This window comes from Schistocerca nitens, chromosome 7, assembly GCF_023898315.1.
Source record: "Schistocerca nitens isolate TAMUIC-IGC-003100 chromosome 7, iqSchNite1.1, whole genome shotgun sequence".
NCBI lineage: Eukaryota > Metazoa > Arthropoda > Insecta > Orthoptera > Acrididae > Schistocerca > Schistocerca nitens.
The window spans coordinates 519,994,495-520,138,673 of record NC_064620.1 but is presented as its reverse complement, the minus strand read 5'-3'; the positions used below and the strand labels follow the sequence as shown (position 1 = coordinate 520,138,673).

Genomic DNA, 144,179 nt, shown 5'->3' with positions numbered 1-144,179 from the left:
GAAAGGTGGCATGAACGTCCATTTACAGAAGGTGTTAGAAGTGATGACGACTGGTAGCAATGCAATGCTGCAATCTTCTTCTCATGGATTGAGTGGCATTCATTATCACTTCAGCACTTATCGATGCCCATACTCTGACATTTTCCTCTCGTATATCGTGCAAACAGTAAATATTCACCGAATACGGCTTATCCATCTAACGTGTCATTGACATGTAAACATCATTCGACTTTTCCGCAGTACAACACTGATACTAGGGATATTCGGAAAGTAAGTTCCGATTTATCGCGAAATGGAAACCAGCGTGATAATCAGAAATATTTTACCTGAATACGTCAGCTACATCTTCCAGCCACTGCTCTAGATAGTCACCACTCCGACTTAGACGTTTCTCGTAGCGTTGTACCAACTTTCCAATATCGTCATAGAAGGCAGCCGCCTGTGCTTTTCGCCAATTCTGTACCCTCATCTTTAGCTCGTTGTCTGTGCCAAAATGTTGTCTTCATTTCCAGTAATTAATGTGAGCAGAGATGAAACACAGAGGGAGCCAATTACCGGCTGTAGCGCGGGTGATCAAACGCTTCCCATCGAAAACGCTGCAGGAGAATCTTCATTGCCCCTTCACATTGCGACCTAGAATTGTCAAGAAGTAGGAACCGTATGATAGTTCTGTAATGTGGGCTGCATAAAATCAGGTGAGATCTCTCACGAGGACCTCTTACTTGGCGGGAGACACTATTTTCTACACATCTTTATGTTCTCAACATGCTCTCAGAACTGAAGCGAGCGAAGTGATGCAACCGACAGGCATACAAGAGACACTGTCGAACACACATGTGCAAAGCTTTATTAGATTTTCACAGTGGTTTCCATTTCTTGACCGATCGGAACTTACTTTCCTAATCTCCCTCGTAGTTATGGTAAGACTAGTATCGTCGAATCAAGCGAATGTGAATGATGTATTCCTTCGAAGAATAAGTCAATATGCTTCTCATTTACGGTGAATGCCGACGAAATTCAGAGAGAGCTGGAGACTTACACGCTGAAAGATATCCTCCACGTACTCATCCTACACAGCGTACATTTAAATACACTCCTGGAAATTGAAATAAGAACACCGTGAATTCATTGTCCCAGGAAGGGGAAACTTTATTGACACATTCCTGGGGTCAGATACATCACATGATCACACTGACAGAACCACAGGCACATAGACACAGGCAACAGAGCATGCACAATGTCGGCACTAGTACAGTGTATATCCACCTTTCGCAGCAATGCAGGCTGCTATTCTCCCATGGAGACGATCGTAGAGATGCTGGATGTAGTCCTGTGGAACGGCTTGCCATGCCATTTCCACCTGGCGCCTCAGTTGGACCAGCGTTCGTGCTGGACGTGCAGACCGCGTGAGACGACGCTTCATCCAGTCCCAAACATGCTCAATGGGGGACAGATCCGGAGATCTTGCTGGCCAGGGTAGTTGACTTACACCTTCTAGAGCACGTTGGGTGGCACGGGATACATGCGGACGTGCATTGTCCTGTTGGAACAGCAAGTTCCCTTGTCGGTCTAGGAAGGGTAGAACGAAGGGTTCGATGACGGTTTGGATGTACCGTGCACTATTCAGTGTCCCCTCGACGATCACCAGTGGTGTACGGCCAGTGTAGGAGATCGCTCCCCACACCATGATGCCGGGTGTTGGCCCTGTGTGCCTCGGTCGTATGCAGTCCTGATTGTGGCGCTCACCTGCACGGCGCCAAACACGCATACGACCATCATTGGCACCAAGGCAGAAGCGACTCTCATCGCTGAAGACGACACGTCTCCATTCGTCCCTCCATTCACGCCTGTCGCGACACCACTGGAGGCGGGCTGCACGATGTTGGGGCGTGAGCGGAAGACGGCCTAACGGTGTGCGGGACCGTAGCCCAGCTTCATAGAGACGGTTGCGAATGGTCCTCGCCGATACCCCAGGAGCAACAGTGTCCCTAATTTGCTGGGAAGTGGCGGTGCGGTCCCCTACGGCACTGCGTAGGATCCTACGGTCTTGGCGTGCATCCGTGCGTTGCTGCGGTCCGGTCGCAGGTCGACGGGCACGTGCACCTTCCGCCGACCACTGGCGACAACATCGATGTACTGTGGAGACCTCACGCCCCACGTGTTGAGCAATTCGGCAGTACGTCCACCCGGCCTCCCGCATGCCCACTATACGCCCTCGCTCAAAGTCCGTCAACTGCACACACGGTTCACGTCCACGCTGTCGCGGCATGCTACCAGTGTTAAAGACTGCGATGGAGCTCCGTATGCCACGGCAAACTGGCTGACACTGACGACGGCGGTGCACAAATTCTGCGCAGCTAGCGCCATTCGACGGCCAACACCGCGGTTCCTGGTGTGTCCGCTGTGCCGTGCGTGTGATCATTGCTTGTACAGCCCTCTCGCAGTGTCCGGAGCAAGTATGGTGGGTCTGACACACCGGTGTCAATGTGTTCTTTTTTCCGTTTCCAGGAGTGTATGTGTATGATAAATTGAGAACAACTGGATCTTTAACACACCGGGAACATATCCGACAAAGGAAAGTTACTAACGAGGAAACGGAAATTGGTACTCTTGCCACTGCGGTTCGAGATCGTTGTGTTAGTTCGCGTCAAATCGCAAGGGAATCTTGCATGAGCCAGAGTAGTGTTGTTCGTGTTCTGCATCGCCATAAATATCATCCTTACCATATCGGTCTCCACCAAGAATTAACTGGTATGGATTGTATGCGCCGCATTAAATTCTGCCGATGGGCTCAATTTCAGATTCAGAGGGATGACAAATTTATTAATTCGATTTTATTTACTGACGAGGCTACATTCACGAACCATGGAACTATTAATTTGATAACATGCATTATTGAGCAACTGAAAATCCATGCTGGCTGCGGCAAGTTGCACACCAAAAACCGTGATCGGTGAATGTATGGCGTGGGTTTCTGGAGCACAGAATTATAAGCCCTATTTCATCGAAGAAAATCTTAATGGTAGGAAGTACACCACATTCCTGCAAGAAACATTAGGTCTGTTACTGGAAGAAATACCTTTAGGACCAAGGAACAGAATGTGGTATCAGCACAATGGGTGTCCGGCACATTTTTCGCTGATGGCTAGAAATGAGTTGCAGAGAAAGTTCCCAAATCGTTGGATTGGACGCTGAGGAAATGTGACATGGCCGACTCATTCGCCAGACTTGACGCCTCTGGACTTTTTCTTGTGGTGATTCGTAAAAACTTTGTTTATAAAGACGTTCTAACTACACCAGAAGATATGCGAGAGAGAATTGTCAGAGCATGTGCTTCGATAAGTGCTGATGTGATAAGGAATACCTCTCAATCCATGATAAGAAGATTGCAGCATTGCATTGATACCAATGATCATCACTTGGAACACCTTCTGTAAATGGACGTTCATGCCACCTTTTTGACGTTCGTTAACCTTCAAAGATCTTACTGTTACACCTCATTGGATTCGTCTCGATAGCTGCTATCAGAAAATAAGTACCGAACTATAGCACACCATTTAAAAAAGCAAATTTGACCTTCATACCTCTGAAGCGACCCCACCTAGCAACAAAAAACCAAAGTTATATTATAGCCCCCGTTGTCCCATGCAACTTTTGTCCCACAAACTTTTGAGCTCCTATCATACTTTCGGAGTTATTCTTGGTGGCAATAGTTAGTTAGTGACTCACCCTGTATTTTGCTAGTCAGTTTTATTTTACCAATCGTCTACAACTACATGCCTGAAAACTTGCCAAGTTTCATCGAGATCGTTCATTTACGGTTGGGAATGATCCGCTGGAGTCGCTAAAGTATTTCCTAACGTTGTTTTTCTGGATTGAAATTGCAAGTTCAGAACATCGCGAGGTAATGTAAAATTTTAATTGCGAGGAATAAAAAATAATTACAACCGGGGTAGTACCGCAACCCCAAAGTCTAAACCCGAATAAAAACATCTTAAAATATGGAGATGTCTCTATTGTACCACCCATCAAAGTCATTAAGCTGCAAAGCTAAGCAATTGGTGTAACATTTCTGGATCTTGCAACCATGATTCCTTTATTGTCTCTCAAAGCATCGTAAGTCCTGTAGTGGGCAGCTGCCTTCATAAAAACGTATTTATTGGTGTGTACAACGAACGATAGCGATGTAGCTGAGAGATGGAAAGCATATTTTCGACAGCTTCTAAATTGTGATAAACCCGAACTGCAGTTTGGTTTCCAGTACCCAATTACAGCCGATGCAGATTACCCCCACCTACCCTGCACGAGATAAAAACCAGAATCAGAACCCTTAAGCAGAGTAAGAGTCCAGGTGAAGATGGAATACAGGCCGAAATGATCCTGGCAGGAGAAGATAAAACTGCAGAAAGATTACACCGATTGATACAGGCAATATGGACCAAAGAAGAACTACCAGCATTTGGAAAACAGCTCTGATTTGTCCAATACATAAATAGGGCGACATACTGAAATGTGACAACTATCGAGGAATCGCGCTGCTTAACGTCTGCTATGAGATGCTGTCCAGTTGCCCCATACATAGTACTGAGCCACTGGCGGAATCGGTGATTGGGGAGGTTTCCGGTCAGGGCGGTCAACAGTAGATCACATCTTCAATTTCCGGCATCTAACTGAGAAACTGAGTGAATATGATAAAGATCTGCGTATTTTATTCGTTGATTTTAAGAAGGCCTATTTTTGCATACATCACAGGAGCCTGCTCAGCTGTTGAAGGGAGTTTGGCATGGCAGTGTAACTCAGCAATCTGATAAAGATCTGTCTGAGCGAAACACGTGCAAAAGTGAACATGGGAAATCTGGAACTGAGGAATTTGAAATCGTGACAGGACTCAGGCAAGGAGATGGGTTGTCCCCTATCCTGTCCAACTTTGCCCTCGAGAAGATCGTACGCGAGACCTTCCAAGAGAACGAAGGGATTGAAATCGAAGGAAAGAGACTGGCATACTTAGCCTATGCAGACGACATCTGTTCACTCTCTAAGTCTGAAGAGGAGTTGGATCAAATGACCAGAGCACTAAAGGAGGCTGCCAGAAAATTTGGCTTAAACATAAACGAAACCAAGACAGAGGACCTCGTTATAACCCTTGGTCAAAGTCAGACTGCTGGTCATCTATAATCACTGCAGGTGAGAGACCAGTCCTACTAGAGTGCATGAATACAAATACCTTCGGGCACTTTTCACTCATAACACGTCATGTGCGGCAGAGATGCCAGAACACAAGCAGGAAACCGATCTTACCACGGCCTAGCACAAGTGCTTCGGTCCAGATATCTCTCGAGACACTTCAAGATTCTATTATAAAAAAAAAAACCTGATCCAGCCTGTTGTTCTATATGACTGTGAGACCTGGAGTACCCGGAAACAGGACTTCCATTAGTCCCTTGTTTTTGAGAGAAAAGTGCTTCGAAAGATCTTCGGTCCGGTTCTGGATGCAGACACAGGGGAATGGAGGATCAGACACAACCAAGAGCTTGAGGAACTATACCAGCAGCCCAACATAGCAGGAACTGTCAAAGCCAAACAAATGCCGTTTGCCGACCATGTGGCCCAGATGGAATATCACAGATGGCATCGGAAGCTCCTCGATTTCGCACCTACGGGGAAGAGACCCCCAGGGAGACCCAAGAAGTGTTGGAGGGATGGCCTCGATGAAGATTTAAACCAAGCATCAATAGATATGGACGGAAGGCGGATAGTAGCAATGGACAGAATACAATGGAGGAGGAAACTTGTAGCAGCGTGCGGTTCACTGGGCCTGGTCACGTAGAAGAAGATACGACCGAGGAAGGCTATACGCACATGTCGTTTTGCACACGGAATCATAGTTCTGTGGGCTCCTTCACTTAGGTAACGTGCAATCTGCGAAATGATTCTACCCTTTGATTGGATACTGTAACGTTGCATGCAGCCCAAACTTTATCTTCTTTAATTACTACTTGCTAAATAAGACATGAAATTGGAATTTGCTTGAGTGTAATGAGTTTGTCACAAACGTAGTCATTAGGAAGTGCTAATGAACATGATCTGACATTAACATTTGAAACACAACAATCGTTATGAGCAGGCTGTATCACTTCGAGCATTGATTTATTGTCATAAATAAAGGCCCACGAAAGTGACCCGCGCTGTCTGTGAAGAGAGCTCTAGACTTTCCAGCATCCAGCAAAGTCGTGTATTTACGGACTAGTCTTGACGCCAGCCAAAGAGGTTGTGTTCTTGTGGACTATGCGCCTACAGGTTTGGTCGAGCTAGCATCCAACAAAGACGCATTTTTTGCAACGAATCTGAATGCAATTCATTCCCAGTACACATTCATTTCCATACAAAAAATATGTTAATTATATCTGTGGATAGTTCTGCAAGTGTATTTGTAAATCTTCTATCGATGTGAAGAAACGATTTTGTGATGACTGTGGTTGCTGTTAGTTTAATGAACGCTAACGTCGTGAATAAAATCACTAGCATCCCTTTTGAAATTTTCACTTCGTTACTTAATAGTCTGCCTTTGTATGAATATCCAAGTCGCGTACAGTAAATGTTTACTGAAAAAAATCTAATAATCAAAATTTACATTTTGAGGCGGTATCGCTTTAGGTTTTCAGTCTATGTTCTAGTTCAATACTCAGTTGTGTTATTTCCAAGTAACCATCTATTTGTTGCATATGACAGACCGCGTTATTAGTGGGGTATGTCATCAGAAACTAATAACACACCACAATAAAGTAAGAGAGCTAAAACATGAAAGTCACATAACTACACTGGATGTAGAAACGTAGAAATTACCTATAATAACGGATGTAGCTACATCATTCTCGTTTTGTCAAATATCACGCGTCATGCATATTTTTGCGCACCACACACCATAAACCTCAAGCTACTTTTATTTCACAAGTCCAATGACCTGGCGGTAATTCCAGAACCCCAAGACATGAAAATATCGGGTGATCAAAAAGTTAGTATAAATTTGAAAACTTAATAAACCACTTATGTAGATAGTGAGGTAACAATTGACACACATGCTTGGAATGACATGGGGTTTTGTTAGAACAAAAAAAAAAAATAAAAATAAAAAAAAAGTTATCGGGCCTTTTTTCTTCGAGGAAATGCGTGATTCTGGTTTTGTAACTGCTACCGTGACGGGTGAGTTGTACACCGATATGTTACAGAATCGCAACATCCCCAGCCTGCTGGAACGTACGATGTTTATGCAGGATGGCGCTTCACCCCATATTGCTAGACGCGTGAAAGATCTCTTGCGCACGTCGTTTGGTGATGATCGTGTGCTCAGCCGTCACTTGACGTCATGCTTGGCCTCCCAGGTCCGCAGACCTCAGTCGGTGCGATTATTGGCTTTGGGGTTACCTGAAGTCTCAAGTGTATCGTGATCGACCGACATCTCTAGGGATGCTGAAAGACAACATCCGACGCCAATGCCTCACCATAACTGCCGAAATGTTTTACAGTGCTGTTCACAACATTATTCCTCGACTACAGCTTTTGTTGAGGAATGATGGTGGACATATTGAGCATTTCCTGTAAAGAACATCATCTTTGCTTTGTCTTACTTTGTTTTGCTAATAATTGCTATTGGACATATTGAGCATTTCCTGTAAAGAACATCATATTTGCTTTGTCTTACTTTGTTGTGCTAACTATTGATATTCTGATCAGATGAAGCGCCATCTGTCGGACATTTTTTTGAACTTTTGTATTTTTTTGGTTCTAATAAAACCCCATGTCATTCCAAGCATCTGTGTCGATGTGTACCTCTCTATCTACATTATTCCACGATTTATTCAGTTTTCAAATTTATACTGACATTTCGATCACCCAGTATGTAACAGACAAAAGTAGTACGTAATCTTATAGAACACATATGGATTTCCTTAACAGACTGATTACCGTGGACACCGGATTAATCCACTTTAGAATGGACAGTGCTACATACTAGAAATGCAAATTAAAAATTTAAAACACAGACTGGTGGAATGATGTCATTCTTCACATTTACTGAGACTGTGGGGCCTACCCAGAATAAATTAATTCAGTGTACTGTTGTGTTCTGAGTGACCTTACTTGATATAGCTATTTAACAATCTTCTTCTATACTGAGATACATGTGGCACAATAATTCGTGGTTAGCTGATGTCTGAATTATTATTATTGCATTTTTGTGTTGCATTTAGACAGAGATGAGTAGCTTCTAATCATATTGTTATTCTTTTTATTTGTTAAAAGATAGATGGGAGTGTTTATATCACAGTGAGGCCAGGAGTAACAGAGTGAACAAAAGTGTTGAAAGAGCTGCAAATCCTATGTCTACATAGTTCTCATCAGTAACTCAACGAAGTGAGAACACTGTCTTGTGATACTCTTTGGAGTAGTGGATAGTCATGTGTAGAGCGATGATGTTAATGATGGCTGTATTACGTGAGGACAGTAATTGAAGTGTACTGCTAAACATGTAGGCCGTTGTGAACCAACTGTCCTAATGATGCTAAATAATTATGAGAACTCATCAGTTGTTTCCGTTCCTCATCTGTCAGTAGAACTCAAGTAGCTATGCAAAGTGATGTTTCTTCTTCTGAGTGCGCTGCACCAAGAAATGATTTAGGGTCATTATTGAGCTCGTCCACGGCAACAGAAGGAGGTACCGTTACGAAATTGGAAGCTAACACACTTATATTAAGAGAACAAATATCCAGAAATTAAGAGAAGACAGGAAAGCAGGTAACCAAGAACTAGATAACAACACAGGGCTAGTTAGCACCGATGAATTAAAGAGGCAACTGGTAATTGTAGAAAACGATTGCAGTAAAGCACAGGAGAAAGAGGGATCCCATAAAAGAATTAAAAACAGAAATCCAGAATTTTTAAGTAAGTTTGAATCCATTGGACAAGGCAGTTTAAGTACATTTAATGAAGCCAGTACTGAAATTAGACGAAATCTGTGATCTGAATATGATGAGAGACACTGCTGATAGTAAGATTATTGCAATTAAAGGAAGTCAAGTTGAGTTAGTGAAAGTAGTAAAAGTAGTAAAAGTTTGTGAAAGTAGTAAAAATGTTTGCAGCACAATTTCAATGCCTTATGAGAAAAAGAGTCTAACGACGATTAGGAATTTTCAGATAGTATATAGACTGCTCGTACATAGGAAGTAGTACATCAGATTACGAAACAGCTAATCATGCCACTTCTCTGCAGAGTCTAGAGAAATAAGTAGAACTACTTAACCTCAGCACAGAGAATGAAACTGTGTTACTTGTCACTTGGTAACATGTTTACGCGGGTGACTAATAATGAAACGTGTTTTGAGGCAGTAGTCCAGCAGACTGAAATCTGCAATGAAAAAACTTCTGAGGCCAGTATAAGGAGTTTTGCTGAGGGTCGTACTCCATATCGTAGTCCCGTATTTAAGATATCAGCTGTTTTAGCTACCAGGTGCTGCAAAACTCCACCTCCGACTCTGAGTCTATCACGAGACATAAATCTTATTTCGCTGTGTGGTGTCACTTTGAATGTGAAATGCTGTTAAATTTTAATATGTTTAACGTTCGCTCCTAGTAACTTCCTCTTTGCAATATTTGAAAGATATTTTGAATGAACTCTTGGCAGAATTTTTTATGGCATATTATCTTATTGTGTATCGTTGGCATGATAGAGGTATATCACCGATTTTCTCTTACTATTTCGTGTTTAGTTTGCTGGGCGTCGCGCTGCTGTTCCCTAGTCATGAGAACCTTATATCGTTGTTCGTGACGTCCTATGAAATAAGGGACTCCTGTATATTTCAATAAATTCGGCAACGAATCCTCTATAGCACTAAACTGTTGAGGCTTTCGTGTCCACTTGTTGATGTATTGCCTGTTGGCTTTTGTCTCGGGTCTCGTTTGCTCACCATGTTTTTGTTCAATGTGTTTTCTTATATTCCGTTAGCACGAGTGTCTGGCATTGTCAGACAAGGCCGGAGATTGTATGTATCTGTAACGGCAACGTCAACACGATACACAGACTATTTACAATCCAACTAAGAATCAAAGAGTGTCTCAGACTGGCAAAGGACAAAAGGAAACCACCTGCGAGGTCAGGATTATACTGCATACTATATGCGCGGGGCAAAGTCTATGCTGGACTGACTGACGTTCCGTCGATACTAGGATCGTCGAACGTGAACGTTACTGCAGGTTGAGACAGGCGAAGAATTCGCAGGTGGTCGAGCACATGCTGTGTGAGAATTTTTCTTGTGTTATTTTATTGAGTGTTCCATAGTTGAAGCTATTGAGGAACGATATTTATGCCTTAGAAAACGAAGCAAAAAAAAATCCATCATTTGTTTCATTTAAGTCTCTTTTGATATAACAGAGAGGAGTAGACAGTCCAGGCAGCTGGGAACATTTGTGCTCCGTTCGTGTAAATGTATCGAGGACGTAACATAAGATAAATTTTGCTCGTTTCAAGTTCGACGAAGGCCGTTTTCGTTGTTTACCGTTGTGGTCCACGTCAGTGCACCAGAATATTGTCATATGTGATGAACTTGCACCATTCCACCTTCGAAATTGATTAGTATTCAGTTGGCAATGTGAGGGGGAGGAGCAAAAAAGAAAGGAAGGAAGGAAGATTAAGGTTTGTTATACTATCGATGGTGTGGCCAGAAGCTAAGATAAGGGAGAATAAGGAAGGAAATTGGCTGTGCCGTCTCAAAGTACGTATTCCAGCATTTGCACAAAGAAACGCCAGGTTGCTCCTGGTTATGGAGTCAGGGCGCTTCCACCATTTATGTACCAGGAGGTAATATGGATCGAGTACTGGATGTTAGAAAGGGGCACTGACACATTAAAATTTTATTAATACTAAACATAAAACTAATCATAAACATGAACTAAACATAAAACTAAACAGAGAAATTATGAAATCATTAGTCACAACCTTGCTTTTTGCGTACACTTTCTGTGGATTATACATCCCAGTGGATATTTAGCAGATAACTTTCAATTAAATAATCACAAAAAATCACAACTAAATAGAACTACTTCCTTTTAAAATTTTAATTTACATGAAATTACTTAATCAAAAAATGTAAAAAGCATAATTAAAATTTACACATTTGAAAATTACTTGAAACTGCTTGATCAGAAAAACCGTAAAAGCAAAATAATTATTTACAGAACTGAGTATAACAGGCACAGTTCTCTATTAACCATGGAATAGTAATCAAGAAACACTAGTGTTACTAGCTGCCGATGTGGACTTGCTTTTTGACGGAAATTATCGTACACAGTTATTATTGTGAGAATTATTTTACGTTCTACGGTGTGCTTAAAAGAGCAAATTACTTTTGTTCCATTTATGGTACAGCTTTCACGGCTGTTTATGCCAGCTAAGTTTGAGAATGGTCACTGACTGAAACTAGTAGTGAATTGTGCAAAATAAATGACGACTGATGGTTTTACCTTGAATTTTAACAATTTCCTACTAACTTTCGATCTGAAAGCTAGGGGCTCGGTAAGAGTGGTAGCAACGCACCGAATAGCATTAGATTGCTCTGTGAGTAATGTTTTAGTCCATTAGTTTACCTTATTCACAGGCCAAGTGCTGAGAGAGACGTACTTGCTATTGCTTAGTTCCTCGTCTGCAAATAGATATTAATAGTGAATTTTGTGTTTTAATAATTATGGTTCCTTATTGCACCGAGTTACCTCTTACCAAGTCTATAAATCGTATTGTTGTAGGTTGCCTTCCGGCAGCCACCAGTCGAGTCGTAGTAATGGCAGAAGCGTCATACTTTGGGGGCAACTTGGCAGCGATAAAAGTAACGTCTACAACTTCGAATATCTGGGCTGTCTAATAAATTTGAAAAATATACACATTAGTAGCGTCTACAACTTCGAATATCTGAGCTGTCTAATAACTTAGAAAATGGTGCACTGCCAAATGATGCTTCACTGATTACTTTTTTGTGATAAGAATGTTTAATTTTCTTTCTAAAATTTGACTAACATATTACTCCAGCTAAAACAAAAGGGTATTAATCTTGGGTATTAAAGATATTATATGCGCTACACCAAACATTTTAATTAATATAATGATAATAATTAATTATTTATAATAATTAATTAATTCTTTAAAAATAATTAATTCTTTAAAATATAAACTATTATTTTATGACAGATCAAATTAATCCATTCCTCTAAGTACTCCGATATGTCATTTTCAGTTTCAGTGGTCAGCCAAAGGTCCAGATGCAGACGTCGTTTGAAGTTTTCTAATGTTAATTTCTTTTCTCTACATTAAACAGCATGTTGAATATAGTGTACGAAGTATTCAGTGCCTGCAACAACAGAATTTGCATTAGGTAAAGTGAAAGCATACTAGTTATACTTTAGAATACAAACAAGGAAGTACATCGATGATATTAGAAACAATATTACAAATGGAGTAGAGCAACCGAGGATTCTAGGCTATGACAACGCCTCGACCCTTACTCCGCACAAAATTTAATTTCTTCTCTGAATATGGCCTCGCAGCTCTGCTAATTTGTACAGCGGAATGTTGGGAATTCATGTCCACTTTCGACGTGTTCCCGTCTGAACACATAGTTTACTTACTATCACGTGCTAGATGTCCTAATTTCCTGGAAAAAAAAGAAAGACTACTAACTGAATAAATTTGATCGAAATGGTAATCGACAGTCAAACGTCCGGCGAAATTTCCTTCCTGTGAAATTAAAACCATTCATCATCACTACGTGATGTACATGACGAAAGAGAAAAGACACACATACATATGCTGAAGAGCCAAAGTAAGTGGTATAGGCATGCGTCTTCAAATACGGAGACATGTAAACCGGTAGAATACCGTGCTGCGGTCGGCACCGCCTGTATGATACAAGTCTCTGGTGCAGTTTTTAGATCGATTACTGCTGCTACAATGGCAGGTTATCAAGTTTTAAGTGAGTTTGAACGAGGTGTTATAGTCGGCGCACGAGCTATGGGACACAGCATCTCCGAGGTAGCGATGAAGTTGGGATTTCCCCGTACCACCATTTCCCGCCTGTACCCTGAATATCAGGAATCCGGTAAAACATCGAATCTCCGACATCGCTGCGACCGGAAAAAGATCATGCGAGAACAGGGCCGACGGCGACTGAACACAATCGTTCAGCGTGACAGAAGTGCAATCTTTCCGCAGATTGCTGCAGATTTCAATTCCGGGCCAGCAACGAGCGTCAGCATTCGAACAATTCAACGAAACATCATCGATATCGGCTTTCGGAGCCGAAGGCTCACTCGTATTCCCTTGATGAGTCCAAGACACATAGTTTTACGTCTCACCTGGGCCCGTCAACACCGACATGGACTGTTGATGACTGGAAAGATGTTGCCTGGTCGGTCGAGTCTGGTTTCAATTTGTATCGAGCAGATGGACGTGTACGGGTATGGAGACAACCTCATGAATCCAAAGACACTGCATTTCAGCAGAGGACTGTTCAAGCTGGTGGAGGCTTAATAGTGGGAGAGTGTGCATTCGGAGTGATATGGGATCCCTGATATGTCTAGATACGACTATGACAGGTGATACATACGCAAGCTCTAAAATGGTTCAAATGGACTTAACATCTGAGGTCATCAGTCCGTACGTAAGCATTCTGTCTGATCACCTGCATCCATTCATGTCCATTGTGTATGCCGACGGACTTGGGCAAATTCAGCAGGACAATGCAACACCCCAAAAATCCAGAATTGCTACAGAGTGCCTCCAGGAATACTCTTCTGAGTCCCCAGACATAAGCATTAATGAGCACATCTGGGATGCGTTGCAACGTGTTGTTCAGAAGAGATCTCCACCCCCTCGTACTCTTACGGATTGTACATCTACATACATACTCAGCAAACCACTGTGAAGTACGTGGCTAAAGGTGCTTTCCACAGCGTCACATATTAGATTTTTCTTCCCGTTCCATTCTCCTATGGAGTGGAGGAAGAACGGCTGCTTACATACTCGTGTGCGCACTATAATTGGACTAATTTTCCCTTCGCCATCCCTAAGGGAGCCACAAGTGGGTGCTTAACATATTCCTAGATTCTTCACTTGATTGCGGTTCTTAGCACATCCGTGATGGTCTTCCATGGGTCAAACCATCCTAACAGATTTGTGCCAATTCGTCCATCTGTGTGTATGTTCAATATCTCCTAATAGTCGTATTTTGTACTCCAGCATACTTGAGTAATACTCTACAATGAGTAGCAAGCTATGTCCTTTTTAAACTTATAGCGTTTTCCCAGTATCCTTCTAACACTTGATAAGACTGATCTTGCGTGATATTTCAACCTGACTTCCTCTCAATTTGATACATCCAATTACTTTAAGAGTTGATTGATTTCAGTTGTGTGTTATTGATATTGTACTCATAGGATACTACCTTTACGCATGTTGTTTTATGTTTCTCGACATTTTAGCAAGATGATAATTATTTCACCACTTTAAAATCTTACCAAGGTCTGACGACACGTTTGTGTAACTTTCAGCGGTTATTATTCCACTACTTCTTTATACACAGAAGAGCCAAAGAAACTGGTACACCTGCCTAATATCGTGTACGGACCCCGCGAGCACGCAGAAGTGCCGCGACAGTACGTGGCAAGGACCTGACTAGTGTCTGGAGTAGTGCTGGAGGGAACTGACACCATTAATTCTGCAGGGCTGCCCATAAATCCGTAAGAGTACGAGGGGTGGAGATCTCTTCGGAACAGCACGTTGCAAGGCTTCGAAGATATGCTCAATAATGTTCATGTATGGGGAATTTGGTGACTAAAGGAAGTGTTTAAACTCAGGAGAATGTTCCTGAAACAACACTGTAGCAATTCTGGACGTGTGGGATGTCGCATCGTCCTGCTGCAATTGTCCAATTCTGTCGAATGATCAATGGACACGAATGGATGCAGATGATAATAAAGAACGTTACCTACGTGTCATCTCTCAGAGTCGTATCTAGACGTATCAGAGATTCCATATCACTCCAACTGCACACGCCCCACACCATTTCAGAGCCTCCACCAGCTTCAACAGTCCACTGCTGATATGCACGGTCCTTGGATTCACGAGGTTGTCTCCAGACCCGTACACGTTCATCCGCTCGATACAATTTGAAGCGAGACTTGTCCGACCAGGCAACATGTTTTCAGTCACCAACAGTCCAATTATGTTGTTGACGGCTCCATGCGACGCGTAAACTATGTGTCGTGTAGTCATTAAGGGTACATGAGTGGGAGTTCGGCTCCGAAAGCCCATATAGATGTTGCTTCGTTGAATGGTTCGCACGATGACACTTGTTAATGGTCCAGCATTGAAATGTGCACCAATTTGCGGAAGGGTTGCACTTCTGTCTCGTTGAACGATTCTCTTCAGTTGTCGTTGGCCCCGTTCTTGCGGGACCTTTTTCCGGCCGCAGCGATGTCGGAGATCTGATGTTAGCCCGGATTCCTAATATTCAAGGTACACTCGTGAAATAGTGGTGCGGGAAAATCACCATCGCAACCTCGGAGATGCTGAGTCCCATCGCTCGTGCGCCGACTACAACACCAAGTTCAAACTTACTTTAGACTTGATAACCAGCCATTGTAGCAGCAGTAACCGATCTAACAACTGCTCCGCAGATGCCGACCGCAGCGCCGTGTTCTGCCTGTTTACATATACCAGTATTTGAAGATGCTTGGCTACACCAGTTTCTTTGGGACTTCAGTAGAAATAACTGTGGCATCCGCAGAAAACTGAGGTTCCTGTTAATTTGCTGTGCAAGGTCTTCATAAAAACAGCTAGGAACAATTACAGAGCACATTTTTTATTGTGACTGGCTTCAAAGGTACACTGACTATTCTCAAAACCCCTAAATCTGTGTCGAAAATGCATTCGGGATTATTCTGTGAGGCTCTTGTAACCACACTTCTAAGAAAACTCTATATCTTTAATGTCACAACACTTAAACTGAAAAAAAATGTTATGCGATTAATATAAGGAGCGATCAAAAAGTTTCCGTTAGGAGGCCGCACAGTCTAGAATCGGCATGACAGTCAAGAAAAATCACCATGAGTACTGAGGAAATCATACTAACGATGCACCAGGTTGAAAATACCCGTTTGGTAAAAACACCGTGACCTGCTGTGTAATGAAGTCCTTGACTTTCTGCTGCACATCCTCGTTCGTTGGAAATCGTCGTCTTTTAAGAGACCGAAGGCGTGATAATCGCATGTGGAGAGATCAGAAGTATAGGGTGGGTACTCGCATGGCTCCCACTTGAGGTGGCGTAACTTCTGAGTTGCGATATCTGCGATACGTAGCATCTTGAGCTGAATCGCTACCAGCACGGAACTAGGCGCCCCATTCCACAACGGTATTCTTCAACAGAAATTGTAATGTAATACGGGTAATGTTTGGAAAATAATAAATGCAGAATCGTTTCTGCAATGTTCCACTCCGAAATAGTTCAGATGGCTCTGAGCACTATGGAACTTAACATCTGAGGTCATCAGTACCCTAAACTCAGAACTACTTAAACCTAACTAACCTAAGGACATCACACACATCCATGCCCATGGCAGGATTCGAACCTGCGACAGCAGCAGCAGCAGCACGGTTCCGGACTGAAGCGCCCAGAACTGCTTGGCCACAGCCGCCGGCCTGGAATGTTCCACTCCGAATAGCATCACAAGTGATGACTGTTGGGAAAGTTCACTAGGTATTTAGCATGAGTATTTAATTCGTTGGAAACTATTAAGATACTTTTGATAGGGAGCAGACCAGTGTAAAATGTTATTTTACGTACTTTACCATCAACTCATGATGAACAACTATAGTCATTATTTTTAATAATTACGTTTCTTGCTTATGATTTTCATTCGCTTTATCAGACTTTGTTTCCGGGTAGTACATTACTTGAAATTGGAAATAATGCCATGAAGTTAATATGCGTTCAACCACAATTCATTTATTTCACTAACAGTTCTCATCCGTGAAAAGACACGTTTTATTCAAACGGCAAAGAGGAAGTGCTCCTGTCACAAAAAAATGAAAATTATGGAACTCAATGGTTTTCATAGATATTGCCCCCTTGTCATGTGCACATGCGAGTTACATGGACAAAAGGACAAACATGTTCCTTGACGTTCGTCATGAAAAAATAATTCTAAGTGTTATTACTCGCCTACTGTGCAAGATACTGTACAACATGCTGCCCATACACATTCTTCATTCTCTGGTGGATGTCTACCGGTGTTAGCCGTTCGGAATACAAGAAAAGAACATCAGAAAGTTGGTCATGTTTGAACACATTTGGTACTAACCTTCTCATTTACCACATTCACGTCGGGGAGTCACGAAGGCTACACCAGGTCCTTTCCTCTGTGTCGGTGGTAATATACGCGCATCGGAGTCGGGCTGCATTGCAAATACGTGCTCGTTGTTGGTGCTAATATACACGCATCGGAGTCGGGCTGCATTGCAAATACGTGCTCAAACGGAAACTTTTTGATCGCCTATAATATGTTCACCATTAATACATCTTTTATTTTTATTATTACTATAATTACTACAATCGTAATGCATGAGTCATATTCTCTGCTGAGTGTAATTTTAATTGTAAAAAGAAATTCTAGTGACGCCTAGTTAGATGTAAGAGATGTCATAAACACCCTAACTTTTTCTAATAAAATAAAATTCATAAAGAAATAAACAGTGCTTTCTATGGGCATAGCAAGTAAAGCGGTTATTAAAACAGTACTAATTACGATGTTCGTCCACCGATTTGCAGCTTGTAATGCCCCGCTCACTAATTAAAAATATAAACGGAATTGAACAGAAAACGCTCTACGTTGCGCTGTTTTACTGAATGCCTTTTTTAAACTGACAAACGGACGCATATCTCTGAACGCTCCGAAACATTGTGGTAATCATTCATCTGTCTAACTGATATCGCCGGCCGGTGTGGCCGTGCGGTTCTAGGCGCTTCAATTTGGAACCGCGTGACCGCTACGGTCGCAGGTTCGAATCCTGCCTCGGGCATGGATGTGTGTGATGTCCTTAGGTTAGTTAGGTTTCAGTAGTTCTGAGTTCTAGGGGACTGATGACCCCAGATGTTAAGTCCTATGGTGCTCAGAGCCATTTGAACCATTTTTAATTGATATCTTCTGTTTGCTTGCAGGTACGTGGCACCTACTGCTCAGCTTGACTGGAGTTATCGTCAGTATGTATTTCTGTTTAGTTTTGGTTTTCATAAACTTTGGCATTAGCTAGCGAGATAAAATGGAACTAACACATGGAATATTGTAATGTATTTACATCGTTTTTTATGACCAAGCACAGATGACCCAAGTATCAGAGATACATTAACTTACGAAAACCTTCATCGCTTCACATGCGAGGAGTTTACGAAAAGGAAATTAATGAGGTTGCGGGAGGAGGGGATATTAAACGATTATAAAACGCTTTGTGTACAATTCCATACAAGAAAAGACTCAGCTTCATTATTTAGTCTCCACTGAAATGGTGTAAGAGAGTCAGATAGACATTTTTCTCAGGTTTTCCTAAGCTGGCATCGTGCTATATCAGTGCCCGTAATTTGGTTATTGTTGTTTTGTCTCGAGTCAGAAGAACGGTTTACCGCAGCTGTCCAGGTTAGTTAATCCTGTCCTACGTTCTTCATCTCTGGATAACTGCTGCAACCTGACTATAGCCACATACGTATGACTCTCTATAATTTTTACCATCAGCACTTCCCTTCATTAGCAAATTAACTATCTATTGATGCATCGTGTTCTATCGTATCAATCGATCCGTCCTCTTAATCAAGTTGTGGTACAAATTTCTGTTTCCCCAATTCGATTTAGTACCTCCCCATTAGTTACGCGACATTTCCATCTAATCTTCAGCTTTTCCGTATAGCACCAGAATTCGAAAGCTTCTATTCTCTTCTTGTATCAGCTGTTTCTTTTGTCCACGTTTCACTTCAGTACAAGGCTAAATCTGAGACAAATATGTTGAGAAAAATTTCCTAACACATAAGATTTGCATTCGAAATCAACAAATTCCTCTTTTTCAGAACACATTTGTATCATTTTTACATCAGCTCTCTTCAGTTATTTTGTTGCTCAAATAGTACAGCTCATCTATTACCTTTAGTGTCTCATTTCTTAATCTAATTCCCTCAGCATTGCGTGATTTAATTGGACTACAGTATATTAACTTTGTTTTACTTTTGTTCATATTCGATATTCATCTGAACGATCTCTTTTCAAGACACTATCCACTCCATTCGGCTACTCTTGCAGCACCTCTGCCATCTGCGACAGTATTACTGTATCACCGCCAACCTGATAGCTTCCATTTCGTCTCCCTGAACGTTAATTCTCTTTCCAAATATTTCCTTTGTTTCCTTGTCTGCTTGCTCAATGTGCAGACTGGACAAAAGGGGGACTAGGCTACACTCCTGTCACTCCATTCTCGAGTACTACTATTTAAAGTCTTCACTTATAAGTTAGTGTGATTTCTGTACAACTCGTAAAAGACTTTATCCACACTACCTTCAAAATTTTAAAGAGGGTAGTCTAATTATGAACGTCAGAATCCATCTATAAATCTACGAATGCGGTAAGTGATGGCTTGCCTTTCTTCAGCCTATCTTTTAGGGTAAGGCGTCCTGTGTTTCTACGTTTCTCTGGAGCCCAAATTTATCCTTTTATGGATCTACTTCCGCCAGTTTTCCCATTCTTCTGTAATTGGTCTCAATATTTTGCAATAATGAGTTACTAAACTGATGGTTTGGCAGCATTCACACCTGTAATCACATGCCTTCTTTGGAGTATCAATTTTTACGCTCGTCTTGACGTCTAAAGGTTTTTCCCTATGTCATATACCTTGCACACCAGATGCAATATTTCTGTCATGGCTGGCTCTACCAAGGATTTCAATAATTCTGTGTGAATGTCGTGTGTACAAGGGATATTGTTACTACTCAGGTCCTTCAGTGCTCTGTCAAATTCTTCTCGCTGTGTCTTACATCCCATCTCATGTTCCTATTCTTTTCATTCTTTAATATGCCTTGTGTCCAGTTACGTTTTCCAGTTCTCTGTTAAATTCTTCTCACAATCTCATGTGTCCCATCTCATCTTCACTTATTTTAATTTCTACAACATTGTCCTCGAGTTTGTTTCCCTTATATAGGGTTTCCATTGATTGCTGCCACCTTCAAATTTTTTCTTCTTATCTTAGTACCAGGCTGCTTTCTGAGTTATTGATATTCATACAGCTGCTTCCATCTTTCTCCCTAAGGTACCTCGTTCCTATAGGTGGCATCCATATTTCCTCTAGTCGTGCATGTGTCTACAATCCTGGATTTATAATGCAGCAGTTCCCATTTACATAGCTAGCGTTTTCTGTCGCTTTCATTTTTAGCTGTCTATATATTCTTTCGTCTATTTCATGTACTGCATCTTTATATATTCTTCTTTCAGTAGTTAAATTCAATATCTCTTGTGTTATTCAATGACTGCTAGTGACCCTTGCCTTTTATGTAGGTGATCCCCTGCCAACTTTAAAATTCATCTCTCAAAGCTACCCATTCGACTTCTGCAGTATTTCTTTCTTCTCTTTCAGTGAAACTTTGCCTAATGCTTCCTCTGAAACTGTCAACAAGTATTAGACCTTCAGACTTTCTAGGTCCTATGTCTTTAAATTTTAAAGTCTTCATTTATATTTTTAAAAATCCATTAGTAAAGCGAAACAAAATAAAAAATCAAATTTGTGTGATTTGCATTTCGCCAATTGTAACGAATAAAGCATCTTATATACCGTATTAAAAGAGTCTTCGTGCAGCACAATGCTGGGGCAGTAATTTCACGTGCAACAACATTGCAACTGCGTTATATTATCTCTGGAATCGAGTGCGCTGAGAAGTACAGAGCGTTTCAAAAAGGACTGCACAACTTTAAAAATTCAGAAATATGTATTGAAAGAAGATATAGAGCTAGATTTAGTGTTATTTTCTAGTGAAACACATCAATTTTTTTAACTTAAAACAAAAATGTTGTATGTGGCTTCCGTTGGTTATCGGGCACAAATCCCATCAGGAGTCAATTTCTTCTCAAACTCGCTTTAGCATTACAAGTGTCACTCCCTCAGTGGCGGCGTAAATTCTTGCTCTAAGTTCAGGTAGAGCAGCCGGCACAGGAGGTACAAACACGATGTCCTTGATGAATACCCATAAAAAATCGAGTGGTGTCAGGTCTGAGGAACGTGGGGGGCATGCAATTGGCGCATCATGGCCAATCCATTGACCTAGAAAGCATTTATGCCACTGGGAAACTGTAGGCCTACTAGGAAGATCTTTAGCGTACTTGGTATGAACTGTTGTTGCTGACATCAATTCTTCAAACCAAAACACACGACTAGCACGCTCGGATTCAGTGAAGGCAGCCATATTTAACGCAACTGCCGCTAGCGCTCCTTATGGGGCGATTCGGCACTAGAGAACTACTTCATGGTTTCCCTACAGATTGACACTACAATCATGTCTGCAGGTAGGCCTTTTTGAAAGATCCTGTATGGAGAGAGTAATTACTTTCTGTGCAAAAAGAGTATTATCATGGGCGCTAGTTTTTGCTGAAGCAATGCAGACCAAAAAAAGATATTGTGCGTTGCACTTGCCAAGAGTGGTTGCTTGATACAAGAAAGTAGTCCGTGTAAAACGGTCTTAAGCCGCCACGATGTAATGAGAGCTGATTGCTGAACTGTGTATCATATCATCACACCCCACCCCTATTTTAGTGCCTACTTACACGTTGCTTGATGGGCGCAACAAAGTGAGCACTAAAGCGAACGGGGGAAGTCGCGCGTGGTTCGACGCACCTCAAAGCATACGTCACTACTGCACGCACAGAGAGCTTCAAACGATGATTGAGTCAAGTGATGAAAGGAAATGAGTAGTTTCCACTTTCTCTGTGTCCTCTGTAACATTCAGGGTGATTCAGAGGCGCATACCGATGTCATTTCATGCAATCTGCATTGTTACATGTCATCTTCAAAAACCACGCATGATTTTCAGATTTCCTCGTTCGCCAGGCGAAATTATTGATTCCAAAGAAAAATTGAACAATACTTTTTTGTAGGAAATGTGATGTTAAATTTTCAAAAAAAAAAAAAATGGTTCAAATGGCTCTGCGCACTATGGGACTCATCTTAGGTCATAAGTCCCCTAGAACTTAGACCTACTTAAACCTAACTAACCTAAGGACATCACACACACACATGCCCGAGGCAGGATTCGAACCTGCGACCGTAGCAGTCCCGCGGTTCCGGACTGCAGCGCCAGAACCGCTAGACCACCGCGGCCGGCTGTTAAATTTTCACTAGGACACGTTTCCGATGGAGGTCACGGTTTTCGCGATATTCAATAGAAAGATACAAAAGTGAGGTTCAAATGCACTTCCACGCACTTACCTCAGCAGTCAGGATTTCTAGGACGTTATTCGTGGTACTGCATTGTAACATTGCACAGGAATTTCCGACTACATGAACTGTTCTCGATATTCAACCTTGTTTGGTCCCTATTGATTGGGCTTATACGCCACCAGCATAATCGTCTATTTTGTTAACTTTATTAATTTAAACATGCTCGTGAGGGTAATGCAAAACCGACCTATGTAAACGTTACGCTGAAACTAATCAGGTTGACAATTCGATCAAATCTTAACCCTTACAAGCACATTAGTTTCGTAGTCAGAAGACCTGATGAATGCAATGATGCAACTGTTTATTTTATGTTGTTAAAATTCACGAAACTGTTACGTCAATGAAGACAAGAACGGTCGAATGTGAGAAATAATTAGTGCAGTAGCAAATTTTTGTACTGCGGTGGGAAGGAGTGCGGGTGAGTGTGGAAGTGGGTGGTGCGTTTGCAAGCCAGTTGTGTATTTTTTCCTTCACTAACTCGAAAATCACTGCCAGTAATCGAAACGAATCCCAGTGTCAAATTTCATAAGAGACGGTCGTGTTAATTCTTTTTGTAGGGCTAGTAGTTTGCGTCAGAGAGAGGGAAAATATGAAAATTTCATGCGTGGTTTTTCAAGGTCAGGTATAATATTGCGGGCTGTATAAAACTACATGTGTGGGAGAGGCTGATTCACCCTGTGTGTGTGTGTGTGTGTGTGTGTGAATTCCTAAGAGACCAAACTGCTGAGATCATCGGTCCCTAGACTTACACACTACTTAAACTAACAACCCGCACACCCCCATGCCTGAGGGAGAACTCGAACCTCCGGCGCGAGGGGCCGCGCAATCCGTCTCTTGGCGTCTCGCACCGCGCGGCGAATCACCGTGTTCACCGCGGCAGTGGACAACACAAAATAAAGGAAACATTCGTTAAGAGTGACCAGATGTTAGAAGAAGGGAGGCTTGACTTTTCTTCGAAAAGAACATGTTGTAGAGGACTAACGTGGCTTTAGAAACTGAATTATTATGAACGTGTCATTGTCGAGTCATACGAGATCTCGTGCAACAAAAATTAATAAAGCAGGACACTTATCATTAAGTCAAGTACTCTTTTTGAGTGTTTCCGTCCACTCCTAAAGAGTCCATCCCACTGGTTCAAATGGTTCTGCGCATTATGGGACTTAACATCTGAGGTCATCAGTCCCCTAGAACCTCGAACTACATAAACCTAACTAACCTAACGCCTAGAACCGCTCGGCCACCGCGGGCGGCCATCCCACTGGTGAATCGAAGTTCGTCAGAGAACGATACTTCATGTAAGTAAACAGCTCTGGTGCTAATATCTCTGGCACACGCACGTCCACGATGCTCTCGCTAAGTTAAGTGATTAATACTGAAATAAGAGCTAATTTAGTTAATATTGCATTTTAGACTAGTGCATTTACTTCTTCGCTAGGCTATCTATTGAACGTTTCGCTTTTCTGAGTGTAGTCAGATCGAAAAGAAAGTATCTCGTAAAGGCTGATAGTAGTTAATTTTGTTTACATTTCAGGCATAAATTTCGGGCGAGTGTAAACCTCTATTTTTTATTTTTTTATTTATTTATTTATTTATTTTTTTACTAGGCTTAGCGGCTCAAAGTTAAATTAATTCGTGTCTGTCATACAGACTTTAGGTAGTTAATTAGAACTTTCTAAAGTAAATGTAAAAGTTTTTTTTTCATTAGCCTTTAGTTACCTATTAGTACAGGCTACGGAACTTCCGTGATCTTGTGGCAAGTTATTTTCTGCTTTTGTGTAATTTTTTTTTATCCATCCATGTGTGACAAATGTGACATGGACAAAATAAGAGCAGAAACTGGGCACACAACTCTAGGGTTTGTGGAGGTATTTCAGCGGAGCGATGAGCACTGCGTAAACACTGCTGTAAGGCATGTTAACACTGAGCTGAACAGGACGCTCCAGGCACCGGCAAATTGTCAAATGAGTATTGTTCCTGTTGATGCTATTGGCAGGTGGGGATACACTACACGTGGCCTGCACCTAAATAGGAGGGGGAAAGATAAGTTAGTTTCTCTGTTAGCACATACTGTAAGGAGGGCCACAGTCACACAAGGGATGATCCCTGTGGTTAATTGGACCAGGCAGACAGATTTTTTAGGTTAAAGCCGAAGTCCATACAGACAATAATCAAGAAAAATAGGATAAAGAAAGCTTCATGTACTGTAAATAGGAATAAAGCTAAGGTTAGTATCAATTTAGTTCATCAAAAAATCTGGGGAATAAAAAATAAAGTAAGTGAGCAGTTAGTGTGTCAAGACGATCTCAAAAACAAGAATGAGGTTGATATATTTTGTCTGTCTAAACGCCATGTAACCGTGGAGATGGAAAGTGTCAGTAATATGGGTATAATTTAGCGTCTTACACTTCCAGATCTAGTATGGATAAAGGAGGAGTTGCCATTTACACAAAACAATGGTATAAGTACAAAACAGTAGAAGTGTGTCGATCAGCACTTTGAAGTTTATGCGTGTGAACTACTGCTACATAATGTAGTGTTGGTATTAGCAACAGTATACTGGTCCCCATTAGGGGATTGGAAGCTATTCATAAAAACGTTTGACTCCCTGTTATGCTGCCTGTCAGACAAAAACAAGAAGTTATTAAACTGTGGTGATTTCAGTGTAAACTTTCTAAGTAATTCTGATAGGAAAAGTGAACTAGAAGTGTTATTAATGACATATTTAGAATCAGTGATCGATTTCCCTACACATATAGCTCAAGACAATAGCTAATGTGTAGTAGGTATTGTATAATAGTTAATGTATTTGTGCAGCAAGAGGATTTAAAAATAACGCATGCTTTCCTTGAGATAAATGGATTATCAGACCATGATACACACCTGATTATCTTACAAAGCTTAGCAGGGTGTACAGTTCAGAAACCATTAAGTAAAAGTGTAAGGCTGGTCAACACCGATCTATAGAGAATTTCAGAGAAAGTTGAAATGTCAATAGGGAAGATGTATATAATGCACGAAATGTCAATGATAAATGCTACATACTTCTTGATAAATTATATCCCTTTTTGAACACTGTTGCCCCAAAAAGAATTACTAAATGTAACACCAAACACCTTTCAAAGAAACCTTGGATCACTACAGGTATTAAAGTGCCTTCTGGAAGGAAAAGAAAATTATATCAGCCAGCAAGAATTAGTAAAGACCCAGAAATAATTTTACACTATAAAAATTATTGTAACATACCGACAAAAGCTGTCAGAAAATAAAAAAAAACAATATGTATATTAGAGATGAAATTAACAACTCAGGTAACATAAGCAAATCAGTATGGAATGTTGTTAGAAGAGAGACAGGAAAAGTAGCCACTGAGGTAGAAGGTGTTACTATTAAAGAGAATTAGACCATCTTAACCAGGAGTATGCAAGTAGCTGATGTATTTAACAACCATTTCTTAAGTGTAGGTGAAAACATTGGTGGGAATACTTCAAAAGTAACAGCCAAGCGGTACTTGGAAGTGTCAGTTTTGAGAAATCCCAATTAGATTAATTTTCATCTAACAAAGGTCTAGTGAAATAAGGAAAATCATTAAGTCTTTGAAAATAAATTTTCTGTTGGAGTAGATAATATCTCTAATAAGATATTAAAACATTGTGGAGTTGTTGCAGCTGAATTTCTGAGTCACATATGTAATGCATCACTAACTTAAGGTATTTTCCCAGACAGGTTAAAATGTCATTGTGAAGCCTCTCTACAAAAAATGGGCACCACAGATGTTAATATTTACCTGCCAGTATCCTTGCTCACAGCATTTTCAAAAATTGTCGAGAAAATAGTATATACAAGAGTGGTTAGCCATCTCAGAAGTAATGGGATACTTAGTAAATCACAATTTGGATTTAAAAATGCAGTTCCACTGAGACAGCAATATACAGTTTTACTGCCCACATAAAATGTCACCAATAAGGATTTTCGATGACTTACCCAAAGCGTTTCATTGTGTGAACCTTGACATTATGTTATAGAAACTACAATTCTATGGTATAAATTTAACAGCGTATGAGTGGTTTAAGTCGTATCTACAGAACAGGAAGCAAAAGTTTCTCTACATGGTTTAAGTGATTTAAGGAAGTTTCCCACTTCATCTAACTGGGGTGAAATTACATTAGGTGTTCTGCAGGGTTCGATCATGGGTCTCCTTCTGTTCTTGATATATGTGAATGACCTCCCTTTTATCTGGAACAGGAAGCTAAACTGACACTGTTTGCTGATGATACAAGCATCATTATTAATCGAGTGAAAGAAACTCCAACAGAAAATGATGCAAATAATGTCTTTGGAAAAGTTATTGATTGGTTTTCTGCGAATGGGGTTGCTCTCAACTTTGAAAAAACGCAGTATATCCTGTTTTCTACTGCAAGGAGTACAGTTCCTTCAATAAATATAACACATCAACAGAAGTAAGTAGCCAGGGTAGAGCATACAAAATTTTTGGTGTACATATAGATGAGAATCTTAATTGGTAAATCCATATTTTGGATCTCCTAAAGCGACTAGGATCAGCAAGTTTCGCAATCAGAATAACTGCAAATTTTGAGGATATAGAAATTAGCAAGCTAACATAAATTGCATAGTTTCACTCTCTGATGTTATAGGAAATAATATTTTGGGGTAGCTCGGCACTTAAGCAAAAAGTATTCACTGTTCAAAAGAAAGTGGTTAGAATAATGTGTGGGGCTCATAGTGGCACATCTTGTAGGTATCTCTTTAAAATGTTAGGAATTCTTATAACAGCCTCAAACTACATTTATTCAGTAATGAAATTTGTTCTGAGCAATATGTACCAATTTATAAACAACAGTGACATTCATGATTATAATACCAGAGGAAAGAAAGACTTACACTATCTTCTACTTATCCTATATTTGGCAGAGAAAGAGGTAAAATATGCCGCTGTAAAACTTTTCGATAAATTACCAGATGAAATAAAATGTCTGACAGACAGCAGTAACAGTTTTAAAAATAGTTGAATTGATATCTCCTTGACAACTCCCTCTATACCATAGATGAAGTTTTGAGTAGGGATCAATAATTCAGTGGGCATGATATATTTTGTACCATTTAAGGGCATGGGGTAGGTAACAAAAATTTCAAGCTTTTTTTAAATTTTCATTCATGTGTGCATTTCTTATGCACTTGACACATTCCGCATTGTAAAGGTTACCGTGAGATTTGTCAATGGAATACGTAACTAACTGAAACTTCCTGGCAGTTAAAACTGTGTGCCGGACCGAGACTCGAACACGGGACCTTTGCCTTTCGCGGGCAAGTGCTCTACCATGTGAGCTACCCAAGCACGACTCACGCCCCGGGCTCACAGCTTTACTTCTGCCAGTACCTCGTCTCCTACCTTCCAAACTTTACAGAAGCTCACCTGCGAAACCCTTGCCGGCGACAGGCGAAGGTCCCGAGTTCGAGTCTCGGTCCGGTACACAGTTTTAATCTACTAGGAAGAGTCCTACTAGCGCACACTCCGCTGGAGAGTGGAAATCTCATTACGTAACTAACTAACTAACTACCTAACTAACTCACTGCAAGCAGCACTACTCTTCAAGGTCTCAACGATAAATCTTTCTCAGCAGTGCTGTGAACGAAGAGTTTTTATTTTCTTTTCAGTTTTCTCGAGTGTTGTCTGTAGCCTACGCTCTTTTAAGATCCTGTGTATTGTATGTCGCTTAACACGTTTGTTGCTGCTGTGATAAAATTACTGCTGGTATATAATAAGACATAGCCTCAGCTGATATTCTCAATTAAAACATTCACGTGCTCTTTGCAGCAAGCTCCCTTGTCCTACCATTTTGCTCTTCGAAATCAGTTTTCAGTGCCTTACGGAAGTTGCTGAGTGCACGATTGCAGACATCTTCACCGCTTGTAGACACCACATGTGCGAGCGAACGCTTCGTCTTCTGTCGGCAGTATTCGTGTATCGTCGCATGCACTTTCGCCCACAGAGACAGACTTGTCCTCGGTTCCGTGGAGCATGTAGCAAAAGTGTGAGTTAGTTTAGACAGCTGCGCAACTGTACGGGCTCTTGCTGTGCGCCAAAAGGGACGTGGAAATGAGCGCTTAAGGCTGCTCGAGTGGGATTCAGGTACCTGCAGAAAAGTGCTCCTGGAAAGCTGCACGAGTTTTCCCACCCTGATGCTGAGCGGACGCGCCGCCTGCAGCATGAAGATGCGTAGCAACCTGCTAAACCGATGGTCCGCCTGCGGCCAGTCGCAGCCGAAGGCAGAAAACTGCAGACGCTCCGACTGCAACAACACACCACACATTTCACAGTAACAAGCAAAAGCAATATTCCGCGTGATCAAAAAGTCAGTATAAATTTGAAAACTTAATAAACCGCGGAATAATGTAGATAGAGAGGTAAAAATTGACACACATGCTTGGAATCACATGGGGTTTTAATAGAATCACATCTACCGTTATCAGGCCATTTTTACTTCGAGGAAATGCGTGATTCTGGTTTTGTAACTGCTACCGTGACGGGTGAGAGGTATGCCTAGCTACATGTTACAGAATCGCATCATCCCCAGCCTGGCTGATAAACACCTTCTGGAACGTACGATGTTTATGCAGGATGGCGCTCCACCCCATATTGCTAGACGCGTGAAAGATCTCTTGCGCTCGTCGTTTGGTGATGATCGTGTGCTCAGCCGCCACTTTCGTCATGCTTGGCCTCCAAGATCCCCAGACCTCAGTCCGTGCGATTATCGTCTTTGGGGTTACCTGAAGTTGCAAGTGTATCGTGATCGACCGACATCTCTAGGGATGCTGAAAGACAACATCCGACGCTAATGCCTCACCATAACTCCGGACATTCTTTACAGTGCTGTTCACAACATTATTCCTCGACTACAGCTGTTGTTGAGGAATGATGGTAGACATATTGAGCATTTCCTGTAAAGAACATCATCTTTGCTTTGTCTCACTATGTTACGCTAATTATTGCTATTCTGATCAGATGGAGCGCCATCTGTCGGAAAATTTTTCAACTTTGTATTTTTTTGGTTCTAATAGAACCTCATGTCATTCCAAGCATGTGTGCCAATTTGTACCTCTCTATCTACGTTATTCCGTGATTTATTCAGTTTTCAAATTTATACTGACTTTTTGATCACCCAGTATTTCCCCTTCTTTGTAAAGGGAGAACCGTACCTCTGCATTTGAAATAAAAACGTTATATTTTGTCAATATAGGGTTTACAGGCCTCCTGCCACGCTTCATTCCCGGAATCTATTTGTGTTTCCTATCATTTCTGTCTCACGGAGTCACTACTTTGTTGTTAAAGAGAACACCTGAACTGATGAAGCTGCAAAAGTAAGACATCACAGATAGTTTGATACCTAACTGCAGAATTTTCAGTAAAGGTCCCTTTAATACAATTGTGAAATCTTCAATAGAGTTTGGTTGGATCGAAAGTTGAGCGAAAGAAAGTAATATTCCGCAGATAAAGTTACTATAAAAGTACAACTAAAGTTTACGAACTTATTTTTCAATAATATCAGGGATTTTATAAGCTTAGTTACAGTTACCGCCTGTTTTAGAGCATTCACCTCAATATAGAAAAATCAGTGTCCCGACGGACTGACTCAATGACTCATCATAGCCCAGCCCAAACTACTGTGGATAGAAACTTGAAATTTACGCAGGATGTTGATCTCATACTGTAAGCTCCGTTTAAGAACGGATTTTTCGATATTGCTTCCCTAAGGGTGTGAAATATGGAATGAAAAGATTTTTGAAAAATATCGTATTAAGGCAATTTTCGAGCTAGACTTACGGAAATTGGTATTTGGTTTCTCGGTCAGAAATAAAGAAGTAGGTGTTTCACCATTTCTGGAAATATAGCTCCCATTGGGGTCAAATAGTGGGTGAAAATTATTTTGAAAATAAATATTTATTAAAGAACTACTACTGTATTTTTAAAACTACTTCTGTGAAAATTTATACTTAGCTTCACAGAAATTAAAAAAAAATCGTGTTTCACTGTTTTTGGAATTCAACCCCTAAGGGGTAAATAGGGCCACACTAATTCACTGACTCATGAATGCCCAGCCCAAACTGCTAAGGACAGAAACTTGGAATTTGGACAGGGTATCGACCTTGTACTGTAGCCATCGTTTAAGAAGGGTTTGTTCTAAATTCCACTCTAACGGCGTGAAATAGGGGATGAAAAGCTTTTTGAAAATATGCTGCTATCAAGGAAATTTTGAAGCACGATCTACCAAAATTGCTATTTGGTTTCTCAGTCAAAAATTAAAAGAAAAAACAAGTGTTTCAGCAGTTCTAGAATTTCAGCTATCACGGAATAAAGTAGCGGGTGGAAATGTTTTTGATAATAAATCATTATTAAAGAACTACTATAGTATTTTGGAAAGTACGTCTAGCAAAAGTGGTATTTGACTTCCCGGTTAGAAACTAAAAATGCAAGTTTCATTGTCCGTGGAAATCCAATCCTTGAAGGGAAAGAATAGGGAATGAAAAGTTTCATGACATTATTTCATTATGAAAGCATTTTCAGGGCTAGCTCTATGAAAATCTGTATATGGCTTCTATGTCAGATATAAAAAAATATGTGTTCCACTGTTTTTAGGAATTCAGCCCCTAAGAGGGTAAAATAGGGGATGAAAACATTCAAGAAAATGTTTCGTTACATGAAAAAAAATTTTAAACCTAAATCTGTGAAAAATGATACATCATTTCTCAGTTAGATACAAAGAAGTTTGTGTTAGGGGGCAAAAGTTTCAATGGAAATATAAGGAGAAGAAAGCAAAAGGTATGGTTAACAAAAACCTTGTATTCTAGCTATCAGAATCACTTTTCGGTGAAAAGTACATGTCTCTATGGTCTTAATTAACGTGAAATGTTTAGAAGGTGTTGCAGTTTCTTGGAAATATAAAAATTCGATTGAAAATAAATCTGTGCTTGCACTAAGCTAGTTTGTGTATAAAGTACGAGTTGTGGTAAGGGTCCTTAAGTACCTACCTCGAAAAAAACTGCTGCAATTTATCAAATATTAAGCACGGGCTCTCCTTTTTTTTCATTTCAAATTCTAAATTTGTTTTACTTAATCCTAAAACCGGTTGTCGCCTTCCCACTGATGGAGTAGGAAGAGCTGTTTGCACAATCAGAATCCAGAGAAATAACAGAGGAAAACAAAAATCTTAAAGCTCCCTATGAAAATGATATTTAGTCATTTAGTCCTGTAATAACGATGAACTAAATGAATATAGTGGGACGAAACAGATGTTTCTCACTGAAAGACTGTAATTCTGTCGCTTGTAACTAGAAGAAACTGACAATATAGTGTTTCAAATTGTTTCTCACCGTTTCAAATTAGCTATATTAGGAATTTGGAAGACATTAAGTTGTATGTACTACAAAGAGAGTAATTTTAATACTAAATATTGTTCAATTTTTAATATCAGTGCATAACTTTAGCTGTAAATGTGAAAAAATTTAACTGTCGGCTTCACTCTGCGTAGTACTTAATAGCAGAAACTTTCCTTTTTCCCTCCATTACGTGACTAAGTTGCTAATTTCAATCCCTAACAGAGCAGAGATGGACGTGTACACGGTTTTTGTGTATCTATTGTTTAAGGCAGCTACAAAAGCATACGTATGAGTCACAACGTGGGACGAGACAACTACGACAAATGTTGGTACCTTAATGGGGCGTTTGTAAGAATCTGCGCCGGCAGAAACTGCTTTCACTCCAATCGGCTGCTGCAGTGAAACCTCGATAGGATATTACTCCTGTCTATTCGGCAAACCTCTTAATCTCATTTGTTAGTCATAACTACTGTGCAGACATAGTCCTAAACGGCGTGGCAAACTCTGTCAGCAACGCACTACATTATCATAATTAGAACATCATTTTAAAGTTTATTTTAATTTAACAGTTGACATACTAAGGATACACAAGTCAGTTGGTGCGACGTTGGTGATGTAACGAATGACTGCCGAATGAAGTGGTTTCCGCTCGTTTCACGTTGTAACGTTGAAGAAGTGTGCGGTTAAGCTTGGCCATCTGTGAGCAAAGCAGATTTTATTAAGAGGTCAGCAATGTTTAATTTAAACTACTGTTGACATATTAGTAATTACATCTATGTCATTACAAAAGGAAAGTCGTATATCCATACAGAAACTACACAGAAGAACACAGTCTTCTGATTTGTATTCCCTGTGAGGGTACGACGATATTTTCACACAACTACATGGATCTGAAAATGTTCAAATTTGATCGACTCAAATCACACCATAAACTAAACGTGCAACTAGGAGGGAAAATAAACTACAAACATGTTTAATTTGTCTTATTATACGATAACACTTCGTGTTTTAGAGTTAGAAAGTGGTAAAGCACTGAATTATGTCTTATGAGAATGTTCAATGATTTTCAAGTAGGCTTGAAAGGTATCCATATGACTACACAACACTATTCAAAGCAGTTTGCTATTTCCTCTGACGAAACATTTTTGTAACAATCTGTCATTCCTATAAATTACCGACATCTAACAAAATATCATCGAAATTCTAATTGACACTTATTTTTCCGGCATAACTATACACACTGTTCCTCCTTCAGATTATAAAACTTCCTACGAGAGAACCATCATACATCGTGAAAGCCTAGACGTTTATTTTCAAGGGAAGAATGTGAGATACTTGTATCAGTTGCAGAAAGCAACACCGTGTTAGGATGGAAGAAGATAATACATCAGTTTTTACACTAAAAACATATAGTTGATGTTACTGACTGGTTAACATCGCTTTTTTAAAGCTTTTGATTTAGGACCTTCCTGTGGTTCTGTTCCATTCATGAAGAAAAACGAACTTTCGAGGAAGGCTGCGATATAAACTGATTAGACCTTTGGTTCCAAGGCTGCCAAAATGTTTACAGACTCTGTGTCTATACTCAGTAAGTAGTGCCAGCATCTATAGCACATTTATCCATCAAACGCACGTTTTCCGGCAGTTGAACATAACAAATCATAATGAAAATGATGGTTTTGGCGAGGTCTTTAACACATGGTATCTCTTAAACAACTTGTACAAGTAATGTACCAGTATAACTACGAACTGTATGAAATACAGTTAGCTTCATAATGCCTGCTTGGTATGTTTACGCCAAAGACAATGGTAGAGAAGGTTCAACACAGATCTCTGGTCACTAAAGAAAATTTGCAATGCCTCCTTATCATGTTATTTTAGCCGTAACTAGCATTTTCGTACATAATTTGAGGTCTACAGCTTTGTTTTTGATGCCAAATGTAACTTAAACAGTAAGTTAGACAAGAGATCCACTCTTCTGAAACTTACATATTTTTATTGAATAATACAGATTTTTAGACATGGAAACAACATTATGACACTTAAATATTGTGTGAACGTTTCTTATGATGTTTACGTGTTTTTTATAAATACTACACGTATTTTAGATGTGGTAATGTTCAGCCATTGTTGTCAATATTTTAATGTATTTTTGATGAATAATACGGCCATTTCAGACATTGAAAGAGTAGTGTGACATTTAGTGTAAACATTATGTGTGTGTGAGTCTGCCCGCATCTCGTGGTCGTGCGGTAGCGTTCTCGCTTCCCACGCCCGGGTTCCCGGGTTCGATTCCCGGCGGGGTCAGGGATTTTCTCTGCCTCGTGATGGCTGTGTGTTGTGTGATGTCCTTAGGTTAGTTAGGTTTAAGTAGTTCTAAGTTCTAGGGGACTGATGACCATAGATGTTAAGTCCCATAGTGCTCAGAGCCATTTTTTTGTGTGAGTGTATGTGTTACGGTACTGAAGCTTATATGTTATTGATAAACAATACACACTTTAGGTGTGGAAATAACATTGTGACACTTGTCATAAAAATTGTGTGTGTTTCTGGCGAATTTTAAATATTTTAAACAAAAAATACAGACTTTTATATGCGTAAATACTGTAAGTTACACTAGCACTGTCAATATCTTTAAGTATTTTTGATGCCATGTACACACTAATGTATGTGCGTGTGTTGTGTGTGTATGTGTGTGTGTGTGTGTGTGTGTGTGTGTGTGTGTGTGTGTGTGTGTGCGGGAGAGAGAGAGAGAGAGAGAGGGGGGGGGGGGAGTGTTATATATTGTATGGCACCTAAATATGCGCCAAAAACTGTGCCGCCGGCCGAAGTGGCCGCGCGGTTCTGGCGCTGCAGTCTGGAACCGCGGGACCGCTACGGTCGCAGGTTCTAATCCTGCCTCGGGCATGGATGTGTGTGATGTCCTTAGGTTAGTTAGGTTTAACTAGTTCTAAGTTCTAGGGGACTAATGACCTCAGCAGTTGAGTCCCATAGTGCTCAGAGCCATTTGAACCATTTGAACCAAAAAATGTGCCGTAGTCACTACAAATACACTGCTTACAAGCTTGGTGCCTAAATTATCCGAAGCGTTCGCTCGTAAATGTATTTTCAAACAGTGCACATCATGGTCGCAGAGGCTCATGAGAAAGTGACTGTTACTGGCTCACGCTCTGGTAAGTTTTCAAGTAGCCGAAAATAACCATTTCAAGCCAATGATGGGTTCAGTTGCACCAGAGAACCCGGTCCATTCCATGTAAACACAGCTCAAACCATTATAGAGCCACTACCAGGTGGCACAGTGTATTGTTGACAACTTTGGTTCATGGCTTCGTGGGGTGTGCACCACACTGGAACCCTATCATCAGCTCTTACCAACTGAAATAGGGACTCATCTGACGAGGCCACAGTTTTCCAACGGATATGGCCACGACCCCAGGAGAGGCTCGACAGGTGATACGCTGTTAGGAAAGGCACTCGCATCGTTCGTCTGTTTCCATAGCCCATTATCGCCAAATCCCGTCGCACTGTCGTTCTTCGTGCCGTACATCCCACGTTGATACGTGCGGTTGTTTGACACAATTTTACTTGTCTTTTGTCAGTGACTACTCTACGCAAATGCCACTGCTCCCTGTCTTTAAGTGAAGGCCGTATGCCTGAAATCTGCTATTCTCGACACACTCTTGCCTCTGTGGATTTCGGAATATTGAATTCGTTAACTATATCCAAAATGGAATATCCCTTGCGTCTAGTTCCAACTAGCATTCGGCGTTAAAGATTTGTTAATTTCCCTGATGCGCCCATAATCAGGTCGGAAACTATTTCACGTGTATAACTAAACTCCACCCGAACAGGCCTTGAAGGCTCAATGGCACCGACTGACCGACATGTCATCCTCAGTCCACAGGCGTCACTGTGTACGAGTATGGATGGGTATGTGGTCAGCACACCGCTCTAACGGCCGTCTGTCAGCTTTCGAGACCGGAGGCGCTACTTCTCCGTCAAGTAGCTCCTCGATTGGCCTCACAAGGGCTGAGTGCACCCCGCTTGCCAACAGCGCTCGGCAGACCGGATGTTCACCCATCCAATTTTCACATGAGTACAAATGACAGGTCCGCCAATGCACTTCATTTTATACCTTGAATACGCGATCTGTACATGTGCATATCACTATCGCACGACTTTGGTCATCTAAGTATGTTATACACTACTGATATTAAAATTACTAGACCAAGAAGAAATGCAAATGATAAACGGGTATTCACTGGACAAATATATTACACTAAAACTGACATGTGATTATATTTTCATGCAATTAGGGTGCATAGATCCTGAGAAATCAGTACCCAGAACAACCACCTCTGGCCGAAATAACGGCCTTGATACGCTTAGGCATTGAGTCAAACAGAGCTTAGATGGTGTGTACAGGTACAACTGCCCATGCAGCCTCAACACGATACCACAGTTCATCAAGATTAGTGACTGGCGTAATGTGACGACCCAGTTGCTCGGCAATCATTGACCAGACGTTTTCAATTGGTGAGAGATCTGGAGAATGTGCTGGCCAAGGCAGCAGTCGAACATTTTTTGTATCCCGAAACACCCGTACAGGACCTGCAACATGCAGTCGTGCATTATCCTGCTGAAATATAGGGTTTCGCAGGGATCGAATGTAGGGTAGGGCAACGGGTCGTAACACATCTGAAATGTACCGTCCAATGTTCAAAGTGCCGTCAATGCGAACAAGAGGTGACCGAGACGTGTGACCAATAGCACCCCATACCATCACGCCGGGTGATACGCCAGTATGGTGATGACGAATACACGCTTCCAATGTGCGTTCACCGCGATGTCGCCAAACACGGATGCGACCATCATTATGCTGTAAACAGAACCTGGATTCATCCGAAAAAATGACTTTTTGTCGTTCGTGCACCCAGGATCGTCGTTGAGTACACCATCGCAGGCGTTCCTATCTGTGATGCAGTGTCAAGGGTAACCGCAGCCACGGTCTCCGAGCTGATAGTCCATGCTGCTGAAAACGTCGTCCAACTGTTCGTGCAGATGGTTGTTGTCTTGCAAACGCCCCATCTATAGACTCAGGGATCGAGACGTGGCTGCACGATACGTTACAGCCATGCGGATAAGATGCATGTCATCTCGACTGCTAGTGATACGAGGCCGTTGGGATCCAGCACGGCGTTCCGTATTACCCTCCTGAACCCACCGATTCCATATTCTGCTAACAGTCATTGGATCTCGACCAACGCGAGCAGCAATGTCGCGATACGATAAACCGCAATCGCGATAGGCTACAATCCGACCTTTATCAAAGTCGGAAACGTGATGGTACGCATTTCTCCTCCTTACACGAGGCATCACTACAACGTTTCACCATGCAACGCCGGTCAACTGCTGTTTGTGTATGAGATATCGGTTGGAAACTTTCCTCATGTCAGCACATTGTAGGTGTCGCCATCGGCGCCAACCTTGTGTGAATGCTCTGAAAAGCTAATCATTTGCATATCACAGCATCTTCTTCCTGTCGGCTAAATTTCGCGTCTGTAGCACGTCATCTTCGTGGTGTAGCAGTTTTAATGGCCAGTAGTTTATAACGCCGCCCCGGTTTGTGTGTTGTTCTATGTACTTAACTGTAGCATTCAGAAAAGTGTTACTGAAATGTCCACCTTCTACTTCATTGTAAACTCGTGATTATATCAATAAACGAAAACACAAGCGAAGGCGAAATGACGATTAAAAGATGAACATGGTTCATAGGCGCGGGTAAAAGGATATGATGAATAGCGGAAATTACTCTAGCTTTCTAACTCCAATAGCCTAGTGAGCTACACGTATCGCATGATATCACGTTTTGCTGGATTAAAATACATGTAAATGTACCAGGTAATTAAATAGTTGATGCTCCTGGGCAGAAAACCATTTACGATAAAAAAGAAGGCCAGAAAGTAGCACGGTCGGGAGACTTAAAACACGAGATAAAGCATCTCGTTCGAAAAGACTGCACCAATCACTGAACCTCGCTGTCGGCAAAGGAAGACACTACGGCATGATAACACCATCGATACTAACATAGCCTTGGTAGCATGGGGGCAGTTTCGGACGCGAATTCATGTGTCCCACCTGATCATTAAGCACGGTTGATTCATATCTCCATCGCATCAATTTAATGTTATTTCCTCTTTGTGAATGTTGGAAAGATAAATATCTAAATCGTATTTTCTCTTCTTCATTTTTTCCCTGGCCTTTTCCTGTACATCTACTGAGTCAGTGTGTGAATCTAGATTTGGTAGTGTGAGTGGTGGGCGGGTAGCCTGATGCCCTTCCTGTAGCCAACCCCTTCACCTCTGGGTATGGATTTGTGCAACCTACGTGTCTGTGTCTGGTGTTATCCATGTGAAAGTATTTGTGAATCGTGTTGACTGAGGTGGAACAAGGTGCCACCATGTTATTCACAAAGTCGGACTGGGAATACGGCCTAAAAGAAACACATCCAGGATGGTCGTCATACCAGCCCTCATCGTTAATCCATTGTGCGGGATCGAGCCGGAGGCGACGCGACTCCCCAGATCACGCGAGCGGCAAGCTAACGCGCTTGGCTACGTGGGCTACTCTGTATACCCCTCTACCGTTAGCATCGTAAGATACTTTAAAATATAAAATATTACGTATGTTGTCAGTTGAAACTAAATTAAATATGAAATGGACTTTCGTGAAACATTACTCAATGATTTTAATATTGCTGTGTTAGTATAATCCAGTCTTCTGTATGTTCTGCTATCGATTATACTTTATGTTAATACATTTCCTTCAAATGTGTTTTGTACGCAGTTGTAGTATAGGCGTTCCAACGTACATAGATGCACGAGTATACCACACACACCAAAACACAAGTCCTTGAGATGTTCGAGAGCCTGCAGTCAGTAAGATTAGTGAAAAGTAATAATAACAAATGTTAAATACCTGGTCAATCACTAACTGCCCGAAGAAGCAGTATAAGGCCGTCTGACCCAGGAAGGATGGGAAAGAGATCATTTCCTTAATTACAGTCGACCGTGTTGCTCCCTCCTGAAACAACTATAATACCACCATTTTAAAATAGTATGCAAAGTTTAGGAACATACCTTCCACTAATACAAAGTTTTATTTAAAAGCTGTCATACAAGAGTTGTGAGAAATTACGTTAAAAACCCCATAAAAGCGGTAATACTCTTTTCAGGTGAAACTGTACTTAAATTTAATCATGACATGATTCATGCAGCCTTTCCTCTCACAGTAGACTCTAAATTAATTCTGTTGGTGTGTTAATATAGTCTTTATTTTGGACATATCAGGAAAAAAGTATTTCTAAATATTCCGACGGAGTATATGACTTTTGATTTGGATTCATTCTGATTAGCTACTCAAAAATAAAGAGCTTTTTAATTCTTTTCCCGTTTCTTGTCGTTTGTTAGTTGCTTCTAAGTTCAAAAAGGTACGGTCCGTCTGTGCATCTGAATGAAAGGTAGTTTTCTTTCTTTTTTTGCCATACGCTTTCCTCTTCTTTTCTTTAAGCAGGGTGTTCAGTGGCCTGGAATATAGGTTTTCTTTGATATATACGATAAATATATTACATAGTGGTTACAAGTATGTTAATATGTTACGTTTTCTCATGTAAGGCTCTTGTTTGTCGGGTTAGAAACAACTTTTGCAGCATAGGTTTCGTGACGGTAAATTGTTTGGTGTTTCGATTTCCACTGTCGTTAGTTCATATGTGTCATCCTGGAGATGTGTTTAATCAGTATCTATACTCCAGACGACAGGTTTTTGGCGTTTTCTCGCCCACATTTATTACAACACTTTACTTGGACTTTTCACTGTGTGAGTTGGACGTGTGTGTTTACAGTGTTTAGTGTTGCCAGCTGTCGCACTGTGTTTATATTTAATCTTTTGTTTGTGTTGGGTATGTTATTTACTTGTTCAGTATTCCATCGCGAATTATATATAGATTTTGATGGCTCTGAGCACTATGCGACTTAACTTCTGAGGTCATCAGTCGCCTGGAACTTAGAACTAATTAAACCTAACTAACCTAAGGACATCACACACATCCATGCCCGAGGTAGGATTCGAACCTGTGACCGTAGCGGCCGCTCGGCTCAAGACTGTAGCGCCTAGAACCGCATGGCCACTCCGGCCGGCTATAGATTTTGATGAAATTTACCCGTGCGGCTAGTGAGGCAGTCCATAGAAGATTATTTGCAGTCGGAGATGAAAACAGTTGACAACACTGCGTCATTTTATGTAATCCAGATACTTTTTTAAATTTAGGAAGAATTTTTTTTTAAATAATTCACGTCCTGCAGTTGCTTTTCAGCATAGGCGGGATGTGTCTCTACTCCAATTTGTTGTTTCATTATAATGACTGCTGAAATACTAGGCTCTGATCGGTGGAGAGTGGGGAAGATGGTACATTACTCAATTTGTCTTACGCAATTTTATATAAATATCACGGAAATAACGCGATTTGCTGTTATTTTTACCCATAATTCCAATACTACCCTCTGACTGGTTGGGTAGAGGATGCGATGGAGGAGGAGGAGTATGATGGGTGTGCGGCATAACAGTAAAGTCGACCTTGTCCCTCAATCTTGAATTTTTTGGTTGAGTGGTCGTAGGAGAAAGAGAGATGAGTGGAGTTTCAATTTCTCGCGAACATAATTGTTCAGTTGAATCATACTGAATTTCGTAAATCGTTTCTGTCACATTAATACTGCATTATAATCTGACTGCACGTAGAACAGAAGAAAACGGTCGAGACACAGGGAGAACGAATATGATGTCACTAGCAACATAAAACAGAAATTTCTAAAGCTAACAACACAGAAATAACCTGTAGCAGAGAAAATACCTAGACTTGCCAATCTTTCATGCAGTAATAACAACGTATGTTGGGTATTTTGATAATGTACACAAATGTTTCCTGTACAAATACAGTACAGTTTGTAATCAATTCGATGTTTGGCGGTCACTCACAAACGTACTTAAGTTTAAGTGTGAAAAGATAATAATTTACATTCTCATCTTATGATAGCGATGTAAGTGCCATCTAGTGGCTGTATCTCACTATAGAAGCATTATCTTTGGAACACTGCCTTCAAGTTTTGCCATATACGCCGACTATGGTGGATCAGCAAACAATGGAGTATATCAGGCTAACGTAAATAGATGTGCTAAAGTCTATTTTATTGTGTATTGTGGTTTTATGACGTAAAAATCATCTGTGAGGGCTACGTACTCTGACGAGCCAAACCATTATGACCACCGACCACCCCGACGGTGGGTGCCGCATGGTGGCGTTGCGGCCACGTAACGCGGTAACACAAGTGTGTAAGCGGAGCAGACACGGACGGGGGCTTACCCTAGCGAAGATATGGGCTGCAAATGGGGTAATCCATTAAGATAAGCGGCTTTGACAAATGGCAGGTCATTATTACGCAGAGCCTGAGAACGGGTATCTCGAAAACGGCGAAACTGGTCGAATTTCCACGAGCTACTGTCGTGAGCATCTACGGAAAGGGGTAGAAGGACAGTAAAACTATCACTAGGATGTCCACTGCTCTTCGCACAACGTGGAGTTCAGACGCTTGTCTGCTAGGTAAAGTAGCACAGATGGTGATCTGTGGCATCTCTGCCAAAAGAGCACATTGCTGGCGCACACACAACAGTTAACAGTTTCGGACCACACCGTTCATTGTACACAAATGTGGAGTTCCGTAGCAGACGACGTAATGTACAGGGTTATTACAAATGATTGAAGCGATTTCACAGCTCTACAATAACTTTATTATTTGAGATATTTTCACAATGCTTTGCACACACATACAAAAATTCAAAAAGTTTTATTAGGCATTCACAAATGTTCGATATGTGCCCCTTTAGTCATTCGGCAGACATCAAGCCGATAATCAAGTTCCTCCCAGACTCGGCGCAGCATGTCCCCATCAATGAGTTCGAAAGCATCGTTGATGCGAGCTCGCAGCTCTGGCACGTTTCTTGGTAGAGGAGGTTCAAACACTGAATCTTTCACATAACCCCACAGAAAGAAATCGCATGGGGTTAAGTCGGGAGAGCGTGGAGGCCATGACATGAATTGCTGATCATGATCTCCACCACGACCGATCCATCGGTTTTCCAATCTCCTGTTTAAGAAATGCCGAACATCATGATGGAAGTGCGGTGGAGCACCATCCTGTTGAAAGATGAAGTCGGCGCTGTCGGTCTCCAGTTGTGGCATGAGCCAATTTTCCAGCATGTCCAGATACACGTGTCCTGTAACGTTTTTTTCGCAGCAGAGAAAGGGGCCGTAAACTTTAAACCGTGAGATTGCACAAAGCACGTTAACTTTTGGTGAATTGCGAATTTGCTGCACGAATGCGTGAGGATTCTCTACCGCCCAGATTCGCACATTGTGTCTGTTCACTTCACCATTAAGAAAAAATTTTGCTTCATCACTGAAAACAAGTTTCGCACTGAACGCATCCTCTTCCATGAGCTGTTGCAGCCGCGCCGAAAATTCAAAGCGTTTGACTTTGTCATCGGGTGCCAGGGCTTGTAGCAATTGTAAACGGTAAGGCTTCTGCTTTAGCCTTTTCCGTAAGATTTTCCAAACCGTCGGCTGTGGCACGTTTAGCTCCCTGCTTGCTTTATTCGTCGACTTCCGCGGGCTACGCGTGAAACTTGCCCGCACGCGTTCAACCGTTTCTTCGCTCACTGCAGACCGACCCGTTGATGTCCCCTTACAGAGGCATCCAGAAGCTTTAAACTGCGCATACCATCGCCGAATGGAGTTAGCAGTTGGTGGATCTTTGTTGAACTTCGTCCTGAAGTGTCGTTGCACTGTTATGACTGACTGATGTGAGTGCATTTCAAGCACGACATACGCTTTCTCGGCTCCTGTCGCCATTTTGTCTCACTGCGCTCTCGAGCGCTCTGGCGGCAGAAACCTGAAGTGCGGCTTCAGCCGAAGAAAACTTTATGAGTTTTCCTACGTATCTGTAGTGTGTCGTGACCATATGTCAATGCATGGAGCTACAGTGAATTTATGGAATCGCTTCAATCATTTGTAATAGCTCTGTATTCACATGTTGACGCAACGACATTGTCAGTTACGATTGCAGCAGGCATGGGACCATCGGCATTCGACCGTTCATGAACGGAAACGTGTCAGGTCTTGGGTGAATCACGATTTTGCCACAATAGCTCGATGTTCGTCTCCACAAAAGCCGTCATCGAGGTAAACGGCGACTCGAAAAGTGCAGCGCGCCACGGACGCAGGCTGTATTATGATATGGAAGATATTCTTCAACTCTTGCATGGGACCTGTGACAGTATTCGAACACACCTTGGCAGGTGCGAACTACCGGCAACCCCTTCAAGCCTGATGTCTTCCCCGCAACGGTGTCATTTCTCAGCAGTGTCTCGGAGATAGAACCTTGCAACAGTGGTTTGAGGGGCATTATAGTGAACTCAGGTCGATGTCTAGGCTTCCAACATTGCCTGATGTAAATCCTGTGAGACCTGTGAGAGCCATCACCGCGTACGCAAATCAGCGGCCTGTTTCTTACGCGAATCACATGACCTGTGCGTAGAAGTATAATGCCACACCCTACAAAAAACCAACTAACAAACTACCGGATCCCTGTTACGCAAAATCATTGATGTATTTCGTTCCAAAGGTGGACAAACAGGCTAATAGGTAGGTGGCCATAATGTTTTTGCACGTCAGTGCATATACACACCACCATGAACACAAGGTGCCTTTTGATTGTAAATTTTGTATTACTGACAACCTTTGTATAAGTTGCTTCGTTTTATTCACTATCATGACAGCTTGGCAAGAAATTACAGCTCACAACGAAAACGTTTTTAACAAGATATTGGAGGTATACTAATGTACAGTTTCCTTTTCTGTTTCTTGTAAAGTCAAAGAAAAATATTTCTGAAATATTACGTCATAACCCGCAAGTGAAATATATTCCGCCAATAACTATTATGTTACCCTATATCGAAACAAATCGTTCAAAATAAAGAAATATATTATGTGATCAAAAGTATCCGGGCACCTGGCTGAAAATGACTTACAAGTTCGTGACGCACTCCATCGGAAATGCTGGAATTCAATATGGTGTTGCCACACCCTTAGCCTTGATGACAGCTTCCACTCTCGCAGACGTACTTATAATCAGGGGCTGGAAGGATTCTTGGGGAATAGCAGTCCATTCTTCACGGAGTGCTGCACTGAGGACAGGTGTCGATGTCAGTCGGTGAGGCCCGGCACGAAGTCGGCGTTCCAAAACATCCCAAAAGTGTTCTGTAGCATACAGGTGAGGACTTTGTGCAGACCAGTCCATTACAGGGATGTTGTTATCGTGTAACCATTCCGTCACAGGCTGTGCATTATGAACAGGTGCTCGGTCGTGTTGAAAGATGCAATCGCTATCCCCGAATTACTCTTCAACAGTTGGAAGCAAGGAGGTGCTTCAAACATCAATGTAGGCCTGTGCTGTGATAGTGCCACGCAAAACAACTAGGGGTACAAGCCCCCTCCATGAAAAACACGACCATACCATAACACCACCGCCTAAAAATTGTACTGTTGGCGCTACACACACTGGCAGATGACGTTCACCAGGCATTCACCATACCTACACCCTGTCATCGGTTCACCACTCTGTGTACCATCATTCGGTACTCCATACAACGTTTTTGCACTGTTCAATCGTCCAATGTTTACACTCCTTACACTAAGCGAGGCGTCGTTTTGCATTTACCAGTGTGATGTGTGGCTTATGAGCAGCCACCCCACCATGACATCCAAGTTTTCTCACCTCCTGCCTAACATAGTACTTGCAGTGGATCCTGATGCAGTCTGGAATTCCACTTGCAGTGGATCCTGTCTGATGATCTGGTTAGATGTCTTCCTATTACACATACAACGCTCTTCAACTGTCGGATGTCTCAGTCCATCAACAGATGAGGTCGGCCTGTATATTTTTGTATTGGGGCTAGGGGGTATGGCCCGAAAGTACTGCTATCCAAGATGGCAATGACGTCAGTTGATGACGTCATCCAAGATGGCGTCTGTGACATTAGTTTATGTCATAATCCAAGATGGCGTCCGTGATGTCAGCTGATGATGCAAGTATTGTTATCCAAGGTGGTGGGAAACTGCCTCAATAGACATACACTATAATGCTATCTCGACAGAGAAAAAAATGACTGCTTCACTGATTCCCTTCACTTCCATGTCGACTTTTTCTGAGATACCTCCTGCTGCCACATACTTGTCCCCATGTACAATCTGTTCTGTGCGAACCAGAAGATACGCAAGTACTTCCTAAATTTCACCTCATTTTGGTGTATATTCGGTCAATTTGTACCTATTCCCCGTCATTTTTCGCAATTCTGTGGATTTTTTATGTCGGTTCTCTCCATGCGATCATGACATCTCATTCTGTGTTCTAAAACTGCCCGTAAATGTAGCACAGCTGCCAACACCTAGCCCAAATGATCGGGAGGATTAGTATAGAACTATACTCGATTGTATCCAGTCACTCCCACATTTGTAGAGCGTTTGCTCTGTTTTCTCTATATCTGTGTATATGCACGTGTTTTGGACGGCTCCGAGGACCTGCAGTAGGCCAGAGTTAGCATTCGAGTGTGGATCTGCCACACATATAGATTCAGCACATTGATAACTGCAAGGGTATGTGAAAGATTTTTTTACATGGAAAATTGTGTGCGCTGTAGATACTGAGATTCGTTACAGAAGAGACATTACCTGTGCATCGATTGGTGTCAGAGTGTAGCAGCAATCATAGTATTTAAGTGCAGTTACACTGGTATTTACGTTCCTGGCTTCCAATATTCTTGTGAGTCTCGTATGTATTTGATGATCTATAGACAACTTTTGTGGGTTTAACTGTCAGTGCAATTTAGCAATCTGTCCAAAATAATTTTACCGCTGAAAGTCTCGTCTTCAGAAAACAATGGGGAAAGGTGCTTCCACTGGACCCACACCACAGCTATGCATCATTGTGCCATCAGTGGCAAACACATGCGCACATGCTCCAGAGGATGACTTGGTGGAAATGTGATAGACATGTGATGTCAGTATAACATTCGAAGAATTTCACATGCCATTGGCAGCAGAGTGAGACCAGTGGGTCAATTTGGCTGGTGTCCAGCGTCGACACACTCTGCCAATAGGTCTTCACTCTCGTCTGGTTGCGTCAGCAACGGTACCCATGTAACCATGTATTTCGAGAGGAATTTCTCAGGTACCAAGCATGAAAGAGACATCACCGCCTCATGCTTGCAGGACCCAAACAGGCACCTGTGCATGACTTTGTGTGTGTGTGTGGGGGGGGGGGGGGGAGGGGAGTGCTGGTACATCCCGACTTCTGGGAGCGTGTGCGATAGCATCCTGCGTGGTCCAGTGGACAGGGGAGGGGAGTGGCAGGTGGTGTCTGTGTACTTTGTGTGTGTGTCTGTTGCATTATTTTGCGAGCAGGTCTGTAGGCTGTGCTATGAGTTATTTGGACAGTTTATGAGTTGATTTCATGTCAGCACATCTGTGTACTTCATTATTTAGTAGGAGTTTGTGTGCCTGTACTGAAATTATTTCGTTAATTTAGGAGTTGTTTGCTTGTCAGCAGAGCATTATTTAGAAGAAGTTGACAGGTCTGTGGGCTGTTTGGCGTGACTCCAAGTATGCAAGAGCATGTGTGACAAATGTACTCCATCCCTAAATAAATTGTTCCAAAATAAATAAAGATTACACTTTCCTTACTCTCTCCAGCAGCCCAGCGCAGACTGAGACATTTTCGCGCCATTTTCCACCTCCAGACCACCATCTTGGATTATGTCACAGGGGGATGACAGCACCCTCTGGTGGCAGTACAGTGTACTAGATCAGTTGGATTCTAGACCTCGTGGTGGAGACACTTCCTGCAAAATAAAGACTTATGTCCAGCACAGGGAGAGTCCTTTTCCCATCATTTCCCCCACCATCTTAGATTACATCATGGAACGGACAACAGCACTCTGTGGTGGCAGTACTGTGTACGAGGTTCAGACCTCGTGGTGAACACACTGTTTCGCGCCATCTTGGATAACGGTACTTGCGTTATCAGTTGATGTCATGGCAGCCACCTTGGATTACATTACGGATGAGAGCGTCCTCTGCTGCTGGTTCTGTGTACTAGGTCAGTTGTACTCAGGACCACACTGGATGGTTGTAGTGCCTCAGTTGTTTAAATAAAGACTGGTGCATGATTTCGAGAGTTGACTATTATCAGGCATGTTTTAGATGGATTATTATTTCGACGATTTACGGGTTGTTTGGGTCTCTAGACATAAATGTATTTCATTATTTTACGAGTGGTTTACATGTGTGTAAGCTGTGCAATGTATTATTTTGGGTCTTTACAATTAACCAGTGTGTATGCAGAGCATTATACATGGGTTACTTAGGAGTAGTTTGCATGTCTGCATGCTGTGTGTCTTGACTCCAAGCATGTCAGAGCATGTGTTCTGTATCATCCTGATAAAAATACTCGGTCCCTCAATAAATTGTTCTGAAATAAATAGAGTACACTCCTTCATCTCTCCAGCAGCCCAGCACAGGCTGAGTCCCCTCCCAGCCATTTCTTAGGAAGAGGTGGCGGCCGGGTGAATTAGGTTAGTGGAGGTAGCCCAACTTTCCTTTCTTCCAGCCATTTTCTTAGGTTAGTAGAGATAGCCCAAGTGACCTTTCTTTACTGCCAAAATTCAAATGTGGCGCCAGTTCATATTAGGAGGTGGCGGTCGGGTGATTTAGGTTAGTGGAGGTAGTCCAAATGCCCTTCTTTCGTACCATTCTCTTAGGTTAGAAAAGGTTGCATTGTGACGATGGAATTTGAGCTTCCCGCCAGGGGGGGGGGGGCGTGGCAGAGGGGCATGGCACATTCCCGCCGTCTTGGACAACGGTAGTTGCGTCATCAGCTGACATCACAGACGCCACCTTGGATGACGTCATCAACTGACGTCACGGACGCCATATTGGATGACGTCATCAACTGATGTCAGTTGATGGCGTCATCGCCGCCATCTTGTATAATGGTACTTTTTGGGCCATACCCCCCTTACCCCAATACTTATGTGTCCATTCACGTTTCCACTTCACTATCACATAGGAAACAGTGCCCTAGGGATGTTTAGGAGTGTGGAAATCTCACGTACAGATGTAGGATGCCCAATCACCTAACCACGTGCGAAGTCCGTGAGCTATGCGGAGTGCCCCGTTCTTCTCTCTCGCGATGTCTAATGACTACTGAGTACGCTGATATGGAGTACCTGGCAGTAGGTGGCAGCACATTGCACCTAATATGAGAAACGTATATTTTTGGCGGTGTGCGGATACTTTTGATCACATAGCCTATGTATGCGATCTTGGCTTTAGAAATATTTTTTTTTTTTTTGTCTATTGAAACAGATATCTGCTTCTCATTTCTCAACATGGGAAAATTGAGTCACTGATAAGACTGATGATGTCACTAGTAATAATGGTGACGTCATTCATAAGCTTGGACCCTCGTGATGCAGAGGTGTACGACGTGAAAATGGTGCAGAATGCCCACTGTATTTCTGGCAGAATCTTCTGCAAACGATTTAATAGTGCTGCTAAGACGTTCATATAGATTAGGAGCAGCAGATGGAATGTTACATTTCTTTTGGGGAACCCCAAATATAACTTCTGTTTCACCCGAGGACTTCCTGGTAGTTATTATGGGCTGTGGCCTTTCTGACATGAAATCTGGAGTACCGTTGCATGGCCGAAACGATACTCCATAGGAACTCAGACTCCATCAGATGGGTACTCAGACAATGTGAAAATAGCTGCTGTTGTTCACGGTCGCCACAGTTTGGTTGTTGTCGAGGTGACAACTGCCCTGTTTTCTAAAATCAACTTGATATCATTGCGTATGGTGACTTATTATTATACGTCGTTCATCATAAGAGTAAACCTGATGTGAAAAGACACAAGCGCGATGATTGGTCAGCAGCCATAACTCTCGTACGTTGGTGTCACTGGAAGTAGGCCCAACTTATGTATTAGACACCTTATTACTGTGCGATTGTAAATGAAACTTTAAGACATTCTGATGTATTAACATCCATCAATGTTTGTCTTAATCATACTTTAGATACGTAATTTTTATTTCAAAAATCTCGTACAGTCACAGTCTCCATAAACGCTACTTGTACTCTGTCTGTGATATTGGATTACACCGCTTCCTGCTTCATTGTGAAACATGCGCGCGGAACGCCGTTAATGGTGAAAAACAAGATGTTCTTAATGTTTTTCACAAGCGTACGGGGAAAAATAAACTGTGACATGATAGTCAATCACAATCAATTTAAGTGTGTGGCGTAATGGGTAGCGTAGTAGAACGATATTCATGCGTTCCTTTGAAGCAGCAGTTTGAGTCTCGTTGTGGACCTCAATTTTTTTTTTTCGTTTTGAATAACTAAATCATTTAAATATGAAATTAATCAAATATAAGTTAATTAGCTCGTATTTAACCAGAATTTATCAACAAAAATACACATCTTTTAGTTTCTAATTACATATTGCACTCAGAATTCTGGTTCTCATTGCAAACATAAATTTTTAAGTATCGATATTTAATAATTGATTGTTGAAGATTGCTGAGGTTAAGAAAACATTACACAATTATTTTTTTTGAGAAAAATGAAAATTCAAATACTTTTAATTTGAATATTCCTATTGGTTTGTGGGACAGCTGCGATCTCACACGAAACATAGTGATAAGCATCACAGAAACATGGAAAACAATAATTTTCACAGCGTCGAGCACACTGTACAAATGCTGCATTTTTACAGTTGCACCGTCCCACTGCTATCAGAGCCCAATAGAGCTGATCTAGGGCCAAGTTAAGGAATCTGTCACGAAAAATAACTAAATATTATGCTGCCAAACGTACTGGAACTAATGCGCGAAATTGTGCGACACATCACTGCCGAACGATAGCGAAATACAGAACAACATGTCATGAAAGAGGATGTGAATTTCTGGGTGGTTTGCGATTCTGCTACCGATCGCCTCGTTATCAATGGAGCAGTACTGAAATGTGTTCCTCAGACTACGATATGGAAGGAGTTCATAGAATACCAGACGACTGACTGTAATACCTTCAGTGGCTTCAACACTTAGCTACACGTGAAATCAGCAGTGTGCTTTTACGCGATGCATAGCTCATGCAGGAAAAATTACCCTCGTAAAAGTCAGAAATTGTTATCATTCTTGTTTTCAATTACAATGCTGTGTTACCTTAGATCGAGGGCATCTCATGTTTTCTGTCAATTCACCTAAGAAGGGTGTTACCTAAGTTTTGCCGTATATAATTTTCTTCTGTTTGAAAATTAAGTGACGTGCAAAGCTGTATTGTTTTCAGCTCATCTCTTTTTCGTCTTTGCTGCAATGTCCACATCGCTGCAGGTTAGTTGGATCGCTTGCCTGGCCAGTGCTGTCCAAGTTAAATGCGTCGGTAAAGCTGTTGCCCCATATCACCACTGAGTCGATGTACGTGTAACGCACAGCATAAAATGTACCCTTATTGTCGCTCTTGACTGTACTCAAGACTGCTTGGTTTCTGCTCCTCTTGAAACGAAATCCAGTGAGGTTCTAGCAAACGCGGAAGAATACGTAGTGTAATGTTTACATGGGGTTTATTCTTATGATGAACAGAGTATACATTCCTTCAAAGAGTTGCGTCTGTAAACACTTCTACCAGCTGCGCTATTCCTAACGATGGTCAAATTCTAACAATTATTGTCTGTAATTTAGAGGGATAGGCAGCTCAAACGATGTCTCTTCCATCAACAGATTCCATAATACGACAGTTTCAGTGGTTAATTTATCACAACTATAATTGCTTATCACTGTTTTTCTAAGAGTGACTGCAGGGGTACGATCGACAGTGTGGTCGAAAGTTAGTACACACTGATGGCACAGACAAAAGACTATACAGAATGCAAACTCAGTTGCAATCCACGCACCAAAGTTTATTCCGCATGCACGAACTCGGCCATGTTGAAACCGAGTAAAAAATAGCTGTGTTTGAAGTAAATGGCTAACGGATACGCCTTGTTTATTTTATTAATTGTACATTTTAGCTGCTGGGTTTATCTACAATTAAACAGTTGTTTGTTGTAGTGTAAAATTTAGATATACGTACCGAGCAGCCGTTAAGAGAAAAGAGCACAGAGAAAAGAAACTAGCGGTTCCCACAAAGCCACAAAGCGATCCTGATAGGACATGAGAAAAATGAGAAGTCCTATTTTCTTTTTGTAAACAATAGAAGGCCATTAAACTGTAAAAAATACTGTATGTAATTGGTTCAAATGGCTCTGAGCATTATGGGACTTAACATCTTAGGTCATCAGTCCCCTAGAACTTAGAACTACTTAAACCTAACTAACCTAAGGACATCACACACATCCATGCCCGAGGCAGGATTCGAACCTGCGACCGTAGCAGTCCCGCGGTTCCGGACTGCAGCGCCTAGAACCGCACGGTCACTGCGGCCAGCTGTGTGTAATTGACACAAAGCTAAATAGAGGTTATCTGTTTTTCTTTAATGCTTTACGTACCATCGGGCCTCAGAGGCCCGTCCGTGTTGTTTAATATCTTCTCTCTTAGTAGCTATGCATCTAATATTAGTGAAATTTTATGACCTTTCCTAATCTGTCAAGTTATTCATAATTTTGGAAAAGAGTTATGCAAATTTACCTTTGGCTTTGTATTAAATTTCTGGTGCGCGTTTCCTCCCATCCGGGCCTCGCAGGCCAGTGCAGTTAGAAGCAATTTTTCAACAACCACATGTCTGTGTGCGCAGCTTGTGTTACATCATTTACCATTACTGACTCGCGCTGTTATTCTTACAGTGTTCAACAGTCCTCCTTCTGGTAAGCACATCTTTACTTTGGTGCATTATTTCGTAACTGTTTTCTGTTCTACAAACTAAAAATATCACAGAGAAGAGGACTATCATATGAGGAGATAAGGGAATTGATGAAGCAGTCTTCTGATTCAGAAAACCCACGTAGTGAATGTCAATTTTCCAGTGATGGTGACAATGAGGTAGATGTCGCTGAAACCTCAGAGCTACACGAAGATAATGATCATGAAGAATCTCTGTAAGAAGATCCAGAAGAACAATTTAGTGCAAATTCTAATGAGTGTGACTTATTATTTTCTCTTAATGGGAATGAAACGTTAGCTACAGCTCCTCAAACTGGAATTTCTGGTAGGCGGATCAAAAAGGATGTATTGAAAGATGATCAGGGACCAACAAGTTATTCGATTAGGAACTGTGATATTGAAGAATTGTTTTATAATCTTCTTTTGTACACGCCCCCCGCCCCCTCCCCCATTGACAAAGTGTGTATGTAGACTAACAAGAACGATCGAATTGTTTACGAGGACTGGGTGAAGAGTTTGTTTACAAGTCAAAAAATGAAGTTATCACTCAGGTTTGGAGAGCTGAGAATGGCCCACGACTGTTCAATGAAATTACGTTACGCGTCCGCTTCCATGCTGTTCTGGAGGTGTTGCGCCATGACAATGTAGCAACCCGACTTGAACATTAGTCAAGTGGCAAACTGGAACCAAACAGAGAAGTTTTTGATATGCGGGAAATTACCCTTATGGATGCCTACATTTCAGGATGGTGCATGATCATGGATGAACAGTTGGTCACATTTCGAGGTCGCTGTCCATTTCGACAAAACATCCCATCAAAACCTGGTAGAAACGAAAAAAACTCTGCGCAATTTGTGACAGTGCAACAAGATACTGCTGGAAGATGAAAGTGTATTTGGGGAAGGAGGAAGCAACCAGAGACGTGCGACTTGGAGAGAATGTTGTGAAGACCCTGGTGACTGAACCTGAAAAGTCTGGACGTAATATCACTTGTTATAATATTTTTTTACGTCTGTCGATTTAGCTCGTTATTTGCTGTCGGAAGGTGTGACACTAGTCGGTACTATCCGAAAAACAAAGTTGAACTGCTTGTTGATTTTATTACACCTAAAGGACGTAAAGTATACTTTACATTACTTGGTTTTCAACCAGATGTGTTTATAGCCTCTTATGTTCCGTTGTTGCCGTCCTTAGCTCCCTTCATGACTAATCGGTGTCATCATCACAGGTAAAGAAACCTGAAGTTATAATGGCATAGATTGCTACAGAGGGCAGCGTTGACACCACGGAGCAGAAGACGCGATGCTACAGCTTGAAGAGGAAAACAAGGGGTTGGGCAATGGTTTTCGTCAGCATTATCGACGTATGTGTAATGAATGCATACATAATCTAGATGGTGCTGGCTACCAATAAAAATATGAGACTTCGGACTTTCATCACCAATTTGGGAAAACAACTAGCAGGCATAAAGAAGTCGACGAGCTCATTAGCAGCACCCATTCTGGAAGGGCAGTGAAACCACCAGCTAAGAAAAGAAGATGTGCAAACTGTGTAGAGAAGAAAGTTGAAAAGTCAAAGTACATGTTATAGTTACACCAAATCTGTATGCTCGGAAAGTCTGCCATTTTCTGTAGACACTGCGCATATTTTCAATAAGAATGAAAGGCACCAGAAAAAGTATAAAAACTGTGTTTTTAAAATGTAAACTTCAAATAAACGAAATTATTTTAAAAGTATTTATTCCTCAAGAGTCGTTCTCATCATAATATTGTCAATATATGTGAATTTAACCAACACGGGCCTGAGTGGCCCGTCTGATAGGCGACGCTACACAGACATTCTGGTGAACAGAGGCTTACAGAATTAAAAACGTCTTATTTCGCATTTACGCCTCTTCTCCTCTACTGCGTGTAATACCTCGTATTCGAACCTGAGGGAACTAACAGACACATAAAATAAAGTTATTTTGTGACTTATAGTTTTATCTCATAGCTTGAAGATGAACTACCTATATTTTCGATATTGGTCATAGTTACTGTGATACTTAATTTCCAAATACTCTGTAGTATAAAATGTGAAGGGGTCGCAGTAATAAATACGGTCGCTAGTTACTTTACGTTCGGGTCATTTTAGGTGATATGTTGCAGTGTGTTAGATGTAGCAAATTTATCGAAATTATTTTTAGGGATAGAAAGAAAGCCGCACCTCTCTACAGTATGGAACGCGCCACGCACAAGTAGTTTTGATCTCACTAGCGGACCGCGCCTACTCGTCACTGATTTCATCCAAATTTTGGTACTGGAGGCTTGGTCAGGAATGCAAGCGACAGAAGTGAGAGCTCCATGTAGCCAATCGTTTAAAAAATAGGCCGGCCGGTGTGGCCGTGCGGTTCTAAGCGCTTAAGTTTGGAACCGCGTGACCGATACGGTCGCAGGTTCGAATCCTGCCTCGGCCATGGATGTGTGTGATGTCCTTAGGTTAGTTAGGTTTAAGTAGTTCTAAGTTCTAGGGGACTGATGACCTCAGAAGTTAAGTCCCATAGTGCTCAGAGCCATTTGAACCATTTTAAAAAAAAAGCATTTTTGGTGCAACTCAGACGAGGCACGAACTGTTGTTGATTGCACATTAAATAGGCAGAGCTTGGCATAGTGGAAAGAGCGGAGAACGCCAAAACGTAGGTTCCTCGTTCGAGTTCATATGTTGAAATTATTTTATTTTTTAGTTTCAGTTTACAAGTTACTTGTTCTACAAAATAAACAGAGGATTTTGTATATAAAATTACTTGTTTAAATTATTTTATAGTTGATTTAGACGTGGTGGAATGATATCTTTTATAAAAGAACAGGACGAGCACTAATTTTCTCGGTGTGTTGGCACTTTTCCAGTTTTTCCAATTACATGGTTGTTTTAAAGTTCCTATGTAAAAATATACTTGGCTGACTTTCACAAAATGTTCTCTTCCATAACACAGTTTGACAGTAAACAACGCATAACTCATCATGTCGCCAAACATTGGCGAAGATAGAAAGTGACTAATAGTCGAATTTATTTTGATGCAGTCTTCTCGAAAAGTGATTTATTCTCTTCTTTCGATGAGGTAAGATCAGTCTGCAGGTTTCTGGTCAAATTCTTTGTTGTTGTTGTGGTCTTCAGTCCTGAGACCGGTTTGATGCAGCTCTCCATGCTACTCTATCCTGTGCAAGCTTCTTCATCTCCCAGTACCTACTGCAACCTACATCCTTCTGAATCTGCTTAGTGTATTGATCTCTTGGTCTCCCTCTACGATTTTTACCCTCCACGCTGCCCTCCAATGCTAAATTTGTGATCCCTTGATGCCTCAAAACATGTCCTATCAACCGATCCCTTCTTCTAGTCAAGTTGTGCCACAAACTTCTCTTCTCCCAAATCCTATTCAATACCTCCTCATTAGTTACGTGATCTACCCACCTTATCTTCTGCATTCTTCTGTAGCACCACATTTCGAAAGCTTCTATTCTCTTCTTGTCCACACTGGTTATCGTCCATGTTTCACTTCCATACATGGCTACACTCCATACAAATACTTTCAGAAACGACTTCCTGACACTTAAATCTATACTCGATGTTAACAAATTTCTCTTCTTCAGAAACGATTTCCTTGCCATTGCCAGTCTACATTTCATATCCTCTCTACTTCGACCCTCATCAGTTATTTTACTCCCTACATAGCAAAACTCCTTTACTACTTTAAGTGTCTCATTTCCTAATCTAATCCCCTCAGCATCACCCGATTTAATTTGACTACAATCCATTATCCTCGTTTTGCTTTTGTTGATGTTCATCTTATATCCTCCTTTCAAGACACTGTCCATTCCGTTCAACTGCTCTTCCAAGTCCTTTGCTGTCTCTGACAGAATTACAATGTCATCGGCGAACCTCAAAGTTTTTACTTCTTCTCCATGAATTTTAATACCTACTCCGAATTTTTCTTTTGTTTCCTTTACTGCTTGCTCAATATACAGATTGAAAACCATCGGGGAGAGGCTACAACCCTGTCTCACTCCTTTCCCAACCACTGCTTCCCTTTCATGTCCCTCGACTCTTATAACTGCCATCTGGTTTCTGTACAAACTGTAAATAGCCTTTCGCTCGCTGTATTTTACCCCTGCCACCTTCAGAATTTGAAAGAGAGTATTCCAGTTAACGTTGTCAAAAGCTTTCTCTAAGTCTACAAATGCTAGAAACGTACGTTTGCCTTTTCTTAATCTTTCTTCTAAGATAAGTCGTAAGGTTAGTATTGCCTCACGTGTTCCATCATTTCTACGGAATCCAAACTGATCTTCCCCGAGGTCGGCTTCTACCGGTTTTTCCATTCGTCTGTAAATAATTCGCGTTAGTATTTTGCAGCTGTGACTTATTAAACTGATAGTTCGGTAATTTTCACATCTGTCAACACCTGCTTTCTTTGGGATTGGAATTATTATATTCTTCTTGAAGTCTGAGGGTATTTCGCCTGTCTCATACATCTTGCTCACCAGATGGTAGAGTTTTGTCAGGACTGGCTCTCCCAAGGCCATCAGTAGTTCTAATGGAATGTTGTCTACTCCGGGGGCCTTGTTTCGACTCAGGTCTTTCAGTGCTCTGTCAAACTCTTCACGCAGTATTGTATCTCGCATTTCATGTTCATCTACATCCTCTTCCATTTCCATAATATTGTCCTCAAGTACATCGCCCTTGTATAAACCCTCTCCATACTCCTTCCACCTTTCTGCCTTCCCTTCTTTGCTTAGAACTGGGTTGCCATCTGAGCTCTTGATATTCATACAAGTGGTTCTCTTCCCTCCAAAGGTCTCTTTAATTTTCCTGTAGGCAGTATCTATCTTACCCCTAGTGAGACAAGCCTCTACATCCTTACATTTGTCCTCTAGCCATCACTGCTTAGCCATTTTGCACTTCCTGTCGATCTCATTTTTGAGACGTTTGTATTCCTTTTTGCCTGCTTCATTTACTGCATTTTTATATTTTTTCCTTTCATCAATTAAATTCAATATTTCTTCTGTTACCCAAGGATTTCTATTAGCCCTCGTCTTTTTACCTACTTGATCCTCTGCTGCCTTCACTACTTCATCCCTCAGAGCTACCCATTCTTCTTCTACTGTATTTCTTTCCCCCATTCCTGTCAATTGTTCCCTTATGCTCTCCCTGAAACTATCTACAACCTCTGGTTCTTTCAGTTTATCCAGGTCCCATCTCCTTAAATTCCCACCTTTTTGCAGTTTCTTCAGATTCAATCTGCAGTTCATAACCAATAGATTGAGGTCAGAATCCACATCTGCCCCTGGAAATGTCTTACAATTTAAAACCTGGTTCCTAAATCTCTGTCTTACCATTATATAATCTATCTGATACCTTTTAGTATCTCCAGGATTCTTCCAGGTATACAACCTTCTTTTATGATTCTTGAACCAAGTGTTAGCTATGATTTAGTTATGCTCTGTGCAAAATTCTACAAGGCGGCTTCCTCTTTTATTCCTTGCCCCCAATCCATATTCACCTACTATGTTTCCTTCTTTCCATTTTCCTACTGACGAATTCCAGTCACCCATGACTATTAAATTTTCGTCTCCCTTCACTACCTGAATAATTTCTTTTATCTCGTCATACATTTCATCTATTTCTTCATCATCTGCAGAGCTAGTTGGCATATAAACTTGTACTACTGTAGTAGGCATGGGCTTTGTGTCTATCTTGGCCACAATAATGCGTTCACTATGCTGTTTGTAGTAGCTAACCCGCACTCCTATTTTTTTTATTCATTATTAAACCTACTCCTGCATTACCCCTATTTGATTTTGTATTTATAACCCTGTAATCACCTGACCAAAAGTCTTGTTCCTCCTGCCACCGAACTTCACTAATTCCCACTATATCTAACTTTAACCTATCCATTTCCCTTTTTAAATTTTCTAACCTACCTGCCCGATTAAGGGATCTGACATTCCACGCTCCGATCCGTAGAATGCCAGTTTTCTTTCTCCTGATAACGACGTCCTCTTGAGTAGTCCCCGCCCGGAGATCCGAATGGGGGACTATTTTACCTCCGGAATATTTTACCCAAGAGGACGCCATCATCATTTAATCATACAGTAAAGCTGCATGTCCTCGGGAAAAATCACGGCTGTAGTTTCCCCTTGCTTTCAGCCGTTCGCAGTACCAGAACAGCAAGGCCGTTTTGGTTATTTGTACAAGGCCAGATCAGTCAATCATCCAGACTGTTGCCCCTGCAACTACTGAAAAGGCTGCTGCCCCTCTTCAGGAACCACATGTTTGTCTGGCCTCTCAACAGATACCCCTCCGTTGTGGTTGCACCTACGGTACGGCCATCTGTATCGCTGAGACACGCAAGCCTCCCCACCAACGGCAAGGTCCATGGTTCATGGGGGAAGTCAAATTCTTTACCTGAAGATAAAAAACAGACACCGAAGTTTTGCACTAACTTAGGTAGTGCATATGGGTGAATCACTTTGGTGCTGCACGATGGCGGTCATCTTCATCTCGAAAAATGTTGGCGTATAATTGCGGGTTCATTCATCTTCTGCCAAAATATATTAACAGAATAAATTTGTTGTCCTTAATACAGAACTTCAGCACATCAGTCATAATTTTCGTATGAGGCTGTTCCAGGTTTCAAAGATTTTGATGAAGTAACGCCGCCATTCCCGCATTTTGCCGTTGACTTCCTTTTCATGTCTTTTATGAAAATATTGATAAATGCAATATATTAAGCCATAGTGAACAGAAATGAATTAAAAAGCTTATTGTGATGTGTTTTTAATTAAAGATCTATCGTATCGTGTTTCATTAGCGTTTCTTTCGTAAAAGTTTTCGTTTAGTCCGCTAGATTAGCTCCGTTTTGTAACAATGTTCATTTAGAGCCGTAGTAGCAAGCAGCTATCGTTTCGCATTTACTCGGTTTCAGTATGGCGTAGAGCGCAATTCTTGATTTCACACCTCAGAGGAGCCGCTCTCTGATGTCCTTTCTCTATACTGTCTAATCTGTGGTGACACTGTCTTCGTAGATATTGACAGAAACAATCCTAAAATGTGAGTAATAATACAGTTCAACATACAAACTTTATGGAACTAAGATGAACTAAATCCTGTTATTTTGCGGCCACTGAATTTTACACGGATCCTTAAACTATAGTGTTAACTCTAGTTTAGGAACCTGAGTTGCTTCTTTTAATTGTGAATCATGAAAAGAAGACCCCTACATATTCCTGAAAATTTTTCTTCTCCCATGACGTAAGTTCTAAAAAAAGAAATACGTGTTTTCACATGGAGACATATATGTAGTTTGCAGATATATAAACAATACTGGAGTTTAACTTCCTTAAGAATGGTACATCATTCCAAAGGGTACATACACAAACTATGAACCAGCCATGCATACCCATAAATGGTGAAATACACACTTACCGCTACGAAACCGAATGAATGCAAACAAACATTCAGTGCATTTGCAAGTAGCAGAAGGTAAACAGATGTGCTGGTCACCACTTCCAAATCCTTGATATACCTGAAAATTAAAATAAAATGCTACATTTCTTTGTTTCGTTTGATCAATATGATAGACAATATGCAATTATATGAGAGCTGTGTATTTTTGTCATGTAGTATAAATAGTTTTCAGCGTGACTCCGTACCGTACGGTAAGTTGTATGAAAAACGGAAAAAATCTTTCATGCAATATAACTTGTAATTGGGTGATGATAAGTCCTTGACTTTATAACGAAAAAATGCAGCTACATATTTCAAAATGTATTCACTCGACATATTCCCCTCTGAACTCCACACATTTGTGGCATTCTTGTTCCAGTTTCTTTAACCCACAAAAATTTCTTTTATTTATTGCAAGCCAGTCAGCTGCAGTTTTTCCGGCTTCCTCAACGTTCAGAAATTATCTTGTCTTGATGTTTCTAGTTTTGGGAGAAGATAGTAGGCTGAAGGGACCAAATAGGGTAAACAGGAGGATTTTAAAGTGAAAATCTGTGAATTTTTGTTGCCTGATGGCACCCGTGTGAGGAGAGCATTGTCTTGTACAAATAAAATTCCTTTTCTCAGCTTTCCTCGTTGATTGGAAATGAGTTATTTCTTCAGTTAGTCAAGAACTTCAACAAAGTACTTTTTAGTGATGATTTTACCTGTTGTAAGTAGTCAATAGAGAGAATTCCATCAATTGCATCTTTATCCCAAAAGACGTATGCGAGAAACTTGTTTACTGATCTTTCTGTTTTTAACTTCTTTGGATGTGAAGAACCACTGTGTCTCCATTCTTTGGACTGATATTTTGTCTCTAGATCATAGGTGTATATACATGTTTCATCCATGGTGGCGAGAGGTTTCCGAAAATCCCACAGGATCCCGGAAAAATTAGACCAAAGTTTACTGTGAAGCAACTGCCTGTCCATACTTTTGATCTGCATTGATACAGTTGCGAACGCATTTGACTGTGAGCTTTCTCATGGCCAAAATGTCTTGGAGTAATATGATCCCTTATTATCTGGATATTCCCGGTATTATTGCAGTGTTTTTAGCAGCTATCCAAAAATGGTTCAAATGGCTCTGAGCACTATGCGACTTGACTTCTGAGGTCATCAGTCGCCTAGAACTTAGAACTAATTAAACCTAACTAGCCTAAGGACATCACACACATCCATGCCCGAGGCAGGATTCGAACCTGCGACCTAACGCTCGCTCGACTCCAGACTGTAGCGCCTAGAACCGCACGGCCATTCCGGCCGGCAGCAGCTATCCTCCGATCATCCAGGATCATGGGATGAACAGCATCCACGGTTTCCAGGATTATGATTTGAGTTGAGCTTCCGGGACGCTGTTTACCTTCAGTTCTGTAATTTCCTGTTCTAAATGCAGCAACCACATTCTTGATAGTGGAATAGGAAGAGCAGTTACTATCCAATGTGCCATACATATCATCATAAATTTGTTTGGCCGTGTTCCCACCTCCTTAAGAAAAAAGACTTAGTTACAGCACGACGCTCTTTCAATGTGAATTCTCTATTGTCTTGAAACATATTGACTTCAAACTGCACATAAAAATGAAAACTTGTGTTACTGCAATGCAATTACTCTCGCATGTAAGGTAAGGAATAAACATCAGCATTAATTTACATCAATTTTGACTACGAAAAGCCAAGCACATATCCGTACCCCTTCGTATATGATCCGTTGGGCACCAGTTGTAGAAGGCACTGATTTATAATCTGTCAACGAACAATCTTGTAAAAGGAAACGACACTCTAACGCTTTTGTTACTTTGTACCTACAGTCAAACAAAAATAAGTAAATAAATTAAGAAAATGCGCATTAAAAGAGCTGACCATCCGAGTGACAAATATAGCTCTCTATGATATAACGCTAGCGGAGGATAGAATTACTGCTAAAATAACTAATAAAAAGCAATAAATAAATGAAATCACAGCTTTCCTCCAGTTAGCTGCTGCAGCAATGATTTCAATTTTTTTCTCATCTTTGGTGAAACAAGTTTTACCAAAGCAGCGAAAAGTAATTCATTGTGTAGAACGTAGCTTCATATTGTCTGTTATATCACTGCATTGAAGAACGTACTAGAAGAATAGTCATTTTTTATTTCTTCTTAGCTAATGGTCACAAATAAGTATCAGTGTACAACCGAGTTGAGCCGTCAGTAACCATAATCTAATTCGAATACAAGGATAGAGAAATGTGATATTTGTCAATAATGCGACATCGAAATCTGCGTATACAGAACGCTTCAAATACCTCAGTAAGTTACATGGTACGATGCGTACTGTAGGGCCGCTAGCATTTCATTCCTTAGCCGTTAGGATGTCACAAACGCTAGTGGAAAGCACAGGCGTTTGTCAAGACAGAGACGTGGTTTGACGTAAACCTGCTGGCATGTCTGTGTTGCATTCCTTGGCTTTATTCTTGTATTCTCTTATGAAGTTTGTTATTGCTGAGCGGAACAGACAGTTTACGGATATTTATTTATTATTCTACCGGTATTATCACTTCACCGCCTCCTGAAAATTTATCCCTAATAATCTGAAGTTATGCAATGGAAATAAACTATTCGTGGATAGATCAGGGAACAGGAAAGATGTAGTACCACACAGAAACCCAACAACTGATGATATCTTGCCTGAAGCATTATCGTTATGAATTTTCCGTTTTATGATTTGCAATTTCACTGTTTTTTTAAGACACTGTTGTTTAAACCTCACCAACAGTGATCCACAATAACACAGGTTATACATCTGCCTTAGTGGGAGTACTTTATTTTTATCACGCCTTTGGATCTCAGATATGAGGACATGCCCTTTGCACTCGACGAATTAGTCTTTATTTCTTTTTATGAAGCCACCGACTATGGTTATACTTTCGTTGTTGCGTACACTAAAGGAGTTGACAGTCGAACCTGCAAGAGGACTTCGGTAATGTATCTAAACATCATCTGCATTTTGTCGAAAACAGTTAATCGTAGCAAGAAACATATACTGAGATCTTTCACTTTTGCTGGAAAAAGTAGAGTATTCGTTGCGTTAATATAGGGACAATAAATTTATCTTCTTATTCCATATCACGAAAATTTTAGTAGTTTAGTGTGTGATTCAACTTCGTGGCTGGTTCTGCTACTACGTTCTAACTCGTAAATTGAGAAGTAAATATACACTACTGGCCATTAAAATTGCTACACCACAAATATGACGTGAGCAGACGCGAAATTTAACCGACAGGAAGAAGATGCTGTGACACGCAAATGATTAGCTTTTCAGAGCATTCACACAAGGTTGGCGCCGGTGGCGACACCTACAACGTGCTGACACCAGGAAAGTTTCCAACCAATTTCTCATACACAAATAGCAGTTGACCAGCGTTGCCTGGTGAAACGTTGTTGTGATGCCTCGTGTAAGGAGGAGAAATGCGTATCATCACGTTTCCGACTTTGATAAAGGTCGGATTGTAGCCTATCACGATTGCGGTTTATCATATCGCCACACTGCTGCTCGCGTTGGTCGAGATCCAATGACTGTTAGCAGAATATGGAATCGGTGGGTTCAGAAGAGTAATACGGAACGTCGTGCTGGATCCCAACGGCCTCGTGTCACTAGCAGTCGAGATGACAGGCATCTTATCCGCATGACTGTAACGGATCGTGCAGCCACGTCTCGATCCCTGAGTCAACAGATGGGGACGTATGCAAGACAACAACCATCTGCACGAACAGTTCGACGACGTTTGCAGCAGCATGGACTATCAGTTCGGAGACCATGGATGCTGTTACCCTTGACGCTGCATCACAGACAGGAGCGCCTGTGATGGTGTACTCAACGACGAACCTGTGTGCACGAATGGCAAAACGTCATTGTTTCGGATGAATCCAGGTTCCGTTTACAGCATCATGATGGTCGCATCCGTGTTTGGCGACATCGCTGTGAACGCACATTGGCAGCGTGTATTCGTCATAGCCATACTGGCGTATCACCCGACGTGGTGGTATGGGGTGCCATTGGTTACACGCCTCAGTCACCTCTTGTTCGCTCCGATGGCGCTTTGACCAGTGGACGTTACATTTCAGATGTGTTACGCCCCGTGGCTCTACCCATCATTCGATCCCTGCGAAACCCTACATTTCAGCAGGATAATGCACAACCGCATATTACAGGTCCTGTACGGGCCTTTCTGGATACAGAAAATGTTCGACTGTTGCCCTGGCCAGCACATTCTCCAGATCTCTCACCAACTGAAAACATCTGGTCAATGGTGGCCGAGCCACTGGCTCGTCACAATACGCCAGTCACTACTCTTGATGAACTGTGGTATCGTGTTGAAGCTACATGGTCAGCTGTACCTGTACACGCCATCCAAGCTCTGTTTGACCCACTGCCCAGGCGTATCAAGGCCGTTATTACGGCCAGAAGTGGTTGTTCTGGGTACTGATTTCTCAGGATCTATGCACCCAAATTGCGTGAAAATGTAATCACATGTCAGTTCTAGTACAATATATATTTGTCCAATGAATATCCGTTTATCAACTGCATTTCTTCTTGGTGTAGCAATTTTAATGGCCATTAGTGTACGTAGATCCTAAAGCAGAATTTGGTTAAATGCAAAGCAGTTCGATTATCTTCCGCATACCTCTTGTACACGTCCAATGAAAATTAAAATAACAGAGCAAAGCTCAATTTTCTCAATCTTCTACGCTATACATCACAGGACTAATCCATACTTCTGGCAAAAAGGAGTTACGAGGCACATACACTTGAAACGTTCAACAAAAGTGTTTCAAAACGCACGTTTGCCAGTACTAGAGCAGTATTATACGATTTCCCCCACTTTCATGGAATTACCCCTATCAGTTTACTCTCGCAGTAAATGGTCAAACATTACAGAATTGGCGAGAAGCCTAATCGTCCTTCTTTCTAACCCCTTATATCTACGACCTCTCGATTACATTGTCTAACACCATAAGAACCATCACGATTCAGAGGAACACGTAAACACGGAGACAAATCTGGAAGCCTCTGGAGACGATGCTTTGTGCAGGAGGGAGCATCTTACCGTGTGAATCACTGGACTACATCGACAGGAATGTATAAGTTAACACTGAGTAACTCTGTAGCCACCACATTAGCAGATGTGATAATGAAACTGACGTCTTGCAATTTATGTTTTCTAGTCACAAGATCCACGTACAAAGGAATCTTCCAGTATTTTCATACTGTACTTCATAATGCATATGTACCGACAGGTGTCAGCAAACAGATTAGGTAACGGATCAGTTGCGTTTGATGTATCAGAATCAGACCGACCAGGAGTGTTCTACAAAGAGATGTGTGTTAAGATTTGCGACTCGATGTTGAGCATCACAGACAGAAATAAAAGAATGAACTTTGGCTCCAGCAAGTAAAATGTGGTAAATTAAATGGATTGTTTGATTTTTTACGGAAGTGTCTTTAACAGTCGATTGTGCTCGACGTAAAGGGCCGCCCGTTGTGGCCGAGCGGTTCTAGGCGCTTCAGTCTGGAACCGCGCGACCGCTACGGTCGCAGGTTCGAATCCTGCCCCCGGCGTGGATGTGTGTGATGTCCTAGGGTTAGTTAGGTTTAAGTAGTTCTAAGTTATAGGGGACTGATGACCTCAGACGTTAAGTCCCATAGTACTCAGAGCCATTTGAACCATTTTTCGACGTAAAGACGTTTTGTAACAAAAGTTTTGATTATTTTTTTTATATAAAATTATTTTGGATAACGCGCGTCGTCGTTATTAACTGCTGCAACAGATAAGTTTCCGATGTTTCGATCGACTTTCTACGGTTCTCTTCAGGACGGTTCACTGATTGTTTGGGTGACGTAACATGCTGCCCAATCAGAATTGTTTAAACCACAGGAAGAGATCTTTTGGACACTGGTATAAACCAGAGAGCACTCCTAGGAGAGAATTCAACACTTTTATCGTTGAAAGATCTGTTGGAGGTGCCCTGTTTGAGATATCATTAGAGGACTTCAGATATTTGAAGCAATCACACTGTCACCATCCACTATTCGAGGAAGCCATTACTTATAGAAATGACGTGATTAAGTACAAATACCATAGCCTATGACAGTCTAGCAGAGTGTCTCAGCGGCATATAGAGTGGTTGTACTTAAGCAAAACATCTCTCAGTTTAATTAATTCGTTTTAAATGAAACATAATTTTCCCGTGATTGCTCTTAAATGTTTTGTGTAGGAGAAAAAACATCCATTTCTTTTTCCACATTATTTGCCGTGCTTTACATCTTCTGCTATCACACGCGTAAATTTGTGATGCCTGAGGATGGGCGACATTAATCTGTTGCTTCTTTCTGTAAAAGCTTACTCTGAGACGTAATAGGAAACACGTTCCAAGACATATTTTACTTCCCACAATATTCGTCTCCCGTTGTGATCAGCACATCAAAATTATGGAAATTTGGGCTTCCAGTGGTGGTAGTCACTACTCACGAGTTAATTTAATATATTAAGGACGACTGATTACTGTGCTCTATCATTTGTGAATCATGTCACAGTCGCTGAGTGCACCCACATTCCTAATGTAACGTGTCCTGGTGATAATATTTTCCACCCCAAACAAAGTCTAATGCACATCTTAAGGTCAGAACGTATAACAATGTAATTTTTTCTCATAGACTCAATTTACCAGTCGTTAATTAATCTTTTTTCATTCTATATAACAATTTAGTAAAGTGAATATGGTAATACTATCATTCGTGCTGCTTTCTTTTTAATGCGAATGCTGTCTTGGATTGGACTGGAGAAAGGTAGAGGGGAAAGGGGGAGGGATAGAATCAAAGGAAGAGGTACTGATGTATGATCAAGTAATACGATATAGACTGAGCAAGTTCTGATTACTGTATGAGATACTCAGTTTATAAATCGTATTGAAACTGTAATTGTTAAGAGAAAGCACAAGAGATGATTTTTGCTGCCATACACAATTTCTGTACGATGATTGGTATGTGAGTAAACATCAGTCTCAGACTCTCGAATATTTATCTTGGAAAATATAATAGGTCGTTTCTTCCTTTCAACAGTATAAATGAACACCCATCTAATAAAACAGTGCATAAGGCATTTATGTTCTTTAAAACCTATTTACAGGAAGAAAAACGTGTTTGATTTCGTGTTAAAGTAGGTATCACCATTAAAGGTAGCGTCTGGGTGCGCAGTGCGAAAATTTACTTTTCTTTCAGATGATGATATGTTATTAAAACAGAGCAACATGTTTGACTAACGCTTATATGTTATTAATATATGAAACAAAGACCCTATTGAAAGTTAACATGAATGTCAAATAGCACGTTGTATCAGCAGTGGCCCCACCTATCTGTGACCAGGAAGTGTAGTGTTACGTCAAACTCACCCAGTCAAACAGACGTCATGGAACTGTAAACTGTAAACTGTAAACGTCCGGGTGCTCAATATCAATATGTGAGTTTGTTCGCTGGGGCACGATGTTCCGGTCGCAGAGAAGTAGACATCCCGTCATATAGTCCCTCCAGTCATTACTTCCCCTGTGTTAATATTTGTGAATTAATTAATTAAATCATTCATTTATGCATCATGAATGAAAAGAAAATAGATTTCAGTATGGGTTTTCGAAAAGGTTATATTGCGTTTGTCACCTCTGTGAAAAACGGTGGGTACGTCTGACGAAAGAAGTTATCCACTACGGCTGTGTACAGAAAATGTTTCCGCACTACAAGGAGTAGTTAGCGAAACACGCACAGCCTGTGAATTATTAATGTAGCCATCGAAATAAGAATTCCATTTTGGTTTTCTTTTTGTGATCTGTAACATTTCGTCGACTTCCTCTGTACTTTTTGCACTGAATACAAACTTGTCTGCTCTGAAAGCAATTCGAGAAAATCATTCGAAAAGTGTTCTGGAAATATTCAGCAGAACAACTTCATCAGCAGTAATTTCTCAACCACTAATGGTATCATTAAGATATGTTGAAGACATTTTTCACTTTTTTTTCATTTGATCCTTAATTATCTTTGGCAAAATCTCTTTTCCACGTTCTATAACCTTGGTATGAAGGTGTGACGTCACAGGTTTTCCCTTTTGCTCTTTCAGTTCCGCGTATGTTATATTGCCACTATCACAATGCAGGTCAGTTGCTGAAAATGTTTATTGTTCAGAGTATTTTCGCCATGTGAGCGCCCACAATACTTGAGCTCTAGTAGGAATAGATTCTTTTGAAAAATATTCGTCTTACTCAGTTCTGAAAAATATAACAATAATTTTACTTAACTGACGTAATTAATGGGTTAAATTAATCAACCATCGGTAATAAGTGAATTTCAAAGTCTAATCTTAATGCAACTTCCCTTCTGACATCGAGCTCAGAGCATTAGATTGTTCACAAACATTATTCACTTGCTCTGTTGTTCAATTTTGTCCATGAATGACAAATATCTTTGCAGAAAGGCGAAGATGACAAAAGAGTCAAGCGATAAAATTATGAATTCATCAGGTGTCTCATCAATACTGTTGGGCTGTGGTAGTAAATGATGAATTTTACAGCCGTTTGAGCTAAAAGTTTCAAAGAGCACCAACCAAAATGATTTTCAGCACATATTGCAACAATATTTTGTTAGTTTTCTCTTTACTGCGAAGGTATTACCCTATTTCCTTTTGCCGCAAGTCGATTTTATTCGTGTCTGATTTTGTCTTGTGCTCCTTCTTTGTGGGTTGGCCTATAACGTTTTAGCCTCTGTGTTAAAGATCCATACGAATTCCTGAGGTGACCAGACTTCTTCGAACCATATGAGTGAAATATTCATTCGTGCCGAAATAAATTACTTCTGCAGTAATTTCTCTCGTATTGTTCATTGAAAAAAATGCACGCATGGGGCACCGGTAATATTTTTGCATCATTCTGCGCACCCGTGTCAACATGTATTGAATTATTCTGATGCAGGCTTGATGCCACAATCATACACTTGCCTTTTTTAAGAACATAGGAAACTAGGTACAGCTTTTCTTGAAGCCAATGTATTAAATGTGCACAGGTATTTCTCTGGAGGAGTCTTATCGTTGTTTTCCTTCAATACTCTTGCTAAACATGCCGTGCTAGATATTTTAAAAACTCGTCCATAGCTCATTTCCAAATTTTCCGCTTATGCCTCCATCGTGATGTGCCAGTTTTCAAGCTGCTTTTATCTATCTCGGTTCTTCACAGAGAGAGTCGTTCCGACTTGGTCTGACCATACTGGAAGAGCTTTGTGCCACCTAACTGTTGTGTCATATGATGTTAACTTGTTGACTTACACTTCCAGAAACTGATCAAGGACAGGATGCAGCGTTGATATAGGACTACCTGAAATTCCGAAATAAAATTGCCCCTCGATGCACCAATCCATCAGTAGCCTGTACCATCATTTTTCAACTCCTGTAGTAGCAAGCTTTGGTTCTATGGCACAGGGATTTCAAGGTTTACCAGGACAGCAGCTACGTACCTACAAACAAACGAAGAACAAATTATGTAATGTTTTTCCTGTTGATATTAATGAGAAATACAGAAACAAAAACTTCATCACCAATATTGCAAATTATAATTTCATTTTTGATGACGAGTTTTAGGGAATCTAAGTTGCCATCATCAGATCTTATGCTGATACATCTCAATTTGCATATCCGATAATGGCAACTTAGAATTGCTGAAAGTAGTCATCGAAAGTAAAATTATAATTAGCGACATTGACTGTTGAAGATCTTACTTCTGTATTTCACATTACCTTAGATCTTACCCGATGTCAAGCATACACTATGTGATCAAAAGTATTCGGAAACCTGGCTGAAAATGACTTACATCGATAATGCTGGAATTCAATATGGTTTGGCCCACCCTTAGTCGTGATGACGGCCCCCACTCTCGCAGGCATACGTTCAATAAGGTTCTGGAAGGTTTCTTGGGGAATGGCAGCCTATTCTTCATGGAGTGCTGCACTGAACAGAGGTATCGATGTCGATTGGTGAGGCCTGGCACAAAGGCATTCCAAAACATCCCTAAGGTGTTCTATAGGACTGAGGTCAGGACTCTGTGCAGGCCAGTCCATTACAGGGACGTTATTGTCGTGTAACCACTCCACCACAGGCCGTGCATTATGAACAGGTGCTCGATCGTGTTGAAAGATGCAATCGCTATCCCCGAATTGCTCTTCAACAGTGGGAAGTAAGAAGGTAGTTAAAACATCAATATAGACCTGTGTTGTGATAGGGGCATGCAAAACAAGGGGTGCAAGCAACTCCATGAAAAATAGGATCACACCATAACACCATCGGCTGCGAATCTTACTGTTGGCACTATACAGTCTGGCAGATGACGTTCACCGGGCATTCGCCATACCCACACCCTGCCACCGTATTACCGTATTGTGTACCGTTTTCGTCACTCCACACGCACTGTTCAGTCGTCCAATGTTTACGCTGCTTACACCAAGCGAGGTGTCGTTTGTCATTTAGCGGCGTGATGTGTGGCTTATGAGCAGCCGCTCGACCATGAAATCCAAATTTTCTCACTTCCTGTCTAACTATCGAATCCTGATGCAGTTTGGAATTCCTGTGTGAATGTCTGAATAGATATCTGCCTATTACACATTACGACGCTCTTCAACTGTCGGCGGTCTCTGTCATTCAACAGACGAGGTCGGCCTGTACGCTCTTGTGCTGTAGGTGTCTCTACACATTTCCAATTAACTATCAGGTCGGAAAGAGTAGACCTAGGGATTTTTAAGAGTGTGGAAATCTCGCGTACAGACGTATGACAGAAGTGACACCCAATCACCTGACCACGTTCGAAGTTCGTGAGTTCCGCGGAGCGCCCCTTCTGTTCTCTCCCAATGTTTAATGACTACTGAGGTCACTGATATGGAGTAAATCTACATCTACCTATATACTCCACTAGCCACAAAGCGGTGTGTGGCGGAGGGTAGAATTCGTGCCAAAGTCATATTTCCCCCCTCTGTTCCACTCGCGGATCGCGCGAGGGAAAAACGACTGAACATTTCAGTACGAGCTCTAATTACCCTTATCTTTGAATGGTGATCATTGCGCAGTTTGAAAGTTGCTGGTAATAATATATACTCTATATCCTCGACGAAGATCGGATTCTGGAATTTAGTGAGCAGCCCCTTTTGTTTAGCGCGTCGTCTATCTGCAAGTGTGTCCCACTTCAAACTTTCTATGAGATTTGTAACGCTCTAGTGATGGCTAAATGTACCAGTCGCGAATCTTGACGCTCTTCTTTGGACCTTCTCAATCTCTTAAATCAGCCCCAACTGGTAAGGGTCCCATACAGGCGAACAATACTCTAAGACTGGACGAACTAAAGTATTGTAAGCAATTTCCTTTGTTGAAGGACTGCATCGCTGGCAGTAGGTGGCAGCACAATGCATCTAAAACGAAAAGCGGATGATTTTGAGGGTGTCCTGATGCATTTGATCACATAGTTTGTATGATATTCAATATTTCATGATAACCCCTCACAGTTAACATTTTTTATCATGCTGCATCTTTTTCCCTATTCTTTGGACCATGGTAAATCATTTCATTTGTGAAATACGATATCCAGTCTCATGGCAGATTAGTAGAGTTCACTGTGTGCTATACATGCATAACATAGATTACGTACATGCTCACTGTATAAAAAGTCTAAAAGAGCCCTGTCAAACTTAGAACATGCACTCATTGTTACTTTACGGTTATGTACCAAGCTAGAGGTATACAGCAAGAACTGCGAGAGGCCACCACACAGGCACAATCGTTCACCTGCCACCACTCAGCTCTGTGCAGCAACCTACAGAAGGCCTACATCAACACAGACTTGAGAGCAGTTCTACTCCAGTTCCTCCAGCGAGTTTTACGCACCTTCCGATAGAGCAGCCACTAGGGAAAGCATTCAATCGCACATTACTTCGCTTCCGCCTTGTACTGGCATCATGGGAATTCTCCCACTAACAGGCACTAGAAACGTTGTGTCGCTGACTCTCAGTTATGAACCAGCAGTCAGACATTTGTCTTCGGTGCCTGCAATTAACTAAGTACGTACTCTAAAGACTACCTTCCAACTTAGGAGTAGCTATTTTTCGAGAAGTATGTCCACTGCAGAGTGTCTGCAAATATTGTCATCAATGATACCAATATCATAGATCGCTAAGAAGCATTGTATTAGGTATACAACATCAAGTGCTGTAAGTGAAAGAGTACCGACTTTAAGTACTGTTTGTAACATATTATTGAAAAATGTTATTTCCTATTGTATTGCCATATTTACAATACAGTGCCCTATCAAACAAGTTTTTGTTTGCAAGCATGCAAATCAGCCACCCTTAAGGAACCACTGCAGGGAAACTGTTTTCTGCCACATCGGTGTTTGGGCTGAATTAAGAGTAGCATTCAGTTACTAATTCACAACATTTACGATAAGAAGTGTTGTCAGCACAGTAAAGTGGCTGCCATATTGGCAAACATTCACAACAGCGTCAAGTGAACACTGTGCTGCTATAATGAGATGTGCTATTGTGAGACACGAAGCGTTAAATACCTGTCTTGCAGTTATTGCCTACGTCAACAGTACCAGCATTTCACCACTACCTGCAAATCATGGATCACCAGTACCCCAAAGCGAACATAGTGTAGCTAAACGCTTCCTGAAATCGTCTGAGAGCGCTGTGATGACCCAATTAGTGCGCAGCTCACACTGCAGGTTAAGTTATCTTCTAGGTGTTCTTATGAAGAATGCTATAACACCGCCCCCTCTCCGTGGAACTGTGGTGTGCTAAGAAGGTCGGCTCGAGAACCCATGGAATGGAAGCTGGATAATGGTGTTGTGTTCCTATTACTGGAGAGTGTAAGATTAATTTGACATTGGACGATAGTCATAGGATGTGGAGGTACCTCACTTTTGTGGGGCATCTGTTTCAGCAAGGAAGTGGATCAGTCATGCTTTGGGTATGTATTGTATTTAAGGGACGGTGCAGTACTGGAAGGACACGCAATTATCCAGGACTTCAGCTAACATACTAGCGATGGGTACGTCTTTCCAGAAGATAAAGTGCACAATGCACACCTCATGAACACCTTCCTTTAGGAGGCAGTAGTCAACCAAATGGAGTGGTATGGGATACCCACTGACATCAGCCAGATTTATCAGGCTTGTGAACAATTAACACTAGATGTGTGGTGATGCAGAAACTCTCCTCGCACACTGGATGAACTTAAAAGCAACAGTACCAGAGAGTGGACTAGGCTTGAGCAACAAAGACTCGGCGGTCTGCCGGTCGGTTTGGCCGTGCGGTTCTAGGCGCTTCAGTCTGGAACCGCGTGACCGCTACGGTCGCAGGTTCGAATCCTGCCTCGGGCATGGATCTGTGTGATGTCCTTAGTTAGGTTTAAGTATTTCTAAGTTCTAGGGGACTGATGACCACAGAAGTTAAGTCCCATAGTGCTCAGAGCCATTTTTTTTCGGCTGTGTGACAGAGATCATCCAAGCACGGAAGCATCTTATATGTTTAATAAGCTTATTCCTTCATTCCCCTTGCATATCCTAAGACTTCAGGTACACCGCAACAAGGCCAAGGCTGACAGTTTGCTGCACCAGCAGGCGCTAACCAGCTGTTCATTAACACTCCAACCAATGCCTGCCACCAATAAATAACAACATAATGAGATTTTCACTCTGCAGCGGAGTGTGCGCTGATATGAAACTTCTTGGCAGTTTAAAACTGTGTGCCCGACCGAGACTCGAACTCGGGACCTTTGCCTTTCGCGGGCAAGTGTCTACCAAGCTTCTGTAAAGTTTGGAAGGTAGGAGACGAGATACTGGCAGAAGTAGAGCTGTGAGGACCGGGCGTGAGTCGTGCTTCGGTAGCTCAGTTGGTACAGCACTTGCCCGCGAAAGGCATAGGTCCCGAGTTCGAGTCTCGGTCGGGCACACAGTTTTAATCTGCCAGGAAGTTTCATATCAGCGCACACTCCGCTGCAGAGTGAAAATCTCATTCTGGAAACATCCCCCCAGGCTGTGGCTAAGCCATGTCTCCGCAATATCCTTTCTTTCAGGAGTGCTAGTTCTGCAAGGTTGGCAGGAGAGCTTCTGTACAGTTTGGAAGGTAGGAGACGAGATACTGGCAGAAGTAGAGCTGTGAGGACCGGGCGTGTGTCGTGCTTCGGTAGCTCAGTTGGTAGAGCACTTGCCCGCGAAAGGCAAAGGTCCCGAGTTCGAGTCTCGGTCGGGCACACAGTTTTAATCTGCCAGGAAGTTTCATATCAGCGCACACTCCGCTGCAGAGTGAAAATCTCATTCTGGAAACATCCCCCCAGGCTGTGGCTAAGCCATGTCTCCGCAATATCCTTTCTTTCAGGAGTGCTGGTTCTGCAAGGTTCGCAGGACAGCTTCTGTAAAGTTTGGAAAGTAGGAGACGAGATACTAGCAGAAGTAGAGCTGTGAGGACCGGGCGTGAGTCGTGCTTCGGTAGCTCAGTTGGTAGAGCACTTGCCCGCAAAAGGCATAGGTCCCGAGTTCGAGTCTCGGTCGGGCACACAGTTTTAATCTGCCAGGAAGGTTAAATAACAACATGTGTATCAGCCACCCTGTGGATGGCTTAGCGCAAACTCATGTCTCCGAATCGACACCTGTGGCACCCGCATCACCACCAGCGGTGCTGTAGTCGCGGGAATATTCCTCTACATTCTTAATGTTTCCATCTAGGAACACAACAAGTAACCTTCCACACAATGGGTATTTCAGTGACTGTACTGCACCTAGCTTACCGGTAATAGCTGGAAAGTCATTCCAGGGGACATGCTCCTCCAGAATGTCAGCGAGCAGGCAAGCTGCCACCAGCATGAAACCGTCACACTCACCATTGATCACTGCCTCGCTGTTCTTAACCACCATAGACACAGCTAGTGTGCAACCAGTCTGCTTCCTGTGTGAAACTATCGCTCCCCCTGTCGACCACTGCCTTATTGGAGTTACCCACCATAGACACAAACAGCGAGCGCCCAAACTGTTGGGCAGGTGAAACTATCTCTCTCATTATCAAGCACGGCCTCGTTGGACTTAGCAACGATAAACACAGTTAGCTGGCAGCCCGTCTGTCACCTTGGTGGAACCATAACTTTCACTATCGACCACTGCCTCGTTGGATTTACCCACCATAGACACAGTCAGCGAGCGCCCAAACTGTTGGGCAGGTGAATCTATCGCTCTCACTATCAAGCACGGCCTCGTTGGACTTAGCAACGATAAACACAGTTAGCTAGCAGCCCGTCTGTCACCTTGGTGGAACCATAACTTTCACTATCGACCACTGCCTCGTTGGACTTAGCCACTATAGACATAGTGAGCGAGTAACTAACCTGTCACCTGAGTAAAACCGTCACTCTCATTATCGACTACTGCCTCTTTGGACTTAGCTGCCATAGACACCACGAGCTGACAGACTGTCACCCGGTGCAGATGTCACTCTCACCATTAACGGCACCCTTGTTAGAAATAGTCAACGAAAGAACAGTAATCTCCTACTTGTACTTAGTCTCCAAGTGACATTCATCTTGCTTTTTTACAGGCTTAGCATGTTAAAGGACTGTTGAACTTAGTCTTCTGTGATAATTTTTGTTGCATAATTTGAACTGCACCTCCAACTGAACAGTTTATTCTCAGAGTGACTAAACCTCCAAATGATTAAATTACTCTCATTAATTGAACTCAGCAGACGTCTACATGCAGACGTCTACGTTTGGACGTAGCGTCAGAACGGTTATAAATTCTGATTTAAAGTGCTAAATTTGTTATGGTTTTTGGGGATTGTTTGGCGCATTGATCATACATGCAGAATTACCTTTAGATTCTGTTATTTAGACTTTACGTTCCACTTTGACCTTTGATCTTGATTATAACTGTAGGCACAGTGAATTCAACAAATGTGTTTCCTTGTGTATTACCACTTGATATGTTAAAATCTGTGTGAAATCTTATGGGACTTAACTCGTAGGGTAATTAGTGCCTAAGCTTACACACTACTTAACCTAAATTATCCTAAGGACAAACACACACACCCATGCCCGAGGGAGGACTCGAACCTCCGCCGGGACCAGCCGCACAGTCCATGACTACCACTTGATAATTACTGTCATTTAAGCATGCTATATCACATTAGTTGACTGTCCTCCCTGCTCTCCCCCGATTCTATCGCAACACAGCTTCGCAGCTAAGTATGAGATACAAAACTTTTTCAGCAGTTTATACATTACATTTCAGAAACCTTTACTCTTCACGGTCCTGCTGTTGTCAGAAATGTCACATAACACGGCAATCTATAAATAAAAACGATACTTACGCTATTATAAGTTGATGGTGTCGAATGTTCTTCACTAAAGTGCTGTACAGAGTCCAGCGCTTGTCATCTCTATTCAGAAAGAAGAGGTTCCCGCTACTGTCTACACTGATCACGGGCGCAGGTAAACACCCACTGAACGTGTAGCTTGGTTGTGATCTACTCATTTCATCAGTGCGACTTTCTTGAAGTTGTGCACTCATGTCCCTCTCTGCTTCATTTACTCGGTCGCGAAGCTTCGAAAGTCTGATTCCTTCGATATTCTTGTTCAGGACTGCTAGTTCAGATGCTGCATGGGTTAAGAGAACGACGAAGAAAACGTCCAGTAGGATGCTCGTCTCCCCAGCTGCCCCTGCGCCAACAGCCTGGATGGCGTACGTGATTTCATAGGCGGGCGAGTGTTGCACGTCGACGGGAAGCCAGAAGATGAGCGGCCTGGTGCTGTTGTCCGCTTGTGACGACGTTAGGGTCCGAATGAGTGGGTCTCCCATCCACAGCATCACCGTCACCGCTGGTAGCGTCTGGAACACAGCGGTTCAGATCACACCTTCAAATCCACCATGGCATCTGTGATGTAATGCTACCAAACCCTTTACTGGTTTTGCAAACCAAAGATCAATGGCAAGCACTCGAACTACAACTAATCGGTATCTTCAGAAGGAACATTTTCTTCACCAGAACTTAGATGCTCTTCGAATAAAAGTAGGTTCTGACGTATCATAGCAGACTCTTTCGGTTACTACATAATCTCGGTTGAAATTATCAGTCTCATTCCATTTCTATCATTTTACTTATGTTTGTTTATCAGAGTCGTTCGTATGATGAAAATTTTCTCATTTTATGCCCATGTTCGTATGATTAAAATTTTCTCATTTTATTCCCACTTAAAAATTATCTCTAACATACTAACATTTATTGGAAGTTTGAGCGATCTCTTTCTCGCAGTGACATAATATGTTTTAGAGGGGTAGTTTCGATGTACTAATTCTGCTAAGCTTGACGTGAAAGCACTGCTTAACATTTTTTTATATTTACTTTGAAAGATATTCTGAAACAATTGAAGTATCGCACTCGATGAACAACGACGAAATACCTCGATACAGGAAATATTTTTCATCCAAAGGACAATGGTTTGCTTAATATTATTTCATGAAAAAGAAAGTATTGGTAATTTACGAAATACTTTGTCCTAGAAGAATTAAAGTTAAGATTAGTAATCTAAAATTAAAACGTAGTCTGCTATACACAACGTGTTTGACTTTATAGGTACAAAAGAAGAGGCGAGTAGAGTTAATGATACAAGGAAATAAACTTAATAAACATAGGTCCAGAAATCAATGGTTTTTCCCATTACGACGTTTTAAGACCAAGTGTATGGATAGCTTATAACAGAATCTTCGGGAATCCGGGCCGTGGATGTGCATTCAAGGAGAAACACATAACAACAAGTAATCCACACGGGAAACATTAATGTAAAGTCAGGCTTCATCAAATCTCTTCCTCGATACCTGTACATGCTAAAAAAATCCCAGATATATTCTGAATGCATTGACAGCCGTCCGAAATGCGTTCCTGGCCCCGTTTGGTGCGATCAGCAAAGCTGGATTACCCAAAAACTTTAAACACCGCCACACAAAGAAATATTCGGAGGACCTGGGAGGCCACAGTATTGGTGAAGCATGGCTTGTACAGTTGTTGAAACGCTGTTTACCAGGACTTAGGTATATGGCACAGCAATTAAAACAAACGATGGGAGTTTATCACTTCGTAATTTAGCCTCACGTCTGGTATTTCGACACACAAACTTAGCCAATGCTGTAACAGTGGCATGACTGCACTTGTGCATCGCTATCATGGTCGATCAGGGAAACCATAGTTTCCAGTCGTATATTTGTTAGAATTATATGCTTCTTTCATTGTGCTCTACTGGCACATTTTGTTCGTAACTACGGTATCCTATACGTGAAACTCACAGAGTTTAAGCTCTTTTTTTAATTTTTCTAGTGATTATCTTTTTTCGTCCCTTCTATTCCCAAGTCAACCTTGTTCAAATAATATATTGAAAGGTATGTGCTAAGGTCTGATCAGTGTAGATCCAGAAAATAAAGTCGGTAGTTGCCAACCGCAAGGTGGAATGAGTATAATATCTTTGAGTAGGAGGATCTTTGATGGTTAAGAGAGCCGGGCGCGTATAGTGAGAAAAAAAAAAAAAACCTTGGGAGTCGCAGCTACACAGCTAGGTACCGAGAGGAAGCAGACGTGTGTGGTGACAGCTTTAAGGTAGGAGTCGCGCTGCACTGAGCAAACTTTAGCACGTTAATGGGAGTAGCTATGTAATGATTTCAAAAAATGGTTTTTGTTAGATAATTTTCACAGTTAGGATTTGTATGTCCAAGGTTTGACGCAGTAAGCGTTTTGTAAAATTTTTTGTAAGAGTGATTCATGCTACAAAAATGTTGGAAATGGTAGGGTTTGTGTGTATGACTTAAAATTTTTACAATATATATATTGAGATCAACACTGTGTTTAAATCCGACATCCTGAATCATAATCCACATCCTTTGTTTGTATTGAATATGAAAATGAGTAGTAAAGTAAAGTTACCCACCAATGAAAGAACATAAAGAAAATGAGGACTCTATGCAATATACACTCCTGGAAATGGAAAAAAGAACACATTGACACCGGTGTGTCAGACCCACCATACTTGCTCCGGACACTGCGAGAGGGCTGTACAAGCAATGATCACACGCACGGCACAGCGGACACACGAGGAACCGCGGTGTTGGCCGTCGAATGGCGCTAGCTGCGCAGCATTTGTGCACCGCGGCCGTCAGTGTCAGCCAGTTTGCCGTGGCATACGGAGCTCCATCGCATTCTTTAACACTGGTAGCATGCCGCGACAGCGTGGACGTGAACCGTATGTGCAGTTGACGGACTTTGAGCGAGGGCGTATAGTGGGCATGCGGGAGGCCGGGTGGACGTACCGCCGAATTGCTCAACACGTGGGGCGTGAGGTCTCCACAGTACATCGATGTTGTCGCCAGTGGTTGGCGGAAGGTGCACGTGCCCGTCGACCTGGGACCGGACCGCAGCGACGCACGGATGCACGCCAAGACCGTAGGATCCTACGCAGTGCCGTAGGGGACCGCACCGCCACTTCCCAGCAAATTAGGGACACTGTTGCTCCTGGGGTATCGGCGAGGACCATTCGCAACCGTCTCCATGAAGCTGGGCTACGGTCCCGCACACCGTTAGGCCGTCTTCCGCTCACGCCCCAACATCGTGCAGCCCGCCTCCAGTGGTGTCGCGACAGGCGTGAATGGAGGGACGAATGGAGACGTGTCGTCTTCAGCGATGAGAGTCGCTTCTGCCTTGGTGCCAATGATGGTCGTATGCGTGTTTGGCGCCGTGCAGGTGAGCGCCACAATCAGGACTGCATACGACCGAGGCACACAGGGCCAACACCTGGCATCATGGTGTGGGGAGCGATCTCCTACACTGGCCGTACACCACTGGTGATCGTCGAGGGGACACTGAATAGTGCACGGTACATCCAAACCGTCATCGAACCCATCGTTCTACCATTCCTAGACCGGCAAGGGAACTTGCTGTTCCAACAGGACAATGCACGTCCGCATGTATCCCGTGCCACCCAACGTGCTCTAGAAGGTGTAAGTCAACTACCCTGGCCAGCAAGATCTCCGGATCTGTCCCCCATTGAGCATGTTTGGGACTGGATGAAGCGTCGTCTCACGCGGTCTGCACGTCCAGCACGAACGCTGGTCCAACTGAGGCGCCAGGTGGAAATGGCATGGCAAGCCGTTCCACAGGACTACATCCAGCATCTCTACGATCGTCTCCATGGGAGAATAGCAGCCTGCATTACTGCGAAAGGTGGATATACACTGTACTAGTGCCGACATTGTGCATGCTCTGTTGCCTGTGTCTATGTGCCTGTGGTTCTGTCAGTGTGATCATGTGATGTATCTGACCCCAGGAATGTGTCAATAAAGTTTCCCCTTCCTGGGACAATGAATTCACGGTGTTCTTATTTCAATTTCCAGGAGTGTATATGTGCAGTTCATGGTTTGAAATCGATTTTTGTATAAGTAAAGTTATCAGAGCAAAGTTAATTCAAATAACTAATTTTATGTCATTGCACAACAGGCATTATTCAAGACAAGAGATAATTTCATTAAGTAACCATCAGGGCAAAAAGTTAATTCTCGGTACCATCTTAATGCCATTGCACAAACGGCATTATTCTCTTAAACTTGATGGCTGAGTCAAATACATGTTTCATTACTGGCAAAACGGAGGAGTGCAAGAAATAAGTTTGCAGTCGCAGTCAGATGCAGGTTTGTTGAACAATTAATTTGGATCAATGTTATCTTTTGATACTTTCACTAAATAAAAAGGAAACAATTTTGGTTCGATACTTTCACTTTTAAAAATAAATTTTATCCATTATACCTTCAATATTATAAAAATAGTTTGCATACGAGCAGATCTAGCGATATGTGAAGGTCTCCAAATTCTGTTTTGATCAACTTTATCTTATTGAAAATTTGCCAAGTAACTGAGATGGTGGCAACACTGATGACAAGTAGAAGTGTAGTGGTATTGTTTCGTTTCGTGCTGAGTGTTAATAAGCAAAATTGCACAAAGTTTTGGTTTTTCTTTTAACCCATTTGAAATCATCCAAAATGTGAAGGGATATACTTGCAATCCTGTACGAAACAAATAGAGATACAGTATGTACAAATATAACTGTAGGAATTACGAATTTGAGAATCTATTGAAGAGGGCTCCCCTTCTATGCAAAAACAGGGAAACACACGTAGAGCATGCAAGCTTTACTAAACGATGCTTCGAGATGTTCAAGTACTCTCTCTGCTTACGTCAAAACCGACCATCACATGATGAAACTGGAACTTCATGTAGTGAATACCTGGAAACTAACGAGGAGAGAGGACTCACCTTCGTGAAATCACTTTGAAATATATTGCAGTTTACTTAGCTGAAGAGAGTGTAATATGCCTCCCGAAAGAAACTTCTCTTGCCACTATCTACTTATTTCGTACATGAGCAGTGCTTGAGAGTTGGCTAAAATAGGTAGTTCTACTGCAGACATGATAGGAAACATTTCATTGGCGGATGCAGATAAATACCGTAAATTTCTGTGATCACATAATTCTCTGGTATAAGGTTGTCACAAGACGTAGGGTCAGCAGCAATCTGAATGCAGTCAGCATGGTTCCATGACTTTTCTTTCCCCTTGCTTCATCAACTCTCAGTTTGTCTTCCATGAATAATGATGTAGTTAGCTGGGCATTGCAACAAAGGCATCTCCAAGTTATGGAGAGTATCCTTCCAAACTAGCAGATTTAAATCACCTACAGCTCAGCTGTTCCCACTATACCAATCAGCAGGCCAAACTCTGCAAGGCAATCCTCAAACCGGAAATTCCGTACCCTGATTTGTGTCCCTGATGAAAGCAACGATCGCCCATATTTGTGAGCTCTGAACCGACCTTGTCTTTTGTCATTTAGATGTTGTGACTAAATCACATTTAGGTGTTATGACCATTTCTGTCATATGTTATCACAGAATTAATTCTTACATTATTTAACCATCAAAACTACCACACTATTTCTCTTTCATTTTCAATGAACTCCAATGTATAGTTCCATCCTCTCGGCTGAAAGTGGTGTTTTGACCTTTGTTATATCCTGCATTTTCTGAAATTTACTGACGGTCTACACAAAGGATATAGAACTTTCTAGGCATTCAGTCAAGGCTTGCACTTGGACACTTCCAGGTATTGCTTCCACATCACGTCTGTTCCCACGCCAAAGTAATACCTTGTACACCATCCCCCAATAGGAACTTGAATGGTGTTCCCTGCTACGGCTAAAAACTAAGATATTTGCTGTGTATATTTCTCTGATATAGTCTACAGATTAAAGTAAACTTTTCAAAGACTGACTTACGCTGTCACTTTTTGGAAACTACATAACACTTTGATGAAATATCATAAAGAACAATGGTAATACACTTTGGTACAGGTTGTTTGCTGGTGACTGAACTTGACTGCACATCATCAGTAACCAAGATGGGACAATCATGGGAATCATGGTAGCATTCATTTTAATGGCCAGTAAAACAACGCACAGTAAATACCTGTTTAGTTTTATGACTGATACGTGGCGGTTGTTTGTTTTTTTTTTTTTTTTTTTTTTTGTCATCAGTCTACTGACTGGTTTGATGCGGCCCGCCACGAATTCCTTTCCTGTGCTAACCTCTTCATCTCAGAGTAGCACTTGCAACTTACGTCCTCAATTATTTGCTTGACGTATTCCAATCTCTGTCTTCCTCTACAGTTTTTGCCCTCTACAGCTCCTTCTACACTCCTGGAAATGGAAAAAAGAACACATTGACACCGGTGTGTCAGACCCACCATACTTGCTCCGGACACTGCGAGAGGGCTGTACAAGCAATGATCACACGCACGGCACAGCGGACACACCAGGAACCGCGGTGTTGGCCGTCGAATGGCGCTAGCTGCGCAGCATTTGTGCACCGCCGCCGTCAGTGTCAGCCAGTTTGCCGTGGCATACGGAGCTCCATCGCAGTCTTTAACACTGGTAGCATGCCGCGACAGCGTGGACGTGAACCGTATGTGCAGTTGACGGACTTTGAGCGAGGGCGTATAGTGGGCATGCGGGAGGCCGGGTGGACGTACCGCCGAATTGCTCAACACGTGGGGCGTGAGGTCTCCACAGTACATCGATGTTGTCGCCAGTGGTCGGCGGAAGGTGCACGTGCCCGTCGACCTGGGACCGGACCGCAGCGACGCACGGATGCACGCCAAGACCGTAGGATCCTACGCAGTGCCGTAGGGGACCGCACCGCCACTTCCCAGCAAATTAGGGACACTGTTGCTCCTGGGGTATCGGCGAGGACCATTCGCAACCGTCTCCATGAAGCTGGGCTACGGTCCCGCACACCGTTAGGCCGTCTTCCACTCACGGCCCAACATCGTGCAGCCCGCCTCCAGTGGTGTCGCGACAGGCGTGAATGGAGGGACGAATGGAGACGTGTCGTCTTCAGCGATGAGAGTCGCTTCTGCCTTGGTGCCAATGATGGTCGTATGCGTGTTTGGCGCCGTGCAGGTGAGCGCCACAATCAGGACTGCATACGACCGAGGCACACAGGGCCAACACCTGGCATCATGGTGTGGGGAGCGATCTCCTACACTGGCCGTACACCACTGGTGATCGTCGAGGGGACACTGAATAGTGCACGGTACATCCAAACCGTCATCGAACCCATCGTTCTACCATTCCTAGACCGGCAAGGGAACTTGCTGTTCCAACAGGACAATGCACGTCCGCATGTATCCCGTGCCACCCAACGTGCTCTAGAAGGTGTAAGTCAACTACCCTGGCCAGCAAGATCTCCGGATCTGTCCCCCATTGAGCATGTTTGGGACTGGATGAAGCATCGTCTCACGCGGTCTGCATGTCCAGCACGAACGCTGGTCCAACTGAGGCGCCAGGTGGAAATGGCATGGCAAGCCGTTCCACAGGACTACATCCAGCATCTCTACGATCGTCTCCATGGGAGAATAGCAGCCTGCATTGCTGCGAAAGGTGGATATACACTGTACTAGTGCCGACATTGTGCATGCTCTGTTGCCTGTGTCTATGTGCCTGTGGTTCTGTGAGTGTGATCATGTGATGTATCTGACCCCAGGAATGTGTCAATAAAGTTTCCCCTTCCTGGGACAATGAATTCACGGTGTTCTTATTTCAATTTCCAGGAGTGTAGTACCATGGAAGTCATTCCCTCATGTCTTAGCAGATGTCCTATCATCCTGTCCCTTCTCCTTATCAATGTTTAACACATATTCCTTTCCTCTCCGATTCTGCGTAGAACCTCCTCATTCCTTACCTTATCAGTCCACCTAATTTTCAACATTCGTCTATAGCACCACATCTCAAAGGCTTCGATTCTCTTCTGTTCCGGTTTTCCCACAGTCCATGTTTCACTACCATACAATGCTGTACTCCAGACGTACATCCTCAGATATTTCTTCCTCAAATTAAGGCCGGTATTTGATATTAGTTGACACCTCTTGGTCAGAAATTCCTTTTTTGCCATAGTGAGTTTGCTTTTTATGTCCTCCTTGCTCCGTCCTTCATTGGTTATTTTACAGCCTAGGTAGCAGAATTCCTTAACTTCATTGACTTCGTGACCATCAATCCTGATGTCAAGTTTCTCGCTGTTCTCATTTCTACTACTTCTCATTACTTTCGTCTTTCTCCGATTTACTCTCAAACCATACTGTGTACTCACTAGACTGTTCATTCCGCTCAGCAGATCATTTAATTCTTCTTCACTTTCACTCAGGATAGCAATGTCATCAGCGAATCGTATCATTGAAATCCTTTCACCTTGTATTTTAATTCCACTCCTGAAACTTTCTTTTATTTCCATCATTGCTTCCTCGGTGTACAGACTGAAGAGTAGGGGCGAAAGGCTACAGCCTTGTCTTACACCCTTCTTAATACGAGCACTTCGTTCTTGATCGTCCACTCTTATTATTCCCTCTTGGTCGTTGTACATATTGTATATGACCCGTCTCTCCCTATAGCTTACCCCTACTTTTTTCAGAATCTCGAACAGCTTGCAGCATTTTATATTGTCGAACGCTTTTTCCAGGTCGACAAATCCTATGAAAGTGTATTGATTTTTCTTTAGTCTTGTTTCCATTCTTACCCGTAACGTCAAAATTGCCTCTCTCGTCCCTTTACTTTTCCTAAAGCCAAACTGATCGTCACCTAGCGCATTCTCAGTTTTCTTTTCCATTCTTCTGTATATTATTCTTGTAAGCAGCTTCGATGCATGAGCTGTTAAGCTGATTGTGCGATAATTCTTGCACTTGTCAGCTCTTGCCGTCTTCGGAATTGTGTGCATGATGCTTTTCCGAAAGTCAGATGGTATGTCGCCAGACTCATATATTCTACACACCAACGTGAATAGTCGTTTTGTTGCCACTTCCCCCAATAATTTTAGAAATTCTGATGGAATGTTATCTATCCCTTCTGCCTTATTTGACCGTAAGTCCTCCAAAGCTCTTTTAAATTCCGATTCTAATACTGGATCCCCTATCTCTTCTAAATCGACTCCTGTTTCTTCTTCTATCACATCAGACAAATCTTCACCCTCATAGAGGCTTTCAATGTATTCTTTCCACCTATCTGCTCTCTCCTCTGCATTTAACAGTGGAATTCCCGTTGCACTCTTAATGTTACCACCGTTGCTTTTAATATCACCAAAGGTTGTTTTGACTTTCCTGTATGCTGAGTCTGTCCTTCCGACAATCACATCCTTTTCGATGTCTTCACATTTTTCCTGCAGCCATTTCGTCTTAGCTTCCCTGCACTTCCTATTTATTTCATTCCTCAGCGACTTGTATTACTGTATTCCTATTTGTACTTCCTCCTTTCATCAGTCAACTGAAGTATTTCTTCAGTTACCCATGGTCTCTTCGCAGCTACCTTCTTTGTACCTATGTTTTCCTTCCCAACTTCTGTGATGGCCCTTTTTAGAGATGTCCATTCCTCTTCAACTGTACTGCCTACTGCGCTATTCCTTATCGCTGTATCTATAGCGTTAGAGAACTTCAAACGTATATCGTCATTCCTTAGTACTTCCGTATCCCACTTCGTTGCGTATTGATTCATCCTGACTAATGTCTTGAACCTTAGCCTACTCTTCATCACTACTATATTGTGATCTGAGTCTATATCCGCTCCTGGGTACGCCTTACAATCCAGTATCTGATTTCGGAATCTCTGTCTGACCATGATGTAATCTAATTGAAATCTTCCCGTATCTCCCGGCCTTTTCCAAGTATACCTCCTCCTCTTGTGATTCTTGAACAGGGTGTTCGCTATTACTAGCTGAAACTTGTTACAGAACTCAATTAGTCTTTCTCCTCTTTCATTCCTTGTCCCAAGCCCATATTCTCCTGTAACCTTCTCTTCTACTCCTTCCCCTACAACTGCATTCCAGTCGCCCATGACTATTAGATTTTCGTCCCCCTTTACATACTGCATTACCCTTTCAATATCCTCATACACTTTCTCTATCTGTTCATCTTCAGCTTGCGACGTCGGCATGTATACCTGAACTATCATTGTCGGTGTTGGTCTGCTGTCGATTCTGATTAGAACAACCCGGTCACTGAACTGTTCACAGTAACACACCCTCTGCCCTACCTTCCTATTCATAACGAATCCTACACATGTTATACCATTTTCTGCTGCTGTTGATATTACCTGATACTCATATGACCAGAAATCCTTGTCTTCCTTCCACTTCACTTCACTGACCCCTACTATATCTAGATTGAGCCTTTGCATTTCCCTTTTCAGATTTTCTAGTTTCCCTACCACGTTCAAGCTTCTGACATTCCACGCCCCGACTCGTAGAACGTTATCCTTTCGTTGATTATTCAATCTCTTTCTCATGGTAACCTCCCCCTTGGCAGTCACCTCCGGGAGATCCGAATGGGGGACTATTACGGAATCTTTTGCCAATGGAGAGATCATCATGACACTTCTTCAATTACAGGCCACATGTCCTGTGGATACACGTTACGTGTCTTTGATGCAGTGGTTTCCATTGCCTTCTGCATCCTCATGTCGTTGATCATTGCTGATTCTTCCGCCTTTAGGGGCAATTTCCCACCCCTAGGACAAGAGAGTGCCGTGAACCTGTATCCGCTCCTCCGCCCTCTTTGACAAGGCCGTTGGCAGAATGAGGCTGACTTCTTATGCCGGAAGTCTTCGGCCGCCAATGCTGATTATTTATCAAAATTTAGGCAGTGGCGGGGATCGAACCCGGGACCGAAGACGTTTTGATTATGAATCAAAGACGCTACCCCTTTTTTTTTTTTTTTTTTTAATCTCATTTTGTTCGCTTTTGTTCATTGTGTCTGTTCGGGGCGGACGCCGTAAGGCAGCCATTTATGTTCGTTGTTGATCGATTGACTCAGTTTTTTTATTACAGAGGGCACGTAACCCTCTGACCGAACACGCTGAGCTACCGTGCCGGCACCCCTAGACCACGGTTGCTACACGCACTGATAGGCCTGCCACACCTCTGCAGGTAGACTGACTGGTACTCTATGACTGAGAGGACTCACCTGCCACATCTTCCACACAGTGCTGGCAGTCCTGCTGTACTTCTCCCGGACACCTGCACCATTGTCTGGGTATAACCTCCTCGCATCCAGTAGACTCAGCACCATATGCTGAAGTCGCTTGCGGTACAGCATGAACGTCACCAACTGCCAACGTAATACTCTACAGCATACTAAATAGTGCCTAAATACGAGAAATTACAAGTAATCAACAGGTAACTAGAGGGATGAATGCAAGCAATTTTTCAATTTGATGAATTAGTCACAAACAACAAAACTGTGAACAGTGTCGTTTTGCAGCAGGAGAGCTTGGCTTATCTGAACGAGAGCACTTGAGAGAGGAATTGTGATCCAAAAACTAACTGGAAACAAAGAAAATAACAATGAAAACGTATTTATAGGAAAAAAATAATAAGGACTGAACGTGTGTGTATTGCTATAAACAGTTTCCATGCCCTATTCTTGGGTCGGGGAACTTAACTTGGCCAATAATGGAAAATTGTGTGCATTCAAAACTTGAAAATAACGCACATTTTCATTTCATGAATAGGGTAGTATCGAAACGCGTACAGTAGGAAGGGAAGGACATAAACGATTAGAAGCATCTGAAATGTGGTATTACAAGAGGTTCATTGCAGAAAAGGGTAGTTGTAGCGATAACAGGTGTAAACGATCTCAGAGGCAGATCTTCATACATAGCGGATCACTGATGTTGCAAAACGCTACGAATCTGTCATAAAGTTAACAGATAAAATTTACATGACAGTCGAGATATGTCCACCTGCACTCTCATTAGATGAGATTCCTTACAAAAGCCTTTTTCGACCTGTTGTGTCACTCTCAAGTGAAAACGTATTTTGAAATGCATCAATGCATAACAATTTTAAGATTACTTTGTTCTTGGTTCAAACATAACAATGTTCTCTAAAAGGAACAATTACGTACTGATGTCGCTTGAAAGTGACATAGAAGGCTGAAACAGGCGATATTTGGAAAGTGACATAGAAGGCTGAAACAGGTGATATTTTTGAATAAATTTAACAACGGTCCAGGCAAAAGGGACTGTAGGACTGTCGGCTAAAGAAAAGACGGATTTTGAAATTTTAGCAAGTGGCTGCACTTTACTAATAAAATAGATACAGAAGACATTTGGTGTATTTGGTGCTTGGTAAATGAAAAATCAAATGAGTACTTGTTCTGATGAACTGAGGTCAGAAGCATCGATATTTAGGACCTACACCAGAGAGTCAGTTGCAGTTATTTAATCTCACATGTTGTACCAAAATGTCGTTTTTGATAGTATATCGAGCGATTAAAAACTTTTACTTAGCTTAACATATGTACATATGGACTCTACTGGCGCCCCCCCCCCCCCCCACTACCTCCAAAGCGCCCAGGGTATGAAAACACTTACAGTAACATAATATATAGAATTTATTTACTGATAATATATTATAAATAACAATAGAATGTAGTATCTATTTTAAAATGCTGGTAATATATTATGAATATTCACTTCTTAACTACGGTTCTATAAAACGCTATACTGTTTCTCGGCATAAATACGGACTCAGGCACAGGTTAGACTTTAATTTGAGCCAAAAATCTTATCTGTCTTGGAGATCATTTGGCGCCTCTCCGACAGCAGCATCCGATCCGTGATAAACCCCCCGGCGCTCCCCCCCTCCCCTTCTCTCCGCCCCCCCCCCCTCACACAGCCCCTCCCCGCTACGCCACAGGACACGTCTCATTTGCTGTACATGATTTCGAGAATCATTCAAAGGTAAGTCAAAGTATGTCTAACCTTTATTATTTTTTACTTTTAGAGAAATCGTACCACGAAAAATTTTACTATATTTTTTTTATTTTCAAGTTATCGTTGCGTGAGCATAACTTAGTGACACTTCGATTCCGTTTCTAGCGATTTCTGTTCTCCAAATAACCTGAGTTTAGTACTTTAACATAACGAAATCTCTTTGACGGTTAAATATCACAGTAATATAAGTTTTTATCTGCATAATTGCTATGCTTTGAGAAAATTAACTTTTTGACACCTCATTTGTGTTCCTGGGGTGTCTGATGTTCTCGACATGGACAAATTTAGTACGTTATTCGAAGACAATGACGAAATGAAATTTTGACACCTCATCGCCTTCCTGGCATCTTCTGTTCTCCAAATGGCCTAAATTTGATACTTGATTTGAAGGAAGCTTTTTTTCATAGCTAAAATGACACTAGTATAACTTGTTATGCGAAAAATAGCTAGACGTAGAACAGATGATCCTTATGACACTTTATTTACATATCTAGCTGTAGTTGTTCGCAAAACATTTCAGTTTTTCCTCCAGTCACTTTTTCTTTATTGGCCTTGTAAGTAGGCTGTTTAGGTTTTTATGTTGGTAACGCCACGTAGCGCTCTGTATGAAAATCACTGACTGTGCTGTGTGCAGTCTGTGGCTGGTTTGCATTGTTGGAATTTTTGCTATTGTAATGTTGGGCAGTTGGATGTGAACAGCGCGTAGCGTTGCGAAGTTGGAGGTGAGCCGCCACCAGAGGTGGATGTGGGGAGAGAGATGGCAGAATTTTGAGAGCGGACGATCTAGACGTGTGTCCATCAGAAAGAGTAAATTTGTAATACTGCATATCATGAACTGATATATACAGGGTGTTTCAAAAATGACCGGTATATTTGAAACGGCAATAAAAACTAAACGAGCAGCGATAGAAATACACCGTTTGTTGCAATATGCTTGGGACAACAGTACATTTTCAGGCGGACAAACTTTCGAAATTACAGTAGTTACAATTTTCAACAACAGATGGCGCTGCAAGTGATGTGAAAGATATAGAAGACAACGCAGTCTGTGGGTGCGCCATTCTGTACGTCGTCTTTCTGCTGTAAGCGTGTGCTGTTCACAACGTGCAAGTGTGCTGTAGACAACATGGTTTATTCCTTAGAACAGAGGATTTTTCTGGTGTTGGAATTCCACCGCCTAGAACACAGTGTTGTTGCAACAAGACGAAGTTTTCAACGGAGGTTTAATGTAACCAAAGGACCGAAAAGCGATACAATAAAGGATCTGTTTGAAAAATTTCAACGGACTGGGAACGTGACGGATGAACGTGCTGGAAAGGTAGGGCGACCACGTACGGCAACCACAGAGGGCAACGCGCAGCTAGTGCAGCAGGTGATCCAACAGCGGCCTCGGGTTTCCGTTCGCCGTGTTGCAGCTGCGGTCCAAATGACGCCAACGTCCACGTATCGTCTCATGCGCCAGAGTTTACACCTCTATCCATACAAAATTCAAACGCGGCAACCCCTCAGCGCCGCTACCATTGCTGCACGAGAGACATTCGCTAACGATATAGTGCACAGGATTGATGACGGCGATATGCATGTGGGCAGCATTTGGTTTACTGACGAAGTTTATTTTTACCTGGACGGCTTCGTCAATAAACAGAACTGGCGCATATGGGGAACCGAAAAGCCCCATGTTGCAGTCCCATCGTCCCTGCATCCTCAAAAAGTACTGGTCTGGGCCGCCATTTCTTCCAAAGGAATCATTGGCCCATTTTTCAGATCCGAAACGATTACTGCATCACGCTATCTGGACATTCTTCGTGAATTTGTGGCGGTACAAACTGCCTTAGACGACACTGCGAACACCTCGTGGTTTATGCAAGATGGTGCCCGGCCACATCGCACGGCCGACGTCTTTAATTTCCTGAATGAATATTTCGATGATCGTGTGATTGCTTTGGGCTATCCGAAACATACAGGAGGCGGCGTGGATTGGCCTCCCTATTCGCCAGACATGAACCCCTGTGACTTCTTTCTGTGGGGACACTTGAAACACCAGGTTTACCGCCAGAATCCAGAAACAATTGAACAGCTGAAGCAGTACAAATGGTTCAAATGGCTCTGAGCACTATGGGACTCAACTGCTGAGGTCATTAGTCCCCTAGAACTTAGAACTAGTTAAACCTAACTAACCTAAGGACATCACAAACATCCATGCCCGAGGCAGGATTCGAACCTGCGACCGTAGTGGTCTTGCGGTTCCAGACTGCAGCGCCTTTAACCGCACGGCCACTTCGGCCGTGAAGCAGTACATCTCATCTGCATGTGAAGCCATTCCGCCAGACACGTTGTCAAAGGTTTCGGGTAATTTCATTCAGAGACTACGCCATATTATTGCTACGCATGGTGGATATATGGAAAATATCGTACTACAGAGTTTCCCAGACCGCAGCGCCATCTGTTGTTGAAAATTGTAACTACTGTAATTTCGAAAGTTTGTCTGCCTGAAAATGTACTGTTGTCCCAAGCATATTGCAACAAACGGTGTATTTCTATCGCTGCTCGTTTAGTTTTTATTGCCGTTTCAAATATACCGGTCATTTTTGAAACACCCTGTAGATGATGACTTTTGGATATTATTAAGGTAAATACATTAGAATGAAATTTTCACTCTACAACGGAGTGTGCGCTGATATGAAACTTCCTGGCAGATTAAAACTGTGTGCCGGATCGAGAATCGAACTCGGGACCTTCGCGGGCGAAAGGCAAAGGTCCCGAGTTCGAGTCTCGGTCCGGCACACAGTTTTAATCTTCCAGGAAGTTTCAAGGTAAATACATTGTCTGTTCTCTATCAAAATCTTTCATTTGCTGAGTATGCCTATCAGTAGTTAGTGCCTTCAGCAGTTAGAATCTTTTATTTAGCTGGCAGGACTGGTGGTCGCTGTATTGCAGTAGTTCGAGTAAGATTTTTTTCAGATAAGTGATTCATGAAAGGTATAGGTTATTGTTAGTCAGGGCCATTCTTTTGTAGGGATTATTGAAAGTGAGATTGCGTTGCACTAAAAAATAGATTGTGTGTCAATTTAGTGTTGATCAGAATAAGTAAAGAGAGAAATGTCTGAGTACATTCAGTTTTGCTCAGATCTTTGAGAATCAAATAACGTAAGGGATTTACCAGCACAGTAATTCATAAATTTTTCGAAGGGGAGGTTTCAGCCTGACTACTTTCAACCAATTACATATTTTTTGAAATTCTACACCTAACAATGGTCAACGTAATACCCAAATTACCCATTTCCCAACCTTTATTTGGCTATGAAATTTCTGAAAAGAAGTTTATTACGTAAATTTACCGCAAGCCACTAACTAACTTTTTCTTAATTATCCTGATTACTTTCAAGTAAATAAATCTGTTTTTGCGAAACTAGGCCTAACGCTGAACACTTTGTTATACCATTTGTCCGGTTACGGCTGTTTGCTTGGTTAGAAAAATTCAGATAAAACTCCACTGTATAATTTGTAGGGACTCTTGTTTCTGCTCCGCTAAGACATCTGACCAATAAACATATTGTCCACTATAGAAGACTGGGTATTATTTACTTGGAATTTCGAACGCAAATCGGCAAAGTCAATCCATTATTGGTGTCCTGTATAACTTCCTTAATATTCAATTCAATTAGCCGACTGAACTGACATGTGCGTGGCCAGACATGCCGTATGCATGACTACGCCTCTGCCAGTTACGGTCGGCCGACGCTTTCTGTTCTGCTACAGGTTTTTCTGTCGGCCTAGTTTTGCATTTTCATACGAATAAATGTATATGATAGCATTTTCGTGACAAATCGTTATTGCGATCGGCGGACTGAAAAATCGTTGGCGGCGCGATAGATTTAGGTTGCCTCACCCTGATGGTCCAAGAGAAAGTACAGGTGCAGAGGAAGAAGACCTCGCGGAAAACTGCGGGATCGGTCGGTGTGTCGACGAGCATCTGCGTGCCCGAGTTGAGGCACGCTGAGACGTTGACGGCGGTTACGAAAGCGGCCCCCAGCAGCCGGAAGCCCGGCCTGCGGCCACCGGGAGGCCTCCAGAGGCCCAGCCAGGACAGCGCCACCGCACTGGGGCCCAGCAGCTCGAAGCTCTGGAGAGCCGTATCCGACATCTCGCAAAGCAGCAGGATTGCCAACGGACCTGCAACGGAACACGGGCGTAGTAAAGCGGCCGACGAAGCGCCGTATTCAGTGCAGTTTTGGTTTTCAGTCAGAGCACTAATTTGATACAACTCTCTCTCAGCATGATTTTCATCTCTGCGTTTCTACTCCAAACTACATCCACCTGAACATTCTTGCTTTAGTCGAGTATCGGTCTACTTTTATAACTTTTACACCCCACTCTGTCTTCAAATGCCAAATTAAAATTCCTTGACTCAGCATGTGTGAAAATTGGCCCTTTTAGTCGTATTATGTCATGAAGTCTTTTTCTTATCAGTTCTATTCAGTATCCTTCTATTTGACACAACTGACACTTATTCCTAAACATTAATACGGTGCATGTCCACACTTCATCTTTATCACAGCTTGAACTCTGCTCAGGATTGGACCAATGAGGTGTGTGAACATTGACGAAGGAGTGGCAGCTTGTAATTCCTCAAGAGCAGAAACCAAAGAAGTGATGTTAGTCTCTGATGTCTGCAGCGTAACAGACGTTCTAACACATCTCTGAAGTAGTTCTCTAAGTTCCTGTTGGGGTTCTGGGTAGGTTATTCCAGTTCAGCAATGTTATTGGCCATCAGCAATTGCCTTAGACATGTTGCTTTATGACAAGTTCTTTTGATACAAACTATCATTGTCTCCGAAATTTTCCTGTACTGGGCGCAGTAGACAGTGCTATAAAATATTTTCATACACTTCCTCAGCATTTTCTTAAGTGCAATAACACATTCTAACAAGGTAAACAACCACTCTCTCTGTCCATCTACTCCTCTTCTTTTTCTCTGTCCATTTTCTACTCCTCCTCTTCCTGTCCATCTCTTCCTCCCCTTTATTTGCGTCCATCTAATCTCTCCCCATCACTGACTGTCCATCTCCTCCTCCCGCTTCTCTCACCATATTACTCTCATCCGAACAGGACGCTGGTGATTCTTACCCCCGCTGTATTTCTTTCTAGACCGTAACTAATATGTGTACCAAATTTTGTTGAAATCTTTCGTGAGGTTTACGAAGAGCTTTGTGCCAGTAGATTTCCCCACGTACACACTTGTCAAACATATTTCACAAACATTTACCATATTTCACACGTATTTGTACACATATTTCCCCCGTATCTCTACCGAATTTCTCTCGGCAGTTTCAGTTTCACGCAGGACAATGTTTATGGGGTAGTATCCCTTGAACTATGTATGATACAGTGATATACTTTTGCACGTACGTCCAGTGTTGTGTTGCAAATAGAACTAGAACAACAGAAGTAACACATCAAAACGACAAGCACAGTTTTTTACGCACCTCACTATTTTAAGTCATATTTACTGAATTATGTGCTGCATAATCATATACACACATGAAAAATATTTGCATCACCTCGGTTCCGAGAGTTCCTGAACCTCTATAGAAAATCTGAATAGAGATCAACATAAACATCATTTCCACCCTTTTCATTGCTCATGAAAACCACACATCGCATGTTATACATGTTATACCACCACACAGCGAGACATTCAGTGGTGGTGGTCCAGATTGCTGTACACACTGTTACCTCTAATACCCAGTAGCACGTCCTCTTGCACTGATGCATCCACAAGTTCATCAAGGCACTGTTGGTCCAGATTGTCCCACTCCTCAACTGCGATTCAGCGTAGAACCCTCAGAGTGGTTGGTGGGTCACGTCATCCATAAACAGCCCTTTTGAATCCATCCCAGGCATGTTTGATAGGGTTCGTGTCTGAAGAACATGCTAGCCACTCTAGTTGAGGGATCTCATTATCCTGAAGGAAGTCATTCACAGGATGTGCACGATGGGGGCGCGATATGGTTGCACTGTAGTGTCGCGGAATAGTCAAGAGTTGGAAACGTGGAATATTGTCAAAGTTTCGTTGCCTATGTCGAGAGCCAGAGGCAGTAAGTTAGCCAAGAGCTAAGAGGGTTGCACATATATCGGAATGTGTCGTCACGCAGGGGCAATGACCTGGTTACGCACAACAGGCGAGAGAGTTTTGCTTAGCATGTGGGTTTGTGTTAGACGGAGACTTTCGTAGAGTGCGAGACAGAGGTATAGCGTCAGCTGTACTGCATTTCACAACTTCGCGTAAGTCTGCCGTAACAACATGTAACTCTGTCGCAAAAACACCCAAGGGGCGAGTGCGACAGATGAATCAGCAGTATAAGTGGAACGAATGCGGTCATTACAAACGAGCATGACGTCAGTACGTAGCTCGTGCTTCCTTTAAATATGCCAGCTTTGATAGCAACAAGGCACTCGCACTCGCAGTTTGACTTGCAGTTAGACGTGTACTGGGTCGCTTCGTAGCGCTCAGGTCGGTGATCGATATGTTAATCTTTATTAAGGAGATGTTGCAGTAAGGGTGGCCCATCCAGCAGCAGACGTGAGGGGACAGTACCAGCTCTGCTCCTCTCTGATTCCGCTGTCAATCATCAACCCAGGATTAGTAAACATCGCGGCAGACTCGCTCGCCGCCAATGCTGACCACATCAGTGAGCCGATGTCGAGATCGTGTGGGGCCTAGGCCCTGTGCATCCGCCGTCACAACCGGGTGAGCCGACGACGCTGGGGGACTGCAGCCCGTTCCGCCCGTCCACCGCGGACGATCCACCAGGAGGAGCAGGAAAGAAGACGGGGTGGGATAGAGTACACTCCACACTACGCCTCTCGCCTCGCGTCGGGACTCCAACCCAGAGCCAGCCACGCGCAGCAGCTTGCTGTCCGCAGCCGAGCAGACCGCCTAGCCGGGCGCCGCCAGCCACGCGCGGCCAAAGTAAGGGCATTCCTTCGCTACGTAACAGCACGCGGCGCTGCGATAGGGAGACTGCGCGGACCGGATCTGGTGTCATCGCTACGAGTCAGCGAGGACTCGGGGAAGGTCGTTGATATCACCAAGCCACATTGTACTCGGCAGTAATAAAGTGGTTATGTACTAATAATGTTTCTTTGACGTTTCTGACGCTTCTACAGCCATTTCCTAGCATCCTGACAACTGGAGAGGTCACCGCTCGGCCATCCAGTCCACCGCAGGCGACCGGGACCAACGGGGCGCCTAAGGATTTGGTGTCAGGAGTGGTCTCGCCCACAGCTTACAGATTTGGTGTCAGAAGTCCTCGCGCCCACCGCCTACAGATTTGGTGTAGTGGTAAGTGCTCGAGGCGATTTTTGTTAATAACTATGGATGCACTTTCTTTGTTGGGAGTGCACTTTGTGAGACCTGCGGAAACAGCAGATTTATCTGTGATTAGGGGAAACAGTTGAGAAACGTACTTTGTACCAGTCAGATCTATTGTGTGTAATGGGGCATGGGGAGCCATGCACGAAGTTTGTACCAGTAGAATGTTCAATTTGTAAACGGTTTGGTGACACAGCACACAATTGTAGAGAGTGTCGCTGGGCAGTAACAGGGCGTAAGGATTAATTTTGTTTAGTTGTGAATTGTGAGTCTTGTTTGTCTTCTTGTGTGTAGTGCTCAACCCGGACAAAGGAGTTGAGTAGCTACTGTAGTTAATGTTCTGAGGAGTAAGTTCAGTATAGAGTAAGTTGTTGTTAATTTGCACAAATCATGCCGGAAGCAAGATCCGTTAGTACCGAAGCGAGTATAGCTGCTCTGACGGAGCAAGTCTCAAAATTGTTACAAGAGATTGCGCAGCATAAGTTACGTTATGTAGAATTAATGACGCAAATGGAGACCTTGCTTTTGGCGCAAGAGTCGCAAACGGGTTCAAGTGAGTGCAAGTCAGTAGCAATGTCCAACCTTGCAATGTATCCTGCAGTAGCTATCCTGATCACGCCTTTCTCAGTTAAAACAACAGAGAATGTCACAGCGTTCATTAACGATGTTTTGGCAACAGCTGCAATGAGCAATTGGTCGGACGTAACTACGTTACGTATGGCAAATTTGCGACTTGCAGGGGAAGCCAAGACGTTCGTGATGTTCCATGAGACGCTTAGTAAGGCGAGCACGTTTGAAGAATTGGAAGATGGGTTACGACAAAGAAATCGTAAGCAGAATAGTGCAAGATTTTTTAGGGAGAAGTTAGCTAATTTGACGCAGAAGGTCAATGAGACAGAGGAGTCTTTTTCAGATAGGATACGGAAAATTAATTCGCAGACCTATGAATTAACGGGTAATCCTGATGCGGATCGTGTATTACTACGAGAGGCAGAAAACAGAGCCCTCGATGTATTCCTCAGGGGAATTCCTGCAGAATTTTCTCATAGGGTTAGGATGGAGAATTCTGGGGATTTTGCTGCAGCACTGCGTATTGCAACGCATCTGCAGGAGATAGACATTGCAACAAAGGTTCGCAATGATAAACGCATCTTTGCGCCGGAGAGGAATTGTTACCATTGTGGGAGGAAAGGTCACGTGAAGGCTCAATGCAGACAGCTGCAGTGCTATGCTTGTAAACGCTACGGTCACAAGGCGAATGAGTGTCTTAGTAAGCAGAATGGTAACGGGAATAAACAGGTTGGTTGGTTGGTTTTTTGGGGGAAGAGACCAAACAGCGAGGTCATCGGTCTCATCGGATTATGGAAGGAAGTCGGCCGTGCCCTTTCAGAGGAACCATCCCGGCATTTGCCTGGAGCGATTTAGGGAAATCACGAATAAACAGGAAAAAAACGTTAAACGGGAACGGGAGTGTTTCGTCCATCGGAAGACATTCCCGGTAAGCAGAAGTACGGTGAAAACTAGTACAGAGACGGATTGTTGCTTGATGGGTGTTATAGGGAATAACAGATGTAAGTTTTTGATTGATACAGGGGCACATGTATCTGTTGCTAGTGTAGACCCTGTGGGTAGGAGAAGACTAGGGACTCCTAGGTATAGATTACGTGGACTAGGGAATAATAAGTCGCAATCATTGGGTACAACACAGATCGTTTTTAAGATTGGAACTGTAGAGTTCGGAGAGCAAATGAAAGTGTTGCCAACTGTAGGACAAGGGTATTCTGTGATTCTCGGACTGGACTTCCTCGATAAACACCGTGCCAAAATTAATCTTTCACAGCGTACAGTTGAACTTAGTGGAAACTTGTTTTCAATGGGTACAACAGCTGTAAATGTTTCTACGTCGCGAGGTGCATCCGTTGCTAAGATGTCACCAATTGAACCGCGTACAAGGGCATTAAAGATGGTAACGCATGTCAAAGTGCCTTCGGGTACAGGGAAGTTAGTTTGGTTGTCAGTAGGTACCGATGTACCACAGCAGAGACTATGTGTGGTGGAGCCACTGCAGAGAAATGAAGCATTGGATGAAATGCATTGTTTTATTAGGAGGAGCGTTGCGCGCGTAACGGATATAAATGGAGAACTCATGATTCCGGTCAGTGTAGATAATTTTGGGGCAGATGAAGTGGATCTCCCAAAGGGTTTAGTGGTAGCGAGTTTGGAAATACTCGACGATGAGGATATAGGTGAATCCCAAGGTGATGATAACGTCAAGCAAACCGTCAAGGCATCTGTACTACGTGATAAGATTCGGCATTTGGAGAATGGTGATCGGAAAGCTATGGAAGCTTTGTTATTAGAGTATTTAGATTTGTTTAATTCAGACGGTCCATTACCAGCAACTCCTTTTACACAGCACAGTATACCGACTGGCGATAGTCCGCCGGTCTATAGAATACCATACAGGATAGCGAAACACCTACAACCACTAGTGGAAGAATTTATTAATCAACAACTAAGGGACGGTATTATAGAGAACAGTGAAAGCCCGTGGTCTGCCAACGTAGTGGTAGTTTCTAAGAAGTCTTGGACGGTACTAAAAAGTATAGGTTTTGTTGTGACTATCGTATTTTGAACGCACGAACTGTAACATTTGCGTATCCAATACCGAACATCACGGAAACATTGGATAACCTAGGTCGGTGTAAATATTTTTCAACACTAGATCTAAAGAGTGGGCACCATCAGATAGAAGTAAGTCCCGAGGATAGACTGAAGACGGCCTTTACAACAAGCCTTGGTCACTTTCAGTATCGCGAATGCCATTTGGGTTGAAAAACGCTCCTGATACTTTCCAGCGCCTGTTAGATGGTGTGCTTCGGGGACTGAAACCGAAGATTGCTATGGTATACCTCGATGATATTGTTACTTTTTCGCGTAATGTAGAAGAGCATGTGGAACGACTGAATGAAGTATTTTGTAGGCTAAGAGCGGCAAATCTTACGCTTAATGTCGAGAAATGTCAGTTTGCTCAGACGCAAGTGACTTATCTTGGGCATATTATCAGTCAGGATGGGGTAAGAACGGATCCTCGTCTAACGTCGGCTCTGCGTGATTTTCCAGTACCACAGACCACTAAACAAGTTCAGCAATATGTCGGTTTATGTAATTACTACAGACGATATGTAAAGGGGTTCGCGGAAATTGCACATCCATTAACGAGATTGTTAAAGAAAGGTGTTAAGTTTGAATGGACAGTACAGTGTCAGGAGGCATCGAGAAGCTCAAACAGATACTAACATCAGACCCAGTGTTGATATTTCCTGATTTCGAACAAGAGTTCATACTATCTTGTGATGCTAGTAACATTGCTGTCGGTTGTATTCTTTCTCAGAGGGTTAATGGACAGGAACATCCAGTGGCTTATGCTTCCAGGCAACTGAATAAGGCAGAGAAGAATTATTCAACTACAGAGAAAGAAATGTTAGCAGTGATTTACGGTATCTCGTATTTTCGCTGTTATTTATATGGGCGTAAGTTCAAGGTGATTACAGATCACGCAGCATTGAAGTGGTTGTTGGGGTTGAAAGATCCTTCGAGTCGTTTAACGAGATGGGCACTGAAACTGAGTGAATTTGACTACGAGGTAATTCACAAACCAGGGGTAAAACATACGAATGCAGATGCGCTTAGTAGAAAAATAGCAGCTGTACAAGTTGTGGGCATAAGTGAGAAGGAGTGGATATAGGCGCAAGCCACTGACGGAGAGTGTCAATTGTTCCGAACGCAACCGCAGTTTGAAATGCAGGATGGGTTGCTTTGCAGGAAGACGAAGTGCGGACTACGCGTCGTAGTACCGGAGTCGCTGAGGGAAGAAGTGTTGAAACAAGCACACGACCATGTATTGTCTGGTCATGGTGGTAAAAGAACGACTGATAGACGGGTAGCTGAAAGGTTTTGGTGGTAGACACGTCGCAATGATGTAGAGCGGTATGTGCAAAATTGTATACCATGTGCGCAGAGAGCAGATTTAAGTCATCAGAAAATTCAGTTACAGAGACTACCTGAAGCGGATCGTCCGTTCGCATTCATAGGATTAGACGTAATCGGGGCATTTAAAAAGACCCAAGTGGATAATCGATACGTATTAACAATATTAGATCATTTTTCCCGATACCTGGTAATGGTAGCTATTCCTGATCAGAAGGCAAGCACTGTTGCGCAAGCCTTAGTAAATAACTGGTTGCTGAAGTATGGTGTGCCTGATACTATAATTACAGATCAGGGTAGTAACTTTATGTCGGAGCTGATGAAGCAGTTATGCCGTTTATTGAAAGTTAAGAAATTACGGACAAGCCCATTTCATCCTCAGTCGAATGGACGAACAGAACGGGTTCATAGGACGTTAGTTAAGATGATTAGTCATTACGTGAATTCAGAACACACGGATTGGGACGTGTATTTAAATCTGTTGACAAGCGCATATAACGCGAAAGTTCATACCGAAACAGGGCTCTCTCCGTAAAAGGTAATTTATGGTCGGAAAATGCCATCACCATTTGATGTGCTCAAACCTAAGGTAGGTTCACAGGATGAGTCAGTGAAGAATTTCGCCAAGAAATTGAGAGAGATTTGGCAAAGGGTACGGCGTGCTAATACTAAAGCTTTGGAGAAACAGGGAAGTATCGGGCAAAGAATAGGTAAATTGCGGCAATACAGAATTGGTCAGTGGGTATTGTTGGCTAATCCTTATGCTCCGAAGGTTAAAACGAAGAAGTTTTTGACGAAATATTCTGGACCGTATCAGGTAAATGAAATAGTGTCTCCAGTGAACGTAAAGTTGTAGTTACCAACCAAGTCGTCAGTAGTTCATGTGAGTAGGATTAACCGTTTAAGGGCGCAGTGGATGCGTTACCGCAGATTCCTCCGGCAGTAACAAAGGGTGTGAGGGTACCGAAGCTAGAAGAACAGCAGAGGAACGTTCCTTACGCACTTAAGTCTAGGGATAAGTAGATTAAGTGTCCTCGGGGAGGAACATGTATTTATTGTTATTAGGTAATAGGGTATGTGTAGTTTTTACTTGTCATTTGTGTGTTGTAAGACATGGTAAGGAAGGGAGCAATTGACATGGCTTCCTTTTCCTTCAGGTGCCGTGCCAGGATGTGGCCCGGGAAACTTTTTGTCAGTCTGGTACTGCTACACTGTTGCAGAGGAGAGGTGGTGCAAGTGCAAACTCGGGAAATGTTGTTAGTGTCAAGACGGAGGAGTGCTCATGTGGTAATGTCTAAAAAGGATTTGACAGACTGTTTCAGGGGAAGTGTTTTATTTGTCCACCAAAGGAGTGGCAACCCACAATCATTCGTGTGAGATGCAGTTGTTCTTGGGCAATATGGGAACTTTAGAATGCGAAAAGAAGGTGTTACTTCCGAGACCGAAATTTCAGAAAGTTGGGGAGCATTGGATTTACTCTGTGTTCGAACTAGAGACCGTAGTTGCCACTTGTTACAGAAATGGTAGATTGACAGATATATCAAAGCTTGAATTGCAGGGCAGTGGATTATTGATTAATGGTACTAGATGTGAAATAGTGGGGAAGCATTTCCACCTACCAGCTACTTTCAGGGGTACAACGATGATTAACGTGACACAGCCTATCTTGTATTATTCAGAGGAACCGCCACACATATTGCCTCGCCAGAACCTAACGTTTATTAACGAGTCCTTGGATCCCACATTGCTACAATCTTTAGATCGCCAGATTATCTCAGAAACGAGCAGATCTCAGTTAATCAACTACTGCAGCACGTGCAGCAATATCGGGAGAAACGTAAGCAAAACACAATTATATTTAGTGTGTCAACGACTAGCATAATCTTAGTTCTAGTGTTTATTTGTGCAACTTACTTTTGTATACGGAAAAAGATGTCTCGTTCTGAAATAACAAAAAAATGGCTCTGAGCACTATGGGACTTAACAGCTATGGTCATCAGTCCCCTAGAACTTAGAACTACTTAAACCTAACTAACCTAAGGAAATCACACAACACCCAGCCATCACGAGGCAGAGAAAATCCCTGACCCGCCGGGAATCGAACCCGGGAACATTGGCGTGGGAAGCGAGAACGCTACCGCACGACCACGAGATGCGGGCTCTGAAATAACAACCGTACATCAAATACCGATGGGATGGATCGGGAATACTGGAACGTAATACAAATATATAACCAATGATAAGATTGGAATCAGTATGAAGTGTAAATAGATTATTAGCGGCTAAGAAAAGCTTTACAGTGTTGAAGGAGTAGTTGTAAGATACCTGTAGAGTATAAGGAAGTATGGCGTGCACAACCAGTAAGTCAAGAATTGTAAAATTTGTGAAGAATTTTCTTAAAGGAGGGGGATGTGTAGTGTTGCGGAATAGTAAAGAGTTGGAAACGTAGAATATTGTCAAAATTTCGTTGCCTATGCCGAGAGCCAGTGGCAGTAAGTTAGCCAAGAGCTTAGAGCATTGCACATACACTCCTGGAAATTGAAATAAGAACACCGTGAATTCATTGTCCCAGGAAGGGGAAACTTTATTGACACATTCCTGGGGTCAGATACATCACATGATCACACTGACAGAACCACAGGCACATAGACACAGGCAACAGAGCATGCACAATGTCGGCACTAGTACAGTGTATATCCACCTTTCGCAGCAATGCAGGCTGCTATTCTCCCATGGAGACGATCGTAGAGATGCTGGATGTAGTCCTGTGGAACGGCTTGCCATGCCATTTCCACCTGGCGCCTCAGTTGGACCAGCGTTCGTGCTGGACGTGCAGACCGCGTGAGACGACGCTTCATCCAGTCCCAAACATGCTGAATGGGGGACAGATCCGGAGATCTTGCTGGCCAGGGTAGTTGACTTACACCTTCTAGAGCACGTTGGGTGGCACGGGATACATGCGGACGTGCATTGTCCTGTTGGAACAGCAAGTTCCCTTGCCGGTCTAGGAATGGTAGAACGATGGGTTCGATGACGGTTTGGATGTACCGTGCACTATTCAGTGTCCCCTCGACGATCACCAGTGGTGTACGGCCAGTGTAGGAGATCGCTCCCCACACCATGATGCCGGGTGTTGGCCCTGTGTGCCTCGGTCGTATGCGGTCCTGATTGTGGCGCTCACCTGCACGGCGCCAAACACGCATACGACCATCATTGGCACCAAGGCAGAAGCGACTCTCATCGCTGAAGACGACACGTCTCCATTCGTCCCTCCATTCACGCCTGTCGCGACACCACTGGAGGCGGGCTGCACGATGTTGGGGCGTGAGCGGAAGACGGCCTAACGGTGTGCGGGACTGTAGCCCAGCTCCAAGGAGACGGTTGCGAATGGTCCTCGCCGATACCCCAGGAGCAACAGTGTCCCTAATTTGCTGGGAAGTGGCGGTGCGGTCCCCTACGGCACTGCGTAGGATCCTACGGTCTTGGCGTGCATCCGTGCGTCGCTGCGGTCCGGTCCCAGGTCGACGGACACGTGCACCTTCCGCCGACCACTGGCGACAACATCGATGTACTGTGGAGACCTCACGCCCCACGTGTTGAGCAATTCGGCGGTACGTCCACCCGGCCTCCCGCATGCCCACTATACGCCCTCGCTCAAAGTCCGTCAACTGCACATACGGTTCACGTCCACGCTGTCGCGGCATGCTACCAGTGTTAAAGACTGCGATGGAGCTCCGTATGCCACGGCAAACTGGCTGACACTGACGGCGGCGGTGCACAAATGCTGCGCAGCTAGCGCCATTCGACGTCCAACACCGCGGGTCCTGGTGTGTCCGCTGTGCCGTGCGTGTGATCATTGCTTGTACAGCCCTCTCGCAGTGTCCGGAGCAAGTATGGTGGGTCTGACACACCGGTGTCAATGTGTTCTTTTTTCCATTTCCAGAAGTGTATATCTGAATGTGTATTCACGCAGGGGCAATGGCCTGGTTACACACAACAGGCGAGAGAGAATTGCTTAGCATGTGGGTTTGTGTTAGACGGAGACTTTCGTAGAGTGCAACACAGAGGTATAGCGTCAGCGGTACTGAATTTCACAACTTCGCTTAAGTCTGCCGTAACAACACGTAACTCTGTCGCAAGAACACCTAAGGGGCGAGTACGACAGATGAATCAGCAGTATAAGTGGAACGAATGCGGCCACTACAAACGAGCATGACGTCAGGACGTAGCTCGTGCATCCTTTCAATACGCCAGCTTTGATAGCAACAAGGCACTCGCACTCGCAGTTAGACTTGCAGGTAGATGTGTACTGGGTCGCTGCGTAGCGCTCAGCTCGGTGATCGACATGTTAATCTTTATTAAGGAGATGTTGCAGTAAGGGCGGCCCATCCAGCAGCAGGCGTGAGGGGACAGTACCAGCTCTGGTCCTCTCTGCTGCCGCTGTCAATCATCAGTCCAGGTTTAGCAGATATCGCGGCAAACTCGCTCGCCGCCAATGCTGACCACATCAGTGAGCCGTCGTCGAGATCGTGCGGGGCCTAGACCCTGTGCATCCGCCGTCACAACCGGATGAGCCGACGACGCTGGGGGACTGCAGCCTGTTCCGCCCGTCCACCGCGGACGATCCACCAGGAGGAGCAGGAAAGAAGACGGGGTGGGATAGAGTACACTCCAAACTACGCCTCTCGCCTCGCGTCGGGACTCCAACCCAGAGCCACCCACGCGCAGCAGCTTGCTGTCCGCAGCCGAGCAGACCGCCTAGCCGGGCGCCGCCAGCCACGCGCGGCCAAAGTAAGGGCATTCCTTCGCTACGTAACAGGACGCAGCGCTGCGATAGGAAGACTGCGCGGACCGGATCTGGTGTCATCGCTACGAGTCAGCGAGGACTCGGGGAAGGTCGTTGATATCACCAAGCCACATTGTACTCAGCAGGAATAAAGTTGTTATGAACTAATAATGGTTCTTTGGCGTTTCTGACGCTTCTACAGCCATTTCCTAGCATCCTGACAACTGGAGAGGACACCGCTCGGCCATCCAGTCCACCGTAGGCGACCGGGACCACCGGTGCGCCTACAGCACTATCTGTCGGAGGAAGGCATTCACAGCCTTTACGGCTTCTTCCACGACCACCAGCAGCGTACGTCGGCCCCACATAATGCCTCCCAAAAGCAGGAGGGAAGCTTCGCCTTGCTGTAGTCACTGGACAGTGTGTATAATGCGTTCAGCCCGATCTGGTTGCCTCCAAACAACGACTGTCTGGTTGAATCCATATGCGACACTGAACGGTGAAGAGAACGTGATGCAGTCCTGACCGGTCCTTTCGGCATGTTGATTGGCACATCTGTACTGCACTGCATGGTGTCGTGGTTGCAAAGATGTACCACACTATGGACGTCGGGAGAGAAGTTGCGCATCATGCAGCCTATTGCGCATAATTTGAGTCGTAACACGACGTCCTGCGGCTTCACGAAGAGCATTATTCAACATGGTGGCGTTACTGTCAGGGTACCCTCCGAGCTATAATATATAGGTAATGGTCATCCACTGCAGTAGTAGCCCTTGGGCAGCCTGAGCGAGGCACTTCATCGACAGTTCCTGTCTCTCTGTACCTCCTCCATGACCGAGGAACATCGCTTTGGACCACTCCGAGACGCCTGGACATTTCCCTTGTTGAGAGTCTTTCCTTGCACAAAGTAACAATGCGGACGCGATGGAACCGTGATACTGACCGTCGAGGCATGGTTGAACTACAGACAACATCAGCCATGAACCTCCTTCCTGGTGGAATGACTAGAACTGATCGGCTGTCGGACCCCCTCCGCCTAATGGGCGCTGCTCATGCATGGTTGTTTACAGCTTTGGGCGGGTTTAGTGACATCTCTGAACAGTCAGAGGGACTGTGTCTGTGATACAATATTCACAGTCAACGTGTATCTTCAGGAGTTCTGGGAACTGGGGTGATGTAAAGCATTTCTTGATGTGTGTATTCTTGTAGGTCCATTCAGTGACATATGTGGATACTTTTTACGAAATGGATGAGTTAGTAGTAAAGAAGTAATAAATTAAAATGTCATGCTTCATACGGCAGTATTACTGCATGAACAGTGAAAATGTAGTCTTTTCCTTTCATCATTTTGTGGGGACTGTTAACGAAGTAAAACTAAGTAAATGCTTGAAATTATTTGTTAAGTTTGTTGCAAGTCACAACCTGCTCTCTTTCTGAAATACTCGATGACTTAAACAAGAGTATTCGCACGTCGTTTCCTTTTTCACCGCCACCTCAACCCCTTTGACAGGCAGATGGCTCTTACCCCCAGAGTGATTCCTTCCAGACAATAAGTGATAAATGTAACAAGTTTGGATGAAATGGGCCCAGTGGTTTAGGAGGAGATGTGGAACATACTTACATAAAAATATATAGTCAATAAAACATACTGCACTTGGTGGCCGACTTGCAGTTCCTCCTCCAGTTCAACTGAAAAGCGTGTCTAGCAAAAATTAGTCCGACCAATAGGTTTCATAGAAACGCGAGTCAGAAAATGAGGCTATGGCAACGCTAGCAACCTGGCCAAGAACACGTAGCAAGAATTCTGCGCCGTGCCATAACTGTCCCATTAGCTCAGGCAGATGAGGAAATGCTGTACGGAACGATATGCAGGCTCGCTGATGTTCGAGTTACGTCCGCGCAGAACTTTCTTTTTCAGTTAACGCATCACACTGTATCCAATTTACACCTCCATAGTGCAATATCTTGTGTACTCCTTTACGTAACCATTAGGAGGCCGGCCGGAGTGGCCGAGCGGTTGTAGGCGCTACAGCCTGGAACCGCGCGACTGCTATGGTCGCATGTTCGAATCCTGCCTCGGGCATGGATGTGTGTGATGGCCTTAGGTTCGTTAGGTTTAAGTAGTTCTAAATTCTAGGGGACTGATGACCTTAGAAGTTAAGTCCCATAGTGCTCAGAGCCATTTTAACCATTTTTTTGAACCATTAACGTGAACATAAACGGCTTCGTCCTTGATACACATGAAGTCAACAGAAAATAATAGCGGATACTGTAACATCGTCTGTAATCAACGAGACAGCATATTACGCTACGCACACTAATTCCATTTTGTACATTTGACGACCAGACTTATCTTAAAAAGCGACCAACTTCCATTTTCAAACACTTCGCCACGCGATAACTCACATTTCACTGGGTCCTGGACAACACACCTGCATCCACCACTGCCGAAGTGCCGTAGATGCGAGCTATTATGTCGTGTAGCCAGCCAGTGTGGCCGAGCGTTTCTAGGCGCTTCAGTCTGGAACTGCGCGATCGCTACGGTCGCATGTTCGAGTCCTGCCTTGGGCATGTGTGTATTTGATGTCCTTAGGTTAGTTAGGTTTAAGTAGTTCTAAGTTCTAGGGGGCTGATAACCTCAGATGTTAAGTCCCATAGTAGTCAGAGCCATTTGAACCATTTATCAGGTCGTGTACATCCATGGGTGGAGTACTGTAAACGTATAGCCTTAAGTGTCCTCACGAGTAAAAATTTAATAGATTAAGGTCTAGAGAACGCCGAGGCTAGAACATTGGACGTCCACGGCTAGCCTGTTTCGCAGGAAACGCTTTAAATAGTTACGCACATTCATGCCAGAGTGTGGCGGTGCACCGTATGGTTTCAGCTGTCGCCGAACACCATGCGATCTTTTTCTAATGCTTCAGGCTAAGTACGGCATAGAACAGTCCGTTACAGGGGCGCATTCAACTTATCCGACAATAGCTAAGTGCTCGAAAGACCTCCTCCCAGGTTCAAGTGCACAGGTTTTTGCCAAGGTACCTGAAAGCCGAGTTCACTGGTGACATGTGGGTTGTATTCCCACCAATAATATCTGCTGTGGATGTTGAAAATACCTTCACGAGTGAAGCTAGATTTGTCAGTAGATAACACGTCATTTGTCTTCCACATGGTGCAAAATTGTATTCATCGAATTCAGTCTTGTGGCCGCTACAGTTGAATTAACGTGTGATGATATGAATGCAATTCTTACATCGTGCAACACTGCAACAACCAGTCCTTGGGAGATGTGGAACTGTCTTGCAATATCACAAGTACTTCGCCGAGATGACTAGTCAACGGTTTCAAGAATCGCGTCCCCTGTTCGTGGAGTATGTGTAGTTCTGGAGAAACTCTGTCCATTACTTGCGGACGAAGGTGACCGGTTTCACGAAGGGGTTGCTCCAGCAGGCGAAAAGTAGTCTTATGGAGATGGCGCCTTTGAACGTACCGTGCAGCATATTCACGGGCATCAGCAGCAGCTGGGTTATCGGATGCAACCAGCATCGAGAGCACATCGACGTACTGAATCGCGAATCCGCCCTATATGAACTTAACATGACCTGTTATAGTTGCACACCGCGCGGTTATTAGATACATGCGTGCAGATTTTATGGATCCCACTGTCATGTGACAGGCTATTTTCATGTGACAAAATGATCTCCTGCTAATATACAGTGAGAACTAGCGAAAGAAAGTGTAAAAATTAAAAATAATGAAAATGTAACCTGACGATGATTCGACCATAGCTCCATGGTGGACTCTTTTTTATATTTTTTTATTTTAAGGATCTAATCGAGGTTTGGTGGTGGCAGAAGGGGGGGGGGGGTAGCAACCCGAGACGTGGCCACACTGCCTCCTCCCTCCCTTTCCTCGGGATGTGGTCCGAGGAATTTTTTTTCCTCATTATTTATTTGTTTATTGCGGTCTACAGCTGCAAAACACAACATGACGAAACTAAAGGTGCCATTCAACACATCGAAAGTCTCCCTCCCCACGTCGTCTAGATATCTAGGTTTAAAAAGAAGTCAGTCTTCAATATAAGTTCGTGGATCATAATCTATCTTCTTGCTTCACTTCTGGCACCCGGAACACCCCAGCTAGCAGGAGCGTCCGTGAATAACGACCCCAAACAAATGGCAAAACATTTTCTATCTCGTACGTGTCGCTACAAGATCATATGTTGCTTTTGCAGTATGACCCAGCCGTCTAAGACATCCTTGTCATCAACGCGGTACAGGTAATACGCCGCCATCCCCATTATCCAGTTGACGGCGTTTGTCCGTTAAGTGGAAATGTATATTTTGTCCGGGAAGAGTGCGTCGTCAGCCTTGATTGCCGTGTGCGCTGTAAGCAATAAGGAAACGTTTTCTTTGTGGGAAGTCAACACTCGGGATAATTTCCGAGAACTCTTCTCAGTGAGTTACAACGGCTCTTACGGTTGTGTGGAGTGATACACGCACCCCTGTACATTCCGATGCGCTGCGCGATGTGACAGTGATGCCAGCTACTCGTCTTCGTACAAATGTTTCCAAAATGCACCCGCTTTGATATTTATAGACATAATTTTATCTTGAATCTGGATCAGGAATCGCATGCCGAGCTTCGAATGTGGCACTCTTTCTAGGTATATTCATTTTTGTGATAGGTGTGGATTCCATCGAGTTGCCTGTAGTACATGCCGCATTTCGGAGGGATATGTATGTTAAGCAGTTTAATGTTCATTGATGTCTAGTCGAAGTACGGCACAGTTTTTGTCAGTCAGTCACACTAACTTCCCCATGTAAGTAGGCTGCAATCATTCGCTGCCGACACTGGTGTAGGTCGTTCCTTAAAGTGTTAGATACTTAGGTGGCAAGTCGAGTTTCGACTAACAAACTTAGAGCTCAGAAATACTCGCTAGTATATTCTGAAAATACTTCACTGAAATAATCAGTTGTATTGTACATTTGAACATGGTTAATCACATGTGTGTTGCCAAAACGAATTCTTCATCGTTCATTACTGGATGGGTAATTTCAAAATTTGTTGTGATTTAGAAATTCAGTAAAGTTATCATATACTGGCGAAGTACTCTCAGTGAACACGTTTCTACATAAAGAGTGTTCAGTCCGGTGGTGTCGCTAGAGCTTCTCAGTGGTGAAGTCATGTATACCTCGGTAATAATTCATAATAGCGTGTTCATAAACACTCTAAGCGACAGCACTTTTCACTTAGTGGTAATTTCAGCACACTCTTACATAAATATTTCCGTCCGATTGAAACGGACGTGTAAAACCCTGTTCATTGATATTAATACAGAACTTCTCTGTCCTCTTACAAAGCACTTCGCGTGTTGTCTTGTTGCGTTATTAAAATGATTCGCAGAATGACTGCGGGGATTACTTCTTTATTTTTGTGTCAAAGTAAGCACTCTTTCTCCCGATCAATGACCTCAATTATTTTTGCGATGTTTGAATGTGGGATTGTGTTGTCTTGGAAGTACCGATCTAAACCAGAGTTAAAGGTTCGACGTATAAGGTTTGCCAACACTGGAAATAGGTTCGTAGTCACAAAACGGAACGAGGATCATCACTCGTCCACTAAATGCCGCGATTTTGGTGGATAAGTTGAAAACCCCTTGCGACTAACGGAAACCCTAACGACACTCCAGCGTATGGCTTGGCACACCAGCAGACCATTCCAGTTCACGGAGACGGATACTCGGATACTCTCGACTGTGTCCTTCAGTTGTAAGTACGTCAGATTTTTCTGCGAAATTTATCTCTAATTACTAAAAATAAAAATAAAAAATGTTATTCCATTGTCTGTTTCGGAATTTAGAGAGGAATAAACTCACTTTCTTTCAGCAATGTTGTAGGAAGCGTTTTGCTGTTCAAACTTTTTTTCATTCAGATCTTATGGATGATGGACAGCATAGTCTATTGTGCTTTGCTGCGTCCTAGGCATGACATGCTATCACAGTCCGTCATAGTTAGTTTTATGCGCCCCGATAGCTGAGTGGTCAGCGTGACGGATTGCCGTCCTACGGGCCCGGGTTCGATTCCCGGCCGAGTCGGCGATTTTCTCCGCTCAGGGACTGGGTGTTGTGCAGTCTTCATCATCATTTCATCCCCATCTGGCGCGAAGGACGCCCAATGTGGCGTCGAATGTAATAAGACCTGCGCCATGGCGGCCGGACCTGCCCCGCAAGGGGCCTCCCGGCCAATGACGCCAAACGCTGATTTTCATTTCCATGGTTAGCTTTCAGCTCCTTGTTCTGATCTTATTCGTGTATGTAGATTTACATGCATATATGAAAGAACATACGAGTATACTGTTGAAGATCCACAACAGTACAAAGTATTTCGAAATTAATTAGCTGACTGCGAATTCCTTGACCTCGGCTGTTTTAGGTATACATCAACTACCTAACAGTGACTCATGGAAATTGTGCTTCACTGGGACTCGAATCAGGTGTTCCCACCTACCGCGAATAGTTCCATTAACCAGGGTGACTGTCCGTGCACACTCCCTGGATCTACAGCTGTGTCAAATATTTCAGTAACCCTTTATCGAATTCTGTTTGAGGATCAAAGCCGAGACGTTGCTCTCTATTACGTGCTCATACTAATCAGTAGTGGTTGTCCGGTGTGCGACTTGAATAGTGGCCGGCCGCTGTGGCCGAGCGCTTCTGGGCGCTTCAGTACGGAACCGCGCTGCTGCAACGGTCGGAGGTTCGAATCCTGCCTCGGGCATGGATGTGTGTGATGTCCTTAGGTTAGTTAGGTGTAAGTAGTTCAAAGTCTAGGGGACTGATGACCTCGGATGTTAAGTCCCCTCGTGCTTAGAGACATTTGAACCATATGAACTTGAATAGTCTCAGCTTCCATTGGGGTTAATCAATAGTTCATATTTTCGTGAATGTATGAGAAGCATAACGTGAGCGAACCAATGTCATACCGCAGACTTGCAACAACCCACGATTAGCACTATGACACAATTTGACGAAAGACAATAGTCAGTAATTAAGAGATTACGTGAATCCATACACATTATACAAATGTGTGTGTGTGTATGTGTGTTACACATATTTCCACCACCTGTTTCTTTTTTTCTTTTTGTATTCATTAACCTTCTGACTGGTTTGATGCGGATCGCCACGAATCTCTCTCCTGTGCCAACTTCTTCATCTCAGCGTAACACTTACAACCTACGCCCTCAACTATTTGCTGAATGTATTCCAAGTCGAGGGACATGAAAGGGAAGCAGTGGTTGGGAAGCGAGTAAGACAGGGTTGTAGCCTCTCCCCGATGTTATTCAATCTGTATATTGAGCAAGCAGTAAAGGAAACAAAAGAAAAATTCGGAGTAGGTATTAAAATCCATGGAGAAGAAATAAAAACTTTGAGGTTCGCCGATGACATTGTAATTCTGTCAGAGACAGCAAAGGACTTGGAAGAGCAGTTGAATGGAATGGACAGTGTCTTGAGAGGAGTATATAAGATGAACATCAACAAAAGCAAAACGAGGATAATGGAATATAGTCGAATTAAGTCGGGTGATGCTGAGGGAATTAGATTAGGAAATGAGACACTTAAAGTAGTAAAGGAGTTTTGCTATTTGGGGAGCAAAATAACTGATGATGGTCGAAGTAGAGAGGATATAAAATGTAGACTGGCAATGGCAAGGAAAGCGTTTCTGAAGAAGAGAAATTTGTTAACATCGAGTATAGATTTAAGTGAAAGTATTTGTTTGGAGTGTAGCCATGTATGTAAGTGAAACATGGACGATAAATAGTTTGGACAAGAAGAGAATAGAAACTTTCGAAATGTGGTGCTACAGAAGAATGCTGAAGATTAGATGGGTAGATCACATAACTAATGAGGAAGTATTGAATAGGATTGGGGAGAAGAGAAGTTTGTGGCACAACTTGACCAGAAGAAGGGATCGGTTGGTAGGACATGTTCTGAGGCATCAAGGGATCACCAATTTAGTATTGGAGGGCAGCGTGGAGGGTAAAAATCGTAGAGGGATACCAAGAGATGAATACACTAAGCAGATTCAGAAGGATGTAGGCTGCAGTAGGTAATGGGAGCTGAAGAAGCTTGCACAGGATAGAGTAGCATGGAGAGCTGCATCAAACCAGTCTCAGGACTGAAGACCACAACAACAACAACATTCCAATCTCGTCTTTCTCTACAGTTTTTACCCTCTACAGTTCCCTCTAATACCATGGAAGTCATTCCCTCTTGTCTTAGGAGATATTCTATCACCCTGTACCTTCTCCTGTCTCTGTGTTCCACGTATTTGTTTTCTCTCCGATTCTGCGCAGAAATTCCTCATTCCTTACCTTATCAGTCCACCTACTTTTCAACGTTCGTCCCTAGACCACGCTAAACCACTGGACCGATTCAACCAAAGTTGTTACACATATCCCTTACTGTCAGGCAACAATCACTGTAGGGGTGAGAAACACCTACGCGTCTACTTGTACATAGTTCATGAGATATGACGTCATGAACAATGAGAAGTGTGAGAAACTGCCGCATCATCCATGCCGTTTAAGTATATTACTTCTGTCCTACGAACTGTATTCGCAACAGATTTCGCAGGCAGTGTTCACATATGCCGCTAAAATCACCTAGAAAAGTATATCGTGGTATACAATATAGTTCAGGAGATATGACGTCATTAACACTGAGATGCGTGAATAACTGCCGTATTGTGCATGAATTTTATATGTATTACTTCTTTTCTACTAAATGCATTCGCAACACATTTTGCAGACAGTATCCAAGTATGTCGCTGAATGTACGAATAAAATTATTTATATGACACATAGATCAGGAAAACGACGTCATAAACAATGAGATGCGTAAAAATCTGCCGCATCATGCATGATGTACAAATATGTTACTTCTTTGCTACTAACTCTAATCGCAACGTATTTCGCTGTCACATCCAGATATGCCACTGAATGTACCTACACAAATATGTCATTGTAAGACACGGAGTTCAATAGATATGACGTTACAAACACTATGATATGTGAAAAAAATGCCGCATCATGTATGCAGTTTTAATGCATTTATTCTTTGCTTCTGAGACACTCCTACAGACGAGTCAATTTAAGGAAATGCCTGACATCTGGCAACGCTTATCACAACTTTCAACTGCGAAGCGTAAACGGCTATAGGCGAAAACTATAGATGTCTAAAGAAGTATGAAGAAGCGTTACCATAGAGACTTTCACGCTGTAGACACGCGAAGCTGATGCGCTCAGCGTACATGTTTCTTAATACGCATGCTCTGCTTATACATTTGTACACCATGCATGTTTCTCTGTACGATTGTTCCATAATTTCAAAAGTGTTTTCAAGAATACATGGAAATGAAATTTTGTTGTTACTGCTATACGAGCGCAGATAAGTTTTGTTTTATTTTCTAATAGAAAATTGGCAAAACGAATACGCGGGCAATGCCGGGGCTGTCAGCTAATTATAATACAAAACGACCTTATTACATGTTCGACCGACATTCCTTAAAAGTAGAACAAGACACACCACTTATACGACTCCTCACGTTCAAACCACATAGCAGAAAAACTTACAACGTTAGCAGAAGCATTACGATATTCCGCATAATGCGATTAACATTCGTATACAACACTGTCATGAACATCAACAAAAGCGAAACAAGGATAATGGAATGTAGTGTAATTAAATCAGGTGATGCTGCGGGAATTAGATTATTAAATGATACGCTTAAAGTAGTAAATGAGTTTTGCTATTTGGGGAGCAAAATAACTGCTGATGGTCGAAGTAGAGAGGATGCAAAATGTAGACTGGCAATGGCAAGGAAAGCGTTTCTGAAGAAGAGAAACTTGTTAACATCGAGTATAGATTTAAGTTTCAGGAAGTCGTTTCTGAAAGTACACTCCTGGAAATTGAAATAAGAACACCGTGAATTCATTGTCCCAGGAAGGGGAAACTTTATTGACACATTCCTGGGGTCAGATACATCACATGATCACACTGACAGAACCACAGGCACATAGACACAGGCAACAGAGCATGCACAATGTCGGCACTAGTACAGTGTATATCCACCCTTCGCAGCAATGCAGGCTGCTATTCTCCCATGGAGACGATCGTAGAGATGCTGGATGTAGTCCTGTGGAACGGCTTGCCATGCCATTTCCACCTGGCACCTCAGTTGGACCAGCGTTCGTGCCGAACGTGCAGACCGCGTGAGACGACGCTTCATCCAGTCCCAAACATGCTCAATGGGGGACAGATCCGGAGATCTTGCTGGCCAGGGTAGTTGACTTACACCTTCTAGAGCACGTTGGGTGGCACGGGATACGTGCGGACGTGCATTGTCCTGTTGGAACAGCAAGTTCCCTTGCCGGTCTAGGAATGGTAGAACGATGGGTTCGATGACGGTTTGGATGTACCGTGCACTATTCAGTGTCCCCTCGACGATCACCAGTGGTGTACGGCCAGTGTAGGAGATCGCTCCCCACACCATGATGCCGGGTGTTGGCCCTGTGTGCCTCGGTCGTATGCAGTCCTGATTGTGGCGCTCACCTGCACGGCGCCAAACACGCATACGACCATCATTGGCACCAAGGCAGAAGCGACTCTCATCGCTGAAGACGACACGTCTCCATTCGTCCCTCCATTCACGCCTGTCGCGACACCACTGGAGGCGGGCTGCACGATGTTGGGGCGTGAGCGGAAGACGGCCTAACGGTGTGCGGGACCGTAGCCCAGCTTCATGGAGACGGTTGCGAATGGTCCTCACCGATACCCCAGGAGCAACAGTGTCCCTAATTTGCTGGGAATTGGCGGTGCGGTCCCCTACGGCACTGCGTAGGATCCTACGGTCTTGGCGTGCATCCGTGCGTCGCTGCGGTCCGGTCCCAGGTCGACGGGCACGTGCACCTTCCGCCGACCACTGGCGACAACATCGATGTACTGTGGAGACCTCACGCCCCACGTGTTGAGCAATTCGGCGGTACGTCCACCCGGCCTCCCGCATGCCCACTATACGCCCTCGCTCAAAGTCCGTCAACTGCACATACGGTTCACGTCCACGCTGTCGCGGCATGCTACCAGTGTTAAAGCCTGCGATGGAGCTCCGTATGCCACGGCAAACTGGCTGACACTGACGGCGGCGGTGCACAAATGCTGCGCAGCTAGCGCCATTCGACGGCCAACACCGCGGTTCCTGGTGTGTCCGCTATGCCGTGCGTGTGATCATTGCTTGTACAGCCCTCTCGCAGTGTCCGGAGCAAGTATGGTGGGTCTGACACACCGGTGTCAATGTGTTCTTTTTTCCATTTCCAGGAGTGTATTTTTATGGAGTGTAGCCATGTATGGAAGTGAAACGTGGACGATAAATAGTTCAGAAAAGAAGAGAATAGATGTAACAGAATAGAAGCTTTCGAAATGTGGTGCTACAGAACAATGCTGAAGATTAGATGGGTAGATCACATAACTAATGAGAAGAAATTGAATAGAAATGGAGAGAAGAGGAATTTGTGGCACAACTTGACTAGAAAAGGGATAGGTTGGTAGGGCTTATTCTGAGGCATCAAGGGATCACCAGTTTAGAACTGGAGGGCATCGTGGAGGGTAAAAACCGTACAGGGAGACCAAGAGATGAATACACTAAACAGATTCAGAAGGATGTAGGTTTCAGTAGGTACTGGGAGATGAAGAAGCTTGCACAGGATAGAGTAGCATGGAGAGTTGCATCAAACCAGTCTATGGACTGAAGACCACAACAACAACAGCGACAATGTCTCGCTACTGACGTGGGTCGTAGCATACGCTGCCGCCTCCTGTCCTGGTTGGCGACTAAAGGTCCAGTTCGGCTGACCATGGCTCAGTTCATATCATCGGTGCCGTCTTGTTACTTAAATCTTCAAATAGTTGGAAAGGTGGGGTGACAACTCTCTGATACCTCAAAAACAACAGACTTCGAGGCACAAATTTCTATTCCAATCTACAGTTTACTAGTTTTCGGAAAAGCTTTTCTTGCTTTTGTCATACTATGTCGCAACATTTTACTTCTGCCTACATCAGCTATATTCATATCTGTATTGCAAAGTGTTGTGTCTAGGAATCATGCATACTCGGTTCGCTATCAAACATCTCCTATTAATGAGTTTTATTACAACAAAACAATTACAGTACTTTGATAGATGTGTCGCAAGCTAGGGACGACATACAAAACAATCGGTCTTCTTCAGAACGGACTAACACAAGTATGTGCTAAGCAGAGAGTACTGATGAGGTGGCTAACATTGAAGCTGCTGCCGAAATGGGCGTCCACCAGTCGGGCGTGGCGCTTATGAAGTCTTTACGTAGGGGCGCCGGCCGAAGTGGTCGAGCGGCTCTAGGCGCTACAGTCTGGAACCACGCGACCGCTACGGTCGCAGGTTCGAATCCTGCCTCGGGCATGGATGTGTGTGATGTCCTTAGGTTAGTTATGTTTAAGTAGTTCTAAGTTCTAGGGGACTGATGACCTCAGAAGTTAAGTCCCATAGTGCACAGAGCCATTTGAACCATTTTACGAAGGGGCCGCTGATGTCGCGTTGTCGTCTTGGAGGGAGATCGGTCAGCGTGCGATTGGCTGAAGTCTTCTCGTAGCCTTCCTTCTCTTCCTCGTCGTTTCGGACTGGCGTGCCTGCGCTGACTTTACACCGTAACATAAAGCCCATCAGCTGCCCTCAAATGTTTCATTTCCAAATACTCTCAGCATCATCAGATATAGTACCACTACTCCTCATTATACTCGTTCTACTTTTGTTGGCTTTCTTTTCATATCCTCTTCTTCCGCATTGCGTCCATTGCATCGAACTGATTGTCCAAATCCTTTGCTTTCCCTGATAAAATTACAATATCAACAGACTTTGAAGTTTTTCTCTCCCTTAACTTTAATTCCTTTTCCTAATTTCTCCTGAATTTCCTTCACTAATAGAATAACGTACATTTTGTGCAACAAAGGCAGATAGGCTGCAACCATGTTTGAGTTCCCTCTCGTTTCCGTCACCTCTTTCTCGCCTTTTGATTGAATTCTGGTTTCTGTACAGGATTTAAATTAACTTCCGCACAATGTATATTATTCCTGATAATTTCTGAATTCTGAGCGGTGTATTCCAATTTACATGGACAGAATCGCTTTTCCTACTCTGTCGGCTACTAAAATTGCAACTCTTTGATGGCAAGCGTTAATGTCCTATGAATTGTACTACATGCAGTATATGCTTAAGCAAATGATTAGCATTTCAGGATAACCGCAACAAGTAGTAGGATTTATGCTATTTGTTAGGGTCGCCCAGAAAGTAAGGCAACATATTTTATTCTTCAACAATTATTTGTTGTTGTTGTTGTTGTTGTGGTCCTCAGTCCTGAGACTGGTTTGATGCAGCTCTCCATACTACTCTATACTGTGCAAGCTTCTTCATCTCCCAGTACCTACTGCAACTTACATCCTTCTGAATCTGCTTAGTGCACTGATCTCTTGGTCTCCCTCTACGATTTTTACCCTCCACGCTGCCCTCCAATGCTAAATTTGTGATCCCTTGATGCCTCAAAACACATCCTACCAACCGATCCCTTCTTCTAGTCAAGTTGTGCCACAAACTTCTCTTCTCCCCAATCCTATTCAGTACCTCCTCATTAGCTACGTGATCTACCCACCTTATCTTCAGCATTCTTCTGTAGCACTACAATTCGAAAGCTTCTATTCTCTTCTTGTCCAAACTGGTTATCGTCCATGTTTCACTTCCATACATGGCTACACTCCATACAAATACTTTCAGAAACGACTTCCTGACACTTAAATCTATACTCGATGTTAACAAATTTCTCTTCTTAATTACTTATTGAACAAAATAAAACGTACATACACGAAAGAATTATGTTCCTTCTACTTTCCTATTTTCCGTTCAATCTACTTCCCGTGTTGTGGCCTTCCTCCAGCGAGACACAAGGTGGTGTATGCCCTGTCGGTACCATTCTTTGTTCGAATCCTGCCTCGGGCATGGATGTGTGTTAGTTGGGTTTGCGTAGTTCTAAGTCTATGGGACTGATGACCTCAGATGTTAAGTCCCATAGTGCTTGGAGTCATTTGAACCAATCTTTGTTCTGGATACGAAGCCATTTCTTCTCTGTGAGAATCATCTCTTCGTCATCCTCCAAAATATCTTCCACGAATGGCGTCCTTGAATGGCTTGAGGAAGCTAGAGGGTTGTAGTGTGGATGGGATAAGACTATCCAAGCCTTTTTGGTGATACTATTATGTCCCGAAGTCCTCATATTTGCGTGAGGCTGAGCTTTATCATGCGGAAGTAAACAATCAGCTCGGTTGTTTTGGCACCGAAGTCGCTGGGAGCGCTTCTTGGTTTTGCTTGACGTGTTCACACATGCGTCACATTTAACGATGCTTTTGGGATCACTTCAATGAGTCTGACGCCCTCACAGTGCCAAAACACAGTGACCATGACCTTACCAGCGGAAGCAGTTGCTGCGAGGATGACGTAATGCCACCGACTGTCGTTTTGTTTCAGATGGTGACCCAAGGTTTTGAAAGTCCACCCCTTGTTTGTTAAGCTGATTAATTTTCATGTAAGAAGTATCTCCCTTTAATATAAGCGGACGCAGTGCTCCATGGTTCCCATTTCTATCACTATGTGTCTAATTCTTTCAATTAGACCCGATACATTTAGATATGGGTAATCAAACCCGCTAGAAAAGATAGTATTCTAATTTAGAAATGAAGCAACGGATAACGCAACATCGGTGAATGGCCATGAAACAATACGTGCACATTAGGGACGGTAAGAGTTTCTTTTTCTGATACTATGAATTCAATTAGTTGCATGAAGTGCATAATGCGTACAATGGCTTTCCCTGGATTGAAAATTCACGGAATATAGTCATTATCTCAGTGGTATGGATGAAGGATACTAAACAACGTTAAGAGAGAATTTCAATTATCATTCTGATTTATTTCGATAATATTTAAGAAAGCTATTACTCTCTGTGACAAAACATTTAAGGAAACTATTACTCCTTGTGACAAAACGTTCATGAAATCTATTATACAGGGTGATTCAAAAAGAATACCACAACTTTAGAAATTTAAAACTCTGCAACGACAAAAGGCAGAGCTAAGCACTATCTGTCGGCGAATTAAGGGAGCTATAAAGTTCCATTTAGTTGTACATTTGTTTGCTTGAGGCGCTGTTGACTAGGCGTCAGCGTCAGTTGATGCTAAGATGGCGACCGCTCAACAGAAAGCTTTTTGTGTTATTGAGTACGGCAGAAGTGAATCGACGACAGTTGTTCAGCGTGCATTTCGAACGAAGTATGGTGTTAAACCTCCTGATAGGTGGTGTATTAAACGTTGGTATAAACAGTTTACAGAGAATGGGTGTTTGTGCAAAGGGGAAAGTTCTGGACGGCCGAGAACGAGTGATGAAAATGTAGCACGCATCCAGCAAGCATTTGTTCGCAGCCCAGGAAAATCGACTCGCAGAGCTAGCAGAGAGCTGCAAATTCCACAATCAACTGTATGGAGAGTCCTACGAAAAAGGTTAGTTATGAAACCTGAAAGTCAACTACCCGAGGCGATGGATCGGCCGCCAGGCAGCCCGTGACAGAGCACTTCATCACTGGCCTCCAAGAAGCCCTGATCTTACCCCCTGCGATTTTTTCTTATGGGGGTATGTTAAGGATATGGTATTTCGGCCACCTCTCCCAGCCACCATTGATGATTTGAAACGAGAAATAACAGCAGCTATCCAAACTGTTACGCCTGATATGCTACAGAGAGTGTGGAACGAGTTGGAGTATCGGGTTGATATTGCTCGTGTGTCTGGAGAGGGCCATATTGAACATCTCTGAACTTGTTTTTGAGTGAAAAAAAAAACCTTTTTAAATACTCTTTGTAATGATGTATAAAAGAAGGTTACATTATGTTTCTTTCATTAAATACACATTTTTAAAGTTGTGGTATTCTTTTTGAATCACCCTGTATTTAAGAAAACTACCACTCTGAGTGACAAAACCTACATGAAGCACTCACTATCTCTTGCATCTCGTCATACCGGAAACATAGGGAACACTTCGTCGCCAGTTACATCTAATAATGATGAAAATGGGTAAAAATGAAAGTTACTGAATGGTGGCCCCTTAACACTAGTTAGTTATTGTCACACCTATTTAACTCGCGGAGTAGGGAAGGATATTACCTTTCACTCTCTCAAACATTACTTGGATTACTACACATGCAGTACCATGCGGATAAGTTCATGTTGAAACCGCGTATTATGCAACCGCAATGCAACGCGGTAAGCAAACCAGGCCAGGCTTCATGACTCCGCATTATTCATACTATGATTAACGAATGGCAAATCTAGTGACTACCGTTATGAATGCTGGCAACACGTGGCCAAGTTCGACAATAAAGAAACAAGTAAAATAAACCATTGAATCGTGAAAAATTTATATTTCTTGTATCCAGAACGAAACTATGCAACTAACGAAACATTAATAACCCTATCCGCTATTGACCTAAGAACAAGAACCTTTGGTTCATGCCCTCAATCACCTCGCTCCTAAGTCCACTAGTTGGAACACATTAATCTGAAAAATTTCTACAAATAAAATATCGCTGAACGTTTCCCGGTATTAATTCACACCCGAACATGCTTCATAATCAATGTTACCCCAAAAAACCTACATTATGAATACCTTTTCTCACCATGAATGACGAGCGCCGCACCCTTGCGTCCGTCTCGTTCAATCGGAGGCCCCAGTGTGTCCTAACATGGCGCGTTCCAGGACCAACCACCAACCGTTCAAAAAAACTGGTGGTGGGGGTAGGACCTCAGTGAGAACCAACCTCACAAACTCTGCCCTGCTCATCCCCACTATCTTTGGAATCACGAACTCTCTGCCGAATCTGCTCACGTTGTTATGTTGGTGCTTAACTACCCTACTGCTACCATCTCTGACTAACCCAGATTATTATACACTCCTGGAAAGGGAAAAAAGAACACATTGACACCGGTGTGTCAGACCCACCATACTTGCTCCGGACACTGCGAGAGGGCTGTAGAAGCAATGATCACACGCACGGCACAGCGGACACACCAGGAACCGCGGTGTTGGCCGTCGAATGGCGCTAGCTGCGCAGCATTTGTGCACCGCCGCCGTCAGTGTCAGCCAGTTTGCCGTGGCATACGGAGCTCCATCGCAGTCTTTAACACTGGTAGCATGCCGCGACAGCGTGGACATGAACCGTATGTGCAGTTGACGGACTTTGAGCGAGGGCGTATAGTGGGCATGCGGGAGGTCAGGTGGACGTACCGCCGAATTGCTCAACACGTGGGGCGTGAGGTCTCCACAGTACATCGATGTTGTCGCCAGTACTCGACGGAAGATGCACGTGCCCGTCGACCTGGGACCGGACCGCAGCGACGCACGGATGCACGCCAAGACCGTAGGATCCTACGCAGTGCCGTAGGGGACCGCACCGCCACTTACCAGCAAATTAGGGACACTGTTGCTCCTGGGGTATCCATGAAGCTGGGCTACGGTCCCGCACACCGTTAGGCCGTCTTCCGCTCACGCCCCAACATCGTGCAGCCCGCCTCCAGTGGTGTCGCGACAGGCGTGAATGGAGGGACGAATGGAGACGTGTCGTCTTCAGCGATGAGAGTCGCTTCTGCCTTGGTGCCAATGATGGTCGTATGCGTGTTTGGCGCCGTGCAGGTGAGCGCCACAATCAGGACTGCATACGACCGAGGCACACAGGGCCAACACCCGGCATCATGGTGTGGGGAGCGATCTCCTACACTGGCCGTACACCACTGGTGATCGTCGAGGGGACACTGAATAGTGCACGGTACATCCAAACCGTCATCGAACCCATCGTTCTACCATTCCTAGACCGGCAAGGGAACTTGCTGTTCCAACAGGACAATGCACGTCCGCATGTATCCCGTGCCACCCAACGTGCTCTAGAAGGTGTAAGTCAACTACCCTGGCCAGCAAGATCTCCGGATCTGTCCCCCATTGAGCATGGTTGGGACTGGATGAAGCGTCGTCTCACGCGGTCTGCACGTCCAGCACGAACGCTGGTCCAACTGAGGCGCCAGGTGGAAATGGCATGGCAAGCCGTTCCACAGGACTACATCCAGCATCTCTACGATCGTCTCCATGGGAGAATAGCAGCCTGCATTGCTGCAAAAGGTGGATATACACTGTACTAGTGCCGACATTGTGCATGCTCTGTTGCCTGTGTCTATGTGCCTGTGGTTCTGTCAGTGTGATCATGTAATGTATCTGACCCCAGGAATGTGTCAATAAAGTTTCCCCCTCCTGGGACAATGAATTCACGGTGTTCTTATTTCAATTTCCAGGAGTGTTTATTCCATGCATAATTACGTTTATCCATCCACATACATCACGGGATCAAAGGATGAGAGAGGAGGTGTGGCACTAACAGAAGAAAAAATATACACGGAAGCATTCTTGTATCCAGAGGTTAATTAGCTAGATGAAACATTGAAAGGACGCTCTCGGCTTAAAATGAATTATTAAACATGTAGAAATTAATCAGTCAGTTAAATGAAGCGTAAACCAGTGACGTTTCAGTTTCAACACCAGCCTGAAAAGTCGCAGCAGCTCAGAAGATATGTTCTTCTGGCAGATTTATGTTCCACCGTGAGATAGCGTGGAACTCATCGTGCACACACACATTTGAGTGATCAATTTAATCCATAATTCCTTTTGTGTTTGACTGCTTCAGTGCTCACTGCCGAGTTGTTACGTGTCGGTCCTTGTGAATGAGTACATCAGCGAGCTGCATGTTGTCAATTGTGACAGCTGTGGATGGCCTCCCCGAACGCTGCAAGTCTGTGATGTCTGCTGAACGTCCTCCTGGTAATGGGCGTATCCTCTGCTCCTAGCGTCTAACTTACATCTGTCGATTGCAGATGTTCTATAAACTGCACAGAAACAGTTTTGAACGTTCCCAACAGTTTCTTTCTCCGCTCTGAGAAATTCAGTGACGACACACTATAACGTACGTCCCTCACAGACGCCGTTTTTAAACATTGCTGCAGCTACACTCTATGTCGGAGGGGACGGCAAATTTGCGCACGCACTCCGGAAACTTCGAATAAAGCATACCTAAAATTTCACATTCGTACCATTGTTGTTGGCTGAGCAGGTATGTGTGGTACATTACTTTCTGGCCGACATTCGTACATTTCGTGTATAAGGAAAGATTATGTAGCGTGTTTCTCATTCAGAAGTAGCAACTAATATTCATTATTTGTGTTAAGATCCTGTTGTGCCCCAAGCAAGGTGAAACGTCTGCCAAAGCAGGTGCAATTCGACAGTGACATGATCGTGTTGAGTCGAAATTGCAGTTTATTGATATTACTGTCTGCGGTCGTTGTGACAGAATGACTGTCGTGCGAACACGGAATCGATTGGTTCAGTAGGTCCATACCCAACGGGATGCTGGATCTCAGCTCCGGTCCACTTGGACTCGAGAGGACATATGGTAGGCTAAGCTAGGCAGAATCGTACCTTGGAGTCAGGAAAAAGGTTTGTTTGTAGCGAGACAGTTATCTTCACGAACTGCGGCGTCTGGAGCACCACTGACAGAGCGGAAACTGTTGTTGTGGCTTCCCTTGATGCACCGATAGTGATGCCCTCAACGACAATACTAGGCACAGGAAGGGCACCACGTCGACTGTGGACGCATCCGTAATTGGAGGCTCCGAGGGTATAGCGTTGTCAAATTACGTTAGTCTTCCTCATATTGGAACAGCACTTGGCGTCTGGCGTCGGGCGCCGCTGGGTATACGCCACGATCACCCCCGGGTCGTGCAGATGGTAATTTGTGTAACAGATGTAGAATATCTGATATGTGCACCATCTTCGAGGAATCTGGAGATTTCATCCTCCATCAAGATAACGTAATACTGCACGTTGGTCGTGCTGCACTGGCCTTCCTCGGTAGCACACTGTTCGACTGTCGCCCTGGCCAGCTCTCCCACCTCCTGAAAACGTGTGGCCATACGTTGCCACCAGGAAGGCGCGCTAGTCACTACTTCTGATGACTCTTGGCGTAGAGTTGAAGCAGCATCGAATGACTTCCCTTCCCTGTTAGCCAAACGTAGTTGGTTTTCTCAAGGGTCTCAGCAATTCTTGAGAAATATCAGATATTTACCTGATTTGTTTCGATTTGGATCCGTATAGAGGTCCAAATGCTTCAAATGGCTCCGAGCACTATCGGACTTAACATCTGAGGTCACCAGTCCCCTAGAACTTAGAACTACGTAAACCTAACTAACCTAAGAACATCACACACATCCATGCCCGAGGCAGGATTCAAACCTGCGACCGTAGCAGTCGCGCGGTTCCGGACTGAAGCGCCTAGAACCGCTCGGCCACCGCGGCCGACCCGCACAAAGGAAGGTCTAGAAAAATCTGTGAGAACAAGAGAACAAAATAAAGGACCCAGCGACACAGGAGGAATAGTTTTCCCTCTACAATGACTAGAAAAGTCTTTTTTTAAGATATAAGCTCTCTCCTGAGATGATGAACTCATATCGCCACATCAGAATTAGGATAATGAGAGATTATCAAGCGGTCAAGGTTAGCATCGATATTAATTAATTTTGGTTACAATTTTATGTTACGTTTCATCCTATGGCAAACAAAAGGTACCGAACAGGCATTAATGATGTCGCGGCATAGTGGTACCCACGCATATTACGAAAACGGATGTACATATATACTCATATGTATGTATGTACGTTCCTAGTCTCCTAAACCACTGGACCGATTTCGAGCAAACTTGACTGACTGGAAATCGTCGCTGTAGCTTTAATAACCACCTACCTATCAAAGGTGAGGGTGGGGAGGGGCGGAGCGGGGGAGGGGTGAAAAAGCAGTGTAGCCCACGACGGGTTAGTAGCCGTACTCAAGTCATCCAGTATTTGAGTATGAGAGCAGTTAGTGACTTGCAACAAAGATTAAACGTAATTTGGAATCATTACAAAACTTTTTCACGCTGACAACACCAACAAATTTATGAAAGGCAAAAGTTATCGCTTAGGGTAAGTCAGGGTGATATGGTGAATCGGGTGAAATGGTGAATTGCTTTAATTCTTTACTGATTAAACAGCTGCCTCTGTATGTCTGCATGCCAACAGTCTCTGATCATCTGTGCAGTGTGCACGTGTTGAAAACCAGCTCCGTTTTAAAAACCGTAAATACTTTGTACAAAACTGTTTTCGATGCGAAATAATTTTTATATGCTGCATGCATTTGTAGATGTTACTTCAGGTAGCGTAGTCCGCGGGGAATTTTTTGATATATTCTGCTTTCTTATACTGCTTATGTACTACATAACCTAGAAATCGTTGCGTCTAGTGTTTTGAAGTCGGGCAGAGGTGATACGGTGAAGGACTTTTCTTATGTGTAAAGTGTAAAGCTTTTATTTAGGTACATCCCAACCAAGGTTTTTGACAAGTCATGAAATATTAGCGTTTCCTATCCCATGCGAGAGTTATATTCCGCTTTATCCGACGTCTCAATAGAATCGTTAATTTAAAAATTAGTTTACATATATATATATATATATATATATATATATATATATATATATATATATATATATATATATACTCCTGGAAATTGCTGGGGTCAGATACATTACATGATCACACTGACAGAACCACAGGCACATAGACACAGGCAACAGAGCATGCACAATGTCGGCACTAGTACAGTGTATATCCACCTTTCGCAGCAATGCAGGCTGCTATTCTCCCATGGAGACGATCGTAGAGATGCTGGATGTAGTCCTGTGGAACGGCTTGCCATGCCATTTCCACCTGGCGCCTCAGTTGGACCAGCGTTCGTGCTGGACGTGCAGACCGCGTGAGACGACGCTTCATCCAGTCCAAACATGCTCAATGGGGGACAGATCCGGAGATCTTGCTGGCCAGGGTAGTTGACTTACATCTTCTAGAGCACGTTGGGTGGCACGGGATACATGCGGACGTGCATTGTCCTGTTGGAACAGCAAGTTCCCTTGCCAGTCTAGGAGTGGTAGAACGATGGGTTCGATGACGGTTTGGATGTACCGTGCACTATTCAGTGTCCCCTCGACGATCACCAGTGGTGTACGGCCAGTGCAGGAGATCGCTCCCCACACCATGATGCCGGGTGTTGGCCCTGTGTGCCTCTGTCGTATGCAGTCCTGATTGTGGCGCTCACCTGCACGGCGCCAAACACGCATACGACCATCATTGGCACCAAGGCAGAAGCGACTCTCATCGCTGAAGACGACACGTCTCCATTTGTCCCTCCATTCACGCCTGTCGCGACACCACTGGAGGCGGGCTGCACGATGTTGGGGCGTGAGCGGAAGACGGCCTAACGGTGTGCGGGACCGTAGCCCAGCTTCATGGAGACGGTTGCGAATGGTCCTCGCCGATACCCCAGGAGCAACAGTGTCCCTAATTTGCTGGGAAGTGGCGGTGCGGTCCCCTACGGCACTGCGTAGGATCCTACGGTCTTGGCGTGCATCCGTGCGTCGCTGCGGTCCGGTCCCAGGTCGACGGGCACGTGCACCTTCCGCCGACCACTGGCGACAACATCGATGTACTGTGGAGACCTCACGCCCCACGTGTTGAGCAATTCGGCGGTACGTCCACTCGGCCTCCCGCATGCCCACTATACGCCCTCGCTCAAAGTCCGTCAACTGCACATACGGTTCACGTCCACGCTGTCGCGGCATGCTACCAGTGTTAAAGCCTGCGATGGAGCTCCGTATGCCACGGCAAACTGGCTGACACTGACGGCGGCGGTGCACAAATGCTGCGCAGCTAGCGCCATTCGACGGCCAACACCGCGGTTCCTGGTGTGTCCGCTGTGCCGTGCGTGTGATCATTGCTTGTACAGCCCTCTTGCAGTGTCCGGAGCAAGTATGGTGGGTCTGACACACCGGTGTCAATGTGTTCTTTTTTCCATTTCCAGCAGTATATATATATATATATATATATATATATATATATATATATATATATATATATATTGAGAGTGCAGTTTGGTTTGTCAGTGATTAAAAAAGTAAATGTTCTAACTACCGCCATTGTTCCAGGCAAAGATGTCTACATTTTACAAAAGACAAAAATGATCCAGCCGTGCTGATTGGACAGAGGAGCAACTTAATAATTCCGTAAAAGCGGTGCAAAATGGAATGAGTCTGAATAAAGCCTCAAAGGAGTTTCAAGTTCCATGGTCAACGCTGAAGAGACGATTAGCAAACGGGTGCTTTATGAAAAAACCTTTGGGTGGGCCGCCTGTACTAACACAAGAACGTGAGAAAAAGTTGGTAAAACATATCATAAAATTACAAAAGTTCGGATTTGCACCGACAAGGACAGAAGTACGTACCACGGCATATAAACTAGCTGAGAAATATAACCAACATCACAAATTTAACCGAGAAGAGGAAATTGCTGGAATGGACTGGCTACAGTTTTTCTTAAAAAGAAATCCGGAACTCTCAGTCCGCAAGTCGGAAGGAGTTTCACAAGCACGGTCAAGGGGTTTAAGTACGAAAAACGTTCCATACTATTTTTCATGCTGCAGAACATCTTGGTAGAACATAACCTCCTTGATAAGCCGGGAAATATATTCAACGTAGATGAGTCCGGACTTCAGCTGAAGAACAGACCAGGTTACGTGTTGGCAGCAAAGGGGTCTAAGAGTGTTCCAGCGATAACATCCGGTGAAAAGGGCGAAACCATATCTGTAATCGCTTGCTGCAATGGAGAAGGCATGTTTTTACCCCCAGCTTGTGTTTTGAAGGGAAAAAATGAAAAGGCCGGGTACATGGATGGTATGCCGCCGGGTTCCACGATTTTCATGTCACAAAAGTCGGCGTATGTAACAACTGATATTTTTCTTCTGTAGCTAAGGAACCATTTTGCACCGAGGAAGCCTGAGGGAACAGTCGTGCTTATTTTGGATGGACATAGCTCTCATTGCAGCAGCGTGAATACATTAGAGTTTGCAGAAGAAAAAAACATAATTTTGCTCTGTCTACCCAGCCACACCACACACTATCTGCAGTGGGGGATGGAAAGGGACAGGGGGTAGTGTAGTAGGTACTTCCAAGTCACACAGCTGGGAATTCCGTGCCATCTTTTTACAGGCAATCTTTTATATAGCCAGCAGTGGGAAGAGATATGGGCTGTAGCCTTCACACATGACATAGCCCTTACAGCTGGACAGTCAGTATACTTATCACAATATACGAGGTGCGGCTAGAAAAAAACCGGACTTATGCTGGAAAAAACATTTATTTACAATTATTTACAATTTCATGTTATCTCCTTCAATGTACTCTCCTCCTCGGTCTCTACACCGCTCCATACGAATTTTCCACTGTTCATAGCAATGCTGCAGATCGTTTTCGGTAAGTCCATACATTACTTCCGTCGCTTTTTCTTTTACTGCTTCAACAGTTTCAAATCTAGTTCCTTTCAAAGCTGACTTGACTTTAGGGAAAAGAAAAAAGTCACAGGGGACCAAATCAGGTGAGTAGGGTGGATGATCTAAGATGGGAATGTTGTGTTTTGCCAAAAAGTCTTCACTGACAACGCACTGTGAGCTGGTGCATTGTCTTGGTGAAGGATCCATGACTTTTTTCTCCACAAATCGTTCCGTTTTCTCCGTACTCGCTCACGTAGGGTAGCCAGGACGCTAATGTAGTAATGCTGATTCACTATTTGTCCCTCTGGTACCCAATCAATGTGCACAATCCATTTGATGTCAAAAAAAAAAAAAACAATCATCATTGCCTTGAATTTCGATTTTGACATTCGTGCTTTTTTTGTCGTGGAGAACCAGGAGTTTTCCAATGCATCGATTGGCGTTTAGTTTCGGGATCGTAAGTAAAAAACCACGATTCATCGCAAGTAATAACATTTTGTAAGAAGGTGGGATCACTTTCAATGTTTTCCAGGATGTCAGAACAAATCATTCTTCGGCGCTCCTTCTGTTCAATTGTGAGACACTTTGGAACCATTTTTGAACACACTTTGTTCATGTTGAAACTTTCATGAAGAATCTGCCTAACATTTTCCTTGTCAACTCCTGTTAACTCAGACACTGCTCTGATTGTTAAACGGCGATCTTGTCGAACAAGTTTACCAATTTTTTCAATGTTTGCATCAGTTTACCGATTTTTTCAATGTTTGCATCAGTTTTTGCTGACAATGGTCTGCCAGTGCGAGTGTCATCACTGGTGTCTTCGCGGCCATCTTTAAATCGTTTAAACCACTCAAACACTTGTGTTCGCGATAAACAATCATCGCCGTACACTTGTTGTAACATTACAAACGTTTTACTTGCAGATTTTCCTAGTTTGAAACAAAATTTGATGTTAACACGCTGTTCTTTCTGTACACTCAACATTTTCCGACGCACAGACAAAACGTCAACTACTTAAAACAGACGCCACGGGCAGACTGAGTGCAGGAGGCAGATGAAACTCGAGCAGTAGGCGGAGCGAGAGTCACGTGACAGGCCACGCGACTTTCAGCCTTATTGCATTCGTTTTATTGTTTCACCAGTACTAGTCCGGTTTTTTTCTAGCCACACCTCGTACAGCTTAACAATAAACAAAGCTAATACGACCTTGAAATACAAGTAGACAGCACAATAACTATTTTACTTAACTGGATAACGTTACATAAATGAAAGAAATGAACTTTTTTCTCAGTCCACGCTGTAAGATGGTACAGGTTGGGCGAAAAAAGGAGGTGAACAGAAGTAGATTCGCGCAAGTGAAGAAGGTGTCCTTCATTAAAAATTTCTACTTCTCTCCTATATTGATATGTAGACGACGAAAAGGTTTCCAGAAATGTACGTCTGGAGTACGTCACTGTAAGTGAAACGAGGACAATCGTGAATTGGAAAAAGAATGAACTGGAAGCATCTGAAACGCAGAAGAATGTTAAAAAAAGGAGGGGGCGAGAGGGTAGGGGCTGGATCAATTTCGTGATGGAGAAATACTAACAGAGTCGACATGTTAAAGGCTATCTGCTTCAGTAGCTATGAAGAATTATTAAAAGAAGAAAGTGTAGGGAAGAAGTAGCGGGGATAAAGAAAGGGTAAAACACGCAAAATACTTGCAGAGATTGTTGGATATAGTAATGTGAAAGACAGGAAAAGATGGAGGGTAGATTCGTATAAGATGGAGGGTAGAATCGTATAAGCTGAGGGCCTGATAAATTTAAAAATGAAAAGTGGCTACTCCACTTCTGGCTGGCTGCACACATCCACTAATGGACTGTCTTGAAGTTCTGGTAACAGTAAGTCTGCTTGAAAGATAGAAGAAATGGAGCAAGTAAGATTAAGGTTTAAAGTTCTTGTCGAAGATTAAGCACTTACAGACGAAGTTGAAGTTCATATTGAACAAGAATGAGGCAGGAAGACTGCTATGGCCTTTTCAAAGTATACAGCAGCCATTTGATTTTGATTTTCTGAAAACCATGGAAAACATAAAGCTAGAAGATAGAACAGAGGACCTTAACCCCAGTACTCAGCCTCGCTGAGTCCAGGGTTTCAGTAAACTTGTTGACGTTGTTCATATATGCAATGTTATTAGCAGATATGGACACGTTGCTTTTAACGATAAATTTTATTTCAGTCGAACGCTCACCTACATTGTATATAGCTAAACAGGTTTCGACTGACCAATCAATCATTCGATATCATCATCTACAGCGTCAAACCTGTAGAGGATAAGGATATTTTTATGTGATGTATCTTCTTCGAACTGTTATCTTTCCATACACTCGTTTCGATTATGATAATGATCGGTAAGCCCACGAATCCCCCTTGCGTTAACAAAACGAGTCCATATGTATAAAAAAAAACCTTCAAACTTCTGATTACTTTGAAAAATGAGTTAATATATTAAGTATTTAACGTTAAGCATGTAAAACCTGCATGGCTGAAGACACAGCATTTCATCCATCTTTATGTTTATCACGCTATATTTTCTGAACTATGTGTCGTACAATGATACATTTTTCCAGGTACATTCAGTGGTGTATGTTGAATACATACGTACATACATATCTAACGATCACAGACCATGCAAACCACCCGTTAGTTCTACAGACTGCGTCTATACCTCTCTGTATTGTTCTCGGTTCCTCCAGGTGCCTTCAGTCCCCAAGGCTGTCTGGTTCTTCGCCAGCTCGTCCATCCGGCGCTGTCTTGGTCGCCTTGCGGGGCGTGTGTTGTCTGGTTCCAACTCAAGTGCATTCTTCACATTCTTCAAGTGCATACGGGCTACGTTTCCCGCCACCTGGATTGTTTACCTCTTCAGCTTCTGTACGATTGTTGGTTCTTACATCAGGAGGTAGACGTCTTCGTACTTCCTTCTCCTCCATTCTCCTTTATCTAAAATCAATCCCCATATCTTCCTCATTACTCTCCTTCAAAAATTAATATTTATTTTTCTTTTCTCATTTAGTCATGGGCCCTGTTTCTGTGTTACATATTCTGTGCTACATATTCTCACCTTAGTGTTCGCTGATATTTATTTTGTGCTTCTCATCTATCTGAGGCAATACATGCAATTCATACTCACTGCCGGTATTTCCATGACGTCTATTTATATGTTTATACAAAAAGGATTAGAAATAAATAAGTACTAAATTAAATCGCCAAGACTGATGCTGAAGATTTACCTTATGAACACTGGAAATGTAGTAAACGATATTTGTTCTTCTTTCCACTATTTTGTCGAAGTTGTTTGTGAGAAAGATATGGAAAAGATTTCAAATTAGGGGGAAAGGTCATTGGGAGTCGCTAAGTCCTCTCATTCTCAAATACTAGATGAACTCAGACTTGGTATATGCACATGATGAATAACGCTGTCTCACGATACATACTCAGCTCCTAACACTCTTTTCTTATAGTGTTAAAACTTTGACGTAAGAATGTACCTCTCAACGTGTAGATGACGAACACATTTAATTTCGGTCAATAAATATATGAGATACTGAAAATCAACTGCTTGTTGTCCCTGTGAGCAATAGGATAGATAACCTGCAACTGGACGTCGTGTCGGTCTTAGCGTTTAGTAATGCAGGTGGTTTTAGGGCGCTAAACTGCATGGACGTCAGCGTCCTACATTGTTCCTTCCTGAAACATATTGTGGAATGAATTAATATTTCACAGAGAGTCAAACAGAAAACGAAAAATCTATTTTCTCTCTCTCTCTCTCACACACACACACACACACTCTTTCCTTAAAAAAATAAATAAAAAAATTTTTTTCTGAAGAATAGAGACTGACGTGTATTACACAGATAATTTTTTATCAGAGATACAGCCATTGAAGATGTTGTCAATCGTAGCCGTCTTCAGATTCCGTAAGTCTTAGGCACCATGTGATACGCAAAGTGACTAGACTACAACAAATCTTTGACCATACACTACGTCGACGCTTTATTATCCATATACCGCCTAACACATAAACTGTTACGTTGGCCTTAGTATGGCTGCAACCTGTCACAATCAAAAAAGTGTTCAGTGATTTTGTCTAGAGTATATAACGGAGCAGAAAATGTCATTTTCAGCAAGCGAAAGCTTGATATTTTAACTGCAAACAATTTAGACTAGATTTAACTTTGATTTATACGAATATCAGTCTAAGTTACGAGTTTTGATTTTATCCATAGTGGATGAGAGGTCGTGGTTGTGAATGTCAACGTTAAAAAATATATCGGCCCAACCACTTGTTTATAGTGTAAAACACTAATATTGACGCGTTTCGGAAGTCAAGCTTCCATCATCAGAATAATAAAAAGTAAAAGAACCTGTTAAAACTCGCTAAAATGGAACATGCACCAGGCACAATAAAATTGATAATAAAATTAAAACATCGTGGTTACTTCCCTTGTTGCAGCCGTGTCTTCTAAGGTGCATCTCAACGATGTTTTAATTTTATTATCAGTTTTATTGCCTTACAGAAGATACCGTCGACGTTCTCGTCAAACAGTCTACAAAACCATCGAGAACATTGAAATGACAACCTCTGCTGCTCACAAGAAGAGTAACAAGTTGAAGAATATATCTGCCAGTGAACTTCTCGAAGGCCCCTGTATGTTTCGTGGTTGTAGACTCAATTTCAGTATTGACGTCAACGATACATTTACGCATGGCAATGGATGGCTTACAGTAGCCATTGTCAGAGGTGGATCCGGTGTTCCTGCAGTGGGTGGTCTGGAGAGTTTCGTCGATCGTGATGTCATTGCCTTCCGCACCTACCACATTGGAGAAATTGCTAATAAAGACTTTGGAAAATCTGTATATACCTCTCCTTCCTCACTATCCTTGTATACTAGAAGTAGACGTAAGATTAATGTTAATGAATCTGTATATATTTGGATTAAAGGTAAAGGATGTTGTGAATATGTAAAGTTTGTGGGAGACTGTATTGTATATTTTTATAAATAAAGTGATTGCTAGCGTAGCCCTGTATTCTGATGATGGAAGCTTGACTTCCGAAACGCGTCAATCTTAGTGTTTTACACTATAATCAAGTGGTTGAGCCGACATATTTTTTTAACATTGAAGTTACGAGTTACTGTACCTCGTCACATTGTATTTTCTTTCCACTAACCATTTCAGAGGGCTGAATATCGCCCATCAGATGGATTATGGTCAATTAATGACGCACGTATTTATTATATTTATGACATAGAGTGATCTGAGGCACATATGATGGCAGAAGACAAAAAAACAGACTGCTATTTTCACATCAGTATTTGTAAGCTTCCACAGTGAACGTTATACCTAAACAGGATTTAGTTTGGTACTGTGTGCTACCATTCATTGCCACAGGTTATTCAAAAGTCGTACATGCAATTCATACATACTTCTTTGATGTAAATAACCTGATTGTGGTGGTTCCACCCTTCGAAAGGCATAGAGAAAATAGAAATAAATTGTAAATTGTTGGAATAATTTGTAATTTCAGTTCAAAATGGATATTCGAGAATTTCGTTTTTTAATAAAAGTTTTAGACGTATGTAAGGAAACAACTGCCGTAGAAAGTCCATAAAAATCACCGTACCTTTCAACTACTCTGAATCGAAGACTTCAGTGTCGGTTGACGTACGACTGAATGAGGTGTCGACGGCAACGCCGCCTAAAGAAAGTTAGCCTCAGTGTGCCTCCAATGTTCCAAGCACCCTAAGTGCCGGTGTAAATAATTCCGCGTTGTCGGACAACAGATTTGTGACGACTCCACACGTCCAAGTGAAGAACTTGCTAAGTATTGTGCTGTGCTGATGACTGACAAGCGGAGAGTCCGATAAAAAGACTCTCAAATACTGAGCGACTGTTATTAGTGAGCAGTTTCCAACCTCTGACCACCTCTTTCCAGTTCGACTCCTTGTCTAATACTCACTGGCAGACAACATGAATTTAGAAAGTAAGTAGCTGATTGACGGTTATTTCCACCTTAACTTTTCATCGGTAATTTCGTTTATTCTGGGTTCTGTCTCGTAACACGCAATGTTACTGTAATTCATGTTTATCTTCCGTTACTGGTGGTATCATTGTTTATGAATACGGACAGCTACTCGTGTCCTGCAGTCACGTTTCCCGCTCTCTGATTCCTTTTAGTGAGAAAAGAAACCCCGTTCCTCTCTTTCGGAAGCTTCAGTTTCTCTTATAGCCATTTGACACTAAGCTAAGACGTCGACAGGTTGTGGTAACTACCTTTCATCACAGACATTCTATACACGATTTACAAATTCAGTTTGTACTGCCCCATCTTTAACCAAATATCCTCAAATACTATCACCTAAGTGGGCCGTTCTTACTTCATGTACATTTGGTACAGTTATAGAGTCATCTATATTTTGGCTAAAAACATCTATTTCCAGTACAAGCAGAAATCTTTTAATGGTTCATCCATCACTACTGCCGTTCCTATACCAGTTTCAACATTGCGTGGCGCCGCTTTTCGTACGTCCCAATATTCGTCTTCAGCTCTGTGTCCACTCTGTAGTTTTCCCCTTGTACCACACTGTGATCGAATTGAGTAAGATGATGCTGAGCGAAGTATATCAGATAATAAGACGTTAGAATTAGTAGATGGTTTTTACTATTTGGGCAGCAAAATAACTTACGGTGGTCGAAAGTAGCATATTGGTAGTTGGTTAGTCACATATTCCATAGTTCATATAAACGATTCTTTTATCGAAATGATGCGGAAAAAAGTTTGGAGGGTACGTATCCATATTTACGTTATCATTATAGAGCGAATCACTTTTTTTAGTCGTACGCATTCAAGCACATTTGAAAACACGGTGTTTTAGTTTTGTTTTGCAGGCTACCAATTTTTATACACAAAATCGTTCGTGGAATAGAAGGTGTTGTCCAAGAGAAATGATTTGAGGTGAGATTTAAAATTTGCTTTGCTACCTGTCAGGTAGATGAAGAAGCTTGCACAGGATAGAGTAGCATGCAGAGCTGCATAAAACCAGTCTCAGGACTGATGACCACAACAACAACAAACCTGTCAGGTGGTTCAAGCCTTTGGGCAAATAGTCAAAGTGTTTTGTTGCTGCTTATTAAACACATTTATGGACCACTGACAGCTTTAATAGTGGAAAATGAAAGTCAATTTTCCCTTACTGTTTCTTCTCATGTTGAGGTGAATTACACTACTGACCATTAAAATTGCTACACCAAGAAGAAATGCATATGATAAACAGGTATTCATTGGGCAGATACATTATACTAGAACAGAGATGCGATTACATTTTAACGCGAGAAATCAGTACCCAGAACAACCGACTCTGGTCGTCATAACGGCCTTCATACGCCTGGGCATTGAGTCAAACAGAGCTTGGATGGCGTGTACAGGTACAGCTGCCCATGCAGCTTCAACACGATACCACAGTTCATCAAGAGTAGTGACTTGCGTATTGTGACAAGCCAGTTGCTCGGCCACCATTGACTAGACGTTTTCAGTTGGTGAGCGATCTGGAGAATGTCCTGGCCAGGGCAGCAGTCGAACATTTTCTGTATCCAGAAAGGCCCCTACAGGACCTGCAACATGCGGTCGTGCATTGCCCTGTTGAAATGTAGGGTTTCGCAGGGATCGAATGAAGGGTAGAGCTACGGGTCGTAACACATCTGAAATGTAACGTCCACTGTTCAGAGTGCCGTCAATGCGAACAAGAGGTGTCCGAGACGTGTAACCAATGGCACCCATCAAGAAAGGTGATACGCCAGTATGGTGATGACGAAAACATGCTTCCAATGTGCGTTCTCCGCGATGTCCCCAAACAAGGATGCGACCATCATGATGCTGTAAACAGAACCTGGATTCATCCGAAAAAATTACGTTTTGCCATTCGTGCACCCAGGTTCGTCGTTGAATACACCATCATCGGCGCTCCTGTATGTGATGCAGCGTCAAGGGTAGCCCCAGCCATGGTCTCCGAGCTGCTGAAAACGTCGTCGAATTCGTGCAGATGGTTGCTGTCTTGCAAACGTCCCCATCGGTTGACTCAGGGATCGAGACGTGGCTGCACGATCCGTTACAGCCATGCGGATAAGATGCCTGTCATCTCGACTGCTAGTGATACGAGGCCGTTCAGATCCAGCACGGCGTTGCGTATTACCCTCGTGAACCCACCGATTCCATATTGTGCTAACAGTCATTGGATCTCGACGAACGCGAGCAGCAATGTCGCGATACGATAAACCGCAATCGCGATAGGCTACAATCCGACCTTTATCAAAGTCGGAAATGCGAAGGTACGCATTTCTCCTCCTTACACGAGGCATCACAACAGCATTTTACCAGGCAACGCTGGTCAACTGCTGTTTGTGTATGAGAAATCGGTCGGAAACTTTTCTCATGTCAGCACGTTGTAGGTGTCGCCACCTTCGCCAGCCTTGTGTAAATGCTCTGAAAACTAATCATTTGCATATCACAGCATCTTCTTCCTGTCGGTTAAATTTCGCGCCTGTAGCACGTCATCTGCGTGGTGTAGCAATTCTAGTGGCCAGTAGTGTATTTATGACGAAATTCATTAGCGAATGTTAGTAGTGCGACATCACATATAAAGTATCTAGCTCCTTGAAGAAGTACCTATATGACATCTATGGGTGCTTTTATGCAAGCAGTTCTTCCTTTCTAAGTGATGAGCTACACCAGAAAATTATTACATAAGATATTATTGATTGGAAATATGCAAAGTATAGCCGGCCGGAGTGGCCGAGCGGTTCTAGGCGCTGCAGTCTGGAACCGCGCGACCGCTACGGTCGCAGGATCGAATCCTGCCTCGGGCGTGGATTTGTGTGATGCCCTTAGGTTACTTAGGTTTAAGTAGTTCTAAGTTCTAGGGGACTGATGACCTCCGATGTTAAGTCTTATAGTGCATCATGAGGTTAATTCCTTCATTTCCAAGATTAGCAATTACACGAAAAGCAAAAATAGATTAACTTAAATATTTTTTGAGAAGTCAGTCATATGCTTCTTCTAGCTGAAGTTTTCATCAGTCGCCATAAACAAAAATGAGGGATATTCTACCTCATTTACTGACTCCTGCTATTGACTGTACAGAACGGAATGAAGTGTGATTTTCTAATTTTAGGGAGAGTCCATTTTCTGAGAACCATTTGGTATTTCCTTGTAAATATCATAAAATCACTTCTGTTGGTTTTGAGCTTACGCAGTTTATTATAACCTAGTACCGTCTGTCAGAGTAACAGTTGTACTTGTTGAATGTTAAGCAGAAGTCATTTATATGCATGAGGAATTAGGAGTGGACGCAAAAGTGAATCCTGTGTGACTCACCAATAATTAAAATTTTCTGCCCCTCCAACATTGTTTGAATAGTTCAGCAGAACTTTTTGCATTCTGTTTGTTAAGTATGAATCAAACCAGCTGTGCAGAAAACCATCGATTTCATAAAACTTGGGTTCTTCTCCGAAAGTAACATGATCTGCACCATAAAACAACTTAGAAATATCACAAAGGGTATTGTAATATTAGGTGACTGAATGTAAAAATACTATTCTCAGTCGAGCAACCCTTCTAGGAACCGTTTTTTGATATGCTAATAAACTTCATTGTAAGACTAGTCTTGAGCATACTTTCGAATGTTTTCGAAAAAGATGCCAATAATGAAATTTCTTGTCACCTTTCTTACGAAGAGATTTAATAATTACATATTTTAATGTCCGGGAAAATTTGCTATGGCTGTGATGCAACACATAAATTATATCACTAAGGTCATCACTTCATTTAGAACCGATTTTTAAAATTTTGTTTGAAATTCCATCAAAACCGTATGAGCTTTTGTTTTTTGATATTTTTTATACTTCCATTAATTTAGATGAAGGATGCTGGTGCTACTTGTAGTTGGTCAAAGTTCTGTAAAATGTCATTTTATTACACCCACTTGCTTCTTCACTGAACCATTAAATCCTATGTTTGCTGTTATGTTTGAGAAGTGATTGCTAAGAATACCTCCAATTTGTGAATTATCAGTCACAGTATTTTCATTTAGTTTAATTATTATGGCAAGAGTAGTTTGTAAACACTGAATATAAATTTATGCGTTTCGAAGTACGTTATGAACGTATTTGTCTGGAGAGTTGCGTAGTATGGAAGAAAAATGTAGAGGATAAAAAAAAGCATAGCCAAGGAAGAACATGCACTTCTCGGGTGTAGCACTACTGACAAACTTTATGATTAGATCGGCAGATCAGATAATTAACGAAGAGATAATAAATCTAATCGGGGAGAAAATAAATTTGTGACACAACATGACTATGGATGGTTGACCTGGATGGAACTGTTGGAGGGGGAAGAGAGTGGGGGGGTGAGATAAAAATTACAAGGATTGACTACAGTAACCAGCTTCTAGAGAGATAAACTGACTTTCGCAGGACACACTAGCACGTGGAAAGTTTCATCAAACAAGTCGTCGAAGGCCAGAGAAACAATAGTAATGTGCAGCGTTACATTCTGCCACCGATGTCTTAGTTTATATCCCAGTAGTCTTTCCATACATCTTTTCATCTGTTATACAGGGTGATTCAAAAAGAATACCACAACTTTAGGAATTTAAAACTCTGCAACGACAAAAGGCAGAGCTAAGCACTATCTGTCGGCGAATTAAGGGAGCTATAAAGTTTCATTTAGTTGTACATTTGTTCGCTTGAGGCGCTGTTGACTAGGCGTCAGCGTCAGTTGATGCTAAGATGGCGACCGCTCAACAGAAAGCTTTTTGTGTTATTGAGTACGGCAGAAGTGAATCGACGACAGTTGTTCAGCGTGCATTTCGAACGAAGTATGGTGTTAAACCTCCTGATAGGTGGTGTATTAAACGTTGGTATAAACAGTTTACAGAGAATGGGTGTTTGTGCAAAGGGAAAAGTTCTGGACGGCCGAGAACGAGTGATGAAAATGTAGCACGCATCCAGCAAGCATTTGTTCGCAGCCCAGGAAAATCGACTTGCAGAGCTAGCAGAGATCTGCAAATTCCACAATCAACTGTATGGAGAGTCCTACGAAAAAGGTTAGTTATCAAACCTGAACGTCAACTACCCGAGGCGATGGATCGGCCGCCAGGCAGCCCGTGACAGAGCACTTCATCACTGGCCTCCAAGAAGCCCTGATCTTACCCCCTGCGATTTTTTCTTATGGGGGTATGTTAAGTATATGGTGTTTCAGCCACCTCTCGCAGCCACCATTGATGATTTGAAACGAGAAATAACAGCAGCTATCCAAACTGTTACGCCTGATATGCTACAGAGAGTGTGGAATGAGTTGGAGTATCGGGTTGATATTGCTTGTGTGTCTGGAGGGGGCCATATTGAACATCTCTGAACTTGTTTTTGAGTGAAAAAAACCTTTTTAAATACTCTTTGTAATGATGTATAACAGAAGGTTATATTATGTTTCTTTCATTAAATACACATTTTTAAAGTTGTGGTATTCTTTTTGAATCACCCTGTATATTGGCCGCTGCATTCGATACTGCTTACATCTGCTGAATTTTCTTCAGTAACAACACCCGAGTGAATTCGCTAAGAAAGATTTAAGGCCCCGTCCAGGAATCCTCGTTTAGGTTTCTCTAAACGGGAAAGGGAAATGGTCTCTTTAGAGAAGTTACAAGGCATTCCTTGTAAAGATTATCGTACCATCAGTGACAGTCTCGTCATGGATCTGACGCTAAAGCCTGAACATCCTATTCTACAACGACAGGCTTTTCGAAGATCGTCGAACATTTTAATGGATTAAGTAGATCTTCATGTTTGTGTCTACTGCGAAATATTAGGTTATATTACATGACGGTCCACTAGCCACTTGTCAACTATTCAAGGCAGGTTTTGAAATCCACCGAAGAATTAGTATGTGATCGATAGCAGAGACGGTGTGTCGTTTTGTTTCGCAGTAGTGACTGAGCAAGAGGTTAACGTTTCGTCCATAAGTCTCCGATCGCCTCGATGTAAAGAAAAACTCAATTGTGCTTTCCTGGTCGATTCATTGCGCTTCCTGTCTAGTAGTCAGCTGATACGTTTGTTAACAATGTGGTTCTATCAGATTCATTATCTTCTCATATGTGGTGTGTAACCTACCTTTAAAGTCAGATTTACACAGATCACACGGGAGTCGTAGCTTCTTTGTGAGAAGTAACTAATGGGTAGCAACGACTAATCTGTACCTTGCATACACTTACAACTTAAGCTCATAGCAACTGTTTATAACGAGGATCGTTAGTCTCAATACATAGATTACAACATGATTTCTTGACAAAACTGAACTCTTATTTCAAAGTCATTCGCCCCAATGATGACGCTCGTTGCTTCTGATATAGGAGACGATGGCTGCTCCATTAGTAACATACTGATGAGTCCTCTGCTGTCGTCTCAAATTCTACTTCGTCAACAAAGTGCGCAACTCGTGGTCGCATGGTCGCGTTATCGCTTCCCGAGCACGGGGTTCTGGGTTCGATTCCCGGCGGGGTCAGAGATATTCACCTGCCTCGAGATGACTGGGTGTTTGTGTTGTCCTCATCATTTCATCATCACTTATGAAAGTGGCGAGATTGGACTGAGCAAAGGTTGGGAATTTGTAGGGGTCGCTGATAACCGAGCAGTTGAGCGCCCCACAAACCAAACATCATCATCATCGTCAACAAAGATTATCACGAACAAAAACGGTTATCTTCAACAACCAAACATGGCTTCAGTAATCCGGCTCCACGTGCGTTTATATTCGTGGTATTATTTCTTCCAATACGTATGATGCCCGTTGCGAAAATACTCTCTGTCCATTCTTTAGGCTTTCCGAACTCAAAACCCAGCTGCATCGGTCATTAATGCATGTTACAAATTTCTGTAGCAAATAATATATATTTGAAAACCAGTCCAGAACTGTAAACAGATAAACTCCATCGCGGACAAATTATTTTTTCATGGTAGTGTCATCGAAATCAATGCGGCAGGCAGATGTTTCATAAAACAAAAGCAACTTTCAAAACACGTGCCTCAGGCACACTGGAAGTTGAAGCCCTCGTAACACATGAAATAATCATTTACAATCATTCTGACCCTGTTTTTGCTCCTCTGTCGGCTATATTATCTTCATCCACATGATCTCGGCAATCCTCGAATTAGTCTCTTCTCTACAAATCCATGGTTTCATAGCTCTTGAGGCGGCTGGGAGCTCGAGAGAATTTTGTTAGTTTCTTCTTTTTTGTAAATTTTTTCTCTGGAAATACGTTGCCAAAAGCCATACCAGACCTTATAGTGTCTCTCTTTCATCACCTTCGTAATTTGTCACGCTAATGTCCAAGAGCTAAATAGACGGCCCGAAGAAAAATGAAAGGCCAGAAGAAATTTTCGAATGTTAACATTTTAACTTTGCACATGTTCACACTAACTGAGGGTTTGTAGCCGATTTGAGTTGAAGGTACGACGGCCACCAGAGTGTACGAGTGTTATTCGTGTTGGTAAGTGTTATTCGTGTTGGTACCTGCCCTGGTAGGGTATGTAAGGGTCGTGAACGACGACTGATGTTGGTTATCCTCTTATGGAAGACTCTTAGATGTCGTGGATTCGTGTGGAACTATCTCATCAGTATCTAAAAGTGTTTGAAAGACACCTCATTGTGGCCCGAGTCCACAGGCAAGCAGGACTCGCTGGCGAGTTTACCGAGCTCATTTCTGATATATAATGTCTACGCGGTCCTTATAGAAGTGATGTGTATGGGGCTCTAACAAATTCCTAGAGTCCTCCCTTAATAAATATTTTGGCGCAGAGGTATTAGATGTTGTTATGACGGAGTTTGACGTATTTCTAGACTTCTAAGCGCTAGGCCTAAAATTGTGTATTCATGGGTTTTAGTGAGTCCATGATACGGAATCCAAGTTCCAGTCCAGATAGAAAAAAATAAAACAAAAAAAAAATAATAAAAGGAAAATAACGTGACTACACCGCTGGAGGTATTTTAAAACTACTTACTGAAACAAAGAATATATACTAACATCTATGTAAAAACCTTTCCTTTATTTTTGATGTCCTGGAAGTTCTTTTGTTGACAGACGAAGTAAGCCAACCGTTGTAGGGTACATGCGCTAAATAACACAGACAAAATAAGGTGAATATAAGAGTCAGTCTAGCACAGATGAGGAGAGCATTCCTCGTTTAAATAAATCTACTGGTAACAGACACAGCTCTCAATTTAAGGCAGAAATTTCTAAGGAAGTGTATCTGGCACACCGCAATCTCTGGAAGTGAATCATGAACTATGGGAAGCACAGAAAAAATGAAAATCGAAGCGTTGTACGTAAGTATGTTGAAATTAAACATACGGATAAGAACTAAGGAGGCTAGACACGGAATAAATGGAAAACTGTGCAGTGTATGGGACAAGAAGATA

The 144,179-nt window shown here is 42.9% G+C and overlaps 1 protein-coding gene across 1 annotated transcript; it reads right to left on the bottom strand.

Moving 5' to 3' along the window:
• Nucleotides 1-75,919: 75,919 nt before the first annotated feature.
• Nucleotides 75,920-135,377, bottom strand: LOC126195720 (uncharacterized). The gene is made up of 4 exons (XM_049934349.1): nt 135,336-135,377; nt 92,844-93,127; nt 87,142-87,285; nt 75,920-76,441 (listed from the first exon to the last, which is right to left on the bottom strand). The coding sequence occupies exons 2-4, from the start codon at nt 93,096-93,098 to the stop codon at nt 75,920-75,922; spliced, it is 921 nt and encodes a 306-aa protein (XP_049790306.1). The 5' UTR covers nt 93,099-93,127; nt 135,336-135,377.
• Nucleotides 135,378-144,179: the final 8,802 nt, after the last annotated feature.

Excerpts from the sequence above, each read along its gene's own strand:
- LOC126195720 (XM_049934349.1), bottom strand. The coding sequence starts at position 93,098 with ATGTCGGATACGGCTCTCCAGAGCTTCGAGCTGCTGGGCCCCAGTGCG. Across the intron at positions 87,286-92,843 it reads CTTTCTCTTGGACCATCAGG|TTGGTGACGTTCATGCTGTA; the intron begins GTGAGGCAACCT and ends TTACGTTGGCAG. Across the intron at positions 76,442-87,141 it reads CTGTGTGGAAGATGTGGCAG|ACGCTACCAGCGGTGACGGT; the intron begins GTGAGTCCTCTC and ends GCTGTGTTCCAG.